We start from the raw sequence: 144,179 nt of genomic DNA on the forward strand, positions 1-144,179 counted from the left end.
GAATGGCATCACTGGTTGTCCTAGCCAACTAATGTCAACGTAGTAATGCCTGCCCTTCCCTCGCTGTCTGTTTCCTCAGGGCAGTGCCTCACCCACATCCTTCCACTGCTATCAGCAGGTTCTTCCCCAGGCCCCTCACTGGAACAATTTCATCTTGGTCATCTGCCCAGAGGCCACCTTGCCACGTGCTAAGTGAGATCACATCCTCCATAAATGCTGGCTGGATGAATCTTATGATAATTTGAATAAAAGCATTCTATAACAGTCAGCAGCTTATTATTCAACACACAGTAAGTATTCCAATTTCTAACCTTTAATTATGCATCATCTCTCTAATTCAGGGGTTCTCAACCTGTGGGTCGTGACTCCTTTGGGGGTCAAATGACCCTTTCACTGGGGTCGCCTAAGACCATCGGAAAACACATATATAATTACATATTGTTTTTGTGATTGATCACTAGGCTTTAATTATGTTCAATTTGTAACAATGAAAATACATCCTGCAGATCAGATATTTACATTACGATTCATAACAGTAGCAACATTACAGTTATGAAGTAGCAATGAAAATAATTTTATGGTTGGGGGTCATCACAACATGAGGAACTGTATTAAAGGGTTGCGGCATTAGGAAGGTTGAGAACCACTGCTCTAATTAAACACATGTACATTCTTGAGACTTTCACTGTACATTAGGTCATTTCAGGAGGTTTTCCAAGCTGTAGAAGACTCACATAACTCACATTAAGTTACGGCTAAGTTAAAAAGCAACATTTTTTAAAACTTGACTTTGGTTTAGACCTATTATAACATTCAGCTTCAAAAGTTAGTTTTGGGGACATATGATTTTACTCATATGTAGGACATAAAACAAAAAGCAATAGACAAAACAAAACAAACTCATAGGCAACAGAATGGTGGTTACTAGAGGGGCAGAGGGGTGGGGGAAGAAGGTAAAAAGTCAAATATATTTTGATAAGCACACAATAAAATATACAGATGATGTATGATGAAATTTTACACCTGAAACTTCTACAGCGTTAACCAATGTTATCCCAAAACTTTTAATTATAAAAAAGAAAAAAGAAAAAAGTAGTTTTGAGAACAAGGAGTAATGCAAGAACAGCAACTTTAAAACAGTATGCCTTGCCTGGCCAGTGTGGCTCAGTGGTTGAGCATCAACCTATGAACTAGGAGGTCATCGTTCAATTCCAGGTCGGGGTACATGCCCAGGTTGTGGGCTTGATGCCCAGAAGGCAGGGTGTGGGAGGCAGCTGATCAATGATTCTCTCTCATCATTGCTGTTTCTTTCTCTCCCTCCCCCTTATTCTCTGAAATCAATAAAACACACATACACAAACAGTATGCCTTGCGTTTTATTGTCATTTTTCTTTTAACCCTCAGCCCCAAAGCCTAAACTGTGGTATGGTTCTGTATGAATATATTCAAACACTTTCTGAATATACTAATAGCTCTATTGTTAGGATTGCTGCTCCAACCCAGCACCCTCAGGATGACCAGGCAACTTGTTTGAGAAATGCATTCTCAGCTCCCACACTGACCCACTGAGCCAAAACTGAGACTGGGGCACAGAAATCTGAATTTTAACTAGTCCTCCTGGTGATATGGATGCAGATGAAAAGTTTGGGGAAAGCTTCTCTAGAAAAACGAACACAATTAAAACGACTGAACTGTTTAAATGCACGAAGTCTGGGGAGTAAGTTCCCCTGGTCATGACTCTTAAAGACAAGCTTCATCTTGCTCAGGAGAGACTGAAACTGGTGATCTGCCCACTTCATTGCCGAGCGAGAGTGAAGAGAAGGCATCCCTAAGAAGCAAACAATCCATGAGCCGCAGCGGAGGGGACTTAAGTGTCATCACTCCAGCCCCGCTGCCGAGGGGCAGCCATCTCTTGGTGGATTTAACAGGATGCTGGAATTAAGAACTGGATCCCTGGCACTGATTTGTTGGAAAACTTTTGGGAAAGTCACCACCTCAGTGCATCATTAGCAAAAGTGCAATTTTTAAAATCCCTGTATAAATGCTCCACAGCGTTTGGAACCAGCTGCTGCCTCCCAGTCATGAAGTCTTAAATAACCCATCGAAAATCCCATCTCTCAGCCACTGAGAATCATTATAATTTGTCAAACACTTCCCTATCGCCTGGTAAATAACAGAAACTTAATAAAGGTGAATGATCTTATTGATGAAATATGTTGTCCTTACTGTAAGTGATAAAAACATCATTATGAAACAGGCACTACAAACCTATCATACTAAAACTTCAATTTTTACACAATGAACTTTAATTCCATGGAAGAGCTACATGGCAAAAACCTACATACAATGTATCAGTAAAGACTGAGTGATCAAAAAAAAAGTAAAAAAAGTAAATATATGTAAGGTAAACCTATTACAAATAATGGAGAAAACAATTATCTGCCTAAGTTAAGTTATAAGTTAGTGAACACAAACCTACCTACTCTTTTTTATATATATCCTAGTGGCCTGGTCCATGAAATTTGTGCACGGTGGCGGGTGGGGGGTGTCCCTCAGCCTGACCTGCACTCTCTCTAATCTGGGACCCCTCGGGGGATGTCCGACTGCTGGTTTAGGCCCGATTTCTGGATCAGGCCTAAACCAGCAGTTGGACATCCCACTTGCAATCCAGGACCACTGGCTCCTAACCACTCATCTGCCTGCCTGATCACCCCTAACCACTCTGCCTGCTGGCCTGATCGCCCCCAACTGCCCCCCCCCGGCCTGCTCACCCCCAACTGCCTCCCCCTGCCGGCCTGTTCGCCCCCAACTACCCTCCCCTGCAGGCCTGATTGCCCCTAACTGCCTCTGCCTCAGCTCTGCCACCATGGCTTTGTCAGGAAAGATGTCTGGAAGGTCTCCTGGTCTAATTAGCATATTACCCTTTTGTTAGTATAGATTTTTATTGATATCAGAGAGGAAGGAAGGGGGAGAGAGAGATAGAAACATCAATGATGAGAGAGACTCATTGATTGGCTGCTTTCTGCATACCCTCCACTGGGCATAGAGCCCGCAACCCGGGCATGTGTCCTCGCCTGGAATTGAACCTGGGACCCTTCAGTCCGCAGGCCAATGCTCTATTCACCGAGCCAGACTGGCTAGGGCAAACCTACCTACTCTTATACTATTGCACCAGTATAAGACTGGTACCTAGGGAATTGAAGGTAAGAGGCACTTAGAACTGCTTGGAAAAATCACAACCCACTCAGATTTGAAGGAACACAGACAGGACCCATGGTAAACCCGAATCCGGTTCTGCCTCCTTTGAAGCTATTTTCCTGAGCCTTGCTTACTTAAGGATGACGACGGTCACCTCAATTTTTATATGTAAAACTGATGAGCATGGCTCTTGGCACATACTGGTGATTAATGTCTAGCTCAGTGGTCAGCAAACTGCGGCTTGCGAGCCACATGCGGCTCTTTGGCCCCTTGAGTGTGGCCACGAAGTTTCAATCGCACTGTATGTGCGTGCCCGCACGTGGCATTTTGTGTAAGAGCCACACTCAAGGGGCCACAGTTTGCCGACCACTGGTCTAGCTGAATCTGAAATTTATTGAACCCTAACTTGTAATCCACATTCAAGGCAAGAGGTACACAAACATTTGGCTCACCTGGGTTTCAATAACGATTCCCACCACTTGGAGGAGAGGAGTGTTAATTCAGTTACTTCTTAAATTCACAGCTTAGGAAGAAATCTCCCATGCATGCCCCCTCCACTCACAATCTTGTTTCACATGCCCATTTCTGATCCTCAAACCCTGAAAACTGGGCATGACAATTTTATGAGCAGGGAGACAGTTTATCCAGGCAATTCTCTAAGATTCCAAGCCCCCTGAGCAGAGGGACTAGCTCTAGAATGCCTCTTCCAGGACCAGATGAGTGCTTCATCCAAAAGCAAATCCTTGAGTTGATAAGGACCTTCTTAGAGAAAATCCAATTAGAGAAAGAATATCGGAAGCCGGGGAACCTACAAAGCATGAGGGGAGAAAATGCACAACAGAAAGAACAGGACTATTTCTTTAACTCAGAGTTCTTTTGAATGTGCCCCCGCCTTCTTCATGGACACACGGCCACCCAGCTGGAGACCACATTCCCCAGCCTGGGGAGTGACTAGGCCCTTGCTAATCAATGGGGGCTGGGAGGGATGAACCAATGCCTAGTCACCTGCTTGAGCGCACATCCCTTCCCCTGGACTTCCACTCTGTCCACTGCCGGCTGGAAGTGGGGACGAGGAAGCCACCCGGAGGCAGAGCAGCACTGCTGGCCTGGGTCTCTGGGTCTTACGTGGGAGACACAAACCTTTGTGGTCTCTGTTTCAGTAACTTAACCTCTATCCAGCTATTACAGAAAACGGGGAAGTGAGGCAGCGAAGAGAGAACAGAGAAGGTACACAGTCCTTGAAGCAGCCATCAGAGTCTGTGGTACAGAAACCTGCTTCATTACACAAGGAAAGGATGAGAGAAATCAAGTTAGTAATTAGGGCTCTGCCATTTGCTTAATAAGAGAAAATATTTAACCAACTCTGTACATAAACAAGCATTATTTTGGCAAAAAGCAAACAAAATAATGTTGTTCAATGTACAAAAAATAAGGTCTGAATAGCGAATAAAAAAATATTAAGACGAACTACCAACAGCTCTCGGGATCATAAGAAAGCAAGAACATTAAAAAGTCCTTAGATGAGATTTTTAAAAAGCCAGGAAACTTGGCTTAACATTGTTGCTCATTGTTTTCTAAACTATAACAGTAAACAGTAAGTTTATAAAGAACAAGCCCTGTACTCTTTTCAGGAGGAAACATGCATGGCAACTTATTCAAAGCCCAGGGTTAGACTTCATCTAGTCTAATCAGTAAAAGCTCATCCACAAAGAGGACCAGACTCTCGACGGAGAGCCATGGCTGAGCTGCAGGGGAAGCCTTAAGGAGGACAATGAGGTGAAGCGCTGGGTGTGGTTGGCTTAAGAATAGGAAGTTAATAGAACAGATCAAATAAGTATTAATGGAGACAAAACCAGTTGACAGCCCACCTTTCTTTTACAGGTTAATAAACTCGACAGCTTCGTGAACATCAATCTTAACACTAGGCCCCAGTCACCTCCACTCCTTGAGACATGAGGCTTGTGAAGGAGAGGTTAAAGGTTTGAAAAGGCTGAGCCTTCCCGGAGAAAAGAACATTCTGTTTCCCAATGAATCACCAAGGGAAGCAGAACTTTCACCTGTGACCTCGAATGACAAGAGTATCCTAACAAAAGAATAAATTTTGACCAAGTTATCTTAGTTTCCCAAATAAAACTGTTATTTATATACCTTCGATTTACTCGCGATACCTAGTGTTGGGTTTCCAGTAACTCAAAAGTGTTCCACTGCACAGCAACCCATGACCAAATACATGAACAACATCAGAAGTGCTTTTAAAACCTCCTCTACAAATGTTTGGACTTTGCTTATAAAACCCACATCAATGATCCCAAAGCATTGATAAAAACAAGAAGGCAAAGGGAAACCACTTATTGGTACTAAAGCCTTTACTGTAATAAACCAAATATATTTACAATTTATACAAATGTTTAACCTTCAACAAAAATACAAAAAAACATTTCACAAGATGCAAAACCAGGAAACAAGTTCATTGGAGACACCACTGCGCTACCAAGGACGGCACGTGAGGGGAACCGCAAGGAACAGAAAGGTAATCTGTGCAGGTCACACAGAAAGAAAAGGACCGGCTCTGCCTGGGCCACAGGCTCTGTCCCTCGAGCCCGCAGCCCTGGCCCCTCTGTCCATCTGGCCTCGGTGCTCCATTTGGTCTAGGCAGGTAGATGACCTTCAGTTGATGGACGCGTCACCTCTTCTTTGTAGACTCAAAGTCATTTTGTGTCAAGGTTTAAAAACAGGTTTTCTTGTTTTTATAGTTACAACTCTTCTATTTCTACAAATTCAAAACATTTTGGCCCAATTCAACTATAAACATTAAACCACATAATGTTTTCAGTAGATGACTTCATAGACTGTAGCCTTCTTGTCCCCTGAGCCAGTGACTATGTACTTGTCATCCACAGAGATGTCGCAGCTGAGCACAGATGAGGACTCTTTGGACTGGAAGAGAGAAGAGTGGGGGCATGTTTACTGTAGAACAGAGATACTCAGGGGCCCTGCTCCCTCCAAGGCACCTTCCACTTGGGGTGTCACTGGAACACCGAAGCCAAACTGTCCTTCTCGGTAAGGAACCGACTCACCTGGAATATACTAGCTCCGTAGGGGGTCCGCCAAGCGTTGAGGAGGTTATCTTTCCCAGTGCTCACAAACCACTTACCTAGAATTAGGAAAAGGAAGATGTTGTTTAACAAGGTAAAATCCCTACTATACTTTAGCTCCGTGGACTTAATCAAACTCAGTGCATTTTTAATCATGAACTATCTTGTCCAAGGGCTGGGCTATGCTATGAGCAGAGACAGCAGTTTTAAATCCAGGCTCTGCTGTGAATCACCTGTGATCTTGGTTTAATGAAAGCAGCGGCAAGGACCATGTCAGCCTCCTTAGCCACGATGGGTAGCACCACACCCAGCACACAGTGGGTCCTCAAACAGGGAATCAGTGACTTTGCTGTCCTTGTTAGTCTCCCCAAGACAATATGGGGCTAAGAAGGATTAAATGAGACTTAAGTAAAATGCCAGACACGATGCATGGCGCACAGAGTGTGGTCAGTGGTGATGGCTACTCATCCCGCATCGACCTCGTCAACAAGTGTTTGATCCTATGTGGACCTCTTCCCTCTGTATCCTCACTGCAGGGTGCAACTGTCAGGCTCCGCTACTCACTACATCCTGATTGTGGGCTCCGCACTCTGGTCACTCCCCCATGACTCCCTCCACTCCTGCCTGCCTCTTCAATAAATCCCCTCCCACCCCTCTTCAGAGCTGCAACTATTTGTGCCCCACCTCGACCCGACTCTCCCCACCAAAAACAAACGTGTCAAAACCTTGTATGAGGCAATTTCATTGCCTGCTGACTTCTCTCAAATTAGGAAAACAGACATCATTGTACTCTGAGGGACATATTAAGACACTGGAATTATTGCTTCCAGCTGCTCAGAGCACAATATTTTTTTCCAGATACGGTCTCGGCTCTATTTTTCTAAAAGTCTTTTCCACAGAGGCCACCACTGTCCTCGGGGGGTCCCTTCAGCTGCACTCACCACAATAAGCAAACTTCAGGGACAGCACGCAGCTCTCGTGGAGGTGCAGCTGGTACTTGTCGGGCTTGTTCACGTGGAGGACCTCCACGTTGCTGCTCTCCATGCCCACGGCCAGCCACTCCCCGGTGGGGCAGTACCCCAGGGAGAAGATCTACAAGAACAGAGCGGCTCACTGATGAGTTTGCCTAGGAACTTACGATGGAAAAAGGCAACAGGGAAGGGGGAAAAATAGCAAGAACAGGAGGACGAAATCAGCAAACTCCAGACTGTGGTCAAGTCGACAACAAGCAACTCAACCCAGATGAGCCAAGTGTTAAACATCTTTATATGAGACAATTAGAAAAATGGAAGCACTTATATGTGATGAAACTGAGAAGTTATTCTCAATATTAATGGTATTTGTATGTGTTGTTTAAAGGGATCCTTGTCTTTACAGATACTAACTGAAATACTTATGGCTGAAATGACATCATGTTTGGCATTTACGAGTGTTTGGGGCAGGAGTGGTAGATGAGGCAAGACGGGCCACGTGTCACTAACTCTTAAAGCTGGGTGAGGGGTAGGTGGGGTTTACTGTACAATCCTCTGTCCTGTCAAATACGCTTTCACATTCTCTGTACTCTCCTATGTATTTGAAAATTTCCACAAGAAGTTTAAAAAATAAAAGGGCAGACCAAACAAAATCCTACTCATACTGGGGAAAAGGGGCTAACATAGGAAAGAAACTCCACAAAATTTTAACAGGGACACAAAATTTAGTAGTATATATCATTATTTTCCATTTTTATCCTATTTTTATTCTGAGTGAAATTATTTCATTACAAAAAAATAAGTCTAATATTGAAAAGAAAACTTCTACCACCAGAAAGCCCTTAAAATGGCACTCTTTCCCCAAACACACCTAGATTCAGATGTTGTCATCTAAATAATCTTCACAATCCACAAAGTTGAGAGTTTTATATCATTTCAAAACTCCATAAATTTAGTCAGCCATGAGTCCATTTTCTGAAGGGTGAGTAATAAAACAGGCACCCAGGGAGAGGCTGCAGCATGTTTTTATGTTCCTTGATGCAAGAAAAATGAATTAACTTTCAGAGCTGTTGTGACTTTCCTCTACTTGTGATGTGCCTGCATGCTTTTCAAGCTCTGTTTATATGTGAATCAAATTATCAGCTCTCACCCTCACATGAGATGGGGAGAAGTAGACCCAACCTGCCGGGGAAAAACTGGATATTCCTGATTGCACCGATTCCTTAAATGAACTCATATATGACTGTAACAGCTATCAGGGCTTAACCTGCAGGAGTTTAGACACCACTCTAAGTGTTTCAAGGGCTTTTTGTTAGTGGTTAAAAAAAAAATCAGTATCTCAAATTTAAGCCCGGTCTGTTTGTATAGCTACTACTGTCATGGGGTACGAACGGAGGGAGAGGAGACACACACACACACACACACACACGCACACACATGCACACACACTCCACCACCTCCCAGATTCCAGGGAGAAGGAGCCGGGCACCTGTGAGGTGAAGTCGTGCTGCTGCAGCTGCCGCCCTTCACGCAGGTCCCAGGATCTGACCGTGTTGTCCAGGCCGCCCGTCCAGAGCTTGGTGCCATCATTAGAAATGTCAATACAGCTGGCCCCGTCTGTGTGGCCCTGGAATTGCCTGATAAAACAAACCAGATTGAATAATGATTTCCTGCCAGAGCTCAAGGTAAACACTGTTGTGTTGTTGGTTTTGGACTCGGGGTGTGTGTCATCTCTTCAGTGTCTGCTGATGTACAAGATCAAACCAACCTTCCCCGAGAAGGAAGACGGTACACCTGCAGATTTTCTTTTTCTTTCTTCATGATCCAAGTGCTAAAGAAATGGAATGCCATCTTAGGTCACTGCACAGAAGTCAAACACGCTACTATAGCTGTTCTTAAGACCCGCCTGGAAGGTAAAATCTCTCCCAGGTCTGGAAAAGTGTTTTTTGTGTTAGAAGAAGAAAAAAAGAGAGAGACAACCACACAGAATCCCAGCAGTATTCCTCAAAGAAAGATGAAGGTCTGGCTTTAATCCTGCAGGCCTGCATGGCCACGTTACAGGCTCAGGGTCTAGCAGCGCTCACAACACAACGATGAGTCAACACAGCAGTGCCCTTCTAGCCAACAGAGCCTGAGCTCACAGCGACTCATCCTTGCTCTCTGTGTTAGAAGGAGCCCTGCATTCGAAATCTGGACTCCCAGAGACAAAGGGTTGTGCCCACCTCCGGACCCGAAGGTGCTGAGCAGAGATAAAGCTAACTGCTGAAGCTGACCCCTGGCACCTCAGCAAGACTGAGCACAAGGTTGTTTTCTTAAAGGGAAACCTTGAGCTTTAATCACAAAACGACACCAAGAACAATCGGCCAACAGGATCTGCTGAGCACAGATGCTTCGCTAGGCAACAGGTGGGGCCGGCTTGGAGAGGGGATCAATGTAAGTTGCTGGCAGTCTGGGGGTCCGCGACCTGGTTCTGCATGCCCAGAGGGAGCTGGCGGGAGAACAACCAAAACAGGTGAGCTCAGGGGCCCAATCGCAATGGTAACAGGACCCAGTATAGAGCTGGTGGGAATTTCAATGCTAAGAGGGGATTTTCCATACCTGTCTTTCCACTCACTTATTATTTCCACAGGTCTCCATACTTTTAAACTGCGCTTGGAATTTAGTAAGCGTGTAAGGGAATAAAACAGCACCACTGTTGGCCTGAATTCTGAGACAACATGAGAGCCATCCCTTCAAAAATCTTTCCTCTGCAAGCCATCCTCAACTTCTGTCTCTGTCCCCACCTTCCCCGACACCCCAGTTCTCCCAAACTTACCATGCATGTGCACCCCAGTGAACTCCAGACTCCTCACCAGTCACACGGGCCTAGGGCAGACCCTGCTCCAAGTGCTGCAAGTGCAGCTTCTCTTTCCTCCAAGCACCAGTGACTCCCTCCATTTCATCCTCACTTCATCTTACTTAGAACTCATGAAATACTCTCACTCCTTGACTACAAATGTCTTTGCTGATGTACAGCGGTTGGTAGGTGTCCCTCCATCCCTCTGTCCACACATCTCTGCACTACTCTCGGGCTCCGACAAGGCAGACCCCAGGACTGTTCAGAATGTGCGGGTCACAGTAGATACAAAGATATTCATAGACTCTACACTGCCCTGTCGCTCAGAGTAGCTGGTATCCATAGGTGGCCGGTCCAAACTGAGAAAGAGGTTTATGAAGCACCACCCCATTATATCCAATAGGTACTGATCTCCAGGGGGCTGGCACAGAGCAGGGGTTCAGAACACAGACATGAGAACAGAATGCCCGGACCCAACCACAGCTCCATCATGCCGGACTGTGTGACCCCGGGCAGGTAAACTTAACCTCTCTGTGCCTCGAGCTCCTCTTCTATAAAATCAGAGTAACAGGAGTGTTGACATTATGAGGATTAAATGGGTTAATAGTTGAAAGCACTGAGAACTGGTATTTTGAAAGTACTATTTCCTAAGTTAAAACACACACACACACACACACACACACACACACACACAGAAAGAAACAATGAACACTTGCTAGGTTAAAAGTTTGAAGCAGCTGTCAGCCCTAGCTCCATTAATTTGCTCATTCTGCCCAGTGAGTGGTAAGAGAGAAATAACCACCACACTGTCACGTGCACAGAGGGACAGAGCCTGGCTCGGAGACCCTCACTGGAACAAGAGGGAGCTGCTCTGATGACCTCCACGGTCTGTCCAACCCTTCCTCCAGCACACGGGCCCAAAGCATTGGGAGGAGGCCTGCTAAGCAATTCATGAGCCTAAAATCACACCATAAACAAGTGTTTCAGAGTGAAGATGAACTGTGAAATGAAAGGGCGAAAGATGCTAGTTTTGCCTGGATGTTTTAGCGCTTACATTTTCAAAGATTTTTCCGTAAGATCTCTAGTGTGAGCACTGACTTAGGTGGAGGGAGGGAGCTGCCGGAGCCAGGAAGACACAAAGGTGGTGAGTGCAGCTCTTGCTGCGGTTAGAAGCACAGGTTCCAGGAAGTCAGGCTCATTCCTGGTGAGCGACTCTGGACAGGGCTTAGTTAGCTAGTTATCAAGAAACACGGATATGCCCTAGCTGGTTTGGCTCAATGGACAGAGTGTCGACTTGCGGACTGAAGGATCCCAGGTTTGATTCTGATCAAGGGCACATGCCCAGGTTGTGGGCTCAATCCTCAGTGTGGGGTGTGCAGGAGGCAGCCAATCAATGATTCTCTCTTATCACTGATGTTTCTTTCTCTTTCTCCCTCTCCCTCTCTCTCTGAAATCAAAATAAATAAATAAATAGAAACACAGGTATTTGAAAAACAATGTGTGTGAAATTCGTGCAATCTCCTCTTCAAATGTTTTTTTTGTTTTGTTATCCTTTATTAGTTGGCTCCTGTTTGCACAAACAAGGTTCTAGCCAAAGTCAAAACTATCTGCCCTAGCTGGTTTAGCTCAGAGGATAGAGCGTCAGCCTAAAGACTGAAGGGTCCGAGCTTGAGTCTAGTCAAAGGCATGTACTCGATTGCAGGTGTGCAGGAGGCAACCAATCAATGGGTCTCTCTCATGTCGATGCTTCTCTCTCTCCATCTCTCCCCCTCCCTTCCACTCTCTCTAAAAATCCATGGGAAAATATCCTCGGGTGAGGATTAACAATAACAACAAAATAAGCCAAAACCATCTACCACTGAGGACCCTTCCTACCGCCATGGAATCCATAATGTGCTGCCATGTGGCGAAAGCCAGGAATACTTCTTAAACAAGCCTGGCACCTATATGTGTCTGAAGAATGAAAATGGGAACATTAGGAAGTTAAATATAAAGTCTAGGGGACACTTGAGCACAGCATCAAGACGGTGAGTCCCCCAAGGGAAGCCACACAACTCCGTCTTTGCACTCCCAATACCAGGCTCCCAGCCTGGCACACAGTAAGATCTGAATGTGTGGGCTGAGTGCCTGGGGCAGCTGGAGAAGCAGGAGAGGCAGGAGGCCTTCTGACCGCTCCGCTAATAGAAAACCACCTGTGCTCACCTCACCAGCGTCTGGTTGTGCAGGTCCCACACGGCGATGTTGCCGTCGCTGCAGCAGGAGAAGCAGACCTTGGAGTCGGGGCTGATGGCCAGGGCGTAGCAGGCAGGGGCCGAGGACGTCAGCTCCGCCTTGATGCGAGGGGTCGGGGCGGCCAGGTCCCAGATGGACAGAGTGCTGGCCTCCCCTCCCACTATCAGAGTGCAGCCATCGGGAAGCAATTTGCAGGAACGGATGTAGTTATCTCTGTTCTGTGAAATAAATACAATTCAATCGCTGCATGTACTACACATTAAGCCATAACAATGCCATGTTCTCTAACTGCTATCTTGGTTTTTTGACCTGAAAAGTGGTATTTCACGGACACTAACAAGCAAGAATTCTGTCGTAAATATCGGGATCCGATTGCAGCTGCCTTCCTGGAAAGAGTAAACAAAATGAACTCAAAGGATTGCAAGCTCAGACAGGACTGTCCCTCACGTCCAGTTCTCACTGAGCAGACAGAACTGAAGTTATCAGTAGATGTGAGGTAGATACACACAGACTTCTCTAGGAAGAAAGCTCTTCTCAAAGCTGGTTTATAAATATTTGATCTCATCATTCTCTGTTATTTACTAGTATTTGGGGACTGTAGACCCCCTGCCTATGCTTTGGTGTCCATTACTCTTACCTGTACCTAGGCCTGCACCATGTCCTCATTAGCCAGGTGCCTCCTTGTCTAGGAATTTAACAGAGCTGCTTTCCTGTAACCTGGCTGCTGTCATTATTTATGCCTCTCAATCCAAAGACAAAAGAAATTAATAAAAGAGGGCACCTCTCCATCAAAATCAACACATCTTAAAAAGGGAAGTGGGACTTAAAATGACAGCCCTACCCCCAAAAGAAATAACTGCTATCCTTCAACCCAAATAGACATAGCTGAGTTATTTTTGCTATGTTTTCACCATGGTCTCTCACTCGAAGGTTGGAAATCCTGCCACCCTTCTTTTTGGAAGCACGCTCCGGAGTCCAGGCAGGCAGTGAGTGAAGAGCACCACCTGTACAGCCGCGTGCAGGCAGACTCCAGCCAGGGGCAGGGTGGCCTTCTGCCTGCCTCAGGCCAACCATATGTGGTTTGTAGATCCCGGGGTTACAGCTGAGCGACTGGAGCATGCCGCGTCCTAAGATCCTGGAAAATGCACAGTGGTATTCTCGGATGCTGAGAGGTGGACGAGGCACCTGGGAAAGCCTTCTCACCACTCCTGCTTTGCTGACAGCTGCCCTGATTTCTCACAGTGTGATCCATTAACCCTTTCCTGAAGTTAAGGTAATAAAACCCAGCCAGCTCCCCAGGCCTCCCTGAAAACACAGACTCTGTTCAGACTGGTTGTAATGCCACGTTATCAAATGTTTACTATTCAATATTTATCCAAAGGCTGCAGGGAAATTAAAAGTTGAGTGGGTTGCAGGGCTAGGAGTCCTGGGCTAGCTGAGCTTTCATCCATTAAATGGGAAACCCCCTTTTGAATACACATTCGAACAAGGACAGCTTCTGTAAATGACTCTAAAGTATTTTTCTAAAAGAAATCCATCATGGGATTTAACCACCGAAAGAGCAGCAAATGAAAACTTCACATCTACAGGAGAGGGGTGGCAAGGAGCTAAATCACTAACACAGGAAACAAAATGAGCTTCCATTTCCTCCTAATGGGAATTAAAACCCAGGCCTGGGCAGCTATTTCCTTACTGAGTCTCCGGGGAGAAATTACCCTAGTGCACCAGGTTCTGCTCACTCACCAGACAGTCAAGCTGAGAGACAGGGCTCTTATTGCCGGGGTGGCTGATGTCCCAGACCTTGACGCAGCCCTTCCCACCCGTGTACACGTGTCTCGTGGGGTTGCTGATGGTCACTGCGCACACCACCTCCCCGTGGTTCAGGGTGTTGATCTGGCGAGCGTGTCGGGGGATGCCGGGTCCGATGAGGGCGTCGGGGGGGAAAGGGACAGGCTGCATCTGCCCGTCTGCCGTCACATGGAAAGAGTAGGCACTTTGGGACAGGGGATGATTGGAGGAGAAGGGCAGGAGAGGAAAACAGAAAAAAACATCTATCATAAAGCAGTTAGTCACAACCTCCACACACTTCTGTGAGAAAGACAAAGAAAAGGAAAGATTCGCTTGTTACGATTTCCTTTTATAATCAATGTAAGTTGAAGCATTTATTGATGAAACAAATTTAACCCCTAGACCCCCAGATGCAGGCAAGCCTCGGATGGCAGCTGCCCAGCTGCCCAGGGCCCCCCCCTCCCCCCCTCCCCCCCCCCCGCCCCGAGGCTCAGGTAACCAGGGCTGGCTGAGGATTGCGCTGTCAGCAGTGGCACCAGCAGAGGTGTGATGGGGGCGTCACCTTCCCCTGATTTCTGGGTCGCCTCCGGCCCCTGAGGGCTCCCGGACTGTGAGAGGGGGCAGGCCGGGCTGAGGGACCACCCCTCCAGTGCATGAATTTTCATGCACAGGGCCTCTAGTTTCTTTATATAATTTTAAATGATTATTTTTGATGATATCTCAAGCGCTTATGAACTCATAATAATTATAAACAGTAAACAGTGCCTCTCAACACAAACAAATACAGCTTTCTAAAGGTACCAATATAAGACTTTAATTTAAACTCTGTTTTGCATAACCAAGAGAAAAGAAAAGAAATTCTCTTGGGTCAATGGCTTTGTGACAGAAATTTCACGTTTCTCCTGCAACAATCTCCCTGTACACCTTGGCCATGAACTCCAGCAAAGCTCCCAGCTAAAAGACTACTCTTCCCAGCTTTCTTATTGCCAGCTGAGTCCCTGTTCTGACCACAGAGATGTAGGCAGAAGCTCCTGGCTGGTACTTAGAGGAAGTTCTTAATCTAAAACAAAGGGGACCCGGTAGGGGCAGGAGCACTATTTGTACTTTCCTCTCAATTTTGCTGAGAACCTAAAACTGACCTAAGAAATAAATTTATTAATTAAAGAAACAAAAGAAAGAAAAAGAATTATAAAAGGGGAGGTGTGCCTGCCCTCTTCTCTTCCTCCTTCCTGCTGCCAGCAAGATAAGCAAAATGACTGGAGCTTCAGCAGCCTTTTGGGCCAAAAGGTGACTCTGAAGATGGAAATCAATTGCTGAGGGAAGCAGAACAGAAAGAGCAGAGGCCTTGGTGACACTCTGGGAGAGAGAAATAAACTTCTCTGCTATTTAAGCTTTTGTTTTCTTCTCCTATTAAATACAAACAAACTAATCTTAGTGCACACTTCTGTTTCCACACCAAAATCTCAATGCGTATTTTCTCCCTCATGTAAAAACTCCCAGCACTAATATATAACAAATGTTATAAAAGATACACAAAGAGAATAAGATACTTTAGAGAATGAAACTACTTATATGTTCACCCCACATCCAAACTGATGGAATTAGGCACATGGCACCAAACACTATGCTTTCTTTCTTTCGCCAGAAGCATCCCTAGGTGATCTAGAAGGTCCACATTAAACCTTTTCTATATGTCCCTATACATCTATACTTATAATAGGGTAATATGCAAATTGGTTGGGACGCTGTCACGTAACAACCGATCAACGGGAGGATGGGGCAACGAGCTACAAGTGGCGGAGAGCTACAGGAGGGCGGGGCAGCGAGCTTCGTGCAGCGGAGAGCTATGAGTGGCGGTGGGTGGGGCGGCCAGCTGAAGCAAGCAGCAGTGACCTACTTACGCATGGATTCATGCGCAGGGCCACTAGTAAACAATAAATGAAGTATATAAAGTTTCCTCCTTCCCATAACCCTCTGGGGTAAACCTGGACACTCTCTGGAACTTGTCATTGTCACCTTGCAGTCCCTTTACAGATCTAAAGACTATGAGTATTAATCCAGAATTTAAGTTTTCATTTTGATCCCAACTCAAAATTTGTAAAACAACTTAAGCACAAAATTGAAAACTGATACAAGGTATCAGGTCTCTACTGGCCTGCACGTAAAGTAAAACCCACATACATGCTTAGCTTGAAAATAAAATACATGCTATTATTTTCCCTCTATAAAAGCAAAATATCAAACACATGACTTTCAGAAGAATTCACCCCTGCCCCCAATCAAAGGATACAATCTTACATATCTGTTCTCTCCTGACAAACTGGTTACCATAACTAATATTAAATGGCTATGCGGCCCAAATCCTTAACGTTACTCTTCATCTAAATAACCGAGCACACAAAATGGGAACCACACAGACTGCCCCGGGCAACAAATACACACATAAAACAACTACAGCTCAAAGCCCTTATGTCACCAAACGACTAAGCCTCATATTTTTTAATCCAACAGTATTCTTTGCTGCCCTTAGTAATGTAACAAGTCCACATGATAGTTCAATACATGCACATTATAGTTAATCGAACCTATGCCATTTATTATATTTGAAATCAAATAGCATTTTATTGCCCTGGGAAGAAAACTAATACAAAATAATACTGAATGTAAACTGAGTTAAAAAAATACAATCGAATTGAATGTATTTAGGGAGAACAGTGGTTGGCACAGGGAGAGAACTTGCCTCTCAAAGCTTTCTGTGCTGTGATGACAACGGCAGGCGTGAAGGTCAGTTTCTCTGCCATAAATCACTTCCACATAGGCCAAGTTTCCATCAGGAGCCTCTCAGCAATTCTGGGTTTTTAGGGGAAGAACATTTTTTCTTGCGTCCAATGGAACCCTGCTTATTACAGAGTTAAATGTTCCAGATCAAAACAGATGCACCATGTCCAGGCAAAGAGCTGTCCTGTTGTCTCTGGAAGAGGCCACCTCTGCCCCAGGCATCCTCTGCTTTATGCTGTGCAGGAGGTCTGTGATCATGCTGAGCAATTTAAAACTGACTCATATGGCAGTGAACTGCTGCCAGAAGCTGCGAACACTTGTCCGTCCCAGGGGAAGCCCATATAGATGTTAATACCTCAATCCCAGGGGGCCTCGGAGGAAGCAGGCACTGGTCGCTGTGCTGGGAGCCTAATCAAATGAACAAACCAGAACAACGATGCAGAGTGTGGAGGGTCCCAGAGAGGGGTGGACTGGAAGCAGTGACTAGGGAAGCAAGCGAGATGGTTTGGAATTCGCTTTTCATCCACAGGAAGAACAGGACCGTCTCTGAGAAAAGGCCGCGCTGATGGTGCACCATGAGGATGTTCAAGAGATGCAGGAGGAAACTTAAGTTTCTGACTGAGGAGCTGGGAAAGGTCAGACCAACCAGGAAGGGGAATAAACAGAGAATACTTATGAATATATCTCAAGACTGAATTCAGAAAGAGTATGGTGTGACTGCCTTTACATTCAATCATAGACAAAATTCAAAATCTGAGTGGTGGTCACCCTGGTTGACCCAAAGGGACACAGGAGGGTTCTAGAGAGCTTTTGGTGAAGTCACTGAGCTACATACAGGCAATTCACATACTTTCCTATTTCAATAATTACAATCTTAGATTCATTTGTTTATTCAAAAAGTTGGGGGGTGGAGGAGGGCGGCTCCTGACCAATGAACATGTTAGACTAGGCCCACAGCCCAGTTGAGAGCCCAGGCTTTGGTTTAAATGAACCTGAGTCATGAAGCCCCGGCTCACTGGCCTCACTAACAGTGGCCTTCCTACTGGCCTAACCACCTGCGGCCTGTCACATGTCTGTTTGTTGATCCAAAATGTAGAAATAATAATACAACACAAAGGTTGAAGGGGCTGTGGTAATGACTAAGAGATGACAGCTGCAAAACTGCAGGGCACAACACAGTGCCTGACACCTGCAGGGGCCTTTGGGCAATGGCAGCATCAGTATTAAACACCCATGACTTTGGAAGAGGAAGAGGATATGCTAAAACAAGGGCTCGTATCTGGACCACTGGACAAGCGAGGGTCAGGATATGCAGAAAGTGAGGACGGTGCAGGTGGGAGTCAGGAAAGCACAGGGCAATGGACAGGCACAAAATCAGGAAATTCAAAGGCACAGGAGGGTGGGGAGACGGCACAGAGAAGAGGACAGTTGGATAGGATTGTGGCAACCTGTGGGGCAGAACGAACAGTCCCTAGAGCCCTCATTAGGGCGAAACTGCTAGGGCCACCCACCTTATCCAAGAAAGCGAACGGAGCCCCCACCTCACCCCGCCAGCTTTCTGAACCAAGCACCTGCCGGTCAGGATCCTAATGTGAAAGCCGGTTGTAGAACTGGAAAGAATAAAGCCCACTGGACATCACGGACTTAAACCCGAATGAAATCACACATGGTCAAGCACGAGACTCTTCATTTATTGGGCGCACAGCAGAGAGGGAGGAACTTGAGAGTCCCCACAGGGATGCCTCGTCGTAGCCGTGGAAAACTGGAAACAAGACTGCGTTCGGGGAAGCAGGTTGTTTTTTCCTGGCAGGCTGGCTCCTGTTAATAAAACTATGCTGTGCTCTGTGACCAAAGGAAAACAGGTGTTTACAGAGTTATTGGTTCCCTATAAATAGATAGCAACAGCAGCAGCAGAGGCCAGTAAACAGTAATGAAGAACCACGGACCCCAGAGATAAAGGCTGTGGCCAAGACCCCCTCGGGCTGTGGACTTGGCACGCTTGACGTAGGATTTCTTGCGTATTTTCAGGTATCAAAAATCTGATTATGTCAAAAACCTTTGCTCGCACGTCAAGCTCTCTGGAACCCAGTTCTTCACAACTGAGCCTCTTTCACGGCACCATCCTTTATCCTAAGCTCCCAGCCACGTGAGCAGGCCAGTCCCCTAAAAATCGTGGGCTGGGCTGTTCCTCTCCGTGTTGCACACAGGCTGGTCCCTGCTGCCTAAACCAGCACTGCCTCCCTCAGACGTGTGCTCACGTCCTCCCTCCCTTGCCTGGCACACCACCCCAGGCAGGATGATTCTCTCCCAGGGTCCGGCTCATCCTGTATCCTCCTCTCAATCTCGACTTCGGCACGTCTCACACTCTGGACTATTTGCTGCACATGTTCACGTCTGTCTTTCTCATTCCAGAGTTCTTTTGGGGACACATGGATGACTTCACCAGCTAGCACACAGCTGGCACTCAGTGAATGAACCCCAATGCTCCGAGCTGTTACTAATACCTATCACTTATAAATGAAGGCGTGAAAAGTTGCTCTGGCAAGGGAAGTCAGCTACTATGAGAATGTGGAGAGTCCTCTGACCTCCTGGGTTATACCAGGCAACTTTTCCCAAGGAATTTCTAGTAGTTGAACCAAATATTGATAAAAGATGGTATCAACTTTCCCAAGGGGGGGAGGAGAGCAGTCCCCCAATAGCTGATATGAACAGAAACGCAACAAAAGCAACTATAATAAAGGAGTGAAATCCAAGCCAGCAGAACCCAGTGGATGCAAGAACCTTGCAAAGCAAGCTGAGGCAGGCACAGCCAGAGGTCACAGGCAGCATGCTCGATCCTGTGGCTGGTGGCTGAAAAGAATGCAGTAACTAGTGAGGAGGCAGGTTACAGTCTCAGTTTAGCCACTACTAAGATGTGCGGATCTTATCTAGCTCATTTGGGCATCATTTCCCTACTTTTACAATGAGCCGTGGCAAGGCTGACCCTGTACACCTGACTGCTGAGGTGTGGAGTAAATGACGTGATGTGGGACAGTACTTCCAGACAAGTTATGAAGTACACCGCAGATTCGACCTTGGTTCCCATGTCCCAGGAGGCAGCGTGCTATCCCTTCGTATTTAGAGAGGAGGGAAGTAGTACAGGAGAGGACAACTGCCCCCCTACGCCCTGACTAGTAAGTGGGAGAACCAAGATCCCGGTCCAGGACAGGCTGGTTATAAACCTGGAGTTCGAACCTTTACTGTAGCTTCCATATCAGCACTACCGCTGGCATTTTCACCTCAATAGGGAGAACGTGGGCCCAGCAGGAAGGAGACACCCACCCTGCACTACAAGAGACATCAGACATGTCAACATATGCGTGCACTTCTTTACAGAGCCCTGGGCCCAGGAGGCTTGGAGGGCTGGAGTGTCTGGGCTAATTCTAAGATGAGAATAGTGCAATTATGATTCTGGAGTGTACTCTTACCTTCAAGAACCAGGAGAGTGAAGGTGGTGGCTGGGGGTTGGAGGGTGTGACAAGGGATCATAAGAAAATCAGTCATATTACTCTAAGATTTCAGCAAACGAAAACAGGTCCTCAGGACTTTAATTCATCTACGATGGTAAAAAATTTTCTCTTTGCCAATATGACACTTAACATTTCTTAGGGTCGGTACATCCAACCCAAAACACCTATAAAATCCTTTACTTCTTTCCCAGGACTTTTCCAGTTTGGCATCCCGACAGAACAGAGGGCTTTATTAACAAATCACTACAAGTTGAGGACTTCAAAGTATTAAGATAGAAAACTTTTTGTTTGTTTCCTTATGAGGTTGACTATATTGCTATTCCTGTTATTAAAAAGGCAAATGCAGAAAAAGCAAATGGATATGAAAAAGTAAATTACCAGAAAGAGAAACCAAGAAGAGATGGCCTGATCAATAAACTGGGAGGATCTCTGGCCAAAGTTGACACTTATGATTCTGTGTCCTAGGCCCTTCTTCCTCCATCAATTAAATATTTTCAAATTTGTTGATGTGCTGAGGCAGCAACGAGGCTCCAATGCAGGAAAAAGATACAAACCAAGAGATTTCATGGACAGCAAGTGAGACAAAAATAAATTTAAAATACAGCCATTTCAAAGCTCAATTCAAAAATTCTAGCCACAAATCCAACCACTATAGGCAAACAGCACAACTACACAAGAACTGACAAACTACTTATATACGATAAGCAGGAAGTAATTTCTGAAGAAGGGAGGAGGTAGAGAAAGAGAGGGTTAATTGTCTGGCAGGTTAACGTACCTCACATCAAAAGAAAGGGCCTCATATGTCAATATAATCTCAAGAAATTAGCTACACATTCCCAGATGATCGAAGGGTAGAAAAACAGAAGTGAAACTAAACCCACATGGTGATAATAAGGCACAAAACAGGTATGTTATTTTTCGTATTTAATAGACAAAAACACCCAAATGTCATAACAGGTAATTTTCAAATCCACTAAATAAACTGGCTGTGGAATCTAGACATCAGAGGAACCAGAAGTAAATTCAGTAATGGAAAAAGGGGGTGGGAGGACACGGCCACTGAAGTGTCCTTTGGCCAGAAGCCAGGGTGGCCTCTCTTCACAACATGTTTCCTAAGAGGCCATTTTACCCCAAATGTAGTTAACGTTTTCTTTTCCCTTTAGGCTCTGACTCCTAAAAGGTACTTTAACGATTTATTTAAATAGTAAACAAGTGGGTGGAAGATTTCCCAATTACATGTCTAGCGTTAAAACACAGGGTGAAGGAACCTGGAACTAAGATGGAATCTTAAGCCAAACTATTATTAGTGACTTCTAGGTGCTACGAGGTGGAGCACAGCCCCCAGTATTTATGGAGGACAGCAATGCTCCAGGGCTAGAAAAAACGTCTCCACAACAAAGAGATGTCAACCTGACTGAATTTCCAAACCTCTTTCGCCAGTGATCTACACAGAGCTAGGGAATACACTGCCTACAACTAAAAATGAGTTCCAGTTAAGCTAACTAAACAATGCCAAATAAATCTCACCTGAAGGATTTGGAGACTGTCAGGGTTACCACTTATAAGACAGCACCACTGCCCTGCCGGCCGGGCTCAGTGGTTGAGCGTTGACCCATGAACCAGATGATCAGGTTTTGATTCCCAGTCAGGGCACATGCCTGGGTTGTGGGCTGGATCCCCAGTGGGGGTTGTGCAGGAGGCAGCCAATCAATGATTCTCTCATCATTGATGTTTCTGTCTCTCTCCTCCTCTCCCTTCCTTCTCTGAAATCAAGAAAAATATATTTTAAAATAAAAAATAAATATATTAAAATAAAAACCAGCATCCCTAAACTCTAAAATGCAAAATGTGAACCTCCTTCTGGAAGGCTGAATCTCAGGGTTTCCTACAGTCCTGGGCTCATCTCCCACCAGTCAATGCAGCAAACAGTTGTTTACTGGGATGCTCCAGGGAAAAGAGGACTTCAGAAGCTTCCATTCTTGTGGGGAAGCAGCAGATACAAATGACATGTGGACATCAGTTTACTCAAGGCCAAAGGTGAAAAGGTGGCACGAGATGTTACAAGGTGCCACTGGAGAGTGATCATATATGTGAGGTCATCAGGAAGGCTTTGTGAAGAAGGCAGCAACTAGAGCGGTCTTTGAACAGAAAATACTTCCTTAGGAAGAGGAGAAGACTGATGAGAAGGTAAGCTGCTCAGGATAGAAGGAGGAAACTTCAGGGAAAAACTGGATATCCCATCTGGCCTGAGCACAAGAAGCAAACAGACATGAGGCTAGAGTGATGTTATCGAGGGCCCTTGAATGCTGCATGGGGAGCTTACATGCAACTTTTGAAGACCTCCAAGCAAGAAATGGATCAGAGATCAGATAAGTACTTTAGAAAGGGGAAAACTCATCTAGGATCCTTTTGACAAAAATGAGTATAAATAAGAATTTTAACAAAAGACTGAGTAAAATGAGAGTTAAATAGGAAGAATCAAAGGCTAAGTTTGGGCCCAGATATCAGAATGGGGAATATGCCTTCAGCAAAGATATAGAAGTTAAAAGAGACCAGTGTGGGAGAGGGAAAATAACCATGTTAATTGCAAAACCCTATCAAGATCTTAGATGACTTTAGCACCAAAAACAAGTACAGGATAATGGCGACATGAGTCATCTTGCGCTCATCCAATTTGATAAAAAGAATGTAAGGCCACGGGACCTTTAGCATATGCTGGTTCCTCCAGCTAGAGGTTATGCCCTGCCCTAGGAGGTTAATGCAGCTCAGAAAACACTTCTGAGAATCTTTCTTTGACCCTCCCCGCGGATGGGATCAGCCCGTCACATGCTTTCACAGAAGAGTTCCTCTGTCATAGCTCTTATCTCAATTATAATTAGGCATTTATTTTTTGCAATGATTTGATTAATGTTTCTCTCCATCAGTAGGCTGTGAGCTCCCAATAGGGTCCCCTATGCCCATGCAGCAAGTCTTGATGAAATCTGTGGAAGAGAGGACAGGAGGGGGGTAACTGTTTAGATCTCAGTGAGCAGATGGTGCAGGAACCTGAATCACATCCTACAAGATAGGGCTGATGCAGGGACACGTTCAGCCAGAAGAGACGCCTCGTGGCAGATGGTGGTCTCCAAACATATCTGAGGAGCTGTCGTGAGGATGATGGATGAGCGGCACACTATGTGGTCTCAGGGGGAAGGAGAGAACTAGGATTGATGGGTAAAAGTTCCAGGGAGACAGATCTCAGCTCAAGGGCTGGAAAAGTTTTCACACAGCTGGAGAAAACTTGGATTGTGCCAAGCAGCAGCAAGTCCCCTTCACTAGATACGCTTGGTCAGAGGTGCACAGCCACTTGGAGAGGCTATCACAGGAGGCGAGCCACAGATGAGCATTCACACCAGAGGCATCTCAAGGTCCCTGCTGCCCACACTGGACTCTCCTGGAGGCAGGCATCCATTTGTTCCCTGTGCTGGGAGCTTATCTCACTCTGTCCCCAACAGCCCACCCTCTCTGTCCCTTTTCCTGGAGGCTATTCCTTCTGCACATGCGTCAGCCTTCAGTGTGTCCACCTCACCCCAGGAAGCCCTGCCCTTCCTAGCTGGTCATTCTTTAAATGTTTGCCTATAACCCACTGCTGTCATCACAGTACTTATCACTGACCGCACACATAGCTAAAGCATTCGTTGTTCCTTTAACGTCTCCACTACATCAATAGGCCCCCAGGCGGGGAAAGCAAACATTCTTTTGCCTGAAGCATGCCCACCGTCCAGCACAAAGCCTGCCATGCAGTTCCTGCTCAAACATCCATGAATAACCATCCAAATATTTCCATTGGTATTTCTCAGAGAGACCCTTGCAAAGCTTTTTCCACCTTGTTCACCCAACTCTGGACTTACTGGTTTGTCTCCCTTTCTCTTAAGTGTCTCAGACCAGTGCTGGTCTAAGTGTGGTCTGCAGACCTTTGCTATTGTCAACTCACTGAGAAATGTTTATACAACAAAGTCAGTTCATGACTCTTATACTGAAAAACTGGGGTCCTTTGTGTCGTCCCCCATTCGTCTGTGTTGTGCGTAACAAGAGTGTCAATGTGCCAAACTAGGAAAAGATGGGTCTGTGATCATAGCCGGTAGAGGAGCACTGTCTCGAGCAGCATCACTTTACTAACCGGAAAGAAGTCACTAATTCATGGGTTGATATGGGTATAAGGCTGTACAGCCCAGATCCTGTTGACAATGGGAGTTCATTTTGCTCTGATATTAACTCCATCTTGCTCACATGATATGCACACATCAAACTTGAAAGACAATCCTAAAAAACAGGTTTTAATTGTTTTAGACAGCAAGGACCGCTCTGATCCAAAGGCCAACACCAGTGGCCATTTGACCCAGGGGAGAAAAGCACCCTCCTATGTGAGAGTCACAGCTTTGTCCCCGTGCCACTGTCCTTGTCTCTGGGCGCCTCATAGCCTGTTTTCACTGCTGTAAGCACAAACCCAAAGTGCTCACAAGCCACGCACAGGAATATTTTGGCTCTAATAAGCATGACACCAGTATTATTGTTCACTGAAGGTTTAATCTTTGTGTCTAATCACGTTATTGACATACACGATACTGTATACAAACACACACAACACTGTATACAAACACACATGCACAAATACTGGGAACTAGGTGTCCGTTAACCATACCCTGCACAACAGCCTTGGAGACCAGCAGTGTAGTTCATACCTCTGCCCACCTTCCCTTTAACTTCCTCACATATCGCATTCAAGGTGGGGTCTTGGCAGCGAGGCACATCTCCTACCAATAACTCTTGAAACTGGCTTTCCTTAATGGTTGGTTGAACTTAGCTTTATGTGCCCATTATTCTCCCAAAGATCCACCAATGACTATGAATTACTGCCTTTTAGCACAACATTACTTGTTTTCCCTTTATCTGCTCACCAGACAATAGGACACCCAACAGCTACCCTGCCAGCAAAGCACGTATAAGAAAAGCCCATCCTGGACGCAGGGCCACACACCCACAGAAACACAGCACATAGTAGCTGATGGGTCTGTAATCGGAAGGATCCACCAGCTAAGGAAGCATCTGCAACACTCTTCCACTCCCCAAGCCCACTCTTCCCTGGGCCTAAGATGCCACCTTAAATTTTTAGCACCTCTACTAGTTCCTAGTGTAGAGAAAGCCTAATCTCATCATTAATCAAATTACTACGAAACAGATGTTATAATGCATGAAAAGTGAACAACAGGAATCTGCTTTCCTAAAAGCAGGTGATGGGAATAAAGAATTCCATTTTATCTCATGCTCCTGGTTTAGGTGAAACAAGGCTCCAATCAAAATCACACAAGGATGACCAAATTGTTGAATGGGCCACGCAAAATAATGCAATAATAATGTTTGCTTTCCACTTTATGTGTCCCTTGCAAACACACAAAAGTAGAATTTAACAAAAATAAACTGAAGGCCTATGACATGTACCTCTATTTAGAAAAATCAACAAAACTGGAACAGGCTTTTCTGCCATCTTCTATCCCAGAGAAAGGCAGAGTACTTGCTAGGAAGTAAGACATATTTCAATTTTGCTTTAAAAAAAAAAAAATTGAGAACTTTAGGAATTCTTGGAAATCACATTTCTAATTACTAACTATGGAAAGCAAGTGATTTCTTGTGACGCTGGAGGAATAACCACCAGGGCTTTTCAAATTCTGAATGCTTTTCTGCCCTTTAACCTGTCTTGCTTCCCCACACAGGTACTCTGCTCTTATAATTCTGAACCTCTCAGAGTATGGCACCTAGCCAAACTTTACTTGGGGGTCAACCTCGGATGTTGGCATCCGACAGAACATACCCTTTTCAAACTCGTTTCTACCAAAATAGGGAGCAGGTAGCACTGAGCTGGGTAAAGAGACAATATGTTTCAAATTTCTGAGATTTCAAGAGTTCATGACAGGTTACCGCCCACCACACAGTCCTGCTGGAAGTCCCCTGCAGCTACCCTCTAACCACATGGCAAAGCAGAGCAGCTTTCTGCCGAAAGGTCAGGGAGGAGGGCCACCCACCCCTGGTCCTTGCAGCGCTCCCCACCCTGTCTCCAACAGTTCTCTCCAGAAATAACAGAATGCATGAGCTCACCCACCGGGAGAAGACAGGGGCATGACACCTACAGGGTGCCTATTTATAGGCAGTGTTAACACTCCTCAGGAAAAGACACTAGAAATCTCCTTGGAAACACCCAGGCCTGTGCTCCCTTTGGAATTCTGATCTGATAATATCCATGACTAAGTAACCGCCTTGAAAATAAAACTGAGAAGTTGGAGGTACTTACGGTTTCCCCCCAGGGATTCCTGCCAGGTTGGGAGGGATTGTAGGTACTCGCATGTGAGGGGGAGGATCAAACCCAACCTGGAAACAAAAGAAGGCATCGCAGACTCAGTTTCTACAGGGCAGGCATTGGGGAGCATCTCTACAGATGTCTCACAGGAAACTCAGGTCCCCAAAGCAGCTTAAACAGGAACAGTAGCACAGGTTAGCAATTCCCAGAGGAAATACATCGTAAGAGAAGCAATACAACCAACTCTAAATACAAGACACTTCCTTCTGGGGAGGGAGAATGGAGAGGGATCTCTTGTGCACTGAGCCAGCCTTCCATGGCCAATACGGGTCTGCCTGGTCCTGGCAGGTACACAGCGCAGCATGCTGTCTCAGTCAGCATTTCTCAACCTTGACACTATGGACGTTTTGGGCCAGTTTTTTGTTGGGGGCTGTCCAGGAGAAGGCAGGGTATTTAGCAGCATCACTGGACTCTATCCTCAGTTGTGATCATCAGAGTATCTCCAGACATTACTGAATGTCCCTGGGAGGCAAAATCGCCCCAGTTTCATACCACTGGTCTAAGTTAATCCTTAAGGATTCATACATGATTTTGAGCACCTTAATCGCAGTACTTAGTCCCTCAGCTGCCCACTTGGCTTTAAACTATCCTGTCCTCCACTGCACTGCCCTTCCTGCAAGTGAAACATAAGGGAAGAACCAACAAATGAGAAATGCACATGACATACTGCAAACAACCAAGAGGAAATATTTTCAGACTTCTATTTGCTATGGGTTATAAACTTTCCCCTTGTCCTGATGCAGTCAAGGGCTCCCATTCAATTTTTCCTTTCTGCAGTTTTGTATCTCCCTGGTCAAAAATAAGGCCAGAGGGACAGCGCCCCATGGTTTCCGTCCCTGTTGTGTTTACGCCTGTTGCACTGAGGTCACTCCTCACACCAAAGCCATTCTATTGGGTTTAAAGAATAATATAGGCATGGAAAGAGAAAGTTTCAGTTTCTCAAATATTTTTTCCTAAGAATTAAAGAGGGGAAAAAAATACTCAAGAAAACGAATGAAAAGGCTTCTGTGAGCTACTTGAGTTATTTCATCGCCTTCCAAAAAAAAAAAAATCTACTTTGGTGGGAGAAAACCAGATGTCCCCTGAACCGCTAAAGGAGCTCCTAAACACTGCCTTTTTCATCCACAAAGAGAGTAAAGCAAAAAACGTCTGGCCGTCACTGAATGGAGCGGCATCTGGATGAAGGCGAACAAGGCGAAGGCAGGCACGGCGAGGACACTGGGTCTTTGTTTCTGCTTTGTGGGACCTGCCACCTGGGCCCGCCATGCTCCCAAGGTCACCTACCATGGGGGAGCGCCCGTAGGCCACCACAGCGGCAGCAGCAGCCGCTGCGCTCATCTGCGGGGACATGTTGTGGAGGCTGGCGTAGGCGGCACCGGGGCTGGTCAGCTCGCCGTTCATGCCCGCGTGGGGCACCATTCCAAATGGGGCGGGGTATGGGCCGGGCACTGCCAAGGGCGTCCTCAGGCCAGCCGCTGCAAGGAAGCACAAGGCACACGTGACTCAACTGGCGGTTCAGGGAGAGTTTTTAGTGTTCTTCATTAGGGGGAAGGAAAAGAAGGAGGACTGTGGGATGGTGAATCAACTCCAGTTCGTACACAGGGCCCCTTCTTCCCCAAAGCTGAATTCATTTGGAAAGAACAGACCCCAGGGGAAGCACTGCCCACACATTTCCTCCTGAGCAGCACTGGGAAACCAGGGGGAATTAGCAGCATCCCTGCACCCAATTCACACAAGGCAAACTGAGGTGAATGAAAACCTGGTCCTGGATTTACGGGAACCAAAGCACGGATTTAGAAGAAATATCCTGGAGCCTCTTTTCCTTTGAGCCTTGGGAGGTTACTCTTTTCCTTTCCCAGAGGAAGATCAAGTTGAAGGTTATGAGTTTACTCAATCATAGGCTGGAGTCTCATTGAAATTCTCCAGATTTCTACTGAAAGAGAGATCCCGGATTCCTGATGGACCCGCAGAAAACTGGCCCATTGGAGTAAGCAAGGAGTACACTTGGGCCGGCCAGACAGGCCATTTTGGTCAATATTAGCGAACTCAAGACACACAGAGTGGGAAGGAGCTTACATTCGGAATAATTATCAGAAACTTGACTGAAGTCCATGGGATTTGGATTATTTGGGAATAAAAGTCAAATGTAAACAGCTAGAAATAGGACAGGGTGAAGCTGCTGAAACCCAAGGATGAACATCTGCTTCTTATCAGGGCTTTTCAAAGATAGGAAGGAGGGAGGCAGGCAGTAACTACATTTTATGTTCCTGGGGAAACTGCGTCACAATAGGAACAGATGACGAATCAAGCTGGGGAAGGACAAACAAAACAAAGCACAAGAAGAGGCGATGCCCTACCCGCCTGGTTAACGAGGGGGTCCATGGCTGGAGGCTTGCCGAGGCCGGAACGGAGGCCTGGAGTGGCACTGGTGCCCGGTGTGGGCATGTCACTCCGAGGCGTCGGTGTGCTGGATTTCAGAACAGGCGTGCTGGCTTTTTCATGCTGGTATCATTAAACAAATTAAATGAGTATTATTTTTAATCCAAGCCCTATTACACAATTTATCACAACAGCAGCTGGAACACTGGGCACCTTCTAGCTACTCCCTCAGCCAATTTTCATAAATCCACACAATGTTGACAGCATTAACTTGTGATCAAGAAATGTTGACCTTTCCTCTTCCTGCCAGAATTAAAACCCTAGCGAGAGACACAGAACATGATTACACTTCTTCCTCCGCAGGTTTTTATTTTACAAAGTAGTTTTCCATCAGGCGTGTGGACTTTGGATCGAGGCCAAGTCAGAAGGATGACCATCCAGAAGAAAGTTTCTGGTCACTCAGAAAAAAATGCCGGGTCACCAAGAATGCCAGAGGGAAGACCACTCTTCTAATCTTGCCTTTCGTGGCAGTGGGAGTGAGACTAATGGTGAGACACAGCAGGGCCGCTGATTTTATGAGACGCAAATCAGCATCCCAGAGGCAAAAGCCCTAGATTAGTCCCACTGTTGTGTTTGAGAGAGATGTCTAAAATGAAGAGATGGTGCTCTGGCGTTAAGCATCACTGCCTGCTTGCCTATATAACCCATGCGGACCATTAGCGCAGGAGTCAAGGCAGATACAGGGTGACAGAGTTATCTTCTTTAGCCTCTTAACCTTTCATGTCCTTTAAATCCATCTGAGAAGCTCTGTGGTGCAATAGCAAAGAACATGTGCTAGAGAGAGAGACCCCCATCTCTGTCTGGCTTTGGATCTGATGGGCTTTATAAACTGGCAAGTGCCTCAGGCTTCTCTCCCCATCAGAGAAATGGCATGAGAAATGACACTGTGTAAGGATTTACTATAGTCGGTTATGGCTCAGCTAGGGTGAGTTAAGAGATGACACACTCCACAGTGTTTGCTGTCGGACTGAAAGCAACGGGGGCTCTGCTGCAGCCCCGCCCCCCCACTCCCACCCCCCCAGCCCCGCCGCCTGGTTCCAGGCTTCCCCCAGTGCCGCCTGGTGTGCACCACCAAACTGACCAGCAGCCCAATCACAACATGCCCCGACCGCATGGTTCCGTCTGAAACCAGGTGAAAATGTACAGCTGAAGAAAATGAGGACTTCTCAGGACTTAGGAGGTCTGAACTATTTGCTAACTGGGAAGTTTCAGAGAGTCTGTGCTAGGAGCATACCCCTCAAGTAAGAAGGCAAGGAGCATAGAATTGTATCTCCCTCTCATCATGGCCCAAAAGAGACAACTGAGAGGGAAAGAGCAACACTGTGTGGGAACAAAGAACAGAAGAGTGAGTGTCACTTTTAAACACTTAAAAATCAATTCTCAATCAGTAAGAACCCCACATTTCAAATACTTTAGGGTCCTCCGGTTCACAAAGAAAACTTAACTGCTAACGAGGCAAGTGAGAGTTCTTATTACTTACCAAGCTCATTTCTTTGGATTTCAAAGAAGTAGAACTTCCTGAAGAGGCGGTGGATGCTGGGCTGCTGGAAGCATCTTTCTTTAGCAGGCGGTTTTTGTCGATCCCATTTTCTCGGGGTGAGTGGGCGGGGCTTGCTCTCGGAGAAGAAGGGTCCTTAACAAGCATAAGCAAAGAGTCCATGATTTTGCTTACAATGGACAGATCTTTCTCTATACACTCTTATTTCCACGCTAATCCTCTAAAGTAAAGGAAATGCTGAAAGTCTAGATTTAGGGGACTCGAGGGTATGCCCACTAACACTGTTCTCCTTAAAAGGATGGTATTTGCAAATATACCCGATTAGACACCATAAAGGAAAAAAAAATCTGGGAACAACCATCTCCCTTCCCATGTTCAAATACTTTGCCCAACGGGCACAGGAAGAAAATGAGCACCAGGAACCCAATTTAGGAATCCAGAATGACTAGGGAAACATTTATTTTAAAGGAAACAAAAGTTCAGGTCAGGTACAGCATGAACAACCATTAAGTTCTCAATGGATAAAGGTGAAAGAAACCAAAGCACTGTGGCTCCGCTTCTTTTTCTCACAAGTCCCTCTGAACATAAAGTTTGATAAAGAGTGTAGTTACCTCATTAGACACATCTACAACTAAATTGTCATCGCTTTTGTCACCATCACTGTCCTGGAAAAAAAAAAAAATTAAATTCCATTTATTAAAGGTTTGAAGCCCAGTTAAATTTCTATAGTTCTTGATATCAGGCAGACTAAAAAAAACAACGCCTGGGGTAAGCCTATGGGCTCCCTTAGAGACTGCCAGCCTTAGGAATGAATCCGCCTTCTCCCCTTCTTATCTGACCTGAGGCTACACAAGCCCCAGGCGGGATTTCTGTTGCAATAGCATACCAGTTATATAATCACAGCCGGCATATGAGGTGTGGCACATAGTTGTTTTCAACCTGAATTGCCCTTACAATCTGAAATCCGCATTATATCAGGTCTTTTCTCGTTGGATTTCAAATTATGAACACAATTTCATGTCACTGCTTTTATGTGCATCACCTTGATGACAGCCAACAAATCTAACGTTCACAAATAATTGCTTATAAAGACAAACTTAAACCATGTTCCCATGGGGTGACTCATTACTATAAAAAATATAAAGCAAACAAAAAGTAAAAACAACCAGCATAAAATATTTTTGGAGATACAGAAGGAAGACAGGGTGGTAACAGTGGCGGGCACCAGCATCCTGCAGTAGTAGGGCTTTCATCGTCTCTTCATAAAGCCATAGTTTGATAATCAGAGGAAACTCCAAGGTTGCACTGAGTTTGAAAAGGCTTCAGAAAAGCTGTCCAATTTAAAGATATGATCACTCTTCAAGTTTGAGGCAGGCTAAAAAAGGCAGTTTACTTTCCTAGCCCAAAGGCCTGACGTCCTTTGGTGCAAAATAATACAATGAGCATACAGAAAAAGTAGGCTATCACAACAGGTCCTAATTCCCAAAGAGAAGTAGGCCTGTAGTTTATGACCTAAACAGTCCTTTTCCTGATGTCATTGTCAATTGAGAATAAACAAATAATGTTTGAGAAATATTAGTACAGTGCAAATACTACCCACATTGGCCTTCTGTGGGACACAAGTCCAGGCTGGAAAGTTACCCTCAGCTTTAAAGTCAGGTCTTAAATGTTTTTTCTAACCGTACCTAGAGCATTACGTGTGGGAGACATAATTTACTTTCTTCAGTAATGTGTTACTTTAGACACTGTTATAAAAGCACCATGAAATTCACCAATAACAACATAAAATAACCACCAATGAGGAAGCCGAGGCAATTCAAAATAGTCCACTGAAAAATATTTTCATGTAATAAAAGGAAAATTAATACTAAAGAAAACTTGCATTTGCTTAGTAAAGCCCACAGAAAAGCTTAAATATTTCCAGGTGTACAGAACCCAAAGCTAGAGTGGTGATAAAATAGAAGCTAAAAGTATTTCCCTTTTAGAAAAAAATTTTTTTTATAGAAATAGTTAATGTAACTGAACTGACAAAAAGTAGCCAACAATTAACTTATTATAACAGATCTTTGAAGTGAGTCCTTAAGTATTCTGTAATTTAAATCTTAGCTTTGTTGACCCTTCTGCCAATATAAACCTTCACAGTACAGTATTCCTGGGTCCTGAGGTCTTTGTCCCAGATTCTTTAATATCGCTTCAATACACCCTCAATCACCTATACAATTAGCCATACACGCATGTTACAAAACAGACATGCAGAACTATGGATTGTAGCTCACTCATTATTAAATAACTTAACATACATGAGTAGAACAACTTGAAATTGTATTGGCAAATTTCCAAATTTCTGATATCATGGACCTTCTCACTAGCTTATTAATAGTTGATGCTATATATAAAATACCTGCCCAGGGCACTGGCTCTGGGCAAAAGATAAGGGGCAAACAATGTGCTAAAAGGCTTGGGCTGGAAAGGACCAAAAACCTGGGTTCTTTGTATATTATTATTATTATTATAGTGCAAAGTGTAGACCAATTCAAAGGACCTCTGACAAAATATCCACCCTAAGACCTCGGTTTGGGAATCCTAGCACAGTTGTTAAGAAATGGATTCTGGAGTCAGACTGCCTCCAGGCTCAGCCACTAGCTCTGACCTTGGGCAAACCACTTGCAAGGTATGTACTTTAGTTTCTTTATAAAACAGAGGTGATAACTGCCAAACCGGTTTGGCTCAGTGGATAGAGCGTCGGCCTGCGGACTGAAAGGTCCCAGGTTCGATTCCGGTCAAGGGCATGTACCTTGGTTGCGGGCACATCCCCAGTGGGAGGTGTGCAGGAGGCAGCTGGTTGATGTTTCTCTCTCATTGATGTTTTTAACTCTCTATCCCTCTCCCTTCCTCTCTGTAAAAAATCAATATAATATATTTAATAAAAAAAAAAAAAAAAAAGAGGTGATCAGAATAGCATTCAAAAAGGTGTTTTGTGGCACCACAGATCTTACCCTGCTCACTTTAGCAGCAGAGGCCCAGGACAAAATGAAAATGCAAGTCCTTGTTAAAAAATTGAGAATGTGAAGATGGTTGAGAGTAGAGCATTAGAACCAAGGGTGAGGCAGGGTCCTTTCACAAGCAGGGCCCTATGCAACTGCATGCCCATGAGGCCAGCCCTGCGTTCTTGTGTCTCCGCTTAAGAGAAACTAAAGCAGGAAGCCTAAAATTTAATACTAAGCCTGGCAAAAGGATAATTTACAGATCTAGAGGGAAATAAAATCCTGGTGTAAGACTCTATTCTCTTTATGGTATTATTTTAAGGGCTGTGGATTATCACTAAGATCTTAGAGTACTTTTGTATACTCACGTGGAAAATAAGCAAGTAAGCAACAAATATTATTTCAAGTCCTTTATTTACTTACATAGTGGCTGGAATCCTTATCATCCACCTTTCTTTTTTTGATGTCGTTGGAAAATTCAGGCCCATTTCTGCGTTTATCAGTGCCTCGTAGACTGTCTGGGACCAAGAGGGAATTACTCTGCAAGATAAAAAAAAATTAATCAAAGATTTCTTCCCAGGTCTCTTTGTACACATGAAAGCCCAACCTGAACGTGATAGCTGTTTTAGAAAGGTGATACCAACATCACCTTTCATTCCATTTAATTCATCTCATCTGAAGACTGGATGGCAAACATTTATACAACTTTAAGTACTTAAAAGGGAGACCCTGACTATGCAATCAAACCATTTTTCGGGCCCTACTCACTTAAAATGTTCTGCTAACTGTGAGAGAAATGGGAACTTGCTGTCTATATGGGGACGTGTTTTTAGTTTTTCCCACTGCAACTTCCTGGTCAAGAACATGAATGGCCTATGAGTAAATCCTGAGGTTATTCTATTAGACTTATTCTGTGACTGCAAGTCAGAGGGTGTCACTCCTAAAAAACGCCAGGAGAATAGGTGGGATTATCAGCACAGTTTACTAAGACAAATCAACACTTCCTGCAGCAACAATGAAGAAACTCCTTTAAGTTCTTTTAATTTATTGTTGAAAGTAAGATCTGATGCTCCTGGTGAAAAGCACTGAAATTTAAGACCCAAAGAGGGAATTTCAGCCAGTGAATCTTCAAGGGCCAGCCCAGTTCCCACACATAAAAGCAGGAACAAGGACTAATCTTTTCCACAAACCACACAGGATACTTTCATTTGCATGTGCTGAGTATGAACTGTTGACCCAAAGAAAAGAGGCATTTTAGATATTTGGGGGTCACATGACATGATCTGACAGCTGGTCAATTCCCATCTCCTCTGGGCTAATGCATCAGAACATGTTACAATGAGTTATTTTAAGGGCAGGATTAGCATATGCAAGGGGGCAATTTGTTCAGTGATGTGTTACAGCCTCGAACAATGCTGAGCGAGCTGTGCAAAAACCTCCTTTCACAAAGCAAGATAACCCCAATTTCTGAAAGATGCTGACGAACTAAGAGGAGGTTGTTCAGGGCCAACAGACAATGATGTTACCTTCCTCTGCCACAATTCAGAAGAGAAGGGTCTGCTGAAAACCTTTGCGTTAGATCATCTCTGATGCACTGCATGTACCAGGAGCAAATCATTTACATATATTTTTAACCACCCTGGGTACCTAACTAGCCTGCAGTAATCAGCCAGGTGGCTGGCTCTCAGAGCTCCCAGGTGACAACTGTGGACCCCACCATAGGGGCCTCCACAGCTTAACCACATGCAGCAAAAAAGAAAAACTAGGAACCAGAAGGCAGCCTGATGCCTCTCTGCTTACTTCGGGGGCTGACTCCGACCTCCGTTGAGCTGAGCTTTTCATTCATGACTGTTCAAGCTACACAAAAGCCAGGAGGCTTACAGAAAAACAGGGGAGGGACCACTGCAATTCAATATAAAGAAGCTCAGAGTACTGTCTTTAGCACAGGGTGGGGGACTGAAAGGTGAGCTGGCTTGGTCCTTGAACTACCTTGGTAAATGTCTGCTAAAAATTAACCCCTCCAACCCCAGAGCCACACAAAATGCCTGACAAGATGCAGAGCCTAACTAAAAGTGCAAAGTGCAAAGATGCACTCAGAAAAGCTGAGCCTCGGAGTTGAGTAGCAGCTTGCACTGAAGTATAAAAAGTATCCAAATAGAGCTGTGTTCTAGAATTATACATCAGTCCAAAGTCTCCTCTCCAGACTCTGAGCAGATACAATGGAAGGGCAGGGCTGAACTACTTAACTTCTGCCCACAAGCCCAGAACCCTAGAGTTGGTGCCCACTGGCAATTTTAAAGTCTCTCATCAATGTCACCTTTGTTGCCTTTCTGCTGAATCTAGCACTGGGCATCCAAACCATTCAGTCATTCAGAGACAGCTCTGAATGATCTTATTTTTTTTAATGATGTTAAGTGGTATTGCGAACACAAAAGTAAACAACACTTGTTAGGAACAAGAGAATTTTTGTTAGAAACAATAGCACTCCTACAGCATGTCAAGTACTGAGGCCTTCCGACTAAGTGTTAGAAGTTACTACTGGAATTCCCCGCTTGAGCAGCTTAAATGAGGCCTATAATCTGAATGCGGTTTTGAAAAAGCTCTGAGAATTTCTTCTAAATTTGGACAGGGCTAGTAATTAGCACCCCTGCTTATCTGAAAATTGGCCCCATTCAAATGGCAGACTTGGACTAGTTATGAAACAAAACATCTCATCATACCTTTGATGCTGTAAAACTGATTCAAAACAGGTGGTGAAGAGTGTGGGCTGGAAAGGCCGAGAGCCACTGCGAGGAGCCAGTGGGTTCCTGGCTCCCGCTGCAGGCCCACCAAAAACTGACCACCTCCTTTTACCCTTGTCCCCAGGAACCCAGTTTTCTGTGTGTAATTGCCCCTGACAACCTTCCTGGCTCTGACGCTGCCTTCATTGTTGTTCTTGATTTAGGCAAATAGTTCCTGTCTAAGGAACTTCACGTCAGCAACAATAACTTCTTGGTTAACTACTGCCTAGGAGACCCCAAGCTTTGTGGTTCCTTCATTTGCTCCCCAGCAGCCCAACAAAAAGACTTCACAGGTATTTTCGGATGTCTCATGAGACCATGAGTCTTGCTGTGTTTTCCCCCCATGCACCATCCAATGGCTCAGAGGTGGAACACAGCCATTTTGATGGTCATTATGAGCAGTTTTATACATATTTTAAGAATGAAGAGATTATACCTGGGCACTAACTTAATATCCTTTGGATCCTTCAAAATTTAGGATTCTGTCTTGCTCTGTTAGAGTTTGACTAGGATAAGTCAGAATCACCTTTCATACTAGGATTTAATCAACATTTAAGAGGCTATGGCACAAGAATGAAACTGGGGCTACTTTGCTTTGTTATTTAAAAACTCATGCATTCTAAACACAGAAGAAAATTAGAATTCAACCTTTGAAGAGGCTAGAGCAACCTTAAAGACATACTGTTCATCCCCTTCATCCCCTCATTTTACCTGGAGGATGCCCAGCAAGGGAGCTGATGTGCCTGAACGCAATGAGCTCTTCCCACTAAGTCAAAGTGCCACCACACCCAGAAGTGGGATTTCTAGACTCAATTTATGTTCTTGCATACTTGGCCCCCAATACTTACCACTTACAAGTCACACTGGCTCTTTAGCTATGAAGCTTAATTGACCTTCTAATGGACAGAATAATGCCTAATATATGTTGCGTGCTTTCTGTTTCCCCTTCCTAACCACAGACACTCTCTCTCTCTCTCTCTCTCTCTCTCTCTCTCACTCTTCCCCCGCCCCCCCCCCCCCACACACACAGTGATTCACTTGGTTGTTTATCCACAATACAAAAAATGTGAACATAAAATTAAAAAATGAACATTTCATAGCCTACTTTAAAGTGGCCTAATAGTAGTCCCGAATTCCAACATTTACATTCATGAGTCCTACCATTTATAACCCAAGATTCACACAAGAAAAGAACTCAGCAGAGAACAAAGTAGTCCAGGGACCCACAGCACCAGTCTGATGGGATAGCGATCTTGGCAGAGAGTGATTCCACAGGCCTGTTTACCACCACAGACCGCCCTTCCCAGAGTCCATACTTCTAAAGATTTTAATCTACCAAATAGCATTTATCAAGTACCATTCATTTCCAATATTTACTTGCCAAATAAATATTTAATTGTGAATCAGAGATTTTTGATCAGCATGAGAACTAGTTACCACACTGACTGATATACTCTAATTCTAGCCAAGAAACTCAATGTTTTATTTCACCTTGCAGCTGGCAAAATTTAAATACCTGCCAGATTTTTTCAAACTGTAATTATGGGGCAGACTTAGACCACAAATGTCCCGAGGGCTGGGATTTCCACACAGTGTATATGTTTTCCTTTGTTTTAAGATTTTGTTAAGAACAAAACAAAATCACCGTATTTATCGTATGTCTTCTATACGAACTCAAAATAGGAGTTTTAAGCAGCCCTAGGAGGGGGAAGGGGGGAATATTTAAATCTGAACAAATTAAGACCTGAAAACACATTATGATTTCAAAACAAACTAAATTTCTGAAATCGTGATGATTTTCTGCACCTTCCATATTGCACACAGGGATAGATAGCCAAGTAAAAAGATCAAGGGAGATGCACATCCGACCTGTCTCTGACGAAAATGAACCCCCTGGAATATTCAGTACCAGAGACAGAAAGTGGGTCCAGAAGACCTATTCGACCAACTGGCATGACTTCCTCTCCTTTTCTCATTGAAACCACACATGAAATGACTAAATGAGGTGCAAGTACAGAGAAAACATGCTCCACAAGAAGTTATGACCTGTCCCTCTTAAGGTAAATCTCTAGAATATAAAATCTGAGTGGGCCTCTTCCCTGACAACAGGGAAATTGTTCGCTATGACCTATATATGCAACCTGAGGGCCGCTTCTTGCACTAACAGTGATGTAATGGTTAGGAGCTAGAGAGAGAAGAGTAGCAGATCTTCCAATATTACACCAGTGTGTACTCCTTGAGTGGTCAGATCCAGAGCAGCTTCCTAACTGGGTGAACCATGTTTTGTAAAAGCAACACCAGGGACATTCTCTGCTATAGTTCAGTGGAGTCAGGTTGACTAGACAGTTGGTAGAGGGTTTGAACCTACTGAGTAGAAGTAGACAAAATATTCTCTTAAATTAAAGCAAAGGTGAACATCTAAATGCAATTATTACTTTGTTCTTTTTCAGGATTGCTGCCGCTATTCGGGGTCTTTTTTTATTCCAGATGAATTTTTGGAGAGTTCGTTCTAGATCTATGAAGTATGCCGTTGGTATTTTAATGGGAAGTGCGTTGAATTTATAGACTGCTTTGGGTAGTATGGACATTTTAATGATGTTGATTCTACCAATCCATGAACACGGTATGTTCTTCCATCTGTTTATGTCTTCCTCTATCTCTTTTTTCAACGTCCTTTAGTTTTCTGAGTAGAGGTCTTTTACCTCTTTAGTTAAGTTTATTCCTAGGTAGCTTAATTTTTTTGGTGCGATGGTAAACGGGATTGTTTTTATAATCTCTCTTTCTATAAGATCACTATTGGTGTATAGAAATGCCATAGATTTCTTGGCGTTAATTTTGTATCCTGCTACATTGCCAAATTCATGTATTAAGTCTAGTAGCTTTTTGATGGAGTCTCTAGGGTTTTGTATGTATAATATCATGTCGTCTGCAAATAAGGACAGTAGGTGGGATCTCAATACCAGATATCAAGATGTATTACAAAGCCACTGTTCTCAAAACTGCCTGGTACTGGCACAAGAACAGGCATATAGATCAATGGAATAGAATAGAGAGCCCAGAAATCGGCCCGAACCAATATGCTCAATTAATATTTGACAAAGGAGGCAAGAACATACAATGGAGCCAAGATAGTCTCTTCAATAAATGGTGTTGGAAAAATTGGACAGATATATGCAAGAAAATGAAACTAGACCACCAACTTACACCATACACAAAAATAAACTCAAAATGGATAAAGGACTTAAATGTACGACAGGAAACCATAAAAATTCTAGAAGAATTCAAAGGCAACAAAATCTCAGACATATGCCGAAGCAATTTCTTCACTGATACAGCTCCTAGGACACTTGAAACTAAAGAGAAAATGAACAAATGGGACTACATCAAAATAAAAAGCTTCTGCACAGCAAAAGAAACCATCAACAAAACAACGAGAAAACCCACTGTGTGGGAAAACATATTTGCCAATGTCATATCTGATAAGGGCCTAATCTCCAAAATTTATAGGGAACTTGTACAACTCAACAAAAGGAAGATAAACAATCCAATCAAAAAATGGGCAAAGGACCTAAATAGACACCTTTCAAAAGAGGACATTCAGAAAGCCAAGAGACATATGAAAACATGCTCAAAGTCACTATTCATCCGAGAGATGCAAATCAAAACAACAATGAGGTACCATCTCACACCTGTCAGAATGGCTATCATCAACAAATCAACAAATGACAAGTGCTGGAGAGGATGTGGAGAAAAAGGAACACTTGTGCACTGCTGGTGGGAATGCAGACTGGTGCAGCCACTATGGAAGACAGTATGGAGTTTCCTCAAAAAACTGAAAATGGAACTCCCATTTGACCCTGTGATCCCACTCCTAGGAATATATCCCAAGAAACCAGAAACACCAATCAGAAAGGATATATGCAACCCTATGTTCATAGCAGCACAATTCACCATAGCTAAGATCTGGAAACAGCCTAAGTGCCCATTAGTAGATGAATGGATTAGAAAACTGTGGTACATCTACACGATGGAATACTATGCTGCTCTAAAAAGGAAGGAACTCTTACCATTTGTAACGGCATGGATGGAACTGGAGAGCATTATGCTAAGTGAAATAAGCCAATGAAGGAAAAATACCACATGATCTCACTCATTCATGGATAATAGAGACCATTATAAACTTTTGAACAATAATAGATACAGAGGCAGAGCTGCCTCAAACAGATTGTCAAACTGCAGCGGGAAGGCCGGGGAGGGTTGGGGGGCAGGAGGTAGGGGGGCAAGAGATCAACCAAAGGACTTGTATGCATGCATATAAGCATAACCAATGGACATAAGACACTGGGGGATAGGGGAGGCTAGGGGACTGTCTAGGGCAGGGGGAAAAAATGGACACATATGTAATACCCTTTGTAATACTTTAAGCAATAAAAATAAATAAATAAATAAATAAATAAATAAATAAATAAATAAGTTCAATTATTAAACCATACGTTCATGGAAGAACTTAGCACGTAAGTAGAAGAGTCTGTTGAACCTCAGAGAGCATTGAGTTGAGTCAAAAGAAAACGTCAAGATTTGGACTTTGTGTTTGTTTCCCTTATTCTGACCGTTCCGGACAATGTTGTTTCTATTTCATGCTCTGATTACCCATTCAAGACTGAGAGAGAGACCCAGCTACTTCGGGATGCACAAAACCAGTCTTTGGAGTCTTATTCCAAGAATTTTACTTTTCTTTTAGCAATTTAACAATAACAGTTGTTCATGTATGCGGAGATATTTTGGAAGGCAAACTCCAAAAGATATGAAAGAAGGCAAGTTTAATGAAATGTTACCCTGTCAGTGCTACCGGAACGCTTGTTCTGAAGCCCTCATATATCCCTCATCTAATGCAAGACCTCAAAGCTACTCTTCTGCCAACGAAACATCAACCTGGAAGCCACCAGCAGCAAATCTGAAAAGAAAAACCTCTCATGGATACAGCAAAAGCTAGACAGGTTTCCCTAATGTGAAAATAATGTACATTATTCAAATGGATTTCTTTAGCTGCCATGCTGATTCCCCTAGGGAACGTTCTCCTCCCCGCAGGAAAAGTGTTTGTGTCAGAGGTACAGATTGGAAACGCATGACACCTCATTTATCCTCCGTTACACTGAGGCAGTGGGAACCTAATTTGCTAGCACACGAGTCTACACTGACAATTAACTTCTCGGTGAACATTAAAACAATTAGGCAACGACGCACCCCATCACATCTGTGTGCTTTCTCCACTGACACCTGATACCAATTAAGTCATCACCCCACGTTGTACTTTTTGCTACAGTCCAATTGGTCATCCTCGTATTCTGCCTGGCATTTCAACAAATACATTTTTTTGCTCATAAAACTAACAAGATCCCCATTTGTCAATGGTGAAAAGTGGAAGAAAGTGGAGAAGTGTGGAAACGTGTCCACTTGGCAACCACATTGCATCTCAGAAGCCCTGGCGGTGAAGCGGGTCTGCTGAAGGGCATACATCTAGTTTTCATAGTTAAAATGCAAAGTTCAGAAAGAACCAGTGTGTTCTTGCAGCTTGATCTAGGAATTCAGCACTGTCGGATGTAGAAGGGGGACTCAGTCAGGAGGACTCCCAGGAGAGAACATAGCCATGTAGGAGGCATACAAACCCAGTTGATATTTGGGCTAGAAGAGGTATTAAACCACATGATGTCTTAGGCATCATCCCCTATGCCCCCAGGTTGTCCTTCCACCCACCTTCTCCTGGTAAAGCAAAATAAAATAAAATAAAAAACTTTTGAGCTGACAATAAATATAATCATTTAAAAATAATTTTTAAATTATTTTTAAAATAATTTAAAATTAACCTTGGTCACAGCAAAAAAAATCAAATCTGTATTTCAAACCTTTTTTAAAAGTATGTTTTCGAGGAACTACTTAGGGGTTACTGTTCCTCTTTTCTCCAGCCCCCGATGATACCTTCTATTGCAAGACAAGGCCCTGAAACAAAGCACTGGGTCAGGACCTGGCTGTGAGTTATTTGGGTATCGGACAGCTTCCACCCACCCCTCCTTATCTGAAAGTCAGCAGATGCAGAGCTTGCTGCTACTACATTCCAGAGGGAATGAAAAGATTACGGGGCCAACATTCAGGAAAACCTGCTCCAAATGGTAGGCATCAAGTTATCTATTTACAGAACACAAACTAAGTCTTAAAAAAGGTTTTGGGCCCTAACCGGTTTGGCTCAGTGGATAGAGCGTCGGCCTGCGGACTGAAGGGTCCCAGGTTCGATTCTGGCCAAGGGCATGTACCTTGGTTGCAGGCACATCCCCAGTAGGGGGTGTGTAGGAGGCAGCTGATTGATGTTCCTCTCTCATCGATGTTTCTAACTCTCTATCCCTCTCCCTTCCTCTCTGTAAAAAAAATCAATAAAATATATTTTTTTAAAAAAAGGTTTTGGAAGAAGAAAATACTCTCTACCTATTCTTTGTTGTTGTTGTTTGGGGCGGAGGGGGAGTAAAAATGCCCTATATTCACTGTAATCACAGTGAGATAAAACCTGTACATTTCTCCAGTCACATACAGGCTCCCATATCCATCTGAACATTTGTCTTGGTCACACACAGGCTCCAATACCCACCCGGTGAGACACAGCATCCACAATAAACATACACCACCACCACGCTCCTTGCTCCCGGTTACAGGTGCACACTCCTAACAACCTGGAAACAGCCAAGGCTTTCCTTTCTTTAGGGGTTCACCCTTCTCACGACAGTGACGCCAATTTTCCCAGAGGATCCATTTTTTTAAGCACATGATTTTAAATTCTGTCAAAAGGGGAAATCTGCTGAGGCAACTAACTGCCTGAGAAAACGTCAGTATCTTTTGCTGTGCCTAAATACTGGAATTTTAGATGATGCATCTCATTTCTATCCTTCATTACCAAGCAATTCCTCAACATGCACCAGGTCAAGATAAAGTCATGAACATTTAGATCAGCTGTTCTCAACCTGTGGGTGCGACCCCTTGGCGGTCGAAGGACCCTTTCACAGGGGTCGCATAAGACCATCCTGCATATCAGATATTTACATTACGATTCATAACAGTAGCAACATTACAGTTATGGAGTAGCAACGAAAATAATTTTATGGTTGGGTCACAACATGAAGAACTGTATTTAAAGGGCCAGAAGGTTGAGAACCACTGATTTAGATGCAAATACCTTCTCCAAGTCCCCCGCCCTCCCACCCCTATGTTTGGTGAATTTGATTATCATGAGAAGAATCAGGGTCACAAAAGGCTGAGATCAGTTCATGGTCCCAACATCCTAAGAAACACCAGTAGCTGCCACCTTGTCACATGGGCCCTAACCTCCACGACTGTCTCACCCACTGTATTTTAAAAAGGAAAGGACACCACAAGTAACTTGGCTGAGCATGACTAACAATGCATTTACTGTCTTGCTAGCAGGTACTGAGGGGAGACATGCCTAAAGGCTTGTTCTGCTGTGTCTGAGGCCTTGCTGTTTCTGGCTTCTAAATCCTCACTTGCAAGGCAGCCCCATCACCACGTTACAGATGACCTGCCTGTGCAGCCAGACTCCCACGGCAGCCTGCCTTTGTCCACAACAGGAGTTCTTTCTATCCCACCACCCCCATAATGCCATGGTCCTGAGGAGTCACTGGAGATGACATGAAACTCAAAATTAAAATTTCAGAGAAAGACCAACAATGCCATTTTTCCAGAGAAAAATGTCCTACTTCCCCCTGTGCTCTCCAGTGCTGGTCGTTTTGAGAAAAAGTGAAAGTGAACTAGGAACTGGTCCTGCCCTACCTTGGCCAATTAACTAGCAAGTAGGACAACTAGAAAAGAAAAACAAGATAAAGACACCACCTTATAGTAAATACAGTGATGGCTGTCATAACTACTCTTGAGTTAGTCCTAAGTATGAACCCGTTAATTATAAAAGCCAGTTACGGGAGTGACAACACAGTCTCTTTGAGAGACATGATCCAATTCTCAACTGCCATTAACTAAGTAAATGTATGACCAGCGGCACTCAACCTCCCTGAGCTTGGTTCATCACTGATAAAATTACGGTACCGTTATGATCTCTAATGTGGATGAACAGTACTTAAGACTTTTCTGCACCAGGAACCCCTTCTGAGAAGTTGATGAAAGTTCTCTCTCTCCTCTCAGAACACTCTGCATGCAGGTTTTAGAAGGTTCAAGAACCTTCTGAGGCCCATCTATGAAACCTGTCTATGGCCACAGACCCTCTACGCTCTGGAGTCTCTCCCAATTCCCAACCCCCAAGGCTCCTCCCTTTTCCAAATGTTCCAAAGAGTGATCACATGGGTCAGGAATTTCAGTATTTTCATTTAAAAAAAGACCTGACTGTGACATTAAAAGGCACCACTGCAAAATGGCAACAAATACATGAGGTGTCCCAAACAGTGCTGGGCAGATAGTAGGTACTCAATAAATATTTGCTAAAGTAATGAGAATTTAAACACATATTGTATGCTATTTCCTTTTTAAAAAAATATATTTTATCAATTTTAGAGAGAAGGGAGTGATAGAAACATCAATGATGAGAGAGAATAATTGATAGGCTGCCTCCTGCACACCCCACCCTGGGGATAGAGCCTGCAACCTGGGCATGTGCCCTGACCAGGAATCGAACCATGACCTCCTGGTTCATAGGTCGGTGCTCAACCACTGAGCCACACCGGCCAGGCCTATGCTATTTTCTTAAAAGCCATATGACTCTTAGTCAACTCTCTTATTCCAGGTCTTTCAAGACTTGTTTAAATGATATTCCCTTCAGCCAAAATTTAATATAATTCATCTCTAACTGAAATACCTAAAGTTTTTATTATTACTGAGGAAATAAAGGCCTTTGTTAGGTCATTTAAATATTTCTTTGTTCAACAGTTAGTAGCATTCTGATAGTACACTCGTGTTAAAAACAACAACCAAGTTTTGCAAATTAGCAAAGCACTAGTCAAATCTTAATTTATAAACAAAAGCCAGACAGCAACAGAAACCTCTTAAAAGTTACTGGCTTTATCATCCATCCCTTTCAGAAACAAGCCACTTACACATAGTGTCCATGTTTTCACCTTGTTCTTAGTGCTTTCATTTCCTGGGTTTTACATCAAAACAGGTTGCATTAAGGCTCATGTGTTTTCCTACCATAAAACCTTAAACTAGCAAATGGAATAATTTTGTCACTAAAAAATAAGCAAACACGACCTTCGAACCAGTTTTAGACTTACAGATACAAATTTATACACACTCACATCCTTTCTAGATCTGATTTGCACTTAATATAAATAATGTGTGTTCAATATAGGAAGAAGAGCAGGAAAACATAAGCCTATAGATGGGTCTGGAATTTTTCAGAACTCCTTAGTCTCATCGCAGAAGTTCTCAGGGTTTGGTCCAAGAATCCCTGATGTTCCCAGGGACCCTTACCTAACTCTTTGAGGGCAGACTTTCTTCCTATACTTCCAAACAATCTTTCAGAACAGAAAGAATGCAGAAGTTGATGAAAATCCAGCTATCCTTTTTAAACCAGGCACTAAAGACATTTGCAAACATGTAAGACAAAGCCACTCTTCCCACTATAATATTTTTTTTTGAAAATAGTTATTTTTCATTAATAATGTTACCACAAATTAAGTAGCTCTTTATCTGCTTAAGTGATTTTAAAATTTATTTTCTTTCTAATCCAGAAAAAATTTCAAAATATATAACCCACATAAACAAAAGTTCTTTGGGGTTATTAATAATTTTAATTTAAGGGTAGAAAAAGATTCTGAGACCATAAGGTTTGAAAACTTCAACTACCCTTGACCCCTCATTGGGTGAAAAGAAACAAGAGCATTACAGAGCAAACTGACTATCTACCAAGTAAAATTCAACTTCATAATTCAAGCCACTTTATTAAAGAAACAAGTACTATAATATTTTAGGCACTAATGGTACACATCATCTTATTATCCATTGCTTCTCATATTCAATTTTACACAAAGTTTGAAGAGCTACTTAATTTTATATAACTGCAGCAAAATCCCAACAGTTTAAGTCCCCTCTAGAGACTGAAGTTAAATTAAATGTTTATGCTACAAATTAGTGTAGTTTCCCATTTTATATCAACATCACCTACAATTTTTTGTAACAACAATTAAGCAGGAAACACAGTACGTATTCTGAAAATATTCTGAAATTATCATTACTTGTCAAAAATTTCATGTGAAAAAGAAAACATACAAATAACACATCATTTTATATTTTTACAGACTGCTTTATGCAATGTATCCACGTTTTGACTTGGACGTTCACTGATTGCTAACGCAACATATGGACTTAAAAACAACCTACAGCTGCATGAAATTCAAGAACCAGTTTGTCCTTCTTTAAGGACATAACTCATCATCCTTCCTCCACCTCACCATCACTTCTACAATGAATGAAGTTCTTGCTTACATTTTTCAGCCAAAAATACAAGTAGGAGGTTATTAGACACATTCAGAAATATACAGAGAGGTCTGAAAAATGCCCCTACTACCTTCAGCATGCAAAGCTCTCCTCATGCCTGTCATGCACTGGCATCTCACAGAGGTACATGTCATGGTATCTCTTCCACGACCGCCTAGAACTTTTGATGAAACTTTCTAGACTATTTTTTAAGATTTTGGTCTCCTTTCCTTGGTTCCTTGAAAAAGGCCTTGTGATGTATGTGCCTACGTATCCCAAACTACAGACACATTTCCTCTATTACCGTACATACAGTAAACAAGAAATATACGGTGATTTTATAAGGTGAAACCATAATACTGAGAATAAAAAGTTAAAGTCCCAAACCTAGAGTAAGTTAAATAAATGACAACATGCAGCACGCTAAAGGACATGGGCTCTCTCAGCATCTTTTGCATTTGTTCTCTGGTCCAGGATTAGGGATTTTAATTTGACACGCGGCTATATGATGAACATGACAGAAAAAATGATAATCTACAGAGACACTGAAACAGCAAAACAGAAAGGTCACCTCCACAAATCAAAGTCAGTTTACCTAAGTGTGCACTTTGCGAGGATATTTTATTCCCTAGCTATAATTTTCTCTCTCCCCAACATTTTCCAGAGAAAACTTACAGTACCAGAATTTAAAAACTAGCTACCCCATACTTTCACCATTATCCACTGCTCCCAACACATCCTGATACATAAAGTATTCCGAGATCTATCTCAAAGAGAATTTCTAAAGTCCCTACTAATTCATCCTGGTTTGTGGATGTGGCTCAGTTGGCTGGGTGTTGTCCCGCCCACCAAAAGGATGCCTGTTCGATTATCAGTCAGGGCACATGCCTGGGTTGTAGGCTCAATCCCAGTAGGGGCGTGCGGGAGGCAGCCCATCCATGTTTCACTCTCACATACATGTTTCTCCCTCTTTCCCTCTCTCTTCCTCTCTCTAAAAATCAATTAAAAACCTTTTAAAAAAAAAAAAAAAAAAAAGAAGAAGAGATACATCACACACACACACCACTACACAGAAGAGGGGAAAAAACAAACTTTTCAGAATGAAAAGAATTGCATATCTTCCTCCCAAACCCATAACAAAAAAGTTATCAGAATGACTTACAAGTTCAGTATCTCCCCCCACCCTGCTTTTTTTTAACCAGTTAGATTTAAGATGGTCAAAATACTGCCATGTTAAAAAAGAAAGAAAAGTTGGGAGGGAAGGAGGCAAAAACTGTAGGTTATCGTCGCTGAAAAGGGGCCAATTCTCACTCTATTTGATCATGACATTTGCGAGATGCATTTTAGATACAGATCTCCCCACAGCTACTGGCGGATATGTGTGCAGGTCAGACATGCATTGTGTGAAATGCGTGAGATTCAGGCCGGTGGAATGATGAGCTCTCCAAACACAGAACCCCTGGCCGCTGAATTTCCTTGTTTTTAAGAACTTAAGATGCTCAATTCTTTGGTCTAAAATAAATTCAAGTTCACACTCCAAGGGCAATTATGAAAAAAGAAAACTAGATATGGAAACCTAGCAACTAAGGTGCATTTGCAGAGGATAATAAATGGTTCAGGTAGAAATAACACATTACTAACCAATTTCACATGTGAATTGTGACCTCTTGCCTGTAAAACTGACTTAAGATAAAAAATGAATACTCTTAAACTACAGGCAACCTAGCCTCAAAATGCAATGGGAAACATATTTTTAAGCGGGCCTGGGGTACATACAGATAATAGCAAACAGCTCTGACCCAAAATCATGTTGCTCTCATCTAACAAAAGTTTTATAAAAATACAGGGTTGGGTGGGGAATAGTCATACTTTTTAAAAAAGCAAAAACCTGGTCACTGAAGGAGACAGGGGAGATGTGCACGTCTGTGCTGTCTAAAGAAAGGCAGAGTGGGGCGCACTACGGGAAGAGGGTGTGTTCGTGTACAGCAGGCGTTGGAGTACTTACTGTGCCAGGTTCTCTGTCTGTTCCCGAGGTTACCAAGAAACGCACAGACATGCCCGTTCAGACACAGAGGCAAGAACAGAAATAAAAAAAAGGGGGGAATAATTAGAACACAAGCCCCAAACAGTTTTAAAAATGGCTTTTATTTATATAAGTCATTGCACATTCCTAATACAGTGATTTCCTGAAAATTACAGTATTTTGTAAACATAAGATTTACAGTTTAACCATACACAAAGCCTATTTTTTTATTTCTTGACAGAATAAATTACTTTTCTTCAAAAAATTAGTCAAGTGCAATTTTGCCCAATATTTAACGCATACTAGAATTAAAGCCTATGAAGCTAAGTAGTAACAGATGCAATTATCAAACCTCTCATTTGAACACATTCACTTTCAGATTTAACTTCTTATTTCGCCCCATTTAACAACATTACTTTCTTTGAAAATTACCCAATTAAGCAGTTAACAGTTTTCCATAATATGGTACAGGCCACTGGCATTAACTAGGCAGTTGCCAAGATGTCAAGATGCCTGCAATCTAAAGAGATCGAGAAATCTACAGATGCCCACACTAAGCCCTGAGAATTTCCAGGGTGAGCTGTATTTCAGTGACCAAGCTTTGCGGCAGTTCCTCTTAGCTCATTGTTTGCTCTCTGAATAGGTTGGGGCTTTCTTTAGCGGTGCACACAACTTTGCAGCACTGTATGAGTGTGAGGACAAAGTCCTAATCTGGCTTGCCCGGCCGCTCACCTCTGTGGTGGTCTGCATCATGGTGCTTCTTGTCATCTTTTATTGCCAAGTGAGACTGCCCACTCAGGGCACTAGACAGCGCCAGAAGGCCGGCACTGCCGCCCAGGGGCGGGATCCCAGGCGGCGGAAGTCCCGAAGGGTGAGGCGTTAGGGGGACTGGGGGTCCGTGGCCATGAGAAAGATGCTGAGCTTGTAACTGCTGCTGCTGTTGGTGGTGGTGGTGAGGGAAGAGGAGGAGGGAGGAGGAGGAGGAGGAGGAGGAGGAGGAGGAGGAGGAGGAGGAGGAGGAGGAGGAGAAGGAAGAGTTGTTGTTGGAGTTGGTGGTGGCAGTAGCAGCATCCGGGGGAAGTAGACATGACATGAGAGGATGGAGAACAGAACAGGAGGGTAACATACACACAAAGGGTCACAGAGGGAGGAAAAGAGAAAAAAAAGGTGATTAGCACTTTTAGTTCATCAAAAGCTTTTACCTGATAAGATACAATCTTCCCAAAATATAATACTCAGATCTACACTGTCACTTTCTGGCATAAGTTATCCCCTGCAAATGTAGCTGTTTATTATCATCAGCAATCCTGACTAAGTTAGTAGCCCCTCACATGTTAGCTAGTTCCATCTCTAAGTGCCTTGAGGGATGAAATCCAGTATGCCATTAAATCTAAGATGCCAGAGATTGAAGACTCATCCTGATTTCAGAAAGGCTAAAACTGGGGAAGTGTAGATATGCACCCTACAATATAGTAACTGAGTAGTCATCAGTTATTAAGTGACTCCATTTCACCCTAACCTTCTTGCGTTAACTCACCACAATGGTATAACGAAACAAAACCAACCTATTACCTTTAACAGAACTCAGAGAGCAGGAGGAGCAGTGCATTCTCTTATGCACGCCACCCCCAGGCACGTGTCCTTATTTCACGAAGCCCTCACTGTGAGTAGGTCCCGACATTCCAGTTCCACAGAAGGGCCAACCTCAAAGCACTGAGAGAACTGCAGAGGTTCTCCTGGCAGGTGGGAGGGAGTGGAGTCCATGTCGGAATGACGCTTAGGCCTCACTGATCACTGAACCACCACATGCAGAGGGAGGTCTCAGGGAGCCAGGCATGTGGCAGGTGGAAGAAGCCTGTGAAGGTGAAGTGTTGTTTCTCCCGTGCTTCCTCTGAGCTCCATGCCCCGAACCCAGTCCTTCAACATCACAAGGGAAACACTGAGGCCCAGAGAGGCCGAAGACCTTGACGGGGAATCACTCGCACTGTCCTCTGGGACACCAACCACGGACACCCAAGTCCCCAGTCCCAATGCCACTGCCTCCATAGCTTAACCCATTCTAGAGATCATAAATCTGTTCACATTAAAAAGTACCACTGCTCTCATATATTATATTTAAGAGTATGTAGAAATGAAAAAGTATCTAAGAAATGGCCCTTGTACCATAAATCTGGCCACATTTCAGCTGTCCAACCGAAAACTCATTTTTGATGAGACAGTAAAAACGATTAAAGCTCAATTTCTAAGGTGTAATGTTAGGAAATAATCTTAAGATTCTGATTTGTGCGCACTTCCCTGGGACTCAATTACTCGTTTTATTTATTATGCCCTGGCGTGTACTGAATATATTAAACCTCACACCAGATCTTTAGTAATTCCCACCCAGACTACTGATCTTTAATTGAATCCTGAGCACGTTCCCCCTCCAAGAGCAGGAGAAAACAGCACCTTAAAAGCAGAAATCAGTGTCTTACAATCATTTCACAGTAAATCTTCAACTCCTACCAGCATCTTTAAAAAAATCTTTAAGAGCCAATGTTCTCTTTCAACTTCCATTACTTCCAAAGGGAGCACAATTCTAATTAGAGGGAGGTTGGAAAAGGGGGAGAGAAGTCCAAGAGGACAGCTTCAACAGTATTCTTGGAAAGTATTTATAAACTACTCATTCGCCATTTGAGATCATAATAACAATTTCTTTACGCATAAAATCACCTTCCTGTCATCCCAGAGACACTAATTCTTGCTCTGTCACCTTTTAAGAGCTTGGCAATAGCAAGACATAAAACTGAAGAAGCTGGCAGCGTGTCACGGTCCGCCAAGCATGCTCATTAGCACTTAATTAGGAACTAGACACCTGCCATAAGAAATGGGATTGCAGAAGGATGAGGACCAGGTCTGCCCTACCAGCAATTACTATCATTACTTGGAGAATAAGAGCTATGTCCGGCTTCTGGGAGGGAAATGCAGTGATGCATACACAAGAAGCAAGAGCAGTGCGGTAATTAAGCATGGCACTGATCAAAAGAAGATGAGAGAGGCTAAGCAGAGGGGAAGGCAGTTAACTACAGGGTTAAGGACGCCACCCTACCAACCCCCTGCACATCCCCGCTCCCCCAAAACTCCAGAATCCAGTCACCAAAAGTCGACTTCAGAGGTGGGATTTGATGTCAGAGCAAAGGCAGCATTTGGATACACGAGGAAGAAGCTGATTTTCTGCCAAACCCAAGTCAGTTTTTAGAAAAATGACCTGGAAAGTATTCTCTGATATGCTGTTGAAAAGAAAGGTTAGCTTATATAATGAAGGGGCTTTGCCACAGCTGTGAAGTAGATCCCGTGGTTAAACTCAATGTTTAGGCTAATAACCCAGTGGGGATATCCTAGAGCCTAACTGGCCACAGGCAACTCCACCTCTACCTACCTCTGCTCTGAGCTTCCCCCTTGAAGAAACAGCTCACTGTCCATTATTAGAGGCAATTAGGTTTTTCCATCCTTAACTTGGCCATCTTGAGAGCTTCTTCATTTTGTGTGTTGCTGTTTTTTAAGCAAATCCTATCAAAATGGAAGGCGTACTAGGAAGCAACAGGAAGGATCAGCTATTGAAGATACTGCAGGCCCAGGAAACAGGGATATCAGTGTCTCACACTGACTTCTTTATCCTGCCAGGAAGAACTCCCAGATAATATTTTCGTCTTCAGTATCTGGCCTCTGCTCAGAACACACCTGAGGCAGGGAGGGTGGGCATCATGGCTCCCATTTCACAGATGACAGGGTTGCTGGCCTTGGGGCTCATAGCCGAAAGGATGACTGCAAAGCTTTTGTTTCTAGAACAGCTTTTCCCCTGGGATCACAGCAGCATAGTGACATTCACAAAAGCCCTCACATTTCTCTCCTTTCCCAGGTAATGAGAAGCTCAAGGGCAGGCAATACTGCAAACTTACCACTGGACATTTCCCTGGAGACAGACTCACCTGCACCATGCAGACGTAGCAGTGATGGGTGGGAATTTGATCTAAGGTTTGTGACTCAAGAGTGCCCACTCTCCTGTCCCCACTCTCTAATACCCTATCCCTACATCTGAAAAAAGAGGCTCTGTTTGGCTCCAGCTCTCTTCTGAGGAAGTTTATAAAGAGAATCAAGCCTAAACACAGAGTGCTCTGGCTTCTCTCAGAACAAGATGCTTAACAGATAAGAAGTGTTTCTAAGATAAAACATTTATTGAAAGGAATAGAGGGCCCTCATCCTAGAGAGTGAAACAATTAACTCCAAAAAGGCAGCCCACCTGCCCAATGTGTCCTTGGAAAAACATTTTTTCTCAACAAGGCTTACCTGAGACTGGCAATCTAGCACCCATCACCTTCACTAAAAGAAAAACCATTTATGCTACTTAAACATATGTTTTAGAATAAAAGAACTACTGACATCAAGCAATACAGCCAGAAAAACCTCAAAAAACAAAACGAAAAAGCCAACCACCACCACCAATGGCTCTCCTAATTGGGGAATTTTATATGCATCAGTCCTCTGTAGACCCAAACCTGAGCAGATATTGGGAAACTATAAAATGTTTCTCAACATGACAGTAAGAGTGGAAAAATTCAACCATCTATCCATTTATTAGTTTATACTAATGAGTAAACTTTTGTCCTAAATTAATGCTTATAGATTTATACAGCACAGAACACAAACAAAACAGTTAATAAAGCTATCAGAAAAGGCATTTTTGATGAGCAATGATGGTTGCTCATCAAAAATGTATTCCTTTTAGCAATACAGCTGGTTATTCAAGTTATCAAGCTAGACAGGTGGTCTCTCAAACAGAGCAAATTTGACACACCTTTGCCCCAACCCAGGGACACTTGGCAAAGTCTACAAATATTTATGGTTGTCACACTGGGGATAAAATGCTACTGGCACTTAATGGGTAGAGGCCAAGGATACTGTTAAACATCCCACAACTCACAGGACCCCCAGCACAAAGGATTATAAAGCTCAAAATGTCAATAGTGCTGAGGTTGAAAAATTCTGGTCTAGATCTAAGCTGGAATTCTGTCTCATTACATTAGAATTCAGGTTCTTAAACATCCAGGGACTTGTCAAATTGTTGTTTAAAAAAAATAAAAATACTTCTCAACATTCAACTGCTCATTTTCCCGTCGTCACTACCTTGTCACAATTCAAAAACAAAAAAGAGCACCTACTTCCTTGACTCGGCGCCACCAACAATCTCAAATCAAAACAAACAAACACTTCCTGTTCCACAGACACCTTGGAAAAGGACGACACAGGTAACTTACATATCAGTGTTCTGGTGCTCAAAGGTGACTACGAAAGGGTTAGGTTGGGGGTGAGGTGATGAATGCACTTGCTCTCTCCCAGACAAGTGAATAGGCTGAGAGTGAGCCACGTAAAACAAACACCAAAACCTGAGTTAATGAGACTGAAAACCCACAAGGAATAAAGTAACCTCGTCCATGTCAAACAACAGCCACACATTCTGACTTGTAATTCACTGCGACTATAATGAACCTGACTTGGCTGTTTACATTCAGAACTTCAAGTATCAGTCCCGGGTTTCCACATTTTTGTTTCTCAGTCAGGTGTGGCACAGTGCTTTATCACCACAGAGCTGCCTATACAACAGGAAAAGACACCCAGAATACACGGGAAGGCCGATGCCCACCTCACCCTCACTAGATGCTGAGTTCTTCATCACCAACCACGGAATCAACTTGAATTTAATCCCATATAACCTCAGGAAAAACTATGTCACACAGATCACAAACTGAACCCAACCCAAACTAAAACCATGCCGCATGGTTTTAAAATAGCCTCTCTAATGCTGCAAGTGTGACAGTAAATGGCATTTATAGCACATGGTATTTAAACATTTTAAAGTGAAAATGATGTGAAAAGTAGCATTTGTTGACAGTTCTCTCCAATCACTCTTGATTTCTGCTATTTCCCTATTCTTTAAAACACTCACTTCTTTTTCTGCACTGGCATTTAATGGGTAGAAAAAAAACAACAGTGGTATGCTACAGCGAACAAGTGGGAAAATCAAAGACTCTACAAAAGTTATCTGAAAACATCCCATTACGTGAATGGCCTCTTGCATGAAAAGAGCTAAGGGTGATAAACAGGCAAAAACTGCCTTCTGGGGCCAAGAATGCTCAAAACACTGGAAGAAAACTAAAATAAAGCATCAACAACAATCCAAAGGCCCGATCTCAATACAGCAGCACACAGAAAATGACACAGAGAGGTAAAGAATGATGGCCTGTATGCAGACAGGCACCAGGATGAAGGCCTAAAATTCTGAGAAGGATCTGAACTCATCCTTATTCTTTCTACATTTCAGCTAATCTACAGGCCAACTCAGTCTGCATCGTCACCGACTTGCTTATCCAAACTGCCCTAAATGACTGTTACAGTCGTGACAGTGACCAAGACCCTGGGACTTACAGGCTTGAATTACAATAAGTTTTAAAAAGTCATGTTTATTTAGGAAGATTCACTCCTAAAACCGCATAAGGTTTTAATGGAAAAAAAAAATGCTCACCATTATTCGCCACTAGGGACATGCCAACCAAAACCACAAATGAAATACACCACTTCAGCCGTAACCGGTTTGGCTCAGTGGATAGAGCGTCGGCCTGCGGACTAAAAGGTCCCGGGTTCGATTCCGGTCAAGGGCACGTACCTTGGTTGTGGGCACATCTCCAGTAGGGAGTGTGCAGGAGGCAGCTGATCAATGTTTCTCTCTCATCGATGTTTCTAACTCTCTATCTCTCTCCCTTCCTCTCTGTAAAAAATCAATAAAATATATATATATATATATATATAGAAGAAATACACCACTTCATACCCACTAGGATGGCTAGAATCAAAAGATGGACAATAACAACTGTTGACAAAAATGTAGAGAAATTGAAATTCTCATCCACTGCTTTTGTAAAACAGTCTGGCCATTGTTCAAAAAGTTAAACAAAGTTACCATATGACCCAGTGATTCCACTCAAAAACTTGTACTCAAATGCTCATAAGCAGCATTATTCATAATTAGAGGCCCAGTGCATGAAATTCATACACGGGTAGGGTCCCTAGCAGCTGCCCGCTGGGGCCTTCCTTCATTCCATGCCGCCCCCCGGTGGTCAGTGCATGTCATAGCGAGCTATCGAACTCCCAGGTGGGTTGAACTCCCAAGGGGACATTTGCATATTAGGCTTTTATAGATAGAGAAGATAGTCAAAAGGTGGAAACAACTTAAATGTCCATCAACTGATGAGTGGATCAAAAAATATGGTAGACCAGCCATGTGGCGGCTCAGTGATTGAGTGTCGACCTATGAACCAGGAGGTCAGGGTTTGATACCTGGTCAGGGCACACGCCCAGGTTGTGGCTCAATTCCCGGTAGGGAGCTTGCAGGAGGCAGCCAATCAATGATTCTTATCATTGATGTTTCTATCTCTCCATCTCCCTGCCTCTCTTTCTCTGAAATCAATAAAAATACATATATTTAAAAGTGGTATACTGAGGCAATGGAATATTATCCTATATAAGGTAATATTCAAATTGACCATCATGCCATAACACTGTACAAGATGGTGGTGCACACAGCGGGGGCGGGGCAGCAGGCTTCTGCTTCACATGGCTTCTGCTTCACATGGCTTCTGCTTCACATGGCTTCTGCTTCACATGGCTTCTGCCGGGGTTTCCGAGGTCCTGGTGGCCAATTCCCGTGATTTCTGCCGGGGTTTCCATGGCCCTGCGTGCATGCCACAGGGGCGAGGCCCGGCAGCCGCTGCGCGCAGCCTGGAGGCAGGGCATCGGGGCTGCACTCCAGGACTCGGGGCCATCCTGTGGCGCACCAGCCATGTGGGGCAGGACTCGGGGTGGTCCCATGGTGCGGGGGGGTTGGGGAAGTACGGGTCCCAGGTCTAGCGCGATTTCATCCTACGGGTCACTAGTTCATCTATAAAAGGACTGAAGTACATGCCACACATGAATAAACTTTGAGAACATTATAGCATGTGAAAGAAGCCATCCACAAAAGGCCACATACTATATAACTGCATTTATATGAAATGTTCAGAATAGACAAATCCAGAGACAAGGGAGGCAGGGCAAGAGGACTGACTGCTAATGGGGACATGGGATTTCTTTTTGGAGTGTTACAGATGTTCTAGAATTAGGTAGTAGTGATGGTTGCACAAGTCTGGGATGCTCAATACTAGGCTTTTTCCCAAGGAATCAAGTACAAGTCACATGAAAAAAACACATGGGGACATTAATAACTGAAAAGCACTCTATTTGGAAGAACCCAGACATTGAAGCCAACCCTGCACTTGTCGAAGAGACCTAGCTGTGCTCAGTGAAAAACTAACTTGAACCAAAGGAGAAGTAAGGTGCATAAAAGACTTCTTTGCAATACTGTTCGCTCTCTTTGGAAAATTAATACAAGAACTGGCCCTAGCAGGTTTAGCTCAGTGGATAGAGTGTCGGCCTGTAGACTGAAGGGTCCTGGGTTCAATTCCAGTCAAGGGCATGTACCTCGGTTGCAGGCTCAATCCCCGGCCCTGGTCAGGGCAGGTGTGTGAGGCAACCAATTGATGTGTTTCTGACACACCTTGACGTTTCTCTCTGTATGTCTCTCCCTGTCCCTTCCACTCTCTCTAAAAATCAATGGGAAAATATCCTCAGGTGAGGATTAACAAACAAAGAACTGAACTGCTGAATTTTAAGTGGAGGGTATGTCACCAAATATAAGTTTGCAGAGCTAGAAGAGCCATGTTTGTTGTGGCCATTTCATTTTCTCTTATTGGTAGCAGGCTAGGCATTATCCTCCTAGGGCGAATTGTTTTATAAAGAAACTTATAGCTGGGTTATTGATGGGCTTTCCAGGGATTAACTGCATACTCATAAGAATAAGAGGCTAACCTCATCCTCTTAAACATCACACATTACAATCCTATAGATAGCTAACAGCTACAGCCTGAGGAGAAAAATAATCCAACATTTTGCTAATCCTTAAACCAATCATCTCCTGCAACAATGGGAGCCCTTTAGGTCTACAACTCAATCTCTTAAAGACAGAAAGGCTCCTGCTCCAGACACATCAGGAGTTTGTACTCACAGCCATCCCCTACACAAACAAACCCAGCCAGCATCACAAAATACCCTACACTTACTTCATACTAAGTTGTTTTAAAGTGAAGAGCATTACACATTTGCCTATGAAGAAAGAATATACAAATCTAACCAATAAATGGAGCCCCAAACCTGAGGCTCCCATAGGCTTTGACAGAAGTTATATTCATGGAAAGTAAGTCAGATTGTATACAAATAAATGAGAAAGGAAAAACAAAGTTACCTACATTAACCCCAAATTTCTTGAGTTCCTGAAGTTCACGGGCAATTGCTATAAGAAACTGCTCAAATTGTCTTATATCCACAGTTAGTATGGAGGCAGTTACCAGAAATCTGGCATATCGTGGTATGGGGAGGAAAACCCCCACTGTTCACCTGGACATCTCGCCTTCCAATTCTTTCACAATGATCCCTGCCACCTCCCAGTGCCAGCAGAGGCCTTATTCCCTTACTCACATTTTTGCTTCTCAATTCTCTCTACATTTGTTCCCAAAACTTAACTTTAACCCCTTGGTTTTGAACTTTAAGTTTGTTCATCAAAAGTTAAATGGCAGCCCAGCCAGTGTGGCTCAATGGTTGAGCATTGGCCTATGAACCAGGAGGTCAGGGTTTCATTCCCAGTCAGGACACATGCCAGGATTGCGGACTAGATCCCTAGTAGGAGGTGTGCAGGAGGCAGCCGATCAATGACTCTTTCTTATCATTGATGCTTCCATCTCTCCCTCTCCATTCCTCTCTCTGAAATCAATATATATATTTTAAAGTTAAATGGCAGCACTTTTGCACTGCTGTGTCCTCATTAAAAGTCACGCATGCATAACAATGTAGTGGCAGGAGCAGAGCATCTGGCTAGGTCTAATCTCAGACACCAACATCCAGGTAACCACTAGAATAGACACAGGAGGAACAGCCACCCCTCACAGGGGGCTTGGCCAACTGAACCACAGATCTGCTCCAGACACGTAGAGAAACCAGGCAGACAAAACTGCAGTTCAAGGGTCTTATCCCCACAAAAGCCATGCAAGCGAGATGGTACTGTCCATCTACAGATGAGACACTGATCAAGGTGAATGGATCATATGAGGTCACAAAGCTAAAAAGTGGAAGCACCGGTATCCTACTCAATTTCTTTTAAAAAAGAAAACCACACTTCACTACTGTTTTCTTTCTAATCAAAACCTAATCGTCTTTGAAGAGGTGGGGGAAACTGCTGAGAAGGACAGGGAACCTAACCTCCTTAGGAGATGGAAACACTCTGCACCAGAGAAGAGTGGTTACAGGGCTGTGCATGTGCCCAAGGCCATCAAACTGTACATGCAAGATCTCTGCATTTCACTGCATAGAAATTACACCTCAGTTAAAAAGAATTTTATGTACAGATATGTACATACCTAACTGTTTTTGATATTGATTATTTATGTCATATAACCTAGCTTAAAAGTAACACTAGTTATTTGGAATCCCAAATTCAACTAAAATTAATTATTAGTGTCTTTGTTCCAAACTCCCCAAGACAGCGGGGAATTATCTTGAAGAGTTCCTGGTTTTTATCTGCCTTCAGGTAGCCTTTAACTGTCCCACAAACAAGTGTTTCAGCATTTTACGAATCTGTTTTATTTTAAGCATTTTTAACACAATTCCAAAGTTTCAAAGAAAATCTTTGAGGGATGTTGCTTAAATTGTAGACTATCCTGATATATAAAAAAAATAAAAAAACAAAAATCAAGGTCTCAAATGAGTTAAGTTCCCTTTGCACAATGAACTTGTTTCTAAAGCACAAGTGAGCTGTGTGTCAAAACAAATAAACCCTGTGTCTTTTAAGATCTCTGTATTATTAAATATTCTTTTATTGTTATAAGAATGTAACGTGTTTAATAGCAAAGGAGCTTATGAAAAGCAAAATTCAAAAAGTAGAGCAGCAGTTACTATTCTGCAAATTATCAATTTTGCTATCAGTGAAAGCTATTAAAAATGTTTAACAACTCTTTGTAATACTTTAAGCAATAAAAAAAAAAGGAAAAAAAAATGTTTAACAAAACCATTTCAATAATTTCTCCAAATTTCAACTATCTAAGAATCTTACATGCCAGTAATTTAAAGTTGAAGGCAGGTGCCGTGGTGGAAAAGATTTTAAAATTCAGTTTTTCTATCAGATAGAAGAACAAGTTTTCTATGCTGGTGAGAAATGGGCACCATTAATTCACTCAACGAGAATGGAAAAAATATATCCTCTTCTCCTAAAAGAGCATCCATAGTCCTGGGACACAAGCTGAGTTTGCCTAGAAGCTTGGTGTCCTTGAGAATATTTAACTTTCTCCTGGTTTGCTAAAGAGAAATATCGTTAGCCCTGTCAAGCAAGCAGTGAGCTCCTTGATTGTACCTTAAAGGGAATGAGAATGTTTCGGCTCATTTGCATTTTAAAGGGTACTCTTTCATGATCTTTCACACTTGTAATAGATGTCTAAACCGTTAAATGACTATTTCTTTTCTTAGCCTGAAAGTCGATGCAGACCAAGAGCGTGGCCTCTCCCATTGTTCGTTCCCCCTAAGTCGGTCCCTGAACAATACTGACAGCTGCTATCAAACCGGGCTGCATTTACTCTGCGCGCAGCTGCTGCTTGTAGGAACAGACAGCCTCCCGGAGCCTCCTCCCCTCTGGGGAGACAGGTTGACACACTGCATGTTCAATGAAGGAGGTCAAAGGTCTACTGAATTGTCAACCCAATTTTATGCTACTTCGATTTTCCAGGACGCATGCAATTCCTTTCAAGCAAAAATCAAGCATATGCCAGAGCATGAAACTTATGGTTCGGGGTAATTATTGATCACTACAAACTTTAAAAGAGCCTGCTGACATAAATTAATACACCGATTCAAAAAATTACAATTATAATACACTGATTCAAAAATTACAATGATAAAAACCACACAGGCTGAAGACATGCAATTGGCGTGTAGTCCTGTGCTGGGCCCAATGCACTGATTTGCGTTATTGTTGCTAGCTAGCAGAGCTAATCTGCCTTTCTAATCTCAACAACATGTTTCCTGGACTAAAGCCATTCATAAAATTAGCGGTTCATCTGCCCTTCTAAAACAACCTATTTTTATTTTCTGATTTGGCTCAAAATGAGTATTACCTATAAACATTTGGTTGATACAATTTTCCCCTTTCTGATGTGTTGTACTGGGCAGTGCCTTTGAGAATTTAAAAATACAAGTTTTACCATCAAGAAATGATATGTAAAAATTTAGAGCCTATCAGAAAACAAATGTGTTCCACAAAGTTTAACTGGGTACTTGAGACCTGCTTTGCATATGTTTTCTTTTAATCAAAACAGGCTTTTCCATCCTCATTCATTAGGGTTAAAAAATTCTGTGCTTGAGCTACAAGTACAATTTGCTATTAGTCTTTGCTAATCAAACACGGTACATGCAAAAGTACCAGTGAATATTTGATTTGATCTCTGAAATAAAGCAATTCATTACACAAGAAAAGGGTACAGAAGGCAGCAGACAAATGCAGATGTAATTGTGTTTTTTGTTGAATGTGATTAGAGAGCCCACTAAGTAACAGTCAAAAATGTGATACTAAAGGGGGAGAAATGCAGAGCCTGGAATTGGGGGGAGGAGAAGGGAAGAATTGTTTATGCAGAGCTAAGCTGTCAAGTGTAATAAAGCAGCTTGAATAAAATTTAAGCTGAAAATCCACTGAAGCTCCCCATTTCAGGGAGGAAAAAGCTATTAAAAGGAAATGAAGGTCACCCTCCCAGTTTATTTCACCTAATTGACTGCCAATAGCTTACCACAGGCAACCCGACTGCAGATCTGCAATTGAGAAACTGATGAAAGGAGAGTTTTCAAGCTGAGGCTCATTCTTTAATCCTCCTTGGCTCTTATGTTTTTTCCCCATCTCCAGTTGGGATGTAATTTTAAACCCTGATGGATTAACTGGTTCCATTGTCTGTGGCCGTCATTGGACTATGGCACTCTTAATCCGTACAGCAGCATGTCTAATTATCATTACAAAGTGTCTGAGGGAACTATAAAGACCAGCAGGGCATCTTCTCACAAGCAATTAACATAAATTGATAAATGAGTGATTTGAATCTGCTCAAGGCACTCACTTATGAATAAAATCAGAAAGGATGGTCCCTTGTTCCAGCTACTTCTTTCACTTGGTCCAGAAGGGCAGAAAATCTGAGAGCCATCCTGGACCCTGAAGGGGGTTGGGGGTTGGGAGCAGATAAACTCACGCAGGGGATGGACTGCAGGGTTCACCAGGCTCATTAATGCAGAGCAAATAACTTGTGACTGACAACCAGTTGCCAGCGAGGAGCACTAACTGAACTCAAAACAGGAGAGCCGAAACCTGGTGAAAGGCTAGAGGGCAGAAGGACAGACAATTATCACTTCTTCAACAGCAAGAGAGAGTTTTTTTCATTGGGGTGTCACTGAAAACTTCATGGAAGAGGCACAAGAAAGAGGAAGACCAAGCAGTTAGAAAGGTCCCAATACTCTAGGAAAGCAAAAGGCAAAAGCAAAGAAACTAAATGAAATGGTCATTATGAGATGTGCCTTGACTTCACTGTGATCTAAAGTTATAGGACAGAATAAGGAAGAGTTTAAAACTCTAACCTAAAGGTTTTTTTTTTATCTGACTACTGGAGCAAACGTGGCTTAAGTGTCACAGGCTCAAGGATATTTATTTTCCCATTAAAAAGTAGACTGATTTTTCTTCTCCTCCTAAAACGGTTTCTCCTATCACTTCCCTTATGCTAATCTCTCTTCCCCAGCACAGCTCAGCATACCTGAATACCCCCTTCCCACCCTTATCAAACAGGTCAGTGTTAAGCTACCCAAATATTTTATATACAGAGATTAAGCCATCAAATTAATAAGAAATGAAAGCTGGTTATACACACTGTAGGAGGTAGACCTGGTAGGCCACGTACCCCGATGATGGCATTCAACTCTGCCATGGTCACCTGTTTGGCACGTTCGACAGCCTGCGCCACCTGTTGTTGATGCTTTGAAAACAACGAGAAGAGAGGGTAAGCAAGGCAGCCAAGAACGTCACGTACCTTCCAAGGATAACAACAAAAGGGCAAACGCCACATGCGATGCAGACTGAAGGATAATGCAAAGTCTGGATTTATATGTAGTGTGTCGAGCACCCATTATTTCACAGAACACGTGCAGAAAAGGGAAAGAAACCAGAGCAGTGCTTCCTTGTTTCTAACCCACACTAGTCACCACCGAACTTCTGGTGGAAAAATTAGGCTCAGAATGGTACAAAGTCAAAGAGGACATCAAAAATGGTTAACCTGGGGCTTCAGAAAATAAATAGTATGGGATCATTTAAACATCAAATCTTCTATTAGTTCTCTGGTCAACACATCTCAACACTCAAGTCGTTTTTGGAAACTATGGTAATTCATCTTCTTTAGACAGTTAACCCTCCACAAGGGAAAGACCCACTCTTAGTTCACAGTCCAGAAACACTCTACCCACCTCCCAACTTCCACCCACAAGTAAAAACAAAGCCACACCTGTGCTTTCAGAGGCATGGGACAGACCACAGCAGAGACCAGGATTACTGAACATGGGAGTACATGTTACGCTGGAAGAGGCTGCTAGAAGAGCAGAGATGGCTGGGTATGGAGCAGCTGATGACAACTAAACGGACAGCCCATATTTCAGCTCCCAGTCCAACAAACTTTATCTCAAAATATGTGCATCCTTGTTTAGCATTTATAAGCTTGTATCCAAAAGTAAGGTAAACTTTAAGGTCAAACTAAAACATACTGGTTTTGAGTCAATCTCACAGATTAGTCATATATAGAGCTTTCCTCTCTCAAAATATTACAGTTAAACCTCTGTGGCTTTGAATCTTAATAAAAATGGCATATATATATATATATATATATATATATATATATATATATATATCTCCATCCATAAGTTAAGGTAACATGAACACTTAGTTTATCCTCAAGAGTACTGGCACCCACTCCCTCCATGGACAGCACTAAGTCAATCATTATACAAGTACAAATGAAATACCTGCTTCCATGGTCAAGTCAACCCTAATGGACCCATTTTTAAAATTCAGAATAAGAAAAGCTCTCTAGAGAAAGGACACTTGGAATCATCAGTAGCAATTAAACTTATAAATTAATTTAATTTAAAATAAACTTTATATGTTTGATAGTCATTTTGCAGTTTTCCAAAGGAAAAAAATTTGAGGTTGAGCTTTTGCCAGCACTTCTACAGTGTGCCCTCAGTTCCGTTAGATGGAATAGCAGGGGTGTATACACCACAGCTGTAACAGATGTTCTTCACACTTGTTCCTTGTGATAAAATTAACATCTTAAAACTAGCTAATTTGCAAACAGAGAAGCAACATAATTGCACTTTAACAGCTGAACAGTTTTACTTACTTCCTGAGACAGAAATGGGATGACTTGTGCACAAATCGTATTCAATCTCTTGGCGATTTCAGTCTATAAAGACAAAGCCACATAAATGTTTAGTATACTTCATAATCAGTTCAGAAAGATAAAACTTCACACCCACCACTTTAGCCCTCCACTATCTCTCTTGAGGGCATAAAATTGCTTTTCCCAGCTACCTTAACAATATTTATCTTGAGATAAACAGTAGATATTAATCCCACTTGCAAAGTAAGACATAACTGCACGCTTTATTGGTCACTTAAATAAGAGATAATGAGCACTTTAATTGAATTGGAAAATCTACGTGGTTTAAGGCTATATAATCATTTAACCTGGTGATTGCAAACCCCTTCGAATACTTATTCAATTATGGTGTACCGGGCACATTTATGTAGTTACAGCAAGTTCATTCAAGCTAGCATCAGAAACAGCATCAAAGCAACTGAGCTTTCCATACAAGGTCTATACAGCGAGAGCAGCCTCTTTCCACTCGTCCCAACTCTTTTGCAACTGAAACAGTATTTTAATGTTAGTAGCTTTCATTAAGTCTCGAAATTGCAAACAAGCCAAGAAAATACGTAATATTAAAACAGAACTCGAGTCCAGAGGGACAGTCACATCGAGATGTTCTGAGTATCTGTAAAGTTTCAACACAATTCAGCATCAAATATGAAGACCTCAGTACAGGGTCCACAGTTCAGCTGGACATAACGAAACGTGTCCTGAGTGTCTGTGACCCAAGCTGTTGTAAAGAAAGTAGGAAGAGTCTCTGCCCAGCTCCAAATCCACAAGATCCTTCTGCTACAAGGGACAGACTGGCAAGGGAGGGGAAAAAGGGTGCTTCTGCTTCCAGCATAGGATAGGATCCACCTGCCTGCCCCACTGCCAACACCCTGCACAAAAATGCAAAGCAACTCTGCCTTCCTTTCCTCTAACTTCAAGGAACCAGTTCTGCCTTTAAAAGGGGGAAAAAAAAAAAGTCATCTAAAAGAGTCCCGGATTTGACCTTATTTATTCCATCATTTTCCATCAATGCTTACTTACTAATGCCACCTGATAGTGGATTAGGTAATGAAAAGGATCATGAGCAGAAGAAAATTATGAAGCACATAGCCATGCCCTTGAGAAACAGAGACTGGAAAAAGTAAGATAAAGTAGAAACCTCAGAAACCCTATAATGAAGTATATCAAACAAGAGCTGCTTTTTGTCCTCTAAGATGATTCTAGTTAACAATGAGTAACAAGGCCTTCGGTTGGATGGGATTGGATTGGGGTCAACCCAACTCAATTCTCCCTGACTACCAATGAGAGAGGGTTCCAGCCGGGGCCTTGTTAGAAATGTAGTACTAGAAGAGGAAATGACTGGTATAGACCTTGCTTTAACCAGCAGGACAAACAGACATATGGAAAAAGGGTGCAGCTGCACCAGGTGTAAAAATAGTACAGGGCAGCCATACCCAATTCACCGATCAATCTAACTCAAGGTCATAATTCCCCTAGAAAGCACCAGCACAGCAGGGTTAGGGAGGGTGGGTGAGTGTGGTGTGTGTGTGTGTGTGTGTGTGTGTGCGTGTGTGTGTGTGTGTGTAAAGGAGGATGAATGCCCTTGGTGGACTCGTAGTCCTTGCCCCCCACTCCCTATTTACGATACATCCAAACAGCATTCCACACTTCCCCCTTGTCCAAAATTCACACTTAAGGTTTCCTAATCTTAAAAAAATGATTAATAGTCACTTGAAGTACACACAGATATGTATATAGAAAAATAAAATAACTCTAGGTCTCTCATCCAGGGATAACCCTGAGGTAACACTGTGGTGATTCTGGGAAGCATCATTTGAGGCACTCAGAAGCCCAGAGTGGAGAGACTTTTATTTATATCAAGGGCCCCCACTATATATACTGCTTTTCTATGTGTTATTTCTACTCAAAAATGTATCATGGACACTCTCCCACTCAATAAATACAAGCCTACTTGTGTTTAAGCACCCAGTATCAGTGGATATTTATATTTCATCTAATTTGCCACATTTATAAATTCTGTGTCAGATAACCCTCTACAAAGATCTCTAAAAGAAACCCCTAGAAGTGAATCTGTTAGGTCAAAGTGTATGCATATTTTAAATTGGAATGCATGCTGATAAACTGCCCAGTAGAAAAGCTTACCAATTTATATGATTGCCAGTCTATAAGGGTACATGCTCTCCCACAATGTCAATATTGGGTTTTGTTGACCTTTTAAAAAATCTTTATTCATCTAATAGAGTAAAACGTTATCTCAGTTTTATTTGCATCACTCGGATTCTTCCTGAAATTAAACATCTTTTCATTTATTTATTGACCCTCTGTATTTTTTTTTTCTTTCTCTGTTTTTCCTTTGGTATTTATCATTGTCTTTTTGTAGTAATTCTTCCCATATGACAAATATTGACTCTTTCCCCTCGTTTTCCCAGCTTGCCATTTGTCTTTCAACCTTATTTGCTATAGCTGTTTGCTGTGCATAACTAAGTTTTTATGTGGTCAAGCTAAAGAATACTGTTCTTATGTTCTGGCTTTTGGGCCAGAATTAGAACACTCAAAAATTATAGAAACCGTTTTCTAATTTCCTTCTAGTGCTGCTATGGTTATACTTTCTATACTTAAGAACTTGATCTTGATGGAATTTATTTTGGTGTAAGAAAAAAATGACCTCTTTAATTAATAATAATATGTGCTATTACATGGGAGTGGCTTTAAGGTTGAACTGATTTTAACTGTCAGGGGACATTTAAAAGCTGGTCTGAATGAAATGAACTTGTAAAACTTTAATAGTATTAGCTATTAAAAAAATAAGTACAGATTAAAGCATAGATCATACAAATTGGGTTAGAGTAGGTAAGACAAAAACAGGAGGTAGGTTGAAGATCAAATTGATGAAAAAACATCAAAAGCCACACCATCTTTCCGGGGAATCTCTCTCTCTATATAAAAGGCTAAGTGACTGTCCGTCCGTCCGTCCGACCGGCCGGTACATATGACACACACTGGCAATTTAAAAATAAACACTGACTTGCACATGCGCAATACATAGAAAGCTCTTGCTGGCACCAATCCCACAATGTATTTTAATTTTATAATACTATATTATATATACTATTTTGACATGTAATTTTTTGCAGTAACGTAATTACCACACGAATCTTTCTTCTAATTAATTTCCTTTCAATGTGCATGAATGCGTGCACCGGACCACTAGCTCTAAATAAATGGCCTGGAGAAGAGATGGAAACAAGAACAGAAGAGGACCTTTATCCCACTTACCTCCTGCTCCTGCCAGGTCTGTAAACCCTAATCTTAAACTGTCCTCTGACAAGTGAGCTTCATTTTGAGCAAAGATGCCTAAATTCAAGTCTCACCTCTGGCTCACCCAGAAATTCTCTGAGCTGCCCTGGCTTCTGCATAAGAAGAGTTCACACCTCCAGGCAGCATGAAGATGGGTCCATTGGTTTCCCTGACTGCTTTCTTTGTGAGTTCTAAAACATTACCACCACTCTCCAGGAGGATTTCATAAATGTTTTTCACAGCCCTTAAAAAAGTCTGAAAAGCAGCATAAAGACTGACAATAATATTATCTCTTGTTTCAATGCAAGACCTATAACTGAACACAAATTAACAAGTAGTGTTTTCTACCCATGTTTCCATTCCTGACCACAGAGTTTGCAAGCAGGCTAACTGTGTATGTGGCCCTGCTTAAGCAGGTTTTAAGAAAGTTCTGTAAGCTTTTCAGACAGCTTTCTACCTCTTGCAAAGGCTAGACAACTCCAACGAAAAAAACTGCAGGCTAACTGTATTTTCCACCTGGAAATCATTTTCCTGATGAAAGCTGAAGCCGTATTTGGTTCCTGCTAATAGTCATAAATACTGATAACTAAACTTTCCCTGTATTTCTGACACCATATAAGGCAACAACATTATGTCAGGTTCAAGAGCTATGCCCAAACCAGATTTACATGGAACCCTTTGTGCCCAGAAGCTTAACCACCTGGGTAAAGGCCCCAACATCCAGCCTTACCATCATGGCTAGCCTCCATTCACTGAGGCAACAGGAAACAGGTATCCAAATTATCTGTTTATTCTCCCTTGCCAAAGCCAGCTCCCCTAACTGACTTGCTTATGATAACAGAGTTGGACCTCATCATCCAAAAACTTGGGTTTGCCTCTCAGTAAACCAGTACTACTAGTAGTGCCTTTAAATCATTTCAACGTGGGCCACAGTTCTTATCACCGATCTACTTCAGTGTTTCATCAAAATCAAGTAAGTTAACATGTGAACTACAGCTGAACTATTGCAAAGAGCTGTTTTCTTAACCCCGTGGTCGGCAAACTGCAGCTCGCGAGCCACATGCGGCTCTTTGGCCCCTTGAGTGTGGCTCTTCCTAAGCCTTAGGAGTACCCTAATTAAGTTAATAACAATGTACCTACCTAAATAGTTTAAGTTTAAAAATTTTGGCTCTCAAAAGAAACTTCAATCGTTGTACTGTTGATATTTGGCTCTGTTGACTAATGAGTTTGCCGACTTAACCCAATCCTTGAAGGCCAACCTCACATCAGTGTGAAAGCTGCCTTTCCCCTCAGTAACACCAGAAAACGAACTCTTCCATAGCCTTTGCCACCCTTTGATACACTACTATTAAGTCCATAGGTTTAAAATCACATCTAACATAAAACTACCACACAGATTCTTAATAGCTTTCAGCACCCATGTCTTCTCCACACGACAAGGTAGGAGACATGAGAACAAGACACCTACTAAATATTTGACACAGCTCCCCTCTGCACCCTCTGCCACGAACACTGCCCACAGGGCACAGTCCATGTGCTTTTAAGGAATGGTTCACTGTCTAAAATGGAATCCCCTTGCACCCAATGCTCAAGAGGCAACCAGACAAACTATTACTAAACAGTGTTCGAATAAGGCTCTGTTTACAGTAACAAATCACATCTTATGTTAAAAAGCAAAATTCAACTGAGTAAATTTGAAGATCTAATAGGTTTTACTCAATGAGTCATGAAGCAGACAGCATCTGATCTAGGAAACAGAAAGAAGCTCCAAAGAGCTGTCCAAAAGGAAAGGTGTTTAAAGGCAGAAAGGGAGTGGAAAAAGAAAATTATTAGCGAAGAACGTACTGTTCTCAGGCAAGGTCACCCGCCTAAGGGGAATGGAGGGGGCCTATCAGTTGGATTACCTCACTTCTGCTATTGACTGGTTAACGGCTATGATCCTGGGAGAGGATAAAAACCTATTAAGTCTTGGTTTGCCAATGTGAGCCTTAACACAAGCGACTCCATTTTGAGCTCATTGTTTCTTATTAACACTTAGTAGGTATAAGATTCACATATTTTAACTAAATTAAATATGATCAAATACCTCGAAGGCTAGATTTTGAACCAAACCTGGGTGTATTAAACTGAAGACATGTTCTAGGCATCTGAACTTACGTTTTAGGATTTTATGATTCCTAAAAGCTCGACTCTCCACCTTCTTATACTCCTCACACCTAGTCTAATTACAAAGAGAAGAGGCCACTCCCCAATGTCTGCTCACTTCTCCACTACAGAGTCATGTATAATGAATGTTAATTGAAGCTCAAAACAAGGTGAGAATTGCTTAAGAGTAATAGCCCATGGTCTCAAAGCAATCCAATGGCACCTTGCCCAAAGTCAGCTATGGAAGGGGAAACTCCATCACCATTAAATTGTAAATTGATGGATCATAAAAAATGCTGTTTATGCTGAGGGCTGGCAAACTGATTTTTTGGTTTCACTGAAGAAACATCAAAAGCCACACCATCTTTCCTGAGAATTCTAAATAAATGGCCTGGAGAAGAAATGAAACAAGAACAGAGGAGGACCTTTATCCCACCTGTCTCCTCCTCCTGTGTCTGGAACAGATAGACAAGCAAGAATATGAAAACAAGCCCCGCCAGCATGGCTCAGTGGTTGAGTATCCACCCAGGAACCAAGAGATCACCGGTTCAATTCCCAGTCAGGGCACATGCCCGGGTTTCAAGCTCGACCTCCAGTAGGGGGCATGCAGAAGCCAGCCGATGGATGATTCTCTCTCATCATGGATGTTTTTCTCTCTCTCTCTCCCTCTCACTCTCTCTGAAATAAATTTTAAAAAAAGAATATGAAAACAACGCACACAAAGGAAAATAGATAACGTCTAAATCACTTCTGACTAGAAGTTTCTGAATCTGTGAAATGACAATGTTAAATACAGAAAAAATGTTCACCCTCACCAGCAACCAAAAAAAACCGGAAGCTTTGTTGTAAGGTGGGTCATTCTGGACCAGTTAAGTTAGTTTATTAAAAAAATTAATGAGACCCAACATTGATGAGTCCTCTGGGAAACAGAAACCATCATAACATTACTGATGACAGAGTAAATTGGTAGTCATCTTAGAAAGCAACTGGGCAATGTGTTCTAACAGCATGAAATTATTCAAACCCTCTGGTAAGGCTTCCCACAGCTAAGAATTTATCTTAAGGAAATAGTTCAAATGAAAAGCATTTCATGCATAAAGCTGTTCACTGCAGCACTGGTTTCAAAGCAAAGAGAAAAAACAGGTAACGATGTAACAGCAGTTGAACACATCAGAAACATTTGCAGAATTTCTGAAAATCTTAACATTTGCCCTCCTGAGAAATCAGTTGTCTAATACCAGGAGAACAGTACTAGACCCAAAGACAAGGCAAGTAACCATTAAAGTCACATGTACGATAATGATGTTTAAATAGCCAACACATTACCAGATGAAGCAGGAGGAGAACAAAGACGTGATGTTAGTGTGCCTGTGTGTTTTTTTTTTACAACATATGCATGTGGCCAAGGACTGTTGATATCCAAAATAAAAACGGTGATTATGCTGTGAGGTAGGGTTCCTGGTGACTTTTTATTTTCTTCCAGTGACCTTGTGAACACCACCTTTGATTTACTGTCTAACTCTATTATTAAAGTGGAAAGAGAGAAAAGGGTGGTCAGGCCCACCACCTCTGTGATTGACAGTGGCACTGAGTCACAACAATGCTGGCAAACCATGAAACCATGTGGGTGCCTGGCCCTCTTACAATCCTCACGTCACACATGGAGAAACCGACGTCGAAAGGAAATGACTTGCCCAGGATCATAAAGCAATATTAGAGGCCACACTCTTTGCCTAGTCCTTTCTCCAGGAAGCGGAAACGGAAAATTGGGACGTACTCAAGATCAGAAATAAAGCTGATAAATTCAGCTTTGTTTTGCAAAGCAATACAACCCAAACAGGACTGCAACAGCACAAGGCCAAGGCCATGCCGTCCCTCAGCCAACAATGGTATCACAAGAACTGCCCCCGTCTGTCAACAACAGGGGCACTGCATCCTTACTGCCCTGCTATGGATGTAGGCATTTTACAAGGGACCTCAGTTATCAATTGTGAACCTTAGATAAGCAAGTCACAGCCAAACTGCACTTTAGTTCTCTCCTCAGGCAGACAGTGTTAGTGTATCAGTACTAACATCAATCTGGCCCACCAATAGAGCAAAATCCACAAAATCACATCTACAAATACATCTCTATTTCCTGCAGATGACATTTATATACCTGGAGAAAAGTCAAGATGTTTAAATAAAAACCACATACCCAAAATGACAGATGCAAAACACTGAAAACAATCTCCTAATATAGCACTGTCTATTTTGGAGGGGGGAGGAGGGACCTTTGCCTAGAGACCTACTTTAGAGTACCCAATATTCACACCAGATTTACTACTATCCCTCACCATACACCTCATGAAAGGGTTAATTTTACCTTAAATTTTAATGCATCAGAGTAGCTTTCATTTAAAATAGAATTGTGTCAATAAGCCGACTAATCACATTTTGGGTAAATCCAAATGAAAAGAATTTGGGGCCCTAACCGGTTTGGCTCAGTGGATAGAGCATCAGCCTGCAGATTGAAGGGTCCCGGGTTCGATTCCGGTCAAGGGTATGTACCTTGGTTGCGGGCACATCCCCAGTAGGGGGTGTGCAGGAGGCAGCTGATCAATGTTTCTCTCTCATCAATGTTTCTAACTCTCTATCCCTCTCCCTTCCTCTCCGTAAAAAAATCAATAAAAAAGGAAAGAACTTGAGGTGTCATTAGTTGAGGTTGTAATGAGGTCATGAGGAACTCTCAAACCTAAGAATGCTTTGGAATCGCCTGAGAGACTTGCTAAAAGCATAGCAGCTGGGTCCCCCTCCCAGATTCGGAGTCAAGCGATCTGGGGCCCCAGCATCAGCACTGCGCTCAGGTTTCCAGGTGATGTGTGGTTACTGGACTAAGACCACAGCCGAGAACCGCTGTCATCCCTTAACCACAACAGCGGCAGAGCCTACTGCTTAGCACACTGCAGGTCCTCTTACACCTACTCTCAAATCCTCAATCTGAGCAGGTCCCCTGAAACTAGGGTTTACCCAAGTGGGCCGGTAGGCCAGGTCTGCCTCTCTCCAGAGCCTTGCCACAATGCCATGGCCGCCTTCTCCACACATTTTTTTGTTTTTTACAAAACAAGACCAAGGCAAGATGCACCAACGGAGGGTGTTGGAACACATTTGCCTACTGTGGGAAACAACCTCAAACGATATTCATTTAAATGATTCCACCCGTGGCAATGTAATCTCGCCCCCTCCTTAAACCCTATGATTAAAACAAAACAAAGGGTACCAGATGACAGAAACCCTTTAGTGGCTCAATTAATCAGAACATAAGTCACCAATTACTGGCAGATAATAACTTTTGTGTTCCATCTCCCCCTCACTTGGCAGCTCCTACCGCATTCTAAATCTGAGCCCTTTCCAACTGGGCGCGCCGACTCTATCCTTTCACTGCTCATCCTTCACTGTGGCTTCTTTGGAAACAAGGAGGGGGTTAAGAGAAAGGGGGGAAACCTGCTGAAGGCTGCTGGGGCGGTGATAGCAACACTAATTGCTCCCATTCTCTGGCTCCTCCTGAGACAGATTGCAGGGCCTGCATCTCCGGAGAAAGCTCTTGCTCTTGTATCTCCTTCGTGGCAGCTCTCAGCAGAGCAACTCAAGTGCCCTTAATTGTTTATGTTCTTAATGCAGAGTCTCTTGAATGCATTCATTTTTAATAGCAGGCTTGAATATGGGGCCTATCAAAGAATGACAAAGCAACTCTATTCATTGGTTCTCCCTTCTAGCAATGATGGTCTTTTGATTTATTTGCAAATGACAAGCTTGGCTGGCCCCACTTGAGGGCTGCACTTATTTTTTTTAAGAATTCAGTTGCATTTCCAAGATGACGTTGAGTCTGCAACACTGTGTATTTGTGTAAATTCCACCTCCCCCCTTCAGTTCCTTCTAATTAATGACTTAAATGTTTTGACCCAACTGTTGCCAAGCAGAGCATTTGGAGTTTAATTTGTCAGTTTGGTAAAGATGCATCCCTGACAAAAGCATGGCAGCTGTTTTGGTGCCTAAACAGCACATTTCCATTATTCAGAAGCCCTTGTTATGGGGTTCAGACAGTGTGCTGTTCACATGAAATCATATTGACTTGTCCCATGATAGAAAAAGACAGCATTTGGCAGCCTCAAAGGAAAATGCACTCTGTAAAGCCACAGAAGGTCTTTAAGACAAACTCAGTAGGGTGAATCACAGAGCGCCTCTGTGAAGTCATCACCTATTGTTCTCAGAAGGGAAAGCGAACAAGCCTCCCCTGAAACACATCCCAGCAAACACACACCTTTCACCCTCTTCACAGGTCTTAGTCATGAGGGAATTCTTAAGAAATTAGATAATATCATACAATAACAGAATTAGTGGGAGGAAAAGCCGACTACATCATCATCATTGCAGGAAGGCTAAAATTACAATTACGAATATAAAATATGTAGCGACAATGGCTGCCCAGGAGTATGCAAATATCAAGTTACCTCTGAAAACTGTGTTTCTGAGATGGTTCTTCCTTCAAATTTTGTAATGTTATTTTCTTTGCAATAAAATTAAAAACACTTCTTCATTGTAACTACCTTGTAGGCCTATCTTTGGTTGGAACTGACTTTCAACTGTCTGGGATCACTATCTCCATACCTTCCAGCAGGACAAAGCAAGCCACCAGCGCACTGTTGATCATTGGTTTGAGCATTTCCCATCACCCTGCTCCCCACATCTTCTTTGGAGAAAACTGGCTCAGCAGTTTGGCATGAATATTTCTCTAACGGGTTGGAATCTCTAGCCAACCCAGATAGTGGGAAAGGAATTTCCTGCCTGAGGTGCCTGTGGACAGTGCGTCCTAATTTTTTGCTACACATGAATGACACGGCCGCTCTTCTCCCAGAGCAACTTCTTAGGGAAGCAACTAGTCCACCAGGACACCATGTGGCACAAAGCAAAATGGCCACAAGTTAGAGACATCAGCAACGGGGAGGCCCCAGGGCAAAGCCACTGAGCCCCCAACTCGGTCTCAGTCTGGAAGCCCCATCCAGACCATTACTCCCCCACAATCTGAGTCACTGGAGTGGTGGTACCTTGGGAAGGAAGACAAGGTTCTTGGCCTTCCCAGTTGGAACCTGGGATTTACTTTTCAATCAACATCATGCACCAAGAAACCTGCACAGCACCAGAATGCAATTTACTCGGCGAGTGGCCAGAAGACTGTTTAAGGGAGGGGACTCCACTACAAATTGAGAGCCTGCCTCTGCTTTAGGAAGAGCATGCACTGCTGTGCCCAGCAAGCACGGGCATCACAGGTTGGGAGCCACTGAGGTAGAAAAAAACTTGTGCGCAGTGAAGTCAGCAGGGGAGAAAAAATTATTTTCTCAAAGCATCTTACTTAGCTCATGATTAAAATGAAATCTGGAATGCTGGTGAAAATTTTTCAAAGCATAACCTTTTGGAAAAGCTTTTAAGTATTTAAGAAGATGCTAAGTACAAGGATCCTAGATGACAAACTTCACTAGTATATTGAAGATTCACAGAATATTAACTCAGCTATGCAGGTGGGGGCAAACAGGAATATCATTTTAAATACAAGTTAAATTATTCTTTAAAAAAAAACCTAATCAATACATCATAATACAATCCACACAGAAATCTAAGCAAGAGAAAAATAATGATCATTTCTCCAAGATAACAGTCAAGCTACTTTTCAGGGGGATGTGTGTTGTATGAACGAGAATTTATTCAGAGTTGCATGGATTGACAAAATATATATATATAATTAAAAGTATGCCAAAGACAAGCCCTGGGTCCTCTTATGCCCGGTCATGACAATTTGCAATTTTAAATTGTTGCAATGTGAGTCTAAAATATACTGGGGAGCTGTTAAATGAGAGGGGAGAACAACTAAATCATGAAAGTGAGAATGATTTATAAAGGAGGGGCCCCCAGAAGTTACCACTCCTGTAATGCACCAGTTATTTTACAAGTAGACAAATCAATTTCTGTGCTCGTGTTTTTAGAAAGCATCCCAGATATTCTTCCATTAATTATGTGGGTTCAGGACATGTCAATTCTCATTTCCCAGAGCACCAGAAACCAAATTTAACCCACAGATTGTGTTACACTGGTCTGCCCTCACAGGGTTCCCACAGGGCTGGCTTGGTTCAATAATGCCGAGCTCCTTCTGGAAGAACAGCATAGACTTCCTGCCATTTGGACTGTGAAACACAGTAATTCACCAGGGAATAAAGGTCAAGGTTGCACTTTTGGTCATTACTGAATCATTTGAGATGATCTGTGGTGAGGATGAGAGGAAAATCGAAGGCTGTGAGAATGCTGCAAATGGCTTGACCTCAGACCAATTTTCGTCTCCATCTGTCTAATAGACATGTGGATAAAGAGCCCTCCCTCCTTCTGGGCTGCTGGGCTGTTTTCAAATCTGCAGCACAAGCCAGGAACCAGTTAAACAATACATTAATAGGGGGAAATAACCTTCTAAGCCCCAGAGTGATGCTTACTCAGGTTTTGGGTCACTGGCTAAAGTTTGGAAGGCAATTTCTCTAGTCTGCAAGCAGTACTGCAGCTAACTTAAAATTGTAACGAATACAGAGAATCATCTGCAGCGCAGGAGCATGTCAAAATTTCCTTATTTGTACATGCAAATATATGCATACCTACACCTCCACCCCCCACTAAAAGACATCCACATTCTATTATGTCTGTTAACACACACACAAAGGGAGCAGCAGTTCCAAACACTGCATGCTGCTGAGAAATCAATCTTTTTTCAAGTGTCCAATTAATGCTATTTAATCATTATTAAGGCACTTCAATCCTTAAATACAAAATGGGAACCCAGAGCCTAATTATCATTTAAGCCACGGAATCAATGTTAATATCCAATTTTATACTAATACTCCCCTTTACTAGTTTGGCCGAGCTACTTTTTTAAGGGAATGTTGTGCCATATATAAATTTAGGCCCCCACAGTACATCAATGTCAAACAACATCGTGTCAAGCTAAGATTCAATTCAGGTAAGTGCCACTGCCAAATTTTCTTGTTCCCAGACGGGCTTTAAGATTATTTTATTGCTTAAAATTTAATTTGTTCCAACTCGTGTCTCCATGACAACGTTGGCTAACCCTGCAAATCATTTGGGTAATTGGATATCTTATCTTTCTATTGCTCTCAAATCGAATGATTCTGCTAGAATTGTAACAGCCAATCAAATTTACAGTCCTCCTGAGTAATAGACTCGGAAAAGTAGCCACATTCATCTCCTCTTTACAGCCATATTAACCAGTATGCGACAAACAGTAGAATCTGGTCTTCAAACTATACTCCAAATTATAAATGGTGTCAATACCAATATTCTCACAGTGCAAAGTCTACTCAAAAGCCTCTTCCCTTTTACACTGTTTTGAGAAGCAACAATTGGGACTCATTCCATATAAACCTTGAGCAATTTCAGTACTTTGAGGGAAACTGACAAGAGTAATTCTAGTAGCTAATCAGAAAAAAATAAAAAGAAATCACAGCTTTGCAGGATATTTGACCTTGTGATAAAATAATAACCAAAACAATGGCTGCACGAGATTATAGTGTATGCTGACATTGATGTTTCTGCGGTTCTTTAGGGGGGGTAAGCCATATTAGATCCATTAGTCAAGAAATAAGAATACAGATTTAGCAACCAGTTCAAAAAATCCCTATACCCTTAGAGAAATCCAAAATGTGACACCTCTTTATACTTTTTATCTCACAAACATCAGAGCATTCAGGGTAGTCAATTATGGAATACAGATTTCCTATAAGATTCAAAAGTCAGCAGATCCCCTCCTGAGTTACTGGTATGATTTTGGTCTTTGATCAGCTAAAAAGTACAGATGTTGGATACACTTCAGTGGTCCAAGTCCAATCTCTTGGTAGCTGTGCAAGGAGATAGTTCAGACACTGTAAAAGAGCCAGTCAGCTTACAAATGAAAAAGGCTTCGGAACCAGGATGAGGGAGTCTGTCAAGAACCTTGAGCTTTCCCTACAGACACTGAGGACTTCAGGACTCCTCAGGCTAAACACAGAGAGACAGAAAGCTGGAGCTTCTCAGCACACAGGTGTCAGGCAGTTGAGCTTTTAAGCAAGTGTGAGAATAGGTACTGGCACAATTTGTCTCAGCTGCCTTCCTTTATCCCCAATAGACATACACAAGTTTCTACTGCATCCTACTCGGCCATAACAGACAAGAGCCTAAACTTCCAGTATATCCAATTCCAATGGCCCTGCTTTCCTGCCCTGTGCATTTTTTTTCCTGCTTTCCCAAATAATTAGCACAGAGCAGAAGCTGTGAATGTGACAGGACACAAAAATCTCAAGCCCAGGATGTACATGAAGAACATAACTACTCAAATTTTTGCAAAGCACCTTACACGTTTTCATAGCCAAAAGATATACCTCACCAAAAGATAGACATCATCAAGGCTGAAAATGACTTCTTTCTCTAACCAAGCAACAACTTGGCCTTGTAATTCATATGCACCCTCTTACCCACCCCCCTTTTTCAGGGTGATAAATTAAGAGTTGGATTTTCTACATTACATTAAAAAGAAAAAAATCAGAAATGCACCTCCCATTCTTTATTCTGCCAAAACTCACTTCAGTAAAATGAACCAAATCCTCTTTGTGTTCATCCATTCCCTTAAATGAAAAAACTCAACACAACTCTATTTTCACTGGTATTTGTATTAACTACTTAAGGCTGCTGCCTTCCAAGGGCTTATTTTACTGTTTGGCCTAAATAGGGCATTTTAATTCCTCTAGATTCCTTAGACAACGGGCTGCCAATGGGGTTTGCATTAAAAAAAAAAAAGTTTCGCCAGGGGATTGTCAAGGGCGGGGGAATAAAAAGGAGACATATGTAATACTTTTTGTAATACTTTAAGCAATAAAACAATAAAAAAAGAAAAAGAAAAAAGAAAGTTTCCTTTTGAGCCTTAAGATAAATGCTTCTGATCTTAGAAGGAAATAAAAAACTTAGTCATTGAGGGGAAATAATGAATAGTGAATAATTTAGATGGAGGGAGGAAGGAAACTGGGCTTGAAAAAACATGATGGGAGTGTGGCCTGGAATTCAACAACAGGGTACAGTTTCAAATGGATCAATAACAGATTTCGAGAAGAGCTATCCTCAGAGTACCCAAGTGCCAGGCACCATTGGGTCTGCGTAAAGAAACTCACTCAATCCTGTAGGGTAGATGCTGTCTTCATTCCTAACCTACTAGCCTATTAACTCTTTTGTAAGGAGGAATACTTAATATCCACACAAAGTGGGGACAGAGGGGCTAGAAGGATTTTACAGAGTTCCCACATGCCCTAGGAACTCAATGGATGGGGACTATGACTACTCACTCTAATGCCCCAAATAAGCTTACTCATCAATCATAAACCGCTGACTTTTGAAAGCCAAAGCTGAAAAAGACAATGCTAGAGACCCAAATGGGTACCTGTAGCTGCAGGCTGCATAGGACCGGCTGCCCTTCCTCCATCCCGGTGGCCCATCCATTCTTTATTCTCTCCATACCAGACCTAGATGCAGATCAGTGTTAAGACCCCCTTTCCTAAACCTAAAGCAACCTTTTTATTTTCACTCACTAATCCATAGAAGCCTTTCAAATGACATATATAAAGGCGGCTGCATTTTGTTCTCTAAAATCAATTTTCTCCCCAGCCATCAAGTAGATGTTCCCGCACAGAGAAAGAACAGCCCTTCCCTTCTAATTCAAAAATCCATACTGTCATTGCCCTTGCAAACTGCTAAACAAGCAGTATTGGCAAGTCACTTGTGTTCTGTAATATATTTACTGCAAATCCCAAAGGCTCGCCTCCTAATGCAGTTTTCTATTGTGTCTGTGCGTGTCAATACACTGGCTGGTCACCTTACTTGTAAGAGGCACTGACTAGCTGTTTGCTCAAGGCATCAAGAGGGGACTGAGGCTGCACTCCAGGAGGCCCCCTGCCTTGGAGAGCCTCCTCCACATACAGGGGTACTCAAAGAGGTTTTGTTTTCTGGTATTTCACACCCCTCTACCACCCATGGACTCTGAGGCCAACTTAACTTCTTCATTAAGACAGTTTCCAGCCACACAGTCCAAGGTCAGAGTCCTTTTGCACAATTATTTCCCAGTTTTCCTCCCTATCAACACTAGAGCTATTTCCCCCAGCAAATATAATGATTGCATCTCAAAGGTGCATTACACAGGGCCAAAAGGCAGGAAGGCTTGGGGAGGGAAATTGGCTTTCCTGTCTTAAGTACAAATCTCACTTTCAGGCGGCAGCTGAAAAAGAAAGTACTGTAACACCGTATATAATTGTGGATCACCTAATACAATCATGCCAAAAACACAAAGGACAAGTCCAGGAGGAAAATGTTGTAAAATATTATAAACAACTACTAAAAAGGAATTCTTAAAATGTACTTAGAGAAAATTCCTCCTCCACATTATCAATTTAAAACAGAGTTGATAGCTAGAGGAAGGCTCAGCCTTCTAACAAACCATTTTAAAGTTTTCCACAATTACTCATTTATCCATATAGGGGAGGGTTGGGGGTGGTGGTGCAAAAGCTCTAGGTAAGATATTTGACAAGCAGATATTACAAAATGTTTACTTATCGACTCGGTATCATATAGGTGGGTACATATAAGTGTTCACTGTATGTGTCTTTCCTCTTTCTGTATATTTGAAATTCTTAAGAAAATGTTTAGAGGGCAAAGACTGTAAGTAAATAATGAGTATAATCATTACTATTGAGAAACCTGGCAACTAAGTCAAGTTTAATGCCTTGAACAAAACTTATAATTCAATTTATCCACACTACTCTATCAGGCCTGTGGTCGACCTTACGAGATAAGCAGTGGTTCCAGGGATAGTAACTGACACACACACTCAATTCATATGGAAGCCGAGACCTTAGCAACATGCTACTTCTATTTCCTCTTTTTTTTTTTTTTTTTTTTTTTTTTTAGTACAAACCCAAATCTATTACTATAATTAAACTCCCCATTAAGAAGCCTCGGTGTATATTCTGACTACATATCACTTTTCCAAAAGGAAAACAACTTGAGCAAACATGGTTAGATGAGATTAGAATTAAAGCCCTATAAAACATCTAGTGAAATCAAATAGAGTTCATTCTATTTGGCATTTTAGCATAAGGACCCATACTCTCAATTCAAGTTTTTAATCTGGGTTCCGTGGACTTGCTGAAGAATCCTAACATGTCCACAAAGAGCCCAAATTGCTGGGCAAAGCTATTGTGTACAATTTTTGTACAGACAGCTTTCAACTCATTCTTGTATAGATTCAGGATCCAACTACCACTCTACATAAGAAGCATTTTAAATGCTACTAAACAAGTGCCTACGCTGCCGGACTCATTGGGGAGGGTAGATAGATGTAAGTCTTAAACTCAAACTTCAAGCAGACTGCAAGCTAGCTAGAGTAACAAGAGGCACATGAAAAAACATTATTACAGAAATCAGAGGAAAAACAGCGGTGAGACAGCTCCTGTTGGAGCAGTCGTGGAAGCCTTGACATAAACAGGCAGTGTTGTTACTGGAACTGGACCTTGAAAGATATCGAGGAAGGCCATGTGAAGTTTGACAAAGAGGCCTGGACTTTTTATACAGAAAAAAAGAAAAACACAAATCACATTTTAGGCATGAAGAAGAGACCCATTGGGCTGGCTTAAAGGACCTGGAGAAAGGAAAGGAGGTGGCCAAGTTAAGATGGCCAGGGACACTAACCAGGAGCAGACAGATTGTGAGTGACGGGCAGAGGCAATTATTGGAGTAGGAAGTCAAAATTAGAAAGAACAGACATAACTGAATAAGTAAAAAGAACAAACAAAAAAAAAGCAAGCCAGCCCCTAAAGGTGTTTTGCATTCATTATCTTAAAAATACCCCCTTTCCAGGGCTAGAGTTCCAAGAGTGTTTGAAATGTAGGGCCAGTGGTCTGGAGAGTCAGCATGCCCTTGGGCCACACAGAACAAGCCACTGTGGTGTACTGAGAATGGGAGACTTTTATTTCAACCCCTCCTTTGAAATTTTCCATTTATGTACAATAAAAATATACAATATATTAATATGAGAATACATTTACATAGCTTATCAATTTATAAGTAAACAGTCTGGTAATATGTTTTCAAACATCTTACTGACAGGTTACACAAAATACCAGACAAATAATCTGGTTAGATCAGTAATGGTACTATTATCAAACCCAGCCTAGTTCCGCATGTATTTCAGCGGTTTAACAAATTGCATGATTTGGACACACAAGTTCAAATACACCTCCTACATTGCCAGAAACAACTGATTCCACTTCATCAAGTGAATATCTACTAACACATTGAAAACAGTTATGTACACAACTCTACTCCCTCCAGTGGGCACAGTGATATACACCCACCACACTTAATAGCAGTTTTTCTCTATATGGCAGATTTTTTAAAAATGTATCTGATGGATTCTGATGAATTCTCATTGTTTTTTCCTTCTATTCAAAATGAACTTTATCTTACTCTTTTTCAGCTAACATATTTTGTGGTCAAAGAATGACTAAGAAGGAAATACTACTACAAGAAAAACTAAAAATTAAAACATTACTTTTTTTAAAATATATTTTATTAATTTTTTTTTTTACAGAGAGGAAGGGAGAGGGATAGAGAGTTAGAAACATTGATGAGAGAGAAACATCGATCAGCTGCCTCCCGCACACCCCCCACCGGGGATGCGCCCGCAACCAAGGCACATGGCCCTGACCGGAATCGAACCCGAGACCCTTCAGTCCACAGGCCAAAGCTCTATCCACTGAGCCAAACCAGTTAGGGCTAAAACGTTACTTTTTATACCTAATATGAGAACATGTGGAGAAAGGGGATAAACAATGTGCTCACAAATTATGACTTGATGTTGTTTTAAGGCAGGCAAATGAATCAAACTTAAAAATGATTAAAAATCCTATATAATAAAGAGGTAATACGCAAATTGACCATCACTCCAACACACAAGATGGCCACCCCCATGTGGACACAAGAGGGCTGCCACAGATGGCCGGCAGGGGAGGACAGTTCGGGACGACCAGGACAGCAGGGGAGGGCAGTTGGGGCCGACCAGGCCTGCAGGGGAGAGCAGTTGGGGGCGACTAGGCTTGCAGGGGAGGGCAGCTGGGGGCGACCAGGCTAGCAGGGGAGGGCAGTTGGGGGTGACCAGGCTAGCAGGGAAGGGAAGTTAGGGGCAATCGGGCCAGCAGGGGAGCAGTTAGGCGTCGATCAGGCTGGCAGGGGAGCGGTTAGGGAGTGATGAGGCTGGCAGGCAGAAGCAGTTAGGGGCAATCAGGCAAGCAGGCGAGCGGTTAGGAGCCAGCAGTCTTGGATTGTGAGAGGGATGTCCGACTGCCCGTTTAGGCCCAATCCCGGAGTCCCAGATTGGAGAGGGTGCAGGCTGGGCTGAGGGTCACCCCCACCCCCATGCATGAATTTCGTGTACTGAGCCTCTAGTCTGAATTATAAAATAATGAAATAAGGATTTTGTGCAAAATCACAAGTTATTTGATAAGCGAGTTATTTGTGCCAACATTTCTTGGAGTTTCATAAAAAGAGTTATGGTAACTGGATAGTCTATCAATTGAGCCATTCTATAATCATCAGTTTTGCAAACAATTTTAGATACCATTTTTTTCTTTAAATGAGTGATACATGAATATCTTAATTTATTTTAAAATGTCAGTGTAAATCATCTTCACTTTTTAGATCAAACCATCCCTCAGAAAATTAGAAGATCTCTCCCACACATAAGTGCCTACACCTTCTCTCTCTCTCTCTCTCTCTCTCTCTCTCTCTCTCTCTCTCTCTCTCCTTAGGTAAAACACCAAGCCACATACACACATGGAACAATCTTATGGCACATTTCTTACTGTGGAACTCATCAACCCTATTAGTGAGGACTATTTTGAAGATATAAATGTCCAATCTTGTCATATAAGTGGACGGACCAAAACAGCTATCTAAAATTTAATTAAAAACCATATATCCAACACATTCCACATTAAAAGGGGTTTGACACTCAGGACATCTTATAGTTCTGAGAATTTCAATTTTAAAATAATCTGATGCAACAGGGACTGGAGGGGATGAGATGACCGAGTACTGAATATATATTTAGCATAACCACCACACAAGATGATTTATTTAAATACTTGCTAAGGGAACAGATTTTTTTCCCCTCTGTGTTTCTTAATAAACACTGTTGGGAGGAACATCTTAAACCCTCTGGCCAAAAACCTCAATTGACACATGGGAGGTGAGGTGCCAGGTTCTGACGGGTGCGGTGCGACTCCCCCACGGAGAGATGAACCAGATCTTAGACCCGCCTAATCTAAACCCTCATTTTCCAGAGAGGAAGACCGAGGCCCCGTCACCACCGAGGCCCGAACTGGGGGCCTCCTCCAAGTAGTTACGCCAAGGCCGATCCAACAGATCCCAACAGCTCCCGAAGGGCCTTCCATTCCCCCTTCTTTCTGCTGTCTCTGACTTACTTCCCTCTTCTCATCCCTATTTCCAACCCTGGCTGGTGCTGCCTTTATATGTTTCGTTCCTATTGGAGTTTTTTTATATCAATTTTGAATTTTAAAAACAACCTCGTTTATCCTGAGTACCAAGTTTTTTGATACCTCCCTTAACTTCTCCAAGGCAAGAGCCTCACTTCCCCTCACCCCAGTCCAGGGATGGCGAACCTTTTGGGCTCGGCGTGTCAGCATTTTGAAAAACCCTAACTTAAATCTGGTGCCGTGTCACATATAGAAATTTTTTGATATTTGCAACCACAGTAAAACAAAGACTTCTATTTTTGATATTTATTTTATATATTGAAATGCCATTTAACAAAGAAAAATCAACCAAAAAAATGAGTTTGCGTGTCAGAGGTTCGCCATCACTGCCCTAGTCAGTCAGCCCTGGACAGAAACCAGCAACAAGCCCAGCTGTTGAAGGGTTTGGGTAAGTGCAGGTTTCATAGTAAGGACTCAGCCCTGCATGCTGATAAAAAACAACAACAAAAAACCAAAGGCTAATCTTGCACCTCAGAATCTGGCTCTCGAAACACGGGGAGCTTTATCTCTTTTAACTTATGCTTGTAATGGACAGGCCTGGCTAATGAAAATAAAGTTGGGGACTACTCCAATCCTGATGACAGCTACCCTCTTTGTATTACAAGATTAACACCTGGTGGAGCTTAACGCTGAGTGTCTGCACTCTAGCTAGTCATTTCCATTCGGAGACACTGACTTAGAATAAAAAATCTCAAAATGAGAAAGTGTAGACAGAGAACGCAATTGGTTAAAAATAGGGAGAAAGGTTAAATTTGCAGACAAATAGCAAGGCAGTCACATCTATGGAATCAACCAACAGGTAAATCCCTAACAGTTCCACCTAAATACTTTTTTTAAAACTACTAAAGAACAAGTTATTTTTTAAGAGAGACTTTAAAAGCACACATCAAAACTGTGGAAGCAGGTCTAATCTAATATTGGCATGGTCTGAGAAACCGTGCTTGCTGAAATAATGCATGGAGCTTGGAAATGTTAAGCTCTCATCTGGTTTTTCCTTTTGCTCCTCTCCTTCCCCACCCCATTACCAGGACTGTAGAATATATCTTTACTTCCAGAGCTAGTCCTTTCATTTATGTTCTTCACCACCCTTGGAGAGCCCCCGGTGCTGACTCTGCCTGCTCTCCAGAAGAATACAGGCAGTGAGACAAAGTGACTGACCAAGCTCACTGCACCACTGGGCCTCAACCAGGAGTCCTGGCCATGTTTCAAATTTTCTTTGATTCTTAGAAGTTATTTTAACCTGCAGACAGTGTTGCTAGGTTGGTTACAAGTGCAATCAGTATTGCTAATTTTCATAACTTAGGAAATGCACCCAGCCCCAAAGCGTCTTGTAAATCGTCAAGTTGGTCAGCACAGATCAAGAGTGAGAATAGGAGAGACAAGCAGCTAGGCCAGGGGTCCTCACACTTTTTAAACAGGGGCCAGTTCACTGTCCCTCAGACGTTGGAGGGCCGGACTATAGTTTAAAAAAAAAACTATGAACAAATTCCTATGCACACAGCGGTGGCAAAAACACCCGGAGGGCAGAATAAACGTTTTCAGCGGGCCGCATGTGGCCCGCGGGCCGTAGTTTGAGGACCCCTGGGCTAGGCAAACTAAGTCACTACACAGAGGCCCAAGGGTGTTTCCCCCACTGGCCTGATCCTCAGGGAAGAAACACTGAATTGAGGACCAGGTGACCCAAACTGAAGCATCAACAGGTGCTCAGCCCTGACAAAGCCCAGACTCTGAACACGTGCTCACAGCTGCAGGTAGAGCAAAACACCTACCCCCAATCTACCTCACAGCATGAGGCAAATCACTTTTGACAATGGGGAAGTGCTGTATAAATTCCAGCCACTAATGAAAACTCATGGCATGGATTCACCAGCCTGCTGAAAAGATACACAAATGGAACAAATAAGGCTTACATACCAATTTACAGAACACATTTTCCCAAAATATCAAATGAGGTAATACCAGGCCACATGACAGAGAAAAAAGCCTTTAAAATTCACATGGCTAGCTGGGCCAGCGCTGCTCAGTGGTTGAGCACTGACCTATATGAACCAGGAGGACACAGTTCGATTCCCGGTCAGGGGCACATGCCTGGGTTGTTGACTGGATCCCCAGTGGAGAGCATGCAGGAAGCAACCAATCAGTGATTTCCCTCATCAATGATGTTTCTATCTCTCTCTCCCTTCCTCGCTGAAATCAATAAAAATATATATTTTAAAAAAAAACTTACACAGCTAAACACACTAGGCAGAAACCTCAAAGCAACTAGACTAGACTGACAGTAACCTGCTGGTTTTTATTGTACCCTAACACTTTGGTGGTATCAGAATTGCCTTAATTTTTCATGAGAAGTCTCCACCTTCCTTGTATAGAGTTAGCTAGAGTTTAAAATCTACCTAGAGAGAAATGGACAGGCAGAGATCTATACCAGTAAAAGACTCAAAAGAAAAAACATTTGTCTAATGCAATGATAAAAGATTTAAGTATCCATTACCACCACTAAGCCGTTGACTTCTCAGTAACCAGCCACAAATGGGAGCAGAGAAAGTCAGGGGAAGGCTTATCAGGAAGTGTTGACACAACATAAACATGGACTGTGGGCACCAAACCAAGTAAGGAAACCACAATTATACCACTCTTGATTTGGATGCACTTCCACTTTTTTTTTCCCAGACGGAAAAGTCTGGTGAGACTTGACACTGAAATCTCTAAAACTCACTCCTTCAACAAACCCGCTGAAAGGTGGGAAGGGAGAGACGCAGTCACACTGGAGATAAATCTTAACATTAAAGCTCTCTCCACGGAAAGTTTCCCCATCACTGCATTTTTTTTCAGTAACAAAGATGTTGTCAGAAATGACAATTTTTTTGTGTCCCCAGATGATGCCTTGCTAGCATTTGGTTATAAGCCATAAAGCAGGACTAATTTCAGCCTGTCAGGAGTCTCGCTAATGCCCAGTTTCCCCCTAGAGAGAATTCCTGTCAAATCTAATGAGAGCTCCAAAGGCCCTCTCTACAATATAATGAGCACTTAGGCCATGCTGGTGATCAGGCGGCAAAAAGCATCAATTTGAGCCTGGCTACACCCTGGGGGCCAGACGTCACCAGTTTTAATAAGAATTATGATTACTAGCTGCATAGAATGTCTCCTCAGAACTTATTATTAATGTGTGACATTCAGGAGGATGTTTTTCAAATGTAAGGCCACTTTAAACTGAATTATAGCACTGCTTTGCATACCACTCTTGTTAAGGGTCTGTCAGCATTTACAATATAAACTAAAATTCAGAGAGCTGAATTCCCTACTATGAAGAATATGGCATCTCTGAGCTTTTCACATTTTTCAAATTACTGAGCCAATTACATACAGCATATTATTAATGCATACTGGCTCATAGATGGACAAATGCCTCATGGAGTACAGGTTATTAGAAAACTATTTTCACACCATGGATGTTCCTGACCCTCTTCTCCCCTTCTTCCTTTTCCTATGCAAAGAGGTCACTGCCATGTAACCTATAGGAACCCAGAAGAAATACACACCTCCTTAGCTCCCCCAATAAATCCAGCACCAGCATATGTCACACAAAGGTGGCATTTCCTTGTAAAAGAGTCAGGGAGGTTATTAAATCCTTTGAGTTAAGAAAAAAACTTGATGTTTTCTTAATCTTCCAGAATACTTGTTAGGAAAAAAAAAAAAAAGATGGAGTAGGGGGCTTTTGGGTTAACTTATTCTAAACAATGACAGGTTAGAACTTTTTGACCAAGTTTATTTGCATAATTTATTTAAATGACCACAGATCTTCTAGGCCAGCCTTGGGCAAACTACAGCCGGCAGGATTTGGGCCGTTTGAAATGAATAAAACTAAAAAGACCGTACCCTTTTATGTAATGATGTTTACTTTGAATTTATATTAGTTCACACAAACACTCCATCCATGCTTTTGTTCCGGCCCTCCAGTCCAGTTTAAGAACCCATTGTGGCCCTCAGTCAAAAAGTTTGCCCACCCCTGGTCTAGGCCAATTACTATCAACAAGTTATAAGTGTTCCAATCAGGCACTAGCCATTTAAACACACAAACACAAAGACACAAAAACTAAGGCACAAACCCAACATAAACTAAGCTACCAACTCTAAATCAGAATAAAATCAGCACTTTGAAAGGCCCAATGGTAGTATTAATGAAAGGCCCTGAATGTCACTATCTCTTTCCAAACACATATCTGAGAACAGATCTAATGTACAGGATGATAACTTAACATTATGAAACCTATGATGAATTAAAAATCAAAGAGTGCAGAGTTACAAAAGCAGAATTCAACTCTGAGACACACTTGCTTAATGAAAGTCTTTGAATATAAGGAAGATCTGAAGCCTGAACTAATCAATTTCTCCACTGTGCCCCAGCCGGTCAGCGATGCTCTTTAATTTAATGAAACAAGGGTTTGAGATGAAATAGCACATATACATCAAGTAAGAATTGTATTGTTGCACTTTGAAATGTGTCCAACTGTGCAACTTCATCTGATGATAATTTTTTAAGAGGCAATCGATTTCTAAAAGACTTATTGTACCAGCGTCTTGATGAAAAAGTGAATGTCAGCATATCTCCAGAATACTTACGCCCTGCCATTAATGCTTTCTTTGGCAGACAATGACTACTCAATCGAGGGTCCTTTGGGCTGAGCAATCATTTAGCTTTTCTTCTCTTATGAGGCCCTTAGTGCCTTGTTCCAGCTCAATACTCTTTTTATGCACCATTATAGTAGCCGTAAGTGTGAATTTTATGGGAACTTGCAAACTCGTAGTCATAGCTAGAGCTTTCCAGGCACTAATCTGTTCATGCTTTTAAAACCACTAGGCCTGAAGCAACTCCCAACATATGCTGTGGCTATAAAGGAACACTTTTTTTTCACCTCCAAACCTGCACCAATTGAGAATATTTTTTCCAAAAAGATATATGCAAATAAGCCACTAATTCTGATTAGCACTTTATGCAGCCCCAAAGGATAAAGAAAATTCCATAGTTAGTCTTATACCTTGTTTAACCTTATTTAAAGACGGGAGTCTTTCACAGGTACCACACTTCTTTCCAAACCAGAACAAAAACATTAGCAACTTCAGCAACTCTACAGAATGCCAAAATCTTTCAGGGAGAATATATCTATCCAGGTAGAAAAGGAAACTCAGAGTCTCCATTCCCATCTGCCTATATAAACAAGCTAGTTTACATTTCCAAAAACCTCTCACTCAGTCATTTAAAAATTGTGTAACTGTCAAGAAGCAACCCTTGCTGCAGAATACTACCACCAGTTTGCAGGAAGGGAAACCAAGGCAGAAAAACGGCATACAACCACCCCCCCCCCACCCCCCAGAGGACAAAGCCAATATTAAAAAACCATGACTCATTTGTTGTTTTAGCTTGAGACTGAATAAAGCTTACCTGTTTGTGCATTTCTATGTTTAATCCATATGACATTTCATAATACTGTAAAAGAAAAAAGAAGCAAGCATTTCATTAACTCACATTTTATAATGCTAAAAACACATATTTGCTCATATTACATGAAGAGGAAAGAGTCTAATCTTGGATACCTACCATCACATAGTGCCTCTGCATTTCTGTCTTTTCACTTGCCAGTTTCTCACATTCCAATTTAAGGCTACGAAAACAAAACAGGCAACTTAATGTAAACATTATGTCACTTGTTTTAACATCTGCCTCACATATTTGCACTTCAAGTAAAAACACAGACCAATTGGGAAAAGCCATAAACTATCTAGGTCAGTGGTCGGCAAACTGCGGCTCCCGAGCCACATGCGGCTCTTTGGCCCCTTGAGTGTGGCTCTTCCACAAAATACCACGTGCGGGCACACATGTACAATGTGATTGAAACTTCGTGGCCCATGCGCAGAAGTCGGTATTTTGTGGAAGAGCCACACTCAAGGGGCCAAAGAGCCGCGTGTGGTTCGCAAGCCGCAGTTTGCCAACCACTGACTAGGTTAACACCCAAAAACTTTGTCCCTTCCTTTAACAGAGAAAAGAAATTAAGTGAGCATTACAGGGTACCCACTCAGCTATCATAAGACTGTTTTCTCCTGGTGGTCATCCGTTCACTCCTACTTCCCTGCATCAAGGTTAGCTTCTCCACCAAAATCTGGCTGTGGCTTACTCTTCAGTCTCAGGCATAAGCTATACTATCTTTGCCAACTCAGTCTCTAGGTTGTAAAGTTACTTCTACATTTGTTGGTCCCTTTTAAAAACTTTGGTTTTTAAATCCCTGCCAAAATATGTCAAGCCAATACTGCAATAGTGGGTTGAAGTCCCTCCCTGATTGGTAAACATGGTGTGGGCAGGTATGCCTCAAGCTCTAGAGATTATCATCTTCAAGTAGACAAAAGGTCAATAATCAGAAAGCCTCGGACAAAATAAGAAAATTCAGCCCTAGCTGGTTTACTAAGTGGTTAGAGCACTGGCCCGAAGACTGAAGGGTCTGGGGCTTCTTGATTCAGGTCAAGGGCACATACCTCGATTGCAGGCTCAATCCCCACCCAGGTCTGGGGCACATGCGGAGGCAACCAATCAATGTGTCTCTCTCACATGGATGTTTCTCTCTCTCTCCCTTCCCTTCCACTCTGTCAAAAAATCAATGGTAAAAAATATCCTTGGGTAAGGATTGACAACAAAAAAAGAAAAAAAAAGACAATTCACACTAATGGATGTGTGTGCCTTTTCTTAACCATGACAAAAATAAAGTCAATTACAGCGCTAGCTGGTTTGGCTCAGTGGATAGAACATCAACCTGCAAACTGACGGGTCCTGGGTTCGATTCCAGTCAAGGGCACATACTGGGGTTGTAGGCTCAATCCCTCAGCAGGGGGTGTGCAGGAGGCAGCGGATCAATGATTCTGTCTCATCATTGACGTTTCTATCTCTCTCTCCCTCTCCCTTCCTCTGTGAAACCAATAAAAGTATTTCTTAAAATAAAATAATAAATAAAATTGTCAATTGCAGTTATTTCTTAGCTCTGATCAGTTAAAACTTCATAGAAACAAGAGAAGAAACTTAACATTTTTTTTGAAAGTCCACCATGAATTGGTTGCTTTACAGTTTTCACTTAGAAATCTTTTGAAGAAGGTCTCATTAAATGAGACTAAAGCTGAGATGGATATAAATGTAACTCCAATCCCCTGTCCTACCCAAACCAACCTAGAATGACACCAAAGCTGGTGAGTTTCCCTTACACACATCAACCTCCTCATTACCACCAATACTAGACACAGCAAAAAGCATCTAACTTTCCATAATGGACTTTGCCTCAGACCACCCAATTCTCTAGCATGGCAAACAAGTGATTTCAACACTGGCTTTAACTCCCTGAACCCGCACCCCAGGGCTGGGCCATCGGCTGAACCAAGGTTTTAGCTCAATCTGTTGCAAAATAAATAAATGTAGTGCAAATATTGATGGTTCTCATGCAATTCCTAAATACACGAAAATAGACTCCCTGGAACAGCAGCAAACGGGTAAAAGGGAAACAATGGGAGTAGGAGGAGACAAGAGAAGGGGCTGCCCAGGAAGAGCCAGGAAAGAGGGTACGTGAATGACAGATCTTTACTGCGACTCCACACGCCACCGCCTGGACGCCTGAACTAAGTACAGCCGTCACCACCACCTCCACCCAGCTGGGCGACGAGGAGCACCGGGCTGTCCGGGCGAATATTCGCCCGTCAAGGCCGGACACGCACCTGTGATACTGAGCCTGCAGAAACTGGAATTCCTCTTTAATGCGGTCCAGGGACTCTGGAATAGTGAACTTGAAGGGCTGGCCTGCAGCCTGGTGCGGCGTCTGGGGCGACAAGCGTGGGGGACAGAGGGTCGGAGATGTGGGCGGATGGATAAAGCAGTAAGTCAGAGGAAAGAAAAGTGGGTGGGATACAAACAAAACAATAAAGTTAGAAGTGGTGGAAAACGGAGTCTTGAATTCGAGTTTGCGCTTTACTTTGGGGAGGGAGAAAATGAACCCTTCTCCAACCCCCAGCTTCTAGAGAGGCTCGGCGCCTCTTCCAGCCTCCAGGGTGGGTCGTGGTAAGTGCTCCGGGTCACCCGGCTGGAAGGAAAGGGGTTCCCCAGCCGCCTCTGAGAATCGGGCCAGATTGTGGAGATCGCCGCCCCCTCCCCCCGGGGGCGAAAATGACCCAGGGGACTCGAAGAGAAAAACAACTCCCAATCGCTCCCAGTTCCCAGAGTCGCCTGGGCCACCTCCAGGCGCGCCAGAACGGGGGGCCTCATTGATATGCAAATAGGCGAGACCAGAAACAAAGGGGGGGCGCCATACCCACCCGGGGAAGGGGAGGATGTGGTGGTGGGAGCCAAACCCCAGCCTCCCCGGGCGCCCCCGCCCTCCCTGTCTAGACGTCAAGTAGGAGTGGGCCCACGGGAATTGGGGGGGAAATTGGGAGTTTCAGCCCATAACCCACCCCTGGAGGCCAGCAGCCGGGACCTCCCAGCCTTGCACTTCCAGAGACCGGGGGTAGAGTGTTTGGGGGGGGGGGGGTGTCGGCCAAAATGTAGCAGTCACCCACCTCCCTCCGGCTAGGAAGAGCACCTCCCCCCACCACAGCCCTGGCCTGCCCCCCCCCACCACCACAGCCCTGGCCCGCCCCCCCACCCCCCACCCCCCACCCCAGTCCCCCAGCCAGCCGCGCCTCACCGGGTGCCGGCTCTGCGGGAACATCGCTCTGGCGGTGGCCGCGGCCCTGTTCCCGGGCAACTCAATTCTCCGCTCAATTTCCAACTTTAATCCCGCCGAGGACAATTACGCTGGGAAGCAGGCAGAAGCGGGACGCGCCGGGGGCCCGCGGGCCACGCACGAAGGCGCGCTCGGAGGGGCGCACCGGCCACTCGGCGCCCCGCGGCTCCTGCTCCCGCCGGTGCGGGCTCCCACGTTCAGGGCCACATCGCGGGGCACCCCGGGCCCGGCTGCACCCAGAACCTCCGCGGCGACGCACTGTTTTCCAACCCGCGGGCCTCGACCGCCCGGGCGGGGAGGTGGGGGCGCGGCGGCTCCGGCCCGCTCCCGGAGGCTATCCGCGTGCGCGGCAAACGTCCCGGGCAAACAAATCCAGGCGGGTTGCTTTCCTTTGCTCTTCTCCCGGGGCGTCTCTTCTCCCGGGTTTCCCCGTGGCGCCGGCGGCGGACGAGGTGCAGGTGGTTCGGAGCCCCCGGCTAACCCCACACAAACAAACCTGGTGACGTTCGGAGCCGACCCCCGCGGGTCCAGGCAGCGCCTTCGGGCGGGCGGTCGCAGGCCCCCGAGAGACTTGAGGGGAGCGAGGTAGGGGCCGCGGTGGAGGCTCAGTCCCGGCAGAGGAGCGCTGGATGACGCCGAGGCGGGGAAAGTGCGGAGGACGCGCCGGGAGGCTGCTCGGCACACCCCGCGCGACCGGCACTCGATGTTCTCTCCGGTGGCACAAACGTTCCAGGCCCGATGGGGGCTACTCCACGGAAGGTAGTCCCCCGGCCGCCCGCGGCTCCTGGAGGCTGGGGCGCATCCGGACGCGGCGCCCGATGAGCACTCTCCCCGCACGACCGGCCCGGCCGCTTCGGACCTTTCCTCCGAGCCCCTTCCTCGGTCTTCTTTCCTTCCCTTCGTCTGCCTCCACGTAAAAGGCGCTCCAGCCCGCTGCAAAGTTCTCTTACGACCCGGGGTACGACATCTAGAGATGGTGGCGAGGAGAGCAGGAGTGAGCTCTGCGGCTCGGCCTCCCTCCCGGCCGGCAAACTCCGCGGGCGAGTCTGGAGTAGTCGCGACGCGGGCAGCCGGCGGGGGTTAAGTTACCGCCGACCGGCTGAGGTCCGGGCTGGTGGCGCGGGTCCCGCCCGGCCTGGAATAGGTGTGTGGGGGGGAGGGTACAAGGGGAGGTGCAGCCAGCTGCCTCGGGGACGCGGGGCACCAGGAACCCGCCGCCGCCGCCGCTGCTCCTGCAGCCGCCGCCGCCGCCCGCGTATCTCGCGCCGGTTACATTAACACGCGGTTTCACACTCCGGAGCTAACCAGCGCGAACCCCGCCCAGCCCCACGCGGGCCCCGCCCAGCTCGGCGCAGGAGGGGGACGCCAGCACCGAGCAGGCGGGCGACGGAGGCCGGGGCGGTTGGGAGGGGGGAGCTAGCCAGCGTCAGCCAATCGCGTGTATCGCGCCCAACGTGGGGTGCAGACGCCATACCTCCCCGGAGCCTATGGCGACGCAGCACTGGACTGGCCGCCCTGCTCCCACTCCCCCTCCTCGTCTATCCTACTGGCTTCCATCTCCGCTGTCTCCCCCGTCTCCCTCCCACCCCTCCTCAGCCAGCCGCGTCCTACCGAGCTGGGTGAGGAACTGTTCCTGGAGGAACCGCGGGACGCGAAGCCAGCCAATGGGAAGCGGCGAGACGCGGAGATTGGCGTTGTGGATGGGAAGGTCGGTGGGAAGGAGAGCCGCGGAGCCGGGCTGTCAATCAAAGTAACGTGGGGCCGGCGAGGGAGCGCGCTGGGCGCGCGCAAGCAGGAGGGACCGGCAAGCGTTTCTCCGCGGAAGCTGGGGGCCCGAGTTTGCAAAAATCCTGCCACTTGTTCACTTTTCCCTGGAATGAAAATCCTGAGATTTAATGAAAGTAACTCAGAGACTGACTATCCGCATAGTTTATTGGAGGGGGATTAGGGGAAGAGGAAGGTAGGCTTTTTGTAGTTGAAGCCAAATGCATCTTTAGGGTGTTGGCCTCTTGTTTGATTCTCTTTTGAGAGTGAGGTCACATTTATATATATGTGAGCTCATGTATATATATATGAGAGAGAGAGAGAAACATCAATGATGAGAGAGAATCATTGATTGGCTGCCTTCTGCACGCCCCCTAATGGGGATCGACCCGCAACCCGGGCATGTGCCCTTGACCAGAATGGAACCCTGGGACTCTTCAGTCCACAGGCCAAACCGGCTAGGGCGTGAGGCCACATTTAAAAATTTCTCTGAGGTTTGTTTTTCCTTGAGTTGCCTTTTCGCTATTGCACAAGGAGTGGTCTGTGCACTTAGTGGAAAATGCATAAATGGGCAAAGCACTGGCTGTCTTAAAAGGCTAGGCTTTTCATGCCCACGCCCCCTTTGCACCCAGCATTGCAGGATTTGGTTTTTATCTGACGATTTCAAACCATTTTGCAAAATAGTCAATCTGCCTTCCTTTGGCAGCAAGTATACCCAAGGTGCTGCCAGGGTAAGGTCACAAATGTGATGCTTTGCCCTGCTGCTTGAAATTTAGGGTCCTTGTCTTAAAAGTCCCAACTTCGCAGTGTTGGGGAATAAGAGGCTGCTGAGAGTTTTAGGGGCCTCAGCAACCCGACCGTGGTTCTGTCTGCAATTCCTGGAAACAAAGGGAGACAATAGGATAAACGTGCATTGAGACCTGAAAAACCAGCCCTGCCCACCCCCCACCCATAGTTTGGGTGGTACCTGAGGGCTGAGTCCTAAGGAGCTAAATGGGAAACGTTGGTGTAAATGCCTTGACTAAAATTATTATGAAGTGGAAGTTGACTTAAAAGGGATTTTGAGATTTTCAATAAATAGGCATACTGTATAAATTTCCAGTTTTTGTCTGTTTTTCCAAATACCCCACACAGCAGAAAACCTTCAGTATTGCTGCATTTATACTTCTGTTTAAAGAACAGTTCAGTGGAGCTATTTCCACATGATTAGTGAGTGAATAATGCTGTTTTAGCCTAATGGTGGTGAATTCTTCCTTGAGAAAGACACATCTTTGACAAGCATTCATCTTATGTTGGATTGTACTTACCAAGTTTTTAGTGCTAATAACTAACACCGTGGTCCTATTATTTTACTTTCCAGAGACTTATGGAAAGACATTTATTTAAACAGAAATACAATTTATTTGATGATCTGCTTTTGCAGAGATCTTTTTCTTGAAATATTAAAAGCATCCTTGTAGATAATACATTTCACTATTGGAGTTGTTTTTAAATATGTATGATATTGATTTGTCTATAATTGCATCAATTCCAGATATCAATTATAAATAAAAAATTAAAGAGTGATTTTTACCCAGCCTTTACAAGACCATGCTAAATTCTTAAACAAGTTTGGCTTTGTGACTTTCAGTGTTCTTATTAAAGTTTAGGAAGGAGGTAAAATAGAGAATGGGAAGGGGGCACTGCCCCTCTTTTCTTGGTTAAATTTAGTGATGACCGGAACAGGCTTGCTCCACACATGGGACTTCTTAAAGTTGTATGATCCACGGGCAACTAAGTTTGCCCTCTGGCAACCTCTCTGCCTTGAAATCTTCTCCTAGTGATTGGGCCACAGACGCCACGTATGATCAGCTCCAGGACATTGTAGAAAGTCCTTGGATATCACAAATATGCCTGTGTGTTTTGGGCTGGAATAACTGGGGCCACTGAGACTTCTCCTTGGTTTACCCAAGTTTTACTTTGATTTAGTGACACAGGCTGATGATTAAGTTTAACAGGAAGGAAAACATTGCTACTTCTCTTCTTTCCATCCCTTTCAAAATCACTTCTAACACGGTGCCTTTAAATGTTCTCTAATACAGCTATTCAAAGCAGACATGTCTACTCACTGTATTTCCCAGTTTGCCATGGGTGACAATTTGAAAGTCTCTTTTGACCAATGCTTTGTTACCAGTAGAATTTGAAACACTGGGCCGTCTGATTTCCGTATACTGTAATAACTGGAAAAAAAAAAAGAGTAATGACTTTTAAATTGGAAGGCCTTTAATTGTGTGCATAAAGATGGTGTGGGTTTTCGGTGGCTTCTTTCTAGGCCAGCGCATTCTCCTTGAGAGAAGGGCCCCCTTTCAAGGTCATATTTTCTCTGTGATTGTCATGCTGTAATAATTGCACTGTAAAACTCTCCTCAAACTGCATTACAAGTGATGGTGTTTAAATAATCAAGTAGCTTTAATCTTATGTTTTAAATAAATAATACATGTGCAGATTGCCTACAGCCTGTTTAAAAGAAAATAGTCCTACTCATGAAATCTATAATTTTGATCTTCTATTTAAAGTCTGTTAAACATCATCTTCTTTACCTTTAACATATTCATAGGATGATGATGGTTTTACACGAAATAATATTGAGCATTCTGCTTCCATAGGAAAAAAAACTGTCTCTGAAAAAATAGTTGTATTTTTATCTTCTGAAAAAGGAACAAAAAGATCATCAGATTGTTTATCACTGGCCCCTATATGTATATATTTACATTGATTTGTTGCTGATTACAAATGCTCAACTTACCAATGGTGTAAGTAACTACAAAATTAGATGCTACATATAGTAGCAATAGGAAAAATTATGGCTGCTGGTTATAGAAATGATGGATCTTCTTTTAAATTTATTACTTTTTTATTTGCAATAAAGAATAATTATATCAATGTTTAAAGGATGTTTTGTCATTTTCTCTATCTTTTAACTGTGAGCTATTGTGTATACATTTCCTCATTTGCCTTTTTTTTTTAGCTGGGAGTTTCTTAAACCTAAGAATGTAGGGTACAGAAACGTTTTATTCCTAGAATTGCTTTATAACCTACCCTTCCCACCTCTTTACCAAAGAAAAGGACAGGATGGGCGTGGGGGCAGGGGTGGGTGGGTGGATGGGGAGAAAGCAGAAAAGAAAAAAAAAATCAGTAGCAGATCCATGGAGCAGTAAAACCTCAAATAAAATCACATCCAAAGAATCTCTTGTGGTTTCACACAATATGGTAAAATTAGAGATTGCAGGAAACCAACAAAATTAAACTGGGAGCATTTGAAGAGAAATGAGCAGACTTTATGAAAATGACACATTGACTGACCAGTATGCTTTTTTATCAACAATTTTTTGTTAAGACGCAGATCAAAGGAACCTGCATATGTTTTCATTTTGTTCTAACTAGAAAATTACATCCAGATGTTTAATAGGCATTCGGTTGGTTTTTCAGCATTGATTAGATATGTTGGTTCTGTTTGCTTACAAGTGTAGCCGGATCATTAGCTAATGCAAAGAAATGTTTGCTGTGAGTTGCTAATTAGGGCTTTTGGAAACCCTCCATACTCAAGAACAATTTGTACAGTGGCCAGAAGAACTTGTGGGGCTCCGGGAAGTTGTTTTCCCTTTTATGTCTGGGTGGGGAGAAGCAGACAGCCCCGTTCCCTAATCTCCCTTTGCCCACGGGGATTGCGATGCTATCCCTGAGAACTGGAGTGCAAATAAATTAGGAAGAGACCACACAGGCACTCCCAAACACAGAGATAAGTGTGCTCTTTCTGGAACAGCCACCAAGTGTGTCTTTGGGGCTGGGGGGAGCGAACATCTAAAACGCTGAACATTAACATGTGGAAGATGCTTGGTGCTAATGTTATCAAATACACAGCCTTTTTAAGTATACTTTAGAGACAGATGGGAAAGCCCTTTATGATAAACGAGTGTACTTGAATTCATTACTGTAGTACTTATAATTAAAAATGTCTCCTTTGCAATTTCAGTACTTTAACAGGGTACAAGAGACCAAGCTTGGAAAGGGAAAGGCTGGGGCTGAGCGAGCAGAATTTGGGGCTGGAGGATGAGCCTGGGAGGAAATGCAATGTTTACTTTCACAGCCCACCCATTTGTTTACCTTGTTAAAGCCCCAAAACTTGTAGGAGATTACCCATTCAGGAGGCTTTCAAATAAACTGTTTGAGAATTTGAGGCACCAGGCAGATAAACATCTTGGCTGGCCAATCATGTTTTTTAAAACCACTTGGCCTGCAGAAGAACACCACCTCTGCTGGGGTCGAACTTTTGTTTATTTAAGTCTGTATTTCTAGAGAGAGGTATTGGGCCAGAATAGCCAGTGTTTATAAACCGTCATAGAAGTGCAGATACAGATACTATAGTTGCATGCTCTGCGTATGCATGCCCCTTCCAAGCCTGTTTACATCTATCTTGTACACATGTATGGCACATTCCTATATGTTAAATGCAGAGAGATTAATTTGGGATTTTCACACCAATAGAATAGATTCATTAGGTGTTTTTGTTTTGTTTTTTAATAGTTCAAGCAGAGGGCTTTTCCGTCTGAGCTTTCCAAGTTCACTTAGGGAGATGTACTTGAGAAGCAAGAACAGTATTTGGGTGCAAAATCAGATACTGCATCGAGCTCAGGCCATAATAATGGGTCTCAGTAAAGTTAGCTGTCCTCACACCCCACCCCCACCCCGCCTTAACCTACTCTAAAGTCTGATAAAAGTTGTGATAATATACTTTTTTTATTCTTTCATGTTAGCATTTAGCTCAGAAGTAGCTGAAGGGCATTTGGTAGACAAAAGAAAAAAGTAGTTAAAGGAAGCACCTTGGATGCTCCTTCCTACATAACAGGAGCAGACCTTAGCCCCTTCACTGCTCTTTGTCTTGACCCACCTTGCTACAGGCTCTGGACTTGCTGGAATATAACATTAAAAACTGAGACTCCTTTTATCTTGAAAGTTTTTGCCTAAGCAGTGTCATTTAAATAACTTTCTTCCTGGAGTTCGCAATTTCTTTGAAGGGTTAAAGTTAGAGTTCAGCTAATCTGTGATCTCTTTGTGTTCATGGTTGAAGGCAGGTGAGCTCTGGGGATGGAAAGGGGCTAGAAGGCAAATAAATATTCCATATACCTCCATGGGTTCTAGAGTGGCAAGTCTAGGCCTAGTTGAACAAGTCAAATGACACAAATACAGAATGCTGAGACATTTCACAAGACAACTGTCCTGGACTGTTTAAAAAGGCAATGTCGAGCGAGATGGGGGGGAGAAAGTGGGAGGACTATTTCCTAAAAACAAAGACATGATGAAAATGTAATCAGTGAATATTTATTGGTTCCTGGTTCAAAAACAAACAAACAAACAAAATCCAGCAATTATGAAGGATGTTTTTGGATAATTTTAATGTGGGCTGGATCTCAGTAATATGGAATTACGGTTAAGTTTTTGATGCAAGAGTATTGTGGTTGCCTATGGGGATGTTATTCTGAGAAGGTGCATGGTGAAACATGCAACTTCAAATGATGCCGGCAACTTCAAATAGTAAGTGTGTGTGTGGAGCAAAAGAAAGCAAATTTAGCAAATACTATACAGTTACAGAATTTAGGGATAAAATCTGCAGTTATTCATTTTACTATTCTTTCAACTGTTCTGTATGCTTGAATTTTTCATGATAAAAAGTTTAGGGAATAATATTAGGTTCTTGTCTACATCTTTTTCTTCATATGTCAAATGGAAATTTCTTTTGGAGTTAAAAGATTAGCTTGCAATGTTTCTAGTTTTCAACAGTACAAAAAAAGTGATCTCTTTTTTTTTTTTTTTTCTGATCATGGAAAACCTGTCATATTAATAACCAAAGTATTACCCAGTGTTTTTACCCTGGATCTTTGAGTACTTTTATTTTGTTATTTATGCTATTTTATATTTGTTTATTTGTTTTCTATAATCTCAAATATCCATTAGTTGTCAATTAGTAGAAAATGAAAATCTTTAAATAAATTAAGGCATTACATTAGCAATCCGTTAATGCATCGTTTTGTGGCCCATCAAACTCAGAATCACCAGAAAATCTACTAAAAAATAAACTATTTATATGTTAAAAATAAGATAGCAGCAAATACATTTTATTTTAATTTTTTAATTCTCATTATATATCATTGTTATGCTCACCTTTTCATCACTTAAGCCTAGCAGTGAAATTTATAAATTTGATTTGGAAGTTTCCTTGATATTTTGAAATATAATGCTGAAACAGATTATTGCTATGAACTAAGCTTTAAATATTACTCTTGCAAAGAAATGAAAATAGCACTAAATGTTGAAGAATGATGTTATGCTCATCTGGAATCACAGAAGCACATGTTTATGAAATGCTAATAAATTGTTTTCTAGCCCGGCCAGTGTTGCTCAGTGGTTGAGCATGGACCCATGATCAAGAAAGTTACAGTTCAATTCCTGGTCAGGGCACATGCCTGGGTTGGGGGCTGGATCCCAAGTAGGGGGCGTGCAGGAGGCAGCCTATCAGTAAATGAGTCTCTCTCATCATTGATGTTTCTATCTCTCTCTCTTCCTCTCCCTTCCTCTCTGAAATCAATAACAAAATATATATATATTTAAAAAAAATAGTTTTCTAGAAAAGTCCTGAAAACTGACAAGGCATTATCTGAGAGGTGACAGTTGGAATGTGGCATCCATTTTTTTTCTTTAATGGTAACTAGCGTGTTTTAAATTTTTCCTATCACCGCCGAAACCGGTTTGGCTCAGTGGATAGAGCGTCGGCCTGCGGACTGAAAGGTCCCAGGTTCGATTCCGGTCAAGGGCATGTACCTGGGTTGCGGGCACATCCCCAGTGGGGAGTGTGCAGGAGGCAGCTGGTCGATGTTTCTCTCTCATCGATGTTTCTAACTCTCTATCTCTCTCCTTTCCTCTCTGTAAAAACTCAATAAAATATATTTAAAAAAATAAATAAATAAATTTTTCCTATCACCATCAAGTTTATTAAAAGGAAAAATTGCTGTGACAATGGTAAACAGATTCCAATTTGAATACGAACAGATTAAATCTACAACCTCCCATGAAAAACTTGCCTTAGAGACAAATATGAAAATACAGGGAAACCAGGACTTTACAAACACAGTGACTAATCAGTCCATACAATATTTCCAGCCACCATGCACATAGCAATGATTATATAAAATGAAAACGTTAAAACAACTGCTTCACCATGACAGAAAAAGCCCCATGGGGACAGAGTTATTCTGGTTTCCCCCATTCGCAGTCTCCACACTTCAGAACTGGCAAGCTACAATTGACACTTGAAAAACTGTTACAAAACACTGACAAGTAATAGAGAAATGTTGATTAATGTAAACAGCCTGCCTCAAGGAATAATACCTTTCTTAAAAAAACTGGTTTTCCAATTAGCATTTCTATGGCGACAGGTATCTTCAGGTAACTCCAGAGAGCAGTTCAAGAAGTTTTTCCGCCTTTGCTGGAGACAGAGGGTGTGATCATATCTACATGTTTGAGTTCTGAAAATTAAAAAAATAACTGATAGGTTAAAAAGTCAATGTGCCTTAAAAAGAAAGGAAATCCTGACACATGCTACAACATGGACAAACCTGGAGGACATTATGCTAAGTGAAATAAGCCAGAAACAAAAGGTAAATACTGTGTGATTCTACTTATATGAGGTAGCTAGAGTAGGCAGAGATAGAAGGTAGAAACAATAAAGGTTGCCAGGGGTTGGGGAGACGGAGGAATGAAAATTATTGCTCAATAGGTGTGGAGTTCCAGTTTTGCAAGATGGAATGAGTTCTATGGATGTGTGTTGGTGGTACCACAACAATGTGAATGTACTTAATGACACTGAACTGTGAGGTTAAAAATGGTCAAGTGCTGGCCTGGTAATTCCGTTAATTAGAGTGTCATCCCCATTGCAGGTTCAATCCCCGGTCAGGGCACATACAAGAATAAACGAATGAATGCATAAACAAGTGCAACAACAAATCAATGTCTCCCTCTCTCTCTCTCTCTCTCTCTCTCTCTCCCCCCCCTTCCTATGTCTCTCTCTCTCTCTAAAATCAATCAATAAAAATTTTTAAAATGTTTTTAGAACATGGTTAAGATGATACATTTTATATTATGTGTATATTACCAAAATTTTTAAGTCAATACGATACCTTTTTTTTGTCTTGTACTAGTTTTACTGTGGATACTCACCCTATTCATTTCCTGAATTTGTGCATACCTTTGTTTATTGAGCACTTAGAGTGTCAGACACTGTTCAAAGTGCTTTACTTGTTCGTATTACCTCATTTGACACAGTATATTGTTGCCGGTGGAAGTGGGGTTCTTGTGGTGTCCCAAGGAAAGCATTCCAGGAGACCCACAAGGAAGATGAGGTCTGGTGATAACATTTATTTGTGGTGCCAGATGCAAAATCAAAGGTGTTCCCCTGGGTTTCCAATGTCCCATCTCCATCCATCCTGCTATGGAGAAAAGTCCAATCTTGCCTTCATTAGGCCTAGAAATTGAGCCAGTCTCCAGACATTTTGTGCCATGCTAAGGCTAGATCTGTCCAGCCTTTCTCCCCATCTGGCTACCCTTCGGCTGGGGCCCATGTTCAGAATCTGCATGGCTGCTGGGGCCACAGGTGGCTGTTAGAGCCACATGATTACTATGGAGGGAGAACACACAGATGACCTGGGTGAGTGTGTGGTGTATGTTACCTGGAGAGAGAGAGAGAGAGAGAGAGAGAGAGAGAGAGAGAGAGAGAGAGCTTTGTCTTTGTTAGTCTCAGGTTATATTATCTCATGATTGGGAAAGACCATGCTCTTTTTCAAAATAACCAATCAATCAACTTCCAAAGCTTTCTCAGGCTTCTTATGGGTCTACCTTCTATCCCATCCATTCTTTCCCCAGGTTAGACTCACAGAACTCTATGGTTGCCATTTTGGCTCCTATTGTACATGTGCTTAACTTCCCCTTTATTGCTCTATCCCTTCCCCCAGTGATCTGGGGGATGGAAGGCGGTTCCCTGAGGAGTGTGTGAAGCTGTTACTTCCCAAGGAAGCAACCTATGCTTCTTAGTTGATTATGCTTAATAATGTCTGATTCCCTTTGCTCCCTTCCTTTATTAATACCAATCTACCTACACTAACACTATTGTCATCCCTGTCTTACTGACAAGAAACCCGAGACCTAGTACTTTACCAGAGTGACAAGTGCTGGCTGGGCCTTGAACCCTGGCACTCCAGAGAGCCCACTGGCAGCCACTATCCAGAGCTGAGTACTTAGTTACCCGACACAGTGCCATTTCTCACTCTGCTCTCACTAGGTCACACCCCCATTGATCTAATAGGAAAACATTTGTATGTGTTTTGCCCACAAGCGTGGTAGGATTTCTCTTGGTACTTTTGAGGTGAGGTTGATACTTTAAGAATTTATATTCCTGTAAACAGAGCTAACAGTTGCCTCAGGGCTCTAGAATTGTGTCTGCCAGCAGAGAAATGCAGCCACCTTCAGTTGGGTGCTTTCAGGCAGCACCCAATCCATACCCCAAATTACAGTTCAGCAAGAGAGAGAGAGAGAGAGAGAGAGAGAGAGAGAGAGAGAGAGAGAGAGATGGGCTCCATAACCCACTAAAACACAGGAATGAGAGTGACTGCAAGTCCTAATTTCATCTAGGATAGCAAAGCAAATGTCCTTATTTACAACTTCAATAATAACATTACAAATATAAACATAGGCCGGGCCGGTGTTGCTCAGTGGTTGAGCATCAAACTATAAACCAGGAGGTCACAGTTGATTCCTGGTCGGGGCCCATGCCCAGGTTGCAGGCTTGATCCCCCTTGTGGGGCGTGCAGCCAGTCAATGGTTCTCTCCCATCATTGATGTTTCTATCTCTCTCCTTTCCTTTCTGAAATCAATAAAAATATTAAAAAATAACAACAAAAACCAGGGGAGTCATATATAGTTCCGTTATTAATAATGGTTTGGGATATCTTGATAACAGTAAACATGTACTCTGGGTCCTGATAACATGTTTGGAAATATTTGATCTGTTAAATGTAAATGGATTTGTTTCTATCGTTCAAAGCCCTTTTAAAATCAATGGCTTTCAAATATTGTTGACTATGATCCATACTAAGAAACACATTTTTAAAATCTCAGTCCATTCTCTCTCTCTTACATACACACACAGGTCACATCCACAGATTGCAACACATAATTTAAAAACACTGCTTTAAATTATGCTGAATATATATGAGTATATATATATATTCAGCATAATTTGAAGCAGGAAAGACAGTGGTATAATTCAGTCCAAGTCCAAGGGGCCAATGTGTAAGTCCCAGAGTGGTGTGAAGTCAGAAGAATCAGGTACTTGATGTCCCAGCTCCCGAAAAGAAGAGAGTTAGCCCTTTCTCTTCCTTTTTATTTGGGGACCCCCTCCCAATGGATTGGGTGACTCCCACCCACATTGGTGAGGTCCATCTTTACTCAGTCTATTGTATCAAACGCTAATCTCCATAAACACCTTCACAGACACACCCAGAAATGTGTTACCAGCTCTCTGGGCATCCCTTGGCCCAGTCAGGTTGACACCTACAATGAATTATTACAGCTATTAGAGTTTTTCAATTTAAATATTAACACCTCCAGCTATGGAAAGTCATTAACCCTAAAACCATATTCATAAAACATGGCAACACCAGTCTACTCAATATTAGGACAGATTGTTCTTTTCTTTACATCTTTTGCAATGATAAATCATAATCCTTGCCTTAAATGAAGTTATAGTCTAACTTCCAAATCAGTAGGATTCAGAGCTCTTCAGAGAATTTCCTGAATAATTATTTTGTCATCCCTTCCGCTGTTGTCCCATTTCTGGCTTTCCCTCTCTCCCCTCTTAGAATCCTACCCCATCCTCCACAACTTCTGGCATCCTTCATCTATCTCCAGGGACCACCTGGAGCTTAGAGTGATATAACAAAAAGAGCACCAGTCTCAGAGACAGATTCCCGAAATGGAATTCCCTCTACCTCTTACCTACGACCTTGACCTTCGGCAAACACTTCTCTCTGGGCCTCAGCTTCCTCACCTATAAAAGCGGGATAATAGCACACGCCTCTCAAGGTGGTTGCCTGGACTGCAAGAGATTAGATGAGATTACTTAGTATAGTACTTAACACAATGGCTGGCCCTGACAACCTGGATCTCTTCATGTTTTTTTGCCTGGGGCTTGATGAAGACCCTGCCTCAGGTCAGTAGAAGCAGGGGAAGTGCCACCCCTGCTAATATGCACCCAGGAAAATCGGACTGCAGCAGGATTCCAAAAGTGTGCCTTGTCATAGCCCAATACTCAGGCCCAATAAATGCATCATGATGGTGTTTCTCTGTGGCAGGATAAATGGATCGTAGGGAAAGGCCAAGCCACCGACCTAGAATGCCCTACGACCTCACGCCCATTCATACGCTGTTTGATACTCAAGAAAAAACACTAGTACACATGTTATTGGAAATAAAAATGCTATTTGGGGAGGGAAGGTTACATACATCAGTTATTTTTGGTGGCTAACTGCCCTGAGTTGCCCATTTAGATAATGTAATAAGAAGAAAAATGTGGCTAACCAGCAAGAGGTTAATGGAATTAGGTCTCAAATATGCTCTTCTTGAAGGTCATGCCATCTCACCCATTGAATATGAAGCTGTGCATTGGAATGACCTTGAGAAGCACATATAGAAATTACAAGGTCAATTAGATAGTAACTGAACTCTTTTTAGGAATGTGATCTGGGCCAGGATTATTTCTGAACTGGAACTTCCACTTTCCTCCCAGAGACTTTTCTTTCACATCATCTATTTTATTAGCGATGGCCAAGGTCTCAAATCTGTGAGTAAGGTTTAGTGAGAATTGATGAGGCCTGACTAAATAAGAATCCTAATGGCTGTGGGTTGCTGTTATGTGGTAGAAGTCAAACTCAATTATCTTTAAATTCAACAATTCTCTGTCTACTGAGAGACTCTTTAGGACCTCTTCATTTGACTTCCTTCATTTGAAATCTTTCATTTGAAATCATTTCTACTTACAAAGACAAAAAATATATATCAAAATACAAAACCTTCATTTACGAGAAAAAAAGAAGAGATTCTTTTTTCTCTCTAGATTTGGCCTTTTCCAGTAAGGAAAAATAAGACTATCAGGTAAACAATCAGATCAGGGTTAAAACAAAAACTCATGATTATAAAGCATAAGTATGTTGAGCTGCTGTATACATAGACCAATTCTACCAGCTTTTACATCACGATTACTTCCCTCCCCCCTGCAGCCATTTAGGGAAAAGTTCTGTTTGGGAGGATAGAACAAAGCCTATCTTTGTATTGTGAATAGTGCAGTGAGCTCCCAGGGTTGGAGGAGGAGAGAAGAAGAAGGAATAATGAACAGGGAGAAGGTGGTACTTCTTGTTCTTTAATTTCACTCAATAAGAATTCCTACGATGTCAAATGGGAAGGCATCTCTAAAATTTGCAATCTGTCAGCTGTTATGCTGACACACACCTCACTTTTTCCACAAGCGTGTTCACCTAATACATTAGCAGACATTAGCACCAGCATGGACTGAAAGGTCCACAATTGCACGGGCTAGAATTAGGAAATGCTTTTCTAGGAATGAAGTATTCTCATTACCAGCATCCTTTTGGACTGAATACTAGTATAAACACCAAAATGGTTTGGGAGAGGTGGTGGTGGTGGTGGGGTGTTGTTGGTTGTGTGTGGTAGATGGCAATGTTGAGAGTTTTTATTTCCAGTGCAAAAAGAGCCTAAAGTGTTCCTTCTGTGAACTTTATTATTCACATTTTTAAAACCCCCAGGCTCAGTTTTCAGAATGTTTCTGAAAAACACAAGTAGAGGTCTCTCTAGCAGTTGTATTGTCAGTTCTGGCATTAGTAGCCTGGTTGTTGTTGTTGTTATTATTATTACATTGCTTTTAAATGCTCCCTGGCTTTTGGTAACCTTGTGCTCATTACCATTGCCAAGAAGTTTATGGAAGTGTGAGCCAGTGAAAGTTTATTCATTCTAAGTTTTGAAAAATATTTCTTTCTTCATCGTTATAGATGTACACTTTAATAACGACAACTATATAAATAAGATAATATCAGCTCAAGACCTGGTAGCTTTGTTAGTTTAAATAGCACAAATCCGTGCACTATATACTTTAGTTGTTCAGTGTTCTTATAAAAATGGTTATGAAGAAGTTGTCGTTAGCACAGGTATATAGGCAATCTTAAACTCTGATAAGTTGACTGTTTCCCCTGAGCTTGAGAACAGCGGCGGATTCCCACTTTGGAAGTCTGGCCAACAAATCTGGGGAATGCAAATAGAGTCAGAAACCTGTGAAAGCTTTTATTCCCTTCACAGACTTATATTGCAAAGTGAATTGCTTTGCAAATGTTAAGGGGTGGTGGTGGTGGTGGAAAGAATAGGGAAGAAAAGAATGTGTTGGCTTTGTCTGCCAGTGGTTGGAGTATAGGGTGACGTGTGTGTGTGTGTGTGTGTGTGTGTGTGTGTGTGTGTGTGTATGAAAAGTAGGATTTTAATGGGCGCTCAGTCGGCTTAGGCAGCCTCTGAAAGCTCTTCTTGTCAGCAGCACCCTAGATAGAAGGACCCATTGTTTTCTAAATCTGAAGTTATCACCCTTCCCTTTATCCTTTCTTTTAGACCTTTTAGTGTTTGCTTTATCAGAGTATTTTAATCCCTAGTGTGGTGACTTGGTGTAATTTATCTCATTAAGCCTCTCCTATTTTCTTCTGTTTACATGGCTAATATTATTGTGTTTTATAGAGCTTATACCAACAAGCCACTTCTTTGTCCCATTGTTTCATCTCTAGGCCAAGAATCAACAAATAAAGTTTTTATCTTTCCAATCTTGGACTTTACCTACTTGTCATTCAGTTTGTATAGATTTCATGAAGAACATGTTCCTTTGAAAACAAAGCAAAGATTCATTTTTATGACCTAAAAACAAACAATTACCTTCTCAAAAGCTCCTGGTCATCTCTTTTATGAATATAGTCTGGCAAAGACTCACCTTACATGGGGCGGGGGGGGGGGGGGGGGGCGGGGGCAGGGAGGGAGTGGGGGGGAGCCTCTATATATACTTCCTTGTGGGATGAAAGCCCAAAGTCCCAGAGCAATAATGCCCTGCTCTCTCACTTGTATTTCTTTCATAATGCATAATATCCTAGAAGCAGGCAACCTGAGCACCGGACGGCACCTCATGATGTTATCTTGTCCAAATCCCTGTCCTTCAGCAAGACCACACCCGAGCCAGACAGGAAAATCAGTCTTGTTTTCAAAGTTCTCTGAATCAGCCACATACTTGAAATGTCATGTCAGAAAATTCCTTTTCTAAAGTAGTAGCCTAATAAAAGCGTTGTCATTTCCTCAATCTTTTTCTTCTCCAGACGGAAAATCACCAAATACCGTCCTCAGGGTATGAACACTTTAATGAGCAGCAACTTCCTATAAGGCGGTGGTTCTCAAACTTTAGTGCACATCAGAACCACCCTGGGGGCTTTTTAGGGGCTTATTAAAAACATGTTGCTGGACCCTGAACCCCCAGGGTTTTCTGATTGCAGAGGTGAAAGAAGTCTTGAGAATTTGCATTTCTAGCAGATTTCCTGGGGATGCTGATGCTGTTGGGCCAGGGACCCTACTTTGAGAGCTGTTGATTCTAGGAACTCTAAAGGAGAAATAAGAGGGTAATTACGAGGCAGAAACAAGGGGATTCACAGTAAGTTAAACAAGTTAACCTCCATATGGAAAATGGAGTCAAGTTAACCTCAACGTAGAAAACACTAAATGCCTATCAGATGAGTTCTTTGCTGTCATGGAGCTCACAAGGTCAGAGTCCAGTGCGGGAGGTTGATGACAAACAGTACTTTAGGATATTAGCCTGTAACACAGGGAACCATGTGAGTATAGACCAGGAAGGCAGTATTCCGGCTAAGCAGAAAGAAGCCTGGGAGGCTTCCTGTAGAACTGACTGGAAGCCTGAGGAGTAATTCCTGAATTGATTCTTAAAGAAGGGAAGGTAGCCCGGCCGGCGTAGCTCAATGGTTGAGCATCAACCTATGAACCAGGAGGTCACAGATTGATTCTGGGTCAGGGCACACGCCCAGGTTTTAGGCTCGATCCCTAGTGCGGGGGTGTGCAGGCAGCCAATCAATGATGCTCATCATTGATGTTTCTCTCTCTCTCTCTCCCTCTCCCTTCCTCTCTGAAATATATATATATTTGGAGCATTTTAGGTCTAACATTTTTTATTTTTAAAATTTATTTTCTTTATTGATTAAGGTATTACAGATGTGTCCTTTTCCCATTGCCCCCCCCCCACCCCCCCCCACCCCCCCCCCCCGCTCATGCCCTCACCCTGCTGGTGTCTGTGTCTATTGGTTAGGCTTATATGCATGCATACAAGTCCCTTGGTTGATCTCTCCCCCTTACCCCCACCCTCCCCTGCCTTCCCTCTGAGGTTTGACAGTCTGATCGATGCTTCTGTCTCTGGGTCTGTTTTTGTTCATCAGTTTACGTTGTTCATTATATTCCACAAATGAGTGAGATCATGCGATAATTATCTTTCTCCAACTGACTTATTTCACTTAGCATAATGCTCTCCAGGTCCATCCATGCTGTTGCAAATGGTAGGAGTTCCTTCCTTTTTACAGCAGCATAGTATTCCATTGTGTAGATGTACCACAGTTTTTTAATCCACTCATCTGCTGATGGGGACTTAGGCTGTTTCCAAATCTTAGCTATGGTGAATTGTGCTGCTATGAACATAGGGGTGCACATATCATTTCTCATTGGTGTTTCTACTTTCTTGGGATATATTCCTAGAAGTGGGATCACTGGGTCAAATGGCAGTTCCATTTTTAGTTTTTTGAGGAAACTCCATACAATTCTCCACAGTGGCTGCACAAGTCTGCATTCCCACCAGTAGCACACAAGGGTTCCTTTCCCCATCCTCGCCAGCACTTGTCATTTGTTGATGATAGCCATTCTGACAGGTGTGAGATGGTACTGCATTGTCATTTTGATTTGCTTCTCTCCGATGATTAGTGACTTTGAGCATATTTTCATATCTCTTGGCCCTCTGTATGCCCTCTTTCAAAGAGTATCTATTTAGATCCGTTGCCCAATTTTTTATTGGGTTGTTTATCTTCCTTTTGTTAAGTTGTAAGAGTTCCCTGTAAATGTTGGAGATTAATCCTTTATCAGAGATAACATTGGCAAATATGTTCTCCCATGCAGTGGGCTTTCTTGTCATTTTGTTGATGGTTTCTTTTGCTGTGCAAAAGCTTTTTATTTTGATGTAGTCCTATTTGTTTATTTTCTCTTTAGTTTCCATTACCCTAGGAGCTGTATTGGTGAAGATATTGCTTTGGCATATGTCTGATATTTTGCTGCCTGTGGATTCTTCTAAGATTTTTATGGTTTCCCATTTTACATTTAAGTCCTTTATCATTTTGAGTTTATTTTTGTGTATGGTATAAGTTGGTGGTCCAATTTCTTTCTTTCTTTCTTTCTTTCTTTCTTTTTTTTTTGCATGTATCTGTCCAATTTTCCCAACACCATTTATTGAAGAGACTGTCTTGACTCCATTGTATGCTCTTGCCTCCTTTGTCAAATATTAATTGAGCATAGTGGTTTGGGTCAATTTCTGGGTTCTCTATTCTATTCCATTGGTCTGTTCTTGTGCCAGTACCAGGCAGTTTTGAGAACAGTGGCTTTGTAATACAGCTTGATATCTGGTATTGAGATCCCTCATACTTTGTTCTTCTTTCTCAGGATTGCTACAGCTATTCAGGGTCTTTTTTTATTCCAGATGAATTTTTGGAGAGTTTGTTCTAGGTCTGTGAAACCTGCCATTGATACTTTAATGGGGATTGCATTTAATCTGTAGATTGCTTTGGGTATTATGGACATTTTAATGATGTTGATTCTACCAATCCATGAACACGATTATGTTCTTCCATCTGTTTATGTCTTCCTCTATCTCTTTTTTTAGTGTCCTGTAGTTTTCCGAGTACAGGTCTTTTACCTCCTTAGTTAAGTTTATTCCTAGGTATCTTAATTTTTTGGTGCAATGGTAAATGGGATTGTTTTTTTAATCTCTCTTCCTATAAGTTTACTATTGTTGTATAAAAATTCCATAGATTTCTGGACGTTAATTTTTTATCCTTCCACATTGCCGAATTCATTTATTTTTTTTTTAAATCAATAATATTTTTTTAAAATATATTTTATTGATTTTTTACAGAGAGAAAGGGAGAGAGATAGAGAGTTAGAAACATCGATGAGAGAGAAACATCGATCAGCTGCCTCCTGCACATCTCCTACTGAGGATGTGCCCGCAACCCAGGTACATGCCCTTGACCGGAATCGAACCTGGGACCTTTCAGTCCGCAGGCCGACGCTCTATCCACTGAGCCAAACCGGTTTCGGCCGAATTCATTTATTAAGTCTAATAATTTTTTTATGGAGTCGTTAGGGCTTTCTATGTACAGTATCATGTCATCTGTGAATAATGACAGTTTTACGTCTTCTTTTCTGATTTGGATACCTTTTATTTCTTCTTCTTGTCTAATTGCTATAGCTAGCACTTGTCTAATTGCTAACACTGTTGAGCAGGAGTGGTGAAAGTGGGCATCCCTGTCTTGTTCCTGTTCTTAGGTGAAATGGTTTTAGTTTTTGCACACTGAGTATGATGTTGGCTGTAGGTTTGTCATATAAGGCTTTTATTATGTTGAGGTATGATCCCTCTATTCCCACTTTGCTGAGGGTTTTTATCAAGAAAGGGTATTGGATTTTCTCAAATGCTTTTTCTGCATCAATGGATTGACTATGTGAATTTTATTTCTCAATTTGTTTATGTGATGTATCACGTTTATTGATCTGCAGATATTGTACCATCCTTGCATCTCCGGGATAAATTCTACTTGGTCATGGTGCATGATCTTTCTGATATAATGCTGGATCCGACTTGCTAGAATTTTATTGAGGATTTTGGCATCTATGTTCATGAGGGATATTGGCCTATAATTCTCTTTCATTGTATTGTCTTTATCTGGTTTTGGAATTAGGGTAATGCTGGCTTCATAGAATGATTTTGGAAGTGTTTCTTCCCCTTAAGTTTTTTGGAATAGTCTGAGGAGAATAGGTTTTAGTTCTTCTTTGAATGTTTGCTAACATTCCCCTGTGAAGTCATCTGGTCCCGGGCTTTTGTTTGCTGGAAGTCTTTTTGATGACTGCTTCAATTTTCTCCATAGTTATCAGCCTATTGAGATTTTTAGATTCTTCCAGATTGAGTTTTGGAAGGTTGTATTTTTCTAGGAATATGTCCATTTCCTCTAGGTTGTCTAGTTTGTTGGAACAGAGTTGTTAATAGTATCTTTTTTTTATAATCCTTTGTGTTTCTGTGAAGTCTGTTGTTATTTCACTTCTTTCATTTCTGATTTTATTTATTTGGGTCCTCTCTCTTTGCTTCTTGGTGAGCCTGGCTAGAGGTTCATCAATCTTGTTTATCCTTTCAAAGAACCAGCTTTTGGTTTCACTGATCTTTTGTATTGTTTTTTTGGTCTCTATGTCATTTATTTCTGCTTTGATCTTTATTATCTCCTTCCTTCTGCTCACTCTGGGCTTTTCTTGTTGCTCTCTTTCTAATTTTTAAGTTGTAGAGCTAGATAATTTATTACCATTTTTCTTGTTTTTTTGAGGTAGGCCTGTAGAGCTATAAACTTCCCTCTCAGGACTGCGTTCACTGTGTCCCACAGAGAGCATATGGCTACAAAACTAAGAACATTTATTGTCTGGCCCCTTAGAGAAAAGGTTTGCCAACCCTCCGACTTACACTATTAGTCTCAGATGGGACAGTGACTTTGACCAGAGCCCACCAGAGCATCTTCTGTGTTTAGCGTTGCATGACCTCCACAAACCCCACCAGGCCCCATCTCAGGGTGCAGTTTATGGTGCTGCAGGGAGAGAAGGTGTTAATTAAATGGCTTAATTAGAGGAATCGTTCCTGAAGAAGGTGGGGAGGGATGAGATGAGAAAACACAACAGTCTGGTTCAAACACTGGTTTCACCGCTTATAGCAGTAGGACCTTGAGCTAGTAGTGTCTTAACTTCTCTACAAAACTGTTCCCATCCTCTAAAATCTACATAATTATACTCTCAAATACATAGTGATGTTGGGAGGACTGATGAACTAATGGATACAACAATGCCTGGCATATAGTAGGCACTCAATAAATAGTCACTACTATCACTACAACTGGATGGAGCGCACTATTGGAAAAGTTGGCCTTTGAGAGGAAAATGCGTTCTTGTTTGTGCAGTATGTCGAAAAGAGAAAAAACAATGGACATGGGAGATAAACAGTCCTGTGTTCAATTATGTCATATATGTAGGCTTCACTGCTGTATGATCTTAGTAAAGTTAATTAACTTCTCTGAGCCTCAGTCCTCCCTTCCCCCATCCCTTATGTAACCCAAGTGTGGGAAACATTTATTTCCTTATGGGACCACCTGTCACCATCTCTGGTGAAACACGTGGGGCTTCTGTTTCACCTTGTGCCAACAAGCCCATTCAGAAAATTCTCTTTCAGCAAGCATTTAATGAGTTTAGTAAATTTATTGGAGAGTTGAAAGAGTTACACTTTCGAGATTGGGTCATATTATGCCCCACACAGCCTGTTTCTATACCTCCTGCTCACTTCTTGCCTCTGTCTCTTCTGAGTGAGGAGGCCACAATACCTTCCCCTCCCATTCTCCACACATTTCCCCCAGCTCCCTAACCCCCACCACCAACAGAGCCCAAATGCCCAATGATCAAGGTATTTCCCACAAAGATGGTTCTGTCCCCAGGAGGAATTCTCCTACCAGCTGCTAAATGAATAAATGTCCCCTATCATCTAAACAAGCAAAATAGGAATAATGATGCCTACCTCACAAGGTGTTTGTGGGAATTCAATGAGGTAATGTGTTTGCCAGCTCCTGGCTTGTAGAAGGCATTCAATAAAGGTTACTTGTCTCCCCTCTTGATTCTTTCTTTGAGATGTGAACAAAGAGAGAAGCTGAGAAATATTTTGAGGTGGGGATGAGGGTAGATAAAGCAGCCAGGAAGGTCATCTCCTTGACCGTCGCTCTCCAGTAAGTAGAACAGATATTTGCCAAGAGAAACTGGAAGAGGTGGAGGGGCCCAGGGTGGAAGCCAGACAAGTTTGGTTTGTCTTGGAGTCCATCCAAAAGAATTTTAGTTACTAAAATAGCAGTTCCTCCACATAAATCCTTCAGATTCTTGAAAAATATTATTAAATCACTCCTGCATCATAAATAACCCTAATTTTATTCATCTTGCCTCGAGGCCAACACACAGCTCTTGCAAGGCCCCCCGCCCCCCCTGAGCACTCATCTGAATGGGGAAGGTGCCCGGCCCACACAGCATTAGGTGGCCTGCCATTTAAACTGTTATTCTCTGGTGGTTTGTTTCCTGGCCCGTTCAGATTTGGGCTCTTCTTAGTAGTAATCTTTCCCTACGTGTAGGAGGCACAACAGGAGGTTTATTAACAAGGTTCTGTGGCAGGGGCATGGGAATTTGGGAACTCTGTTACTTCTCTATTTGGACTTGTGTGATGTCCTGTTTGTATTAGTATTCTTCTTCTTTTTTCTTTTAACCACAGAATTTTTTTAAAAAAACTTCTTCCAAAAGAGCTCTCTTCTAGTATTTTACTGTGGGCCAAAGATGTTTCTACCCAATGTTGTGAAAACAAATGGTTGGATTAGTCAATGCCAGATTGTATCCTAAGACCTTAAGAGGTCCTTGCTATCCACACCTCTCTCTCTCTCTCTCTCTCTCTCTCTCTCTCTCTCTCTCTCTCTCTCTCTCTCTCTCTTTCTCTCAGATTTCTCATAGCTTCCTTCCAAAGCTAAATAAATAAAAGAGTAGTAAGGTCTGTCTCTGTTATGTGTCATTGTTTGGGGCTAAAAAAATTAGGAGTTTAGAAAACATGGGTTCAGTTCCTGTTAGTCCACTGTGTGTCTTCTGAAAGATTCTTCAGTAAATATTTTGGTTTCATGACTTAATGTTTCCCCCAAATATAAAGATAATTTGTGTTCATGTGTAAAAACATGGAGACATAAAAAATATAAAGACATGTAAATAAAAATCATGCATGAAGGCCTTCACCCCCACTGTTATCAGCTCAATACATTTCCCTAGAGTTTTGTTTTCTCTGCAAATGTGTGTACATAGTTGCCAAACTATGGGATCCTGGTGTACACACAGTTTTGAAGCCTGCTTTTCTACTTACCGTTCATTTCACCAGCATTTCCCTGGTCATTAGAAAGTCTTCTAATCATCCTCTTAGTGGCTGCATAATATCTGTAGTATGTATTGCTGTGCCCTAACTTATTTAATCACAGATCATTGTACCCATAGGCGGTGTCCAGTTTTTCATCATGTAAATAATGATGCCATGAGCATCTCTGCACCTTGTCCCTGCATCTATGAAAACTCATGAAGAAGATATTTCTAGAATTAGGATTTCTGGCAAAATAGAAGCTTGGAACCTCATTTTTGTATCACTGACTTGAGTCAACTGAAGGTGTTTCATCTCAGATCTCGTAACAGCATAGCAAAAAGACTGGCTAATTTTTGCCTATACGGTGGTTTCATGGTTAGCAACTGGAGGACAGTATAATATAATGATGTGGTATCTTAATTATGACTTGGCAATATTCTAAAGTGATAATCATAATAATAAGCTAACATTTATGGATGGTTAATATGTGTTAAGCCTCATTGTTGTTGTTTTTTATGTTTTTATTGATTTCAGAGAGAGAGAGAGATAGAAACATCAATGATGACAGAGAATCATTGATTCGCTGCCCCCTGCATGTCCCTTACTGGGGATTGAGCCCACAACCCAGGCATGTACCCTGATCAGGAATCAAACCATGACCTCCTGATTCATAGGTTGATGTGCAACCACTGAACCACACTGGCCAGGTGAGGCACCATTTTAAGTGTTTTATAGATATTAACTCATTTAATCTCACCACAACTCCAGAAGGTAGATAGTATCATTCTTATTTTACAGATTGGAAAGCTGAGGCACAGAGGGTTAAACTACAAGGTAAGTGGCTGAGCCAGGATTCAAGCTCAAGCATTTTGGCAACGGCTCATGCCCTGAAGCACTTGATGATCCCATCTGAAAATAAGCAAGCAAGTAAGATTTCTCACCCTCCACACACCAAGGCTACCTAAGCTGGAAAGGGGTGGTGACTCCACCACTCACTGCTGAGCTGCGGCCCTTCTTTCCCTCAGCTCTTCCCCCTTCACTAGCTGTGTGCCTTCCTGGGAGAGGGCAGGAGCGAAACAAGCTGCATGCACCCAATTGTGTCTCTGAAAGGGAAGAGGGACATAGCTCAAGGTGGTCTCAGGAAGCTGCTCATTCAGGAAGGAAGCTAGTAAATAAATGAGAAAACACTGCTTCAGGGTTTGGGGTTTCTGCTTTGTTTTCATTTTTGTTTTTCACAGTTGTTAGTGAGCCAGCCTTGCCTAAATAGAAGCAATATTTTCCTTACATTTCTCAGCAATTCCATTTCCATGGGTTCTCAGCTCATCTGTTGCTGCAGTGCCAGATGTGAGCTCTAAAGCAGGAGGTACTAGAGACGATGGTGACTGTGCATTCTGAAGGAGGTAACTAATCATTTGTGCTCCCGTCCATTGCAGATCTCTTGGTTACAAATGACCTCCAACAACTGTTCAGCTTGGCTGGTTCTAAAGGCACCTCATTGTTCAGAGTGCTGCTTGGGACTGCAGTTCTAATCATTTTCTGTTGTCCCACCTTCTTATGCTTCCCTAACATAATACTGGTGTTACAAAGGCTACACGGGGTGTTTCTATGTAGGTAAAGCCCACCGGTGCTGCGGTGATACAAACAACACAGCTGCTGCAGCAAAATCCAACACAGCAGCAACTCCATCTGCTTCTCTTCCCTCCCTTGCCAGATTCCTCTTAGGGAAACCCAGCTGGAGGGTCTGCCAATCCCACTGGCTCAAGATCGAAATGTGTAAAACTCCAAACAGCACCAGAAATGAATGATGGAAGAAACGAACCACAGAACCTTTTCAGGGAAGTTGCCTGCATAGAAATCTTTCCAAGGTCCCCCCACCCCGCACACTCATGCTCCCATCCCCCTGTTGTCCATGTCCATTGGTTAGGCTTATATACATGTATACAAGTCCTTCGGTTGATCTCTTCCCCTTACCCCTGCTCTCCCCTACTTTCCTTCTGGGGATTGATAGCCTGATCGCTGTTTCTCAGTCTTTGGATCTGTCCCTGTTCATCAGTCTATGTTGTTCTCTATAATCCACAAATGAGTTAGATCATGTGGTATTTATTTATCTTTCTCTGACTGGCTTATTTCACTTAGCATAATGCTCTCCAGTTCCATCCATGCTGTTGCAAAAGGCAAGAGTTCCTTTTTTTTTTTTTTTACCACAGCATAGTATTCCATTGTGTAGATGTACCACAGTTTTCTAATCCACTCTTCTGCTGATGGGCACTTAGGCTGTTTCCAAATCTTAGCTATGGTGAATTGTGCTGCTATGAACATAGGGGTGCATATATCCTTTCTGATTGGCGTTTCTGGTTTCTTGGGATATATTCCTAGTAGTGGGATCACTGGGTCAAATGGGAGTTTCATTTTCAGTTTTTTGAGGTAGCTCCATACTGTTCTCCACAGTGGCTGCACCAGTCTGCATTCCCACCCGCAGTGCAGAAGGGTTCCTTTTTCTCCACATCCTCTCCAACACTTGTTTGTTGATTTGTTTTGTTTTTTGTGTTTTTTTTTTAGAGAGTGCTGTTTGTTTTTTTTTAAATTTATTGCTTAAAGTATTACAAAGGGTATTACATATGTGTCCATTTTATCCCCCCACCCTAGACAGTCCCCTAGCCTCCCCTATCCCCCAATGTCTTATGTCCACTGGTTATGCTTATATGCATGCATACAAGTCCTTTAGTTGATCTCTTACCCCCCTACCTCCTGCCCCCCAACCCTCCCCGGCCTTCCCGCTGCAGTTTGACAATCTGTTTGAGGCAGCTCTGCCTCTGTATCTATTATTGTTCAAAAGTTTATAATGGTCTCTATTATCCATGAATGAGTGAGATCATGTGGTATTTTTCCTTCATTGACTGGCTTATTTCACTTAGCATAATGCTCTCCAGTTCCATCCATGACGTGGCAAATGGTAAGAGTTCCTTCCTTTTTAGAGCAGCATAGTATTCCATCGTGTAGATGTACCACAGTTTTCTAATCCATTCATCTACTGATGGGCACTTAGGCTGTTTCCAGATCTTAGCTATGGTGAATTGTGCTGCTATGAACATAGGGGTGCATATATCCTTTCTGATTGGTGTTTCTGGTTTCTTGGGATATATTCCTAGAAGTGGGATCACAGGGTCAAATGGGAGTTCCATTTGAAGTTTTTTAAGGAAACTCCATACTGTCTTCCATAGTGGCTACACCAGTCTGCATTCCCACCAGCAGTGCACAAGTGTTCCTTTTTCTCCACATCATCTCCAGCACTTGTCGTTTGTTGATTTGTTGATGATAGCCATTCTGACAGGTATGAGATGATAACGCATTGTCGTTTTGATTTGCATCTCTCATATAATTAGTGACTTTGAGCATGTTTTCATATGTCTTTCGGCCTTCTGTATGTCCTCTTTCGAAAAGTGTCTATCTAGGTCCATTGCCCATTTTTTTATTGGATTGTTTTATCTTCCTTTTGTTAAGTTTCATGAAATCCCTGTAAATGTTGGAAATTAAACCCTTATCGGTGGTATCATTGGCAAATATGTTCTCCCATGTAGTGGGTCTTCTTGTTGTTTTGTTGATGGTTTCCTTTGCTGTGCAAAAGCTTTTAATTTTGATGTAGTCCCATTTGTTTATTTTCTCTTTAGTTTCCATTGCCCTAGGAGCATTATCAGAGAAGAAATTCCTTCGGCATATGTTTGCAATTTCGCTGCCTGTGGATTCCTCTAGTATTTTTATGGTTTCCCGTCTTATATTTAAGTCTTTTATCCATTTTGAGTTTATTTTTGTGTATGGTGTGAGTTGGTGGTCTAGTTTCATCTTTTTGCATGGATTTGTCCAATTTTCCCAACACCATTTATTGAAGAGACTGTCTTGACTCCATTGTATGCTCTTGCCTCCTTTGTCGAATATTAATTGGGCATAGTGGTTTGGGTCGATTTCTGGGGTCTCTATTCTATTCCATTGATCTATATGTCTGTTCTTGTGCCAGTACCAAGCTGTTTTAAGAACAGTGATCCCACCTACTTTGTTCTTCTTTCTCAGGATTGCTGCAGCTATTCGGGGTCTTTTTTTATTCCAGATGAATTTTTGGAACGTTCGTTCTAGATTTGTGAAATATGCCGTTGGTAATTTAATGGGGATTGCATTGAATCTATAGATTGCTTTGGGTAGTATGGACATTTTGATGATGTTGATTCTACCAATCCATGAACATGGTATGTTCTTCCATCTGTTTATGTCTTCCTCTATCTCTTTTTTCAGTGTCCTGTAGTTTTTGGCATATAAGTCTTTTACCTCCTTAGTTAAGTTTATTCCTAGGTATTTTAATTTTTTTGGTGCAATGGTAAATGGGATTGCTTTTTAGTTTCACTTTCTGTAAGTTCACTATTGGTGTAAAGAAATGCCATGGATTTCTTAGCATTAATTTTGTATCCTGCTACATTGCCGAATTCATTTATTAAGTCTAATAATTTTTTGATAGAGTCTTTAGGATTCTCTATGTACAGTATCACGTCATCTGCAAATAAGGACAGTTTTACTTCTTCTTTTCCAATCTGGATGCCTTTTATTTCTTCTTCTTGTCTGATTGCAATGGCTAGTACTTCCAGTACTATGTTGAACAGGAGTGGTGAGAGGGGGCATCCCTGTTTTGTTCCTGTTTTTAGGGGGAATGGTTTTAGTTTTTGCCCATTGATTATGATGTTGGCTGTGGGTTTGTCATATATGGCTTTTATTATGTTGAAGTATGATCCCTCAATTCCTATCTTGCTGAGAGTTTTTATCAAGAAAGGGTGTTGGATTTTGTCAAATGCTTTTTCCGCATCAATTGATATGACTATGTGGTTTTTTTCTCTCAATTTGTTTATGTGATGTATCACGTTTATTGATTTGCGGACACTGTACCATCCTTGCATCCCTGGGATAAATCCTACTTGGTCATGGTGTATGATCTTTTTGATGTACTGCTGGATCCGATTTGCTAGGATTTTGTTGAGGATTTTGGCATCTATGTTCATGAGGGATATTGGCCTATAATTCTCTTTCATTGTATTGTCTTTATCTGGTTTTGGTATTAGGGTGATGCTGGCTTCATAGAATGAGCTTGGAAGTGTTCCTTCCTCTTGAATTTTTTGTAGTAGTCTGAGGAGGATAGGTTTTAGTTCTTCTTTGAATGTTTGGTAAAACTCCCCTGTGAAGCCGTCTGGCCCCGGGCTTTTGTTTGCTGGAAGCTTTTTGATTACTGCTTCGATTTCCTCCATAGTTATTGGCCTATTGAGGTTTTTAGATTCTTCCTGATTAAGTTTTGGAAGGTTGTATTTTTCTAGGAATATGTCCATTTCCTCCAGGTTGTCTAGTGTGTTGGAGTAGAGTTGTTCGTAGTATTTTCTAACAATCCTTTGTATTTCTATAAGGTCTGGTGTTATTTCTCCTCTTTTATTTCTGATTTTGTTTATTTGGGTCCTCTCTCTTTGTTTCTTGGTGAGCCTGGCTAGAGGTATCAATCTTGTTTATCCTTTCAAAGAACCAGCTCTTGGTTTTGTTGATCTTTTGTATTGATTTTTTTGGTCTCTATGTCGTTTATCTCCGCTCTGATCTTTGTTATTTCCTTCCTTCTGCTTACAGTGGGCTTTTTTGTTGTTGCTCTCTTTCTAACTCTTCGAGTTGTAGAGTTAGGTCATTTATTCTCATTGTTTCTTGTTTCTTGCAGTAGGCTTGTAGAGCTATGAACTTCCCTCTCAAGACTGCTTTTGCTGTGTCCCATTGGTTTTGGATTGTTGTGTTTTCATTGTCGTTTGTTGCAATGATGTTTTTTATTTCTTCTTTGATCTCACTGGTAACCCAGTCATTGTTTAATAGCATGCTATTTAGTCTCCATGTGTTTGATTTTTCTGGATTGTTTTTGTTGTAGTTCATTTCCAGTTTTATGCCTTTGTGGTCTGAGAAGATGCTTGATATGATTTCAATTTTCTTGAATTTGAAGAGACTTTGTCTGTGACCCAACATATGGTCTATCTTTGAAGATGACAAATGTGCACTTGAGGAGAATGTATATTCTGTGGCTTTGGGGTGAAATGTTCTGAAGATATCAATTAATTCCATCTGATCTAGTGAGTCATTTAGGATTGATGCTTCTTTGCTGAGTTTCTGTTTAGAGGATTTGTCCAGTGGTGATAATGGGGTGTTAAGGTCCCCTACTATGATTGTATTGCTGTCAATCTCTCCCTTGATTTCCTCCAGAAGATTCCTTATGTATTTGGGTGCTCCTATATTGGGTGCATATATATTTACCAGAGTTATTTCTTCTTGTTGGACTGCTCCCTTTAGTATTATGAAGTGGCCTTCTTTATCTCTTTTTATGTCCTTCACTTTGAGATCTAATTTGTCAGATATAAGTATTGCTACCCTGGCTTTTTTTTTTTCACTTCCATTGGCCTGAAAAACCTTTTCCATCCCTTCACCATCAGTCTGTGTGTCTTTTTTTCTGAGGTGGGTCTCCTGTAGACAGCAGATATATGGGTCATGTTTTCTTATCCACTCATTTACCCTATGCCTTTTGACTGGGGCATTTAATCCATTTACATTTAAAGTTATTATTGATAGAAACTTGTTAGTCGCCATTTTTGGTCTTTACCGCTGCGTTCCTTCTTTGTTTCCTATTTTTTCTATTTACAGCAGACCCTTTAGCATTTATTGCATTGCTGAACTCCCGTAGACCGTTTTTGTCTGTGAAGCTACTGATTTGACCCTCCCATAGACCGTTTTTGTCTGTGAAGCTCCTGATTTGACCCGTAGACCATTTTTGTCTGTGAAGCTCCTGATTTGACCCTCAATTTTGATTGATAGCCTCGCTGGGTACAGTATTCTTGGATTCAGACCCTTCCTTTGCATGACTTTGTATATTTCATTCCATTCCCTTCTTGCCTGATGTGTTTCTGTTGAGAAATCAGTCGCTAATCTGATGGGGGACCCTTTGTAGGTAACTTTCTGTCTCTTTCTGGCTGCTTTTAAGATTCTTGCTTTGTCGTTAGTGTTTGCCAATTTAATTATTATGTGCCTTGGCGTCAGTCTTTTTGGGTTCATTTTGTTTGGGACTCTGTGAGCTTCTTGGATTTGTGAGTTTTTTCTTCCCTATATCAGGGAAATTTTCTGTTACTATTTTTTCAAACAGGTTTTCTATTCCTTGCTCAGTTTCCTCTCCTTCTGGCACCCCTATTATTCGGATGTTGTTTCGTTTAGCGTTGTCCCAGAGTTCTCTTAGGCTCTCCTGCTTTTTAATTTTTTTTCTAGAAGCTGTTCTGTTTGGGTATTTTTTCCTACCTTGTCTTCTAGCTCGCTGATGCAGTCCTCTGCTTCTTCTAGTCTACTGTTGAGGCTTTCTATTGAGTTCTTTATAGCAGTGATGTCATTTTTTATTTCTTCTTGGTTTTTTTTCATTTCCTCTTGGTTCCTACACATAGTGTTGAATTTGTCTTCCATTCTTTTCATCCACCTTATGGCCATTTCTCTGAACTCTTTCTCTGACAGGTTGCTTGCCTCCATTGCCTCCATTTCGTTTACTTCCTTTTCTGATGATGCCTGTTTTTCTTTCATATGTGGGTTGGTTCTTTGTTTCACCATGATCTCTCTTCTCCAGGTGTTTGGTTATGTAGTTCTCTCTGCTTTCTGTGAGAAGAAGCAGTGCTCATCTGAGATCACGCAGTCACGCTGCTTGAGATCCCTTGTTTCCAGGTTAGTAGCTGATCTCTGGATGCCGGTAACAGCCACTCAAGATGGCGCGGTTTCCTCTGCTGAGCTGGCGCACCGGGAGATGCTTCAGCCGCAGTCTCCAACCGTCCTTTTTTTTCTGGGAGTTCTCTGTCTTTCCCAGCTGCAGACTGTCTCTCAGCTGAATATCCTCTGCCTATTCGGGCTGTATGTTACCCGTTTCAGCTGCTCACCCTTATCTGCTCCAGGACACGTCTGTTTATACCTCTGCCATTTTCTCCCCCGGAAACAGCATTTTTAAAAGATGACTTGTCTCCTTGATTCCAGATCCATCTTATAATCCATCTTATATTTAAACTTTATCATATAATGAGGTATGGATGAATTCAAATCCCTTGTTTGTAGTGAAAGGTTCCTGGTCATCTTGTTTTCAAATGTCATTTGTAAGCATATCCTTTTTTGCTTGGTGAGTGAGGTTTTCCCTTCCAACTTGACCCTTCTTGTATTTTTAATAAATAGTGATCCAGGTTTTCAGGGTCCAAAATACTCCACAGCTGTAAAGTAGGCACTACTGAAAGATGTATTTTCTCCTTCAGGCCTCCAAGGTGCTATTTAAAATGTTATTGCTTCATATCCCATAATAGAAGCTTGCACCTTATTGATGGCCTATCTCTTGACTGTGCATGTGTGGAGGAGAAAGGCTAGGAGAGGAAGAGCTGTGAACTGGAACAGGAAGCTGAATTAACTCTTTCAGCAAGGCTTAAAAGAAAAGGTTTAGTCTCAAAAACTCTCAAGCCTGAAAGATGCTGAAGCTTTCAAAATGAATAAGTAGCTAAGACAGTGTTATTAGATGCAGTAATTACTGGAACGAAGTCCTTGTCAATGCTGGCTGAAAATAGTTATGTTCTATACTTCATAGCAACATGTTCAATACAGTACTAAAATGAACTAAATTATGAAAATATGCACATTCTGATTCCATATAGAAAACTTCAAATTGTCATTTGTTTAATTAATGAGGTTTACTCAGGATTGTGTAAACATCTTCAATTCATAGGTTCACCCTGATATTTGAAATATGGAATAGAAAGATAAGACCATTGATGGAGTTTTAAAAATTCTACCTATAATAATAAATGAATAGGCATGAATACAGGGCCAGCCTTAATAATAGCTATTCGGTTCTGTAAAACTAGCAGTCTGGTAAATAGTTAACAACCAGCTCAGGTTGGGGAGAGGGGGATATGAGGGTAAGGAGAGCCCTAACTGGCAGCATTTACCAATTTCTGTGGTGTAAATATTTCTACCATGGCTGATTTCATACTATCAACATGGCATCACAGAATACAGATTGGATGGAGGAAATGGGAGATAGCTATCAACAATAAAAATATATATATTAGAGAATATAGAATTGGGAGGAGATATGTTCTGTGGGCTCTTGTAAGCTATAGGTGCTAGTCCTACACACCACTATTTACAATTTTTGGAAAGGTAGTCAGATGATTCTTGAATACACCTTGTTATAATACTAGTGTGGGAAAAGACAAGTTTTAGGTTGCAGGTTCTATGGCAGAGACATTTCATGCTCACTGACTCTCCACTTACTCCCTCACATTTCTCATTGGCCAATGGACTAGGGAAAGAGGCAGAAGCATTTAAAAGTTGGTATGCAACCCTCAGCCCTCTCTTCCCTTGCCAATACAATAAAGGAGGTCACAAGCTCCCAATGGTGCGGATATAAGATGGTGGAACCTAGGTCAATGTGGTTCCATGAGTGTGTGGAGCCCGGCCCTCGTACCAGACGTTAGTTAGTGATTGCTGTCCAACAAACCATCCCATACAGAAGGGCTTAAAACAATGCATTGTCATATCTGTCAATTAGCTGGGCTCCACTGGGCAGTTGTCCTGGTCTTCTCACATAAGCTTTCATGAGGTTTTAGTCAAATGGTGGCTGATGCTGGAATCCTTGGAAAGCTTGACTGGGATTGAGCTACAGATGACTTCTTTAATCAGGTCTGGCACCTCAGTACTCCTCCACATGGAATCTCATTCTCTAGACATCTGTGCATGGCCTCTCTTGGCAATAGAATGGTCAGACATTGCATATCATGGGTGACTTCAAATGCAGAGGCTGTCAGGATTTCCTAAGGTTTAGGCTGGGAACCACCATAGTTTCACTTCTGCTACATTTTCTTGATTAAAGTGAGTCCTGGGATCAGTGCTGGAGACACAGTGGAAGGTGACAATACCAGGGTGTCACTATCAGGATGTAAGAGTCATTGGCAGTCTTCTATAAGGATTAGCTATCACAACAAGTAAGTAACAAACCTTTGTTATGCTAAACCACATAGCTTTCAGGGTTAATTTGTTCCGTTGGCAAAACCTAGCATAATCTGACTAATCCAGAAATTTGTACTGTGTTAGTGAAGATAAGGTAGGCTTTGCTGAAAAAACAAACCTCAAAATCTTAGTGGCTTAACACATGGTCCTCTGGGTGGTTTGATGGCTTTCCAGGATGCTGCCCTCCAAGGGTGACTCGGGGGTCCAGGCCACTTGCATTCTCTTGGTGTACCATCTGAAACGTGGCTTCCAGCTTACTGGGGCAGGAGGAAAGAAGAGAAAGGGGAGCTCATGGCTCTTAAGTACCTACTGGCCAGAACTAGTCACTTGCCCCAATTATAAGCAGGTTGGGAAATTTGGGGGAGCATGTGAATATTTGGTGATTAGTAAATGTCTCTGCCATAAAGTTATGTGAACTTATTTGCCTCTTGAAGGAGGGAGAGAGGAAGGAAGAATGGAAAAAAGGAAGGAAGGAAGGAAGGAAGGAAGGAAGGAAGGAAGGAAGGAAGGAAGAAAGGAAACTGGAAGGAATTTATAGAATGCAAACAACAACCACTAAGACTATTAACAAAACACAACTATTAACAAGTACTGCTAAGCAAAAACTATTAACAAATAACTAATAGCAGAGGCTTTCACTGTGTTTTTAATCTGTTTTTTTTTCTTTTTAATCAGCAATGATAAGGAAACTAAACCAGATTAAGTGTTATCTCATTGGAGGAACAAAGCAAACAAGAGGAAAGAAATGATTGAAGAGCACTTCAGAAAGCTCAATACATTCAAATCAGCGGGGCCTGATTACTTGCATCCCAGGGCACTTAAGGAATTGGCAAATGTAATTGCAAGACCTCCAGCCTTTATTTTAGAAAAGGAAGGTTGAATAGGAGAAGGTGGAGTCTGACAAGTGGAATCTGCAGATGGAGTATTTTATTTAAACACACACACACACACACACACACACACACACACACACACACACACGGGAAAAGCACAACCATGGTAATTATAGACTATTCAGCTTATCTTGGATACCTGGGAGGATATAAGAACAAATCATCAAACAATCAATTTGCAACCACCTAGAAGAGCACAAGGTACTGGGTAGTAATCAACATGATTTTGTGAAGTACAAATTATGCCAGACAATTTAATTCTACCCGTGAGAGAGTGATGAACCTGGCAGAAGAGGGGAAAGCAAGACCTACAGTTGGATTTCAATAAATTTTGTTGTCTTTCGATTGTTAATTCCATCCCCTGACATTTTCAGCATCAACTCTCCATGAGGGTGTTAACTAGATTGACGTTGGTGGGCATGACTCTGGATGATGCACTCAAAGTGATAAAAACAAGTTGGCATCGTTATTAATAATAGTTATTATTTTAATCAACTGATGTGGACAAAGAAGATGACAATAGTGAAGAACATGTTGAGATACAAATAGCATTCTCCACCACTGATGGGAAATATGAGAGAAAAGAAGAGATGCAAAAAACAATCTAAGAAATTCAATGTGAGAGATCTAGAAAGGGAGAACAAAGAAAATGGTAAAAGGGAAGTTACTAGAGAAAATTATGTGAGAAAATTTCCCAGAAAAGGACATACATCTTTACATTAAAAGAGCCCTACAAAGGCCAACTACAAAAAAGGGAAAATAACCCACTTTCACACAACTTGGTAAAATTTTAGAACTCTAGGAATAAATAAAACTTTCCGAAAGCTTTCAGAGAGAAAAATTAGGCCACTTACAGAGGAATGAAAATTGAGAGATGTTACATTCTCATTAACATCTTTGGCTGCTAGAAGATAATAGAGTAGTTTTATTTTTTTTCAATTCGGGGGTAAATTGAATTTGATACTAACTTTCATATTCAGCCAACCCATCAATCTGTGAGAGTAGAATATAGGCATTTCACATAATACTCAGAAAGTTTACTTCCCAGGAACCTTTTGTTAGGAAGTTACTAGAATGTGTACTCCAGCAGAATGAAGAGATTATCCAAGAAAGAAGGCAGCAAGGGATCTGACACAGGAATAACATAACTACTCCAAACTGGGAGAAGTTGGAAGAAGATAACATAAATGAGCTAAATTCTTATCTGGTGGCCATTCATAATCAAGACATAGAAAGAGGAATGATTTTTCAAACACCCCATATATTCAGAGAGTGCATAATTCATGAAAGATTTTTCATAGGTATATATGTAAGGTTGTGGGGCACAATCTCAGAGCACAGGTACCAACAATCTCTGTAGCTTAAGGACACATTATGTTGCTATGGTCTTGCATCCATGGCATTTTTTCCCATCCATTATGCATGCCCAATTACGAGATTATATTTGCAAATTTAAAGTCATATCTGCTTTAATGCTCTTTTAAATTTTCTCAGAATTATGCCTAATATTTCACAGAGTACTCTCTCCAAAATTAATAGCATGGTGCATGGTCTCTTTAGTGTTTTATTGCAACTAATTTCCATTCCAAAGAATATGTTCTCAGAATTGTTTTTTTCTCCCACTGAATGATAGCTTAGGTGACCTTGTTATAGGATAAAAACTATTTTAAAATTATAATTCTAAAAATTAAAATAACAAAAGTCACTTGAATCATTTCTAGATGTTCCTGTGCATTTCAGTAATAGCCTCATTCACAAGTGGCTATTAAATGATGGCAGGTACAAGTAAAAACTCTGTATGTAACATGCATCAACATGTAGAACCAACTTAGTGCAAAGTTAATGAAATGACCAAGGTGAGCCGGCTGCAAGAGGATAGGAGCCAATCACTGAACTTGTCATACCCTAATCCCCATGATCAAGGACTGTGTAATTACAAGTTCCACTGTACTTCTGATTACTGGCTAAGATGGTATGCCACATAGCCACACAGATAAACACAGTTGCCAGGCACACTGCCTGCTAATGCAATTCTTGATTACTCTTGGCAGCAGTTAGCCTATTTCTTATCTAATAGGCTAATTACACTATTTCAAATATTCATTATTCTAATGTATCTAAAATATGAGCATATTGTAAAGGTAGTATTTACTTTTATTTAAAGTGGGGGAAGGGAGTGGGACGGGCTGTTTACAACTGGAAGAACAGCAGACATGTTTATTTTTTAAAATATATTTTTATTGATTTCAGAGAAGAATGGAGGAGAGATAGAAACATCAATGATGAGAGAGAATCATTGATCGGCTGCCTCCTACATGCCTCCTACTGGGGATGGAGTCCACAACCCAGGCATGTGCCCTTGATGGGAACTGAACCTTGGACCCTTCAGTCCACAGTCTGATGCTCTATCCACTGAGCCAAACACGTTAGGGCTAATAGCAGACACGTTTAAAACAGTATTCACAGGAGATGGGACTGGGGCTGGGAAGGAATTTATTATACAGTGCATTACTACTGTAACACAAGTATCACATTATTGTAATTAAATTCATAAAAACAATAACAGTTGCCTCTCTTAATATTGCTCAAAGAGTGGGCCGTGCAAAACTTGTTAAAAATGCTGAACTACTGGTTCCAAATGCACTCCTACTGAATTTGATACTCTCTATTGGGAGCTAGGAATCTGCATTTGGAACCATTGGTTTAGGCAGGGATTGTAGTAAAACCTCATTTGTACATCCTCTTCAAGTGTATTTCAGGACTGAGCTGCTTGTGAGATCATCATGTGCTGTGTTGCCTTCTGTGTTCTTTACCATATTGAAGTGCCCTTCCTTGCTTTTTTTTTTTTTTTTTTTCCACCAAGATGAAAAAAACAAGGACCTCTCTTTCTCTCTCTGCGTATGGTCTTATCTTGGGGAACAACAGTTCTTGTCAAGATCCTTTAAGCTGGGCCATCTCTTGAACTAGAACAGGTAAGAAAATCTGCTAAGCTTTAAAATACATGACAATGACTGGGTTTTTCAGTTATGTAGGGAGAAACATTTTGAGACTGTCTTTGTATCTTATTTTGGTGCTGATCATTTTGTCTTACTCTCATGACTGCAGGAATATTGATCTCAGCATTATTTTGACCATTAATGAATTATGATGGCAATAAGCAGAGACATACACCTCCTGCCTCCTGGGAGCTTAATCTTCTGCCACACATTTGCATTTGTAAGCCAGCACCTGTGTAGTCTATATTCTAACTATTTGTTATTCTCCTTTAATTACATATTGATAGTGGTCCATTTGCAGCTGAGAGCAACCAACTGGAGAGTCAAAGAGATTATTAAAATATTGACTTTAAATTAAAAGGCCAAAAGGAAATACGGCTGGGTTTGTTCAGACCCATTCCAACATGATGGTCCAGGGACAGTTATAACCTTTTATGTGAAGGCAAGTTGGGTATAAAAATTAGTACAGTAGTTTCACCTTAGAAGAACGTTTAACCTTAAATATTTCCTTTGGCACCAATATTTCTGTTAGCTTCAGCCTTCCTCACCGGGAAAATACCATTTTGTTTGGCAGGTGATACATTTTCACATCCTGTACTTTCTACGTGGCGCTGATCAGTCACTCAATTTAGGGCTTAGGGCATTGTGCATGGCTCAGTAAGAGCCAGAAAACTTTTCCTTTTTGCATTTTGGTAACTTTTTATCATAATTTCAAATTTGTATAAAAGTTTCCAGAATTACGCAACCCCCCCATATATCCAATATGAGATTCATATTTATTTATATCTTGTCCCATTTTCTATCTCTCTTTCTATGAATCTATTTCACACACAGTCTTCTTTTCCTGAACAATTTGAGAGTAATTTGGAAACATTATGTCCCTTGTCCCCAAAATATCTTGGTATTTTCCTAAGAATAGCATTATCTTTATAACTATGCTTGTTATCAAATCAGGCTATTTTGATATAAGCCACAGTCCAAATTTAAATTCAGATTTTCTCACTTGTCCCACTGATGACCCGATGATTAGTTATAAACTAATTTTCCCCAGACCAGCATCCAGTTCGGGATCATATACTGCATTAAGCTATCATGTCTTCTTTGTTTCCTTTAATCTGGAAAAGTTTCTTAGCCTTTGTCTTCTTAACTTGACAATTTTTTTTATAGAAGACAGAGCAATACTCTTTGTTTAGTTTTGTAAAAGGCCCTTCATTTTGGATTTGATTGGAGTTTCCTCATGTTTAGACTTGGGTTCTGTATTTCTTGGCAGAGATACCATTGAGGTGATGTTGTGTCCTTGTCAATGTATGACGTCATTGATGTCCATTTGTCCCATATAAATGAGTTAGGTGTGATCACTTGGCAAGATGTTTTCTCCACCATAAAGTTACAGCTTTCCTTTTTATTAGTTGTAAATTACAACTAATTTGTGGAGAGATATTTTGAGACTGTGTCAATATCCTGTTTCTAAATTTTTTTCTGACTACTGTGGCATCCCTTCAGGATGTTTTGACTCCATCATTCCTCCTAGATTTATTAGTTGGCATTTTGCTGTAAGGAAGATCTTTCCCTTCTCACCATGTACTTATTTAAGTATGAACTCATGGATTCTCATGTTATTTGGTGAGTTGTAATCTATTAATGTGACTTTTTATGTTGATTCTCAAATTTTCCCAGATTTGGCCAGTGGGCAGCTACTTCAACCTGGCTTGTCTTTTTGGCATGCATCCATGATCAAATCACCACCTTAGTCTCTGTAGCAACTGGATCATTTTGTATTTTCTCTGTCCATCCCTGGAATTAGCCGTTTCTCCATTGAGCCACCATGTAAACTGTGGTAAGAAAATAAAATTTATCTTTTATGCATGTCCCTCCCTTTTCTCTTCACCTTTCAGTAACCTGTCCCATGAGTCCCTAGTGTGAACATGATTTTCATTATTTCTAGTTAGAGAGAAAATTCTGATAAGTTCATTTACCTTAAAACTCTTTTGGAATGATTGCATTATCTTTTTTACTGTTGTTTACATTTTCAAAGAGGAACACAGAAAGCAATACTCAATAAAAAATTAATAGTCATAGAATGTTACTGATAGAGATATTTTTTTTGTTAATTGACAGAATACCAAACAGTATTTTCTTTTCTATTATTCTGAAATCATCCTTTTACTATGGTACAGTTTTCATTTCTCCAATTGAAATTTATATATTTTAAAGAAAAATTGTAAGGTTTATTATAAACCATTATATAAACATCATAAATCATCTTAAAGACAACTGTTTTAGTCAGTGTTGTGTTCTACTAAAACCTCTAGTTTTATTACAGTATAACAAATATCTATGCAAAACTTAAAAACTGGAGTGATTATTTGGATACTGGTGCAAGCCCATTTCAAAATTCCTGTATCTCTTTTTTCTTCCAAATGAGAGTGAACTTTATATTAAATTATCCACTTCATTTTTCCCAATATAGTAAAGGTAGGAATAATATTTCTCCAAGATTTTAAAGGGAAAAATATTTTCAAAATGTATGCTAAATGTTAAGACCTCTAATTGCATCTAACATCCAGAGATGATTAAAAGAGGGCATAGAGGCCAGGAAGCATTCAGTTTAAAGTCCTTCCAAACTAGATTTAAAATAATGTTCATTTAAAATCTAAGATCAAATATGGTTCTGTTCAAATGTAATTCACTGTTGGTAAATGCTAGGTTGTTCTTCCTGTATAATTTTGTCAACCAGTGTCATCCCAATAAATTCAATAAAAAGGAAAAATATGCCACGTTGTTCTTGAAGAAGGTATTACTTCAATCTCTCATGGATTAGCTTCTTAAATTTAGAATTTACCATTCTTTTCACTTTTTATTTTGTATTTATTTCCCTTTTTCTCATTTTGGGAGAGGGGAGTTGATTTTATTTTTAGGAAATATTCACTATAGTGAATCAAAGTGCAACAGTCACCTGTTATTACTGAGCCTGAAATGAATTGCATTAGCATCAGTATCCTGTATTTGATAAATTATGGTCCATATGTATGCTTTCCTATTATAACCTTTTAACTTATGGATATTGGTTACCTGCATTCTAATTATTTTTTTATCTTTTCCTATCAAATAACTTATCATTGAGTTTGTTACTTTACTAAGCCAATTTGTTATTGGACATGTGAATTTTCCTTTTTAAAATTAATTTTTATCACAAGACTATTTGCATAATTATTCTGTTTCATCAAGAAACAGTTATTAAATGCTCAAAGGATTCTTTTTGAAAAAAAAATATATTTTTATTGATTTCAGAGAGGAAGGGAAAGAGAGGTAGAAACATCAACTATGAAAGAGAATCATTGATCGGCTGCCTCCTACATGCCTCCTACTGGAGATGGAGCTTGCACCCAGGCATATGCCCTGAACAGGAATGAAACCGGTGACCTCTTGGTTCCTGGGTCGAAGCTCAACAGCTGAGCCACACCCGCCGGGCTCACAGGGTTCTTAGATGTATTCCAATTGTTTGTTATCGTTTTTTTCCCTTCACTTTTCTCTCTTGAGTCTGTCTTTACCTTTTAAGCTTAAGACATAAGCTTAAAGACATAAGGCCTGCCTCACAGGCTATTGGGAGAACTAAATACATCAATGAATATGGAAGTTCCAAGCACAATGCATGACCCCCGTATGGACTTTTACTTTTGTGTCCTTTAAGGATTCTTACTTTGACAAGCTTGACATGTCATCGAAACTGCTGTGCTGGGGAAAACTTTACTTTCAGAAAATGAAAGCCTGTGACTAAGCATGGCTCTTTTCAGGTTTACATGGACACTGCAATAGGCGGATTACTAGTTTTGACAAAGGTGGAAGCAAGACTGTGGTATGAAGGAAGGAGCCTTCTTTCTGTGACAAAGGACTGCGGCTTACTCACTAACCCACCAGGGGACTTAGTCACCTTGTTTTGGGGCTTCAGTTTCTTCAACTGTATTAAGGCCTGGCTGATGTCCAGGGCATTTCTGGTTTTAAAACCTGATCGTTCTACAGATACAGCACTTTTATTTTATTTTTTAAATCCTCACCCGAGGATATTTTTCCATTGATTTTTAGAGAGAGTGGAAGAGAGAAGGAAAGACAGAAAGAAATTTTGATGTGAGGAAAACACATTGATTGGTTGCCTCCTGCCAGGGCCCAGACCAGGGCCTGGGCAGGGGAGGAGCCTGCAACCGAGGTACATGTGCTTGACTGGACTGGGACCCTTTGGTCTGTAGGCCGACACTCTATCCACTGAGCCAAACTGGCTAGGGCAACAGATGCAGCACTTTTAAAACGGATTTATCTGTGTGGTGAAAAATGACCTGGAGAATGTACAACGTGCTCATTATGCTGGGTATTCATGGGTGATGGGGTGAAGGATGATCTTATTTCCTCCTTTCCTCCCTCTCTCTCTCCTTTCCTCCCTTCCTCCTCTCTCTATCCTTCCTCCTTCCTCCCTCCCTTCTTTCCTTCCTCCCTTTGCTTCTCTCCTCATGGATTACTGCTTTTTTTTCATAAACATCATATAGATTTGCAAACAATTTAGGGCAGCAAGTGGTTGTCTATGTGAGTTTGCGGTTTCTAAAGTTAACTTTCCTTTTTTCAGCAATTATTGGTAGCTCCTTTCCTGATCCAGGCACTGTACCTAGGCCCTGGGACACTCGAGTGAACAAAAATGTCTAAGGACTGCATTCATGGAACTTACAGTCTTTTTTATCTGTATCTTTCTTTTTTTTTCTGAAAAATGTCATATATATAGAGTATCTGAAAGAATAATACCAGGAACATCTGTATCCCATTGATTAAGCAATTGTTAACATATTATGTTCGCTCTGTGTTTGTGTGTGTGTACACACACACACACCCTCAACCAGAGTCACTTCCTTATCTTTTTGCTGTGATAGGCACTATATGAAATTCTGTTTGAAGGAAAGGATCTGTGGTTTTTTAAAACAAGTTAGAAAACCACTGATGTAGTCCAGACCCACTTTGCAGATAAGCAAATTGAGGCTATCTAAGGGTAGCCGGCATTACCATGAACTGTTAGTGGCAGCATTAAGGCTAAAACCCTGGTCTTCTTATGCCTGGTCTAAACTCTACACACACACACACACACACACACACACACACACACACTTTTTAATTGTTTGAAAGTTGCAGACACCATGCATCATTCTAAGTACTTTAATATGCATCTCCAAGAATCACTACAGTCTCATAATTAAACATAATACCATTATCACACCTAATCTGGTAAACAAAAATTAGCATCAGCCTCATAGAATTGTGTAATGTCTATTCCATGTTCAGATTTCCTTAATTATCCCAAGAATGTCTTTTACTGCCCTCCCCCCACCTGTCCCCTGATCAAGGTTTACACATTAAATATGTTTTTTATGCTTCTGTAGTTTCTTTTAATATAGAAGTATTCCCCGACCTTTTTTTTTTTTTAATGACACTGACTTTAGAAGAGCCCAGGCTAAATGTCTCACAGAATGTACAGAACTCTGGATTTGTCTGATTGTTTTCTTATGATGTCATTTAACTTGTTTCTGTATTTCCTGTAATATGGAAGTTCCGGCTAGAGCAGTGGTCAGCAAACTCATTAGTCAACAGAGCCAAATATCAACAGTACAACGATTGAAATTTCTTTTGAGAGCCAAATTTTTTAAACTTAAACTATACAGGTAGGTACACTGTTATTAACTTAATTAGGGTACTCCTGAGGCTTAGGAAGAGCCACACTCAAGGGGCCAAAGAGCTGCATGTGGCTCGCGAGCCACAGTTTGCCGACCACTGGGCGAGAGATTTGATTAGATTCATGTTAAGAGTTCTTGGCAAAACTACTTTATAGATGAAATTGTGTTATCTAGTTTAAGTTTTATGCAAAGATCACTTATTACTTATGATTAAGAAATAGAAATTTAAATCTGTATTATATACTGCCTCGTGGAAAAAAGCATGAGTTTTGCTAGTAGAGATCTGACTTGAATGTGAGTGCTGTATTCTCTAGCAGTTTGACTAAATTAACTAATTTAGTAGTTTAGCTCTCCACAAAAGACCTGAGCAGACAGAATCACCCCAGGGCATGCGTGTCCTTAGTATTTCTTTAGGAGGGCTCTTCTATACCACCCTTCATTCTTGCCACCCTTCACAGCTCCACCCCAGCTTAAATGCCACCAATTCTGTGCCATTGTCCTCCTTAGAGAAATTGAAAAGTTTCTACTTTGAAGGGTTTTGGCAAGAATTAGAGATGAATTATAATATGTGTAAAGTACACAGCACACTCTGCTCATTATTATATGCTCAACGTACCACCACTGTTATTAGAACAGTATTTACAAAAACAACAACAACAAAAAGAGAGGACTTGAAAAAGGACAGGGAAATGGGCCAGTATGGACGAGAGGAATATTCAATTTCTTAAGTGGTTACTTCAAAAACCTTCCAAGAGTGTTCCTGCTTATGTCGTGACCTCAATAAATGTTCAGCTGGGACAGTGCTATGACACAACAGTCATTAACGTTTTTGCAGCCCTTTACAGTTTACAAAGCACATTCACATTCATTATTATGTTTGACACACACCCTCTTTCAAGGAGATCAGATGTGCTTAAAGCCTAGCCCAAGGACACAAAGCAATTAGTGGGGGAGCTCAAATTAGGAGTTCTGTTGGTAGAACAGACTTCTTTTGCTGAAAATGTACAGCCTGGAAGAGACACCAAATGTCTCCTTTCTTAATTTCTGACCAAGTGATTCGTTCCTTATGGTGAAATGTTTAGTTAAAACTCTTGGAATTTATTTCAGACTTGCAGCCTCATCTGTCATATTTTATCTGCGTTGTGTGACATTTCTTGTAGTGTCATGAGTCACCAGAAAGCTTTAGTTATTTTTTGCTCTCTGCTCTAACAGAGAGAAGTTCTGGTTAAAATGAACCTGAATTAACACCGTCACATGCATATTAAAATGCACTCAAATCTCTGAGCTGGGCTAAGTTCATTGCTCAAATTGTATAGCACAGGGCAAATTAAAGACTCACACAAACATTGGCTCTTGTTCTCTGAAAGAGCTAGAACAGTGAGAATATTTTTCAATGTCGACCTTGATATTTTTTGCTTATTTCTGTGTGGCTCTCTTTTTTTTGGAATAAAAATGTATTGCTATTTTAAACTAAAACTGATGATCTTTGGTTTGGTAAACTAGTGTAGCATAAAACATCTTAGAGATGATTTATCCTTTATTATTCAATTCAAGATGTGATCTCATTTCTTTTGTGATTTCTTCTCTATATCACAAAATACTTAGAACTGTACAGGGGCGGGCAAAAGTAGGATTGCAGTTGTTCCTTTGGAAAACAATACAATAATTAATAAATAATACTATAAGAATAAACTATTTCCCATACTCTCAACTGTAAAGCTACTTTTGCCTACCCCTGTATTTCTTAATTTTCAAATATTTGTGAACTTTCTAGTTATCTTTTTGCAATGGTATCTACATTTGTAACCATACTGATGTTTTAGCATCATTCTGTGATGTCCAGGGATCAGATTTTGTGTGACTTAAGTCACGTGGATGTTGCTGAGATTTGCTTTGCTGTCCAGCATACATCAGCTTTGTAAACGTGCCAAGTGTACTTAAAGAAGAAAATGCTTTCTGCAGTTGTTGGTGGGGATGTTTCTTGTGCATCAGTTATGCCAAGTGGGTTAATCTTGGGTTCAAATCGTCTATATTTTTACTGAATTGTTTCTTCCCCCTCTGCTTATTTTTACTGCTTACCCTATTATTTCCTGAGAGAAGTATATTAAAATCTTTCACTAATATATGAATTTCTTTCTTCAGTTTTTGCTACATACATATTTTGAGATAAAGTTACTAAGTGAAGGCAAATTTAGAATTGTTCTATCTTCTGGTGAAGATAACCTTTTTTTGTGTCCCTGTTCATCTCTAGTGATGCTTTCTGCTTTAAAGACCACTTTGATATAAATATAGCTTCACAATATTTCTTCTGCTTAATATTTTCATCCTTTTAATTATCCTTTTCCTTTCTCTAGCCAATTACTCTCAATCTTTTCAATATTTCATGTGTCTCTCCTTAATATTTTGCCATATTTCTTTATGTATTTTTGCTGACCTTTTATTTTCTTAAATACATTTTTATTGATTTCAGTCAGATAGAGAGAGAGAAGGAAACATCACTGATGAGAGAGAATCATTGATCGGCTGCCTCCTGCAGGCCCTCCCTGGGGATCAAGCTCACAACCCAGGCATGTGCCCTAGCCGGGAATCAAATCGTGACCTCCTGGTTCATAGGTCCACACTCAACCATTGAGCTACACCAGCTTGGCTTTTGCTGACCTTTTAAAATTAAACTATAGACATTGCAACTGTTAAAACTAGTACTTTAGCATACACATACCGCTCGCCCCCCAAATCTCCTAATATCATCTAATATCCAGCCCATATTCAAATACCCACAATTGTCCATAAGGTGACTTTTATAAGTGTGTGGGTCATTGCATTTGACTGTGTGGCTCTTAGTTTCTTAAAATCTAGAAAGAAGCTAAATTAATTGATGCACTATTGTCTCAAGAGTGACCATAAGTAAATGAAACAGATATAATAGTCTTAAAAAAATATAAAAGTACCAAAAAAAAGAAAGAAAATAGAAATGCAGTTAGTACATTCCATTTTTAATAATAATCTGAAAAATGCAGGAAGCTGAAGTGAGAAAATAACAGATACTTTTATGTCTTCCACCAACTGTGAGCATGGCTACCTTCCTGGTAGCCTTACCTATTTCTATCTGTCTACCTACCTATTTGTCAATATTTTTACACAGTTGAGACCATTCTCGATGTATTTTTTCTTTAATATAAGCAATTTTATATCCTGTGTTACCTTTTTACTTTTTAAAATTAATGTAATTATAATTTTAATGGCAGCATAATGTACCATTAAGTCAATGTCCATAATTTTGCAATCATCTTCTGTTGAACATTTAGTTTATAACATCCTATCTAATAAAAGAGAAACATGGTAATTGGCGTACAACCGCTACCCTTCCCATTGGCTAATCAGGGCAATATGCAAATTAACTGCCAGCCAAGATGGCGGCCGGCAGCCAGGCAGCTTGAAACTAACATGAGGCTTGCTTGCTTCAGTGACGGAGGACTCCAACATTCCCCGCCTGCTGTTCCCCGCCTGCCGCTGTAGGCCTCTGAGCTGCAAGCAACTATGTAACAAACATAGAAGCTAAACAAAACCCCAGAAACCTGCTGGGCTTCAGCCAGCAGGATCACAACATTGTAAGCAAAGGCCAGAAACCTACTTTCAGCAGCGAAGGCCTAAGAGCTGGAGCCAAGCCTCAAAGCTAAAGCTGGCCCAGAATAAAAAAAGAAAAAGAAAAAACGGAGCGGTTGGGAGCTTCAGTCACCCCCAGCCTGAAAACAGCCCTCAGCTCCTCACCCAGACTGGCCAGGCACCCCAGTGGGGACCCCCACCCTTGAAGGGTGTGTGACCAGCTGCAAACAGCCATCATCCCCTCACCCAGGCTGGCCAGGCAACCCAGTGGGGGCCCCCACTCTGAAGGGTGTGTGACCAGCTGCAAACAGCCATCATGCCCTCACCCAGGCTGGCCAGGCACCCCAGTGGGGACCCCCACCCTGATCCAGGACACCCTTCAGGGCAAACCAGCCGGCACCCACCCATGCACCAGGCCTCTACCCTATATAGTAAAAGGGTAATATGCCTCCCAGCACCGGGATCAGAGTGACAGGGGGCAGCGCCCCAACCTCCTGATCGCCCTGCGGCTCTGTGTGTGACCGGGTGCGGCGCCCCAACCCCCTGATTGGCCCTGCTGTGTGTGTGACAGGGTGCGACGCCCCACCCCCCTACCCCCCACGGGCCCTGCTCTGTGTGTGACGGGGTAGAGCCATAACCTCCCCATCGGCCCTGCCCTGAGTGTGAGAGTGGCGGCACCCCAACCCCCTGATGGGCCCTGCTCTGTGGGTGTTACAGGGCGGTGTCCCAACCCCCTGATGGGCCCTGCTCTGTGCGTGACAGGAGGAAATGCCCCAACCTCCTGATTGGCCCTGCTCTGTGCATGACAGGGGGTGGCACCGCAACCTCCCCATCGACCCTGCCTTGAGTGTGACAGGGGATGGTGCCCCAATCCCCAATCGGCCCTACCCTGAGCGTGACTGAGGATGGAATCACAACCTCCTGATCGCCCTGCTCTGTGTATGACAGAGGGCGGCGCCCCAACTCCCCAATTGGCCCTGCTCTGAGCCCGACCAGGGGCTGCACCTAGGGATTGGGCCTGCCCTCTGCCACCCGGGAGCAGGCCTAAGCCAACAGGTCGTTATTTCCTGAGGGGTCACAGACTGCGAGAGGGCACAGGCCAGGCTGAGGGACCTCTAGTGCACCGGGCCTCTAGTTTAGTTTATAACAGTTAATAATAATAATGTTATGAGCATGTTCTTGAAGAAATAGTCTGTTTCACATTATATTCATCATGTTCACATCATAAGGCTGAGAAGTGAAATTTTTGAGTCTAAGGCTTTTCAGACAAGTGTTCCAAATTTAAAACATTCCAACATGCTAAAGCTTACTACATTGAATAAATGTTCTCTTTAAAGCAGACACAGCATGGTTAATGAGTTATTGTTGATATTTAGTTATGTGAATAATTAGTCATCACATATCTATAGTGGATACTGGGTTTTTGCCCACCTATTGTAGAAGCTGAAAATGCCAGATACTTTCTCAGGCTCCTTGGAGCTAGGGCATTGGGATGTGACCTTGGATAGACCAAACTGGCTCCCTTCAGACTTTGAGAATGAAACTATTTATGTAAAGAAACAGGCACAATGAGGAATCCATCTGGGGTGTGTGTGTAGTGGCCACAGCCGTGAGGGAGGCAGCATCTGATGTGGTCATTGAAGCCATTAGGTCCAACAGTCAGTAGTAGTGGCAGCAGTATCCTCAGCAGAAGGGCTTCAGCATGATTTTGGTTCTGGCCCTGACTGATGTCTAATATCTCTTCTCCTTTACCAAGCCTGGTTGTCCAATTTTTCTCATCCTCTGTCAAGTCCCAATTCCTTTAATAAATTACTTCTCTATTGAAATGAGTCATTTCATTCCATTGCTTTCAAAAAAAGAACTTGACTAAATTTCCATGCAGGGATTCTCCCCAAGCAGCAGGACCTATTTCAAACAGCAGGAGAACCGGCATGCATGACAGAGATCTGGGGGAATAGAGAGGGCTCAGCAAGGTAACTTGTCAGGACTGGAGAGCTGGGATGAATCAGGATGCACAAACTGGGTTAATATTAAAACTGAATAGACCAGCTTCTTAAGAAGTTAACATTTATCATTCTTGGGCACTGAATCTGGTTGTCAGCAGAGTGATTCAGGGGCTGATTCAGGAGTCCAGCCTTTGTAAATGTGATACCAGAAACCAGATCTGGGAAGGTGACTACATGTTAAGCCTCCAGATGGACAGTGAGCCAAGCAGCCTTACGTGGGACTCACGGTGGTTCTGAGACCAGGTGGGTGAGAGGGGCTGTAGTGGATGAAGCTGTCGGTGTGAAGTGGAGGCTAACAATTACCATGGAAGGCCCTGTAACCACTTTTGGAAAGTATCTTTGGCAATTGCTTCAGAACCAATTTTCAAGCAATATAACCAAAGCAGCCTCATTACATAAGAGGTCTACTTTGTGTCCGACCCAAACCAGTATTGATCACCTTTCCCATGAGGCTGGGCTTTGAATACATTTTGGCCATTTGAAACATCCAGAAAATCAAGATTGTAACTACTGGGGGTGTTAGAAGCACAGCGCCAGCTCTGAAGGCCATCTTTGGAATAACTGTTTATTGGCGCTCTCCCTCTTCTCCGCAGGGTGGTATCTCTGCCTTTCCCTCTCTGAAGCTCCAAGGGCCCTTCTTTTGCTTCTATAGCTTGTTTCCTGAGCCTATACAGCCCAGCTGGCTCACCTGTACTACCTCTGAACTTTCTAAATAAACTTTCTCTTATAACTTGAAAGGAAAAAAACACAACTATTTAGCCTTTAGATGTTTCCAAAGTTCTAACAGTGCTTCACAGCAACTATCTTTTTAAAATCTCTTAACAGCCCTGAAAGGTAGGTATTAGTAACCTGATTTATGGATGAAAGTACAGGCTGAGAAGTTAATTGTCAGATAAAACAGCAAATGAGTGGTAAAGCAAGAACTCAAACCCAGACCTGGTTCACTCTGGGGCACAGGCTCTTCCTGTAGGCAATGCTCCAGGAGGTTCCAGAAATACTTCACATAACTTCAGCATTACTGCTGTCTCCTCAGGAGCCTGCTCTCAAGGGAATGATATACATCTGACTCTTTAAGTTTGAGATCTGAAAAGTCGCAGTTATCTTATACAGAGGCCCATTTGCAAAACAACCCACAGGATTCTGCCCCAGTCTGTGAAGTCTTTAAGGGCTTAACAACAGTAGAACTCATAAACAGTGAATGTGAGTACAACTCAAGTAATAACACACCTTCATTGATTTTTCATACTCAGTGAAAGTATTTTAAATGATTTAAAAAAATGATCCTCACTCTACTAACTCAATGACACTGAAAAATTAGCCTGGCTCGTGCCAACTTAAAGGTGGCTGCTGTCTGTGTGGGCATGGTCCTCTCTGTCAGGTACAGAAGAACAGGTCCATGTGTGAAGGGGTCTATTTCTGGGCATTTCTTTTAGAAATTCTTAATATGTATTTGTTAAGGACCATACACACATAATAGGTAAAGATCGAATCTTCTATCTTCTAGATTTCCTTTGGCTAACAGCAGGTCAGTCTTCAGACTGATGCTAATGCCTAGGTAAAAGGAGAAGGGGGGACAATCACTTAAATTGCACTCCTCTTTACACTTCCTCCCCAGAGATATCGAGGGAGGGACTGTTGTGTAGGAAAGAGGGAGAGAGAGAGAGAGAGAGAGAGAGAGAGAGAGAGAGAGAGAGAATTTAGAGTTGGCAGGGTGCGGTAGGGAGGTGGTAAAGATTTCAGATTTTCCTTTTTAAAACAATAGCTTGCTGCATGGGCAACAAGTGGAGGTAGAAGGGGCGCCTGTCCTGCTGGGAGACTTCACTGTGAGATTGTCTTTGTGTGGTTAGAAGCCAGGTTGGGGGCCTGGACAGGGGGTGCTAAGTTGTCAAGTCTTAATTTGTCTTTGCTCACCTTGGGTGGTACTCCATCCTCTTTACCTCCCAATTACTGACATGGTGGGAGATGTTGATGGTGGTGCCATGTTCTCTGAAGGTTTTCTTTTTTAAAAAAAATCAAACCAACAACCAATCAAACAAAAACTTTCTACTTCCCAAATCTGCCCCCTGAGGAAAGGTTCAAAGGCTGTTCTGAACCATGGGCACTGATGTCACTGCTGTCATTTGGATGTGGGTTTGGTGGTTTTGGTGGTGGGAGGTGGGAAAAAGCTAAGCAGAGGGTCCTTCCATGCTATTCCCTTCCTGCTACAGTTGTTTCAGACGTTCCTGCTTCCCGCCAGACAGTCCCAGAATGTTTCTGCAC

The 144,179-nt window shown here is 42.2% G+C and overlaps 1 protein-coding gene across 2 annotated transcripts; it reads right to left on the reverse strand.

Moving 5' to 3' along the window:
• Positions 1 to 5,547: 5,547 nt before the first annotated feature.
• On the reverse strand, positions 5,548 to 94,744 carry LOC308528008 (transducin-like enhancer protein 1). 2 transcript variants are annotated; one of them, XM_081103461.1, is made up of 20 exons: positions 93,444 to 94,744; positions 92,479 to 92,579; positions 90,329 to 90,392; positions 90,173 to 90,217; positions 64,592 to 64,654; positions 63,074 to 63,178; positions 49,737 to 49,941; positions 48,987 to 49,003; positions 34,143 to 34,259; positions 31,347 to 31,400; positions 30,718 to 30,870; positions 29,156 to 29,300; positions 28,083 to 28,273; positions 26,733 to 26,809; positions 14,076 to 14,325; positions 12,303 to 12,550; positions 8,754 to 8,901; positions 7,235 to 7,385; positions 6,276 to 6,352; positions 5,548 to 6,135 (listed from the first exon to the last, which is right to left on the reverse strand). In XM_081103461.1, exons 1-20 carry the CDS (start codon positions 93,465 to 93,467, stop codon positions 6,028 to 6,030), a joined length of 2,343 nt encoding a protein of 780 aa, XP_080959587.1. In that variant the 5' UTR covers positions 93,468 to 94,744; the 3' UTR covers positions 5,548 to 6,027. The 2 variants fall into 2 exon arrangements, with proteins under 2 accessions (XP_080959587.1, XP_080959588.1); XM_081103462.1 differs by having other exon boundaries at positions 63,104 to 63,178; positions 93,444 to 93,601.
• Between the last annotated feature and the right edge of the window lie 49,435 nt (positions 94,745 to 144,179).

Source organism: Myotis nattereri (genome assembly GCF_964212035.1).
Source record: "Myotis nattereri genome assembly, chromosome: 12".
Classification (NCBI taxonomy): Eukaryota; Metazoa; Chordata; class Mammalia; order Chiroptera; family Vespertilionidae; genus Myotis; species Myotis nattereri.

Coding starts and splice junctions, on each gene's coding strand:
- LOC308528008 (XM_081103461.1), bottom strand. CDS start 93,467: ATGTTCCCGCAGAGCCGGCACCCG. Junction 12,551..14,075: donor TCTCTCAGCTTGACTGTCTG/GTGAGTGAGCAG, acceptor TTTATTTCACAG/AACAGAGATAACTACATCCG. Junction 7,386..8,753: donor AGCACGACTTCACCTCACAG/GTGCCCGGCTCC, acceptor CTGTTCTTGTAG/ATCTTCTCCCTGGGGTACTG.